Source organism: Sardina pilchardus, chromosome 3 (genome assembly GCF_963854185.1).
Source record: "Sardina pilchardus chromosome 3, fSarPil1.1, whole genome shotgun sequence".
In the NCBI taxonomy this organism is placed as follows: Eukaryota; Metazoa; Chordata; class Actinopteri; order Clupeiformes; family Clupeidae; genus Sardina; species Sardina pilchardus.
Window position 1 is genome coordinate 33,745,044 of NC_084996.1, and position 143,164 is coordinate 33,888,207.

The 143,164-nt window shown below is 44.2% G+C and overlaps 6 protein-coding genes across 11 annotated transcripts in view; 5 read left to right on the plus strand and 1 right to left on the minus strand.

Annotated features, from left to right (window-relative positions):
- Positions 1 to 52,156: 52,156 nt before the first annotated feature.
- tmem184a (transmembrane protein 184a) lies at positions 52,157 to 71,859 on the plus strand. Its single transcript, XM_062532963.1, has 9 exons — positions 52,157 to 52,620; positions 52,896 to 53,132; positions 57,937 to 58,102; positions 59,795 to 59,885; positions 60,407 to 60,482; positions 61,541 to 61,632; positions 62,192 to 62,361; positions 63,458 to 63,658; positions 70,175 to 71,859. Exons 2-9 carry the CDS (start codon positions 52,896 to 52,898, stop codon positions 70,405 to 70,407), a joined length of 1,266 nt encoding a protein of 421 aa, XP_062388947.1. The 5' UTR covers positions 52,157 to 52,620; the 3' UTR covers positions 70,408 to 71,859.
- A 265-nt stretch (positions 71,860 to 72,124) lies between these two features.
- mafk (v-maf avian musculoaponeurotic fibrosarcoma oncogene homolog K) lies at positions 72,125 to 86,864 on the minus strand. 2 transcript variants are annotated; one of them, XM_062532964.1, is made up of 3 exons: positions 86,726 to 86,864; positions 77,630 to 77,709; positions 72,125 to 77,261 (listed from the first exon to the last, which is right to left on the minus strand). In XM_062532964.1, exons 2-3 carry the CDS (start codon positions 77,672 to 77,674, stop codon positions 76,785 to 76,787), a joined length of 522 nt encoding a protein of 173 aa, XP_062388948.1. In that variant the 5' UTR covers positions 77,675 to 77,709; positions 86,726 to 86,864; the 3' UTR covers positions 72,125 to 76,784. The 2 variants fall into 2 exon arrangements, with proteins under 2 accessions (XP_062388948.1, XP_062388949.1); XM_062532965.1 differs by lacking the exon at positions 86,726 to 86,864 and adding an exon at positions 77,925 to 78,234.
- Positions 86,865 to 89,480: 2,616 nt separating this feature from the next.
- Positions 89,481 to 119,139, plus strand: ints1 (integrator complex subunit 1). Of its 5 annotated transcripts, none has more exons than XM_062532967.1 (48): positions 89,481 to 89,524; positions 90,095 to 90,177; positions 90,267 to 90,554; positions 90,743 to 90,939; positions 91,029 to 91,166; positions 91,398 to 91,557; positions 91,642 to 91,747; positions 92,179 to 92,365; positions 92,870 to 93,015; positions 94,353 to 94,494; positions 95,092 to 95,268; positions 95,641 to 95,749; positions 95,971 to 96,091; positions 96,431 to 96,508; positions 96,916 to 97,073; positions 97,742 to 97,862; positions 98,146 to 98,237; positions 98,340 to 98,400; positions 98,701 to 98,898; positions 99,600 to 99,729; positions 100,093 to 100,272; positions 100,550 to 100,699; positions 100,897 to 101,076; positions 102,611 to 102,715; positions 103,053 to 103,220; positions 103,458 to 103,569; positions 103,667 to 103,825; positions 104,166 to 104,312; positions 104,797 to 104,895; positions 105,164 to 105,288; positions 105,685 to 105,948; positions 106,279 to 106,438; positions 106,801 to 106,932; positions 107,741 to 107,897; positions 108,451 to 108,574; positions 108,973 to 109,103; positions 110,016 to 110,103; positions 110,453 to 110,700; positions 112,282 to 112,411; positions 112,772 to 112,905; positions 113,212 to 113,404; positions 114,173 to 114,300; positions 115,639 to 115,748; positions 116,022 to 116,135; positions 116,620 to 116,690; positions 116,814 to 116,905; positions 118,472 to 118,581; positions 118,693 to 119,139. In XM_062532967.1, the coding sequence occupies exons 2-48, from the start codon at positions 90,123 to 90,125 to the stop codon at positions 118,806 to 118,808; spliced, it is 6,591 nt and encodes a 2,196-aa protein (XP_062388951.1). In that variant the 5' UTR covers positions 89,481 to 89,524; positions 90,095 to 90,122; the 3' UTR covers positions 118,809 to 119,139. The 5 variants fall into 5 exon arrangements, with proteins under 5 accessions (XP_062388951.1, XP_062388950.1, XP_062388952.1 ...); XM_062532966.1 differs by having other exon boundaries at positions 89,507 to 89,631; XM_062532968.1 differs by having other exon boundaries at positions 89,507 to 89,631; positions 116,025 to 116,135.
- A 6,516-nt stretch (positions 119,140 to 125,655) lies between these two features.
- Positions 125,656 to 128,492, plus strand: si:dkey-43p13.5 (homeobox protein unc-4 homolog). The gene is made up of 3 exons (XM_062531249.1): positions 125,656 to 126,245; positions 127,147 to 127,304; positions 127,495 to 128,492. Exons 1-3 carry the CDS (start codon positions 126,011 to 126,013, stop codon positions 127,942 to 127,944), a joined length of 843 nt encoding a protein of 280 aa, XP_062387233.1. The 5' UTR covers positions 125,656 to 126,010; the 3' UTR covers positions 127,945 to 128,492.
- A 1,920-nt stretch (positions 128,493 to 130,412) lies between these two features.
- micall2a (mical-like 2a) overlaps positions 130,413 to 143,164 on the plus strand; it is a 15,251-nt gene continuing 2,499 nt past the window's right edge. The window contains exons 1-14 of the mRNA XM_062531008.1: positions 130,413 to 130,752; positions 131,302 to 131,350; positions 134,570 to 134,711; positions 135,485 to 135,666; positions 135,994 to 136,124; positions 136,230 to 137,009; positions 137,366 to 137,541; positions 138,125 to 138,206; positions 139,280 to 139,482; positions 140,079 to 140,216; positions 140,350 to 140,490; positions 140,656 to 140,862; positions 140,993 to 141,051; positions 141,253 to 141,376. Of these exons, the coding sequence (XP_062386992.1) occupies positions 130,610 to 130,752; positions 131,302 to 131,350; positions 134,570 to 134,711; positions 135,485 to 135,666; positions 135,994 to 136,124; positions 136,230 to 137,009; positions 137,366 to 137,541; positions 138,125 to 138,206; positions 139,280 to 139,482; positions 140,079 to 140,216; positions 140,350 to 140,490; positions 140,656 to 140,862; positions 140,993 to 141,051; positions 141,253 to 141,376 (2,557 nt within the window). The 5' untranslated portion in view covers positions 130,413 to 130,609. The remainder of the gene's footprint in view (positions 130,753 to 131,301; positions 131,351 to 134,569; positions 134,712 to 135,484; positions 135,667 to 135,993; positions 136,125 to 136,229; positions 137,010 to 137,365; positions 137,542 to 138,124; positions 138,207 to 139,279; positions 139,483 to 140,078; positions 140,217 to 140,349; positions 140,491 to 140,655; positions 140,863 to 140,992; positions 141,052 to 141,252; positions 141,377 to 143,164) is intronic.
- On the plus strand, positions 137,513 to 138,577 carry LOC134077393 (uncharacterized). Its single transcript, XM_062532971.1, has 3 exons — positions 137,513 to 137,760; positions 138,125 to 138,206; positions 138,355 to 138,577. The coding sequence occupies exons 1-3, from the start codon at positions 137,529 to 137,531 to the stop codon at positions 138,464 to 138,466; spliced, it is 426 nt and encodes a 141-aa protein (XP_062388955.1). The 5' UTR covers positions 137,513 to 137,528; the 3' UTR covers positions 138,467 to 138,577.

A 143,164-nucleotide genomic window follows, 5' to 3' on the forward strand; every position in this document is an offset into this window, starting at 1 on the left:
TGAATTGTCCTGACCTGTCAGTGTGGTATATGTCATTACATGTACTGCAGCGTGTCTATATTCTCCCTCAGAAGATAAAAAGGGAAACATTGCATTGGACAAGAAAAACAAAATCTCTGCCAGATGAAATGTTTTGCATTTACATTAATTTACAACCAAATGGATATATTTACATACATGTCATTACTTTTGGTCACGGGTAATTTGAGGAAAAGGGTTGAATGTTGAAAGCTAGGGGCGGGGGAATACTTAAAAGTGTTTGGGAAATCTTTGTCTGACTGCAAATTTGTGATAATGAGCTCTTACCATTCAGACAGCAATCAGACATCGTCTGATATGACTGATGTTGTGTAACATTACTTTTCTGTTTTCATCATTGGGAAGAATGAACCAAACACAACAACTGCAGCAAACATTTTTTATTATTTTTCTTGTTGACTGCAAGTTCTTAAAGAGCTAAAAGAGTCATTATGGGGGTCTTAACAGGCAAATACAAAGCACCAACATCCCACCACTCTCCTCCACATCAAAGGCGATTTGTAAAGCGGTTGTTACCCCAATGGGTCTCCTCCCCACACCACGCCACCCCAAAAGAGCTGTTAAGACCTCCATCAAGCAAATGGCCTGAATTTTTGACAGGAATTCATTGATGACGTGACACACAAATAATGTTGTTGAAGGCGGGAGCGGGGCGGAGAACCTGCTGTGAAGGAGAATTGTATATTTAGCTTAACATCTGCTCACCCTCGTACCCCGAGGGGCATCACGTGGCACTGTGGCAGCCGCCACTGCATTGGAAAGCCTCTCACCCAGTTCCACAGTTGACACTCGGCACATTCATCATTCATGGGATCTGTGGGAGTCGTGTTTTGCTTTGTAGCGATGTCAATAACAGAGCAAACACAGCGCTGCGCTCAGTGCACTTGTTCTGAACAAATAAGATAAACCACAATACACAAATGAAGAAAAGGCAAAAGATAACAAAGGTATAGTGGAGACACAGCACGGCTGTGATGGTCTGTGTTACAAATCAAATTTCGCCAGAATTTCCTGTCAATCTTATCCTATATGAAGTGGTTTGAGGGTGTGTGTGATTTTGGTGAAAGATTGTTGATATTTTAGCCAATCAAATTGCCAATCCAATCTCTTGCATGCTCTTGAATGTTGGTGTTGATTGGATAGAATAGTCTAAGGCTCAGCCCGAGTCACTTTTTTTCCCCGCTCACCGAGCCAAGACTGAGTGCACACACAGAATGGACAGTGCAAGGACCCTCAAGTGTGTTGAGTTTGACAAAAGGCGTATTGAATTACAATCGTGGACACTCATGTTTTCAACCATGTTTGAAATGCTATTGTAGCAGCAGGGTTTTGATTAGAGGAGATGAAAGCAGTTGAAAGGATGAAAGGATGCATGTCAATAAATAATTTAGCTATACATAAAACGCAAACATGAGATTTGTAAAAACAAACATGGTATTCACAGTGAATGAACAAGAAGCTAAAAGTAGAGTTCCGTAATGGTCCAGGTTGCCCTCATACTCTTGGCTGAGAAGACATGCATGACACTGATGGAGGAGATGATTACCTCTCCACTATCTCATAGCATGGGAGAGAGAGACATGTGGGAATGTGCTGCTCACGCTGTCCCTCAGGCCTGCAGTCCTGTCGCAGGGCACACTCATTTGCTTTCCTTCTGTAGCCCTAACTGCTAGGATTGCATTGGGGTTTTTTTGTTTTCTTAACATACAAAGGTATTCAACTGACATTGTCTTACATTTCTCTCATACTCACTTACTCCCTATATTCCTATTCCTTTTCCTATTTTTCCTATAAGAGGAAAAAAGAGAAGTCAACTCCAGATGAACCATCCATTAATCATCCAGATCAGCTGTTACCCTGGGTGTGCTGAATGATGATTCCCAGTTGGTCATAAATTGGAGCCGTGTGCGTGTGGCCAATCGTCCATTATTAGCATAGGTAATGCCCCCTGAACACTATACTACAGGGCAGATGCTGTGCCATGTGCACCTCCTCTGGCACATGCCCAAAGCATCTCAAATCTGTATGGATTCATTCAGAAGCCGAACACAGGCAATATCACCCAAGGCTATTTATTGTCTTACGGAATTGAGATCAAGGGACCTATAGTATTTCTTTTGGATAAACATTTGATCATTCATTTTTTCCTCAATAATTACAATTGTTGTGATATATTCATTTATATTCATTTCAAATTTCAAACTTAACTTGATAAGGGTGCTCTCGACAACCCCTAAAAGAGAAGTGAAAAGAAATAGGTAAACATTGGTCAAGCCCAAACATTTAACTAACACAATAAGAAAAGATTGTTCAGTAGGGATGATGAAAGGGGGCTCACAGGACACAGTGAACATGACAACATTCCCCAACAGCACGGTGGAGCCATGCAAATTTATTTTACGATTGCGAAGTTCATGTCAGAAACCACAATTGATGGTGAACTTTGATATGTATCACCTGTCCGTGACAATTCCATCAGATTTTATAGAGACAAAATTTGAATATAAATAAGGATTTAAATTCAGGTTCAATTCAGTACTACAACCTCAGATCTCACCTCCTGTCAGACATCTTGTATTCAGGGCAGTGTTGTTTTGTTTTTCTCTGTTTCTGACAGTGATATTTTATAGCTCAAAGCGGAACTTAATCATTTATATTCCAAAAGGGAGATGCAATCTATGGAATGTTATAAATTTGAGGATGACGGTTCACCAAGTGACTGTTAATAGTCTCTCAATGCCTCCAGGAGAGGACACTTCTTTCACTGTGCAGCCAATGCTTGTGTGCAGAGTTGTATTACTATTGCAGCCACAGTGCATGTTAATAATCTCTTGGCCACTCTTCCAGGCAAACTGAGAGTGTTATGGGTCTCTCAGATGGGGGAATAGGTACACTGGGATCCTACTCGAGACCCTTAACCTCTCGTGCTGATGTAGTTTCCATGCTTATCTACCTGCTCTGTGCAGTATGTGTGCTACTTGTCTGACCATCATTGAAGAGGCTTTATACTTCTCAGTTCGCCTTGGGCTTATATGTCTGAAACCAAATCATTGCTTCATCGCTACCTTACATACTGTATATAAAGTATTTATTGTTCTTCTAGGTCTTCTATTGCTCTATAGCTTAAATGTTATTCCACTCAAGTCACTTGAGCTAACACATTCCTTGGATATCCCCACTCATGGAATGCCTTTTGTTCAATCAGAAATGTAGGCTTACAAATTGTTCAACCAGACTTAAATGTTGTATAACTCAAAATAAACAGCAGACATAGGGTGTTTAAATATTTCACATAGTCTGCATTGGCAACATTGCATACGATTATGATACATGATAAAATACTTTTTCCTTGTCTTCAGTATTAATATTCCATCAATGAATACAACAAATCCCACAAAACAAAAGGACACACCCACTCAGCCACACCATTAATGCAGCTAGCAGGAGATCTGGCCATCTACTGTAGAGCTGACACAGGGCAGTGAGGAGGATTAGTGGAACAGGTTGACCTTGTGGAAAATGAGTTTTGGTGTGCTCGGCTGACTGTGAACCAGGAGAGAGACTTGCGGAGGGCTCCAGGTAGGCGGAGAGATGATTTGATAAGCTTCGGAGTTGGTGTAGCCACGGTTCACCCTGAGCAGACTTCATCCTCCCTAGGAGATTTACAGGGTTTCTCTCTCCATCTCTCTCTCTCTCTCTATCTTTCTTTCTCTCTTTCTCTCTGTTTCTCTCTCTCTCTCTCTCTGTTTTCGTTTTGGGGCTCCCCACTTGTTCAGACCCCTAACGGTAGTCTTGTTTCCACAATCACTCTGATTCATCGAGGAGCTACTCTGAAGGGTGGTTAATCCACTGCCCAACAGGATGATTCACTGACAAATATATTCAATAAACAATACCAAATACTCGCAGCATACATAGCCTGAGGTGTGTTTTTAAGCCTGTCTGTCCAATGACTTGTGCATTTATCTGCGGAGCTGTTGAAAGTGTCCGCTCACGACATATATCAGTAAAACTGTTGACAGTTAATTATGGCAGATGTGTATCTTTTTGGGCTCTGTGATGTTCTTTTCACTGAACTGCCCTTTTTGAAAGCAGCACCAGTGACAAAAAAAAGAGAAGAAAATCTGTTCCCTGCATGTATTCATGCTAATTGTTTGGGACAGACACCACCGGTGGCTAAGGGAAGATAATATCACGCTCTGATAATATGATTGTATCTGTGCTTTGCCCAGATTCTATTTGCACAGTAATTTGCCCCCAGGCTATGACACCAAATCACCTTTTGTGTGCTGTTTGAGAGATGCACTTCCACTCTGGCCTCCAACAAACATTAGCATTAGGACACAATGGCGCTGATTAGCATGTGCGCAGGGAGATGAGAGGCTGCCGGAGCTCCATTTCCATTCCAAACCCAGCCGTGGCCAGCATTTCAAAGCTCGTCTCCACCATCATTTACATTACTCATACCTCGGCTGAAGCTTTCTCTGCTTTTCCTTTTTCTTTTTTCCGTCGGTAACGTGTCGTTAGCCGACTCCTTGCTAACTGGAGAACCTTGGCAAATTGGTTTAGAGATGAGCCAGAGGAAAAGGGCTAAATGTATTTTCCAACTTTGATGTTGTACATCCATTAGGCTGTTTTTTGTCATTAACCTCGCCTCTCCCGTACATTCATATATTCTAAGTAACTACTTGAAAGTAAAGAGGAACAACCCAGAGTTCTCGTTGCCTTTATGAGAGCTTGTCTGGTAGAATGGAGGGGTGGCAAACTGCTGACTATCAGATTCTCCTCCAGCGATGTTTCTGCTTACCGATTCAGAGTGCATGGTGTAACTCATTGTCTGCAGCTGCTGCGGACCACCACTTTAATGTGTCTTTCAAATACCCTCTCTCTGTCTTTCACTTTCTCTCTCTCTCTCTCTCATTCGCTCACTCACTCGCTCCATCCTCCTCACTCTTTCTAATTCTCTCTCGAAGCACAGCCTACTTTTGTGCTTTCATTGCCGGAGGCAAGGGCCATTCTCCACAGAGACACAGAGAATCAAGACAACATTTTCTGTGAGGGAGAGGAAGCAAACAGGGAAGTCCAAGAGCATAAGACCAACATGTATGAAAACATGTATTACAAGTCATATTACAGAACTACGCATCATTTTATTTACATTTGAAATGTAGCTACCTATGAAAATCGTACTGTATGGGAACGTGAATGTATAGTAAGGTGTTTGACTTTTAAAAAAAAACAGCCCATTTGCCAGATAGAAATAGTTTAGATTTGGCACCCAATGTATTCTACATAGCCTTAGTTCCCATGTAATTAATAATTACAAGTAGAATGCAACGGTCAAGATGCACATGGCGGTAAGGCTAGCTTTGGGTTACTAGTTGGGGTTGCTTACATGGAACATTATATAGGATGCTTACATAAGAAGCATATTGTATGAGAACCCAGATACATTGCACCTATGTACCATTAATGAGGGTCCCAGGTTATGTATTCAAATAACATTAGCCTATAGTTTATGCTACTCCCGCTGTACTTTTCTCATGGAATGCAGTTGACTGCATATTTTAAATCATTGTGCGGGGCTGTAAAAATGTACTTAAAGATTACACAATCCTTCCATGGCGTTGCTAATGCATGCTTTTGGCCTGCTAGTGGCCCTCCATCACTCCCTCTGACTGCTGATCATGTAGATACTACACACGGTGTAGCTCAAGAGCCATTTTGGCCCTGGCTGTTTAATGCAGCTTTTTTTGCATAGCACCGACTATATTTAACATAGTGTGGTGAAGGCATAAATCTGCGTTAAGCATCATTTGCTCTGAGAGGAGGGTCTTTTCAGCGGCAAATGTGATGTACCTCCACAGAATGCCGTAAACCATGCCCCCCCCCCCCCACACACACACACCCCACCCCCAGCCCACAGAGTAATACTCTAATCAGCATAGCCTTTCATAGCCTGGCATAGCCACACTGGAGTTCTCATCACAAACTGAGGATGGTAGTATGCCATTTGGCTATGATTGATGGGGAGTGTTTCAACTTTGCCTAGCCATCCTGAATTTACTCAACATTTGAGGTTGTCAGATGCTTTAATCTGTTTTCTGTTTCTCTTTCAAAGTTATTGGGCTGTCAACATATAGCAGATGGGAAAGCAGAATGTAAACATCTCCATCGGCAGCGATTTCATTGTGAACAAAACCACCTCAAATGCGCTTAGGTGACATGGATACCTGCTTCACTGTTGCTCATCTGTCCATCATCTCATGAAGCTAATCCAAATATTTCATTGGCCTCCTTAAAAGAGCATATACACTGAAAACTGAATTTCCTGCCCTCAGATTTTTTGGGTGGGGTGAATTTGAGATGCCTTCCAGGCTTAGAGTTTATAACACTCTTGTGACAATCATTTTAGGAAGCAAAGTGCTTGGCTGTGTGTGTGTGTGTGTGTGTGTGTGTGCACGTGTGTGTGTTTGTGCTTATCGCTCCCAAGTCTGAGAGGAAGTGCTAACACTCTGGCTGTATTAAGCCTCACATATGTGCACAGCAGGTCCTGGGAGAGCAGTGCTGTGGCGTGGACTGGCCCACTGAGAGCAGCTCCTGAGCCCCCCGCCCCGCCGCTCCTCCACCCCCTCGTCTCAGGCCGACGCCTCTCATGTGTGAAGAATGCAGCGCACGGAGTCAGTGGACTGAGAAGCCTACAGGGCGCCCGACTGGAGTTGACACATTCAACGGCACATCTCTGTTTCTGCACCTCAGGAACGTGGAAACAGAGAATCGGTCCGTCATCATTATTTAAACGAGTGACACGCAAGTTTATTCTGGCGCACATTTTTTTTTGTGCGTGTAAGATAACTGTGTGAATGGGCATTCAAAAAATGATTTCCGTGTGTGTGTGAAGTGATTGGTGGGTGGAGGTAGATGAACGCAGAGCTTGCCAGAAAATACTCTCTAGGGAGGCAAGTGGTGTTTTTTCTTTCATGCAAATAGTAATTACTAAAGAATGTCTGTCTCAATGATGTGCTATTATGCTCTGGCATCAAAAACTTATCCTCTCAGATTGTTGATGTGAAGACAGCAGTCTGATTCAGTTATCTTGACCCGTGTATCTGGATGCCAACGGGAGATATATGGTCTGATCTGGAATCAGGGCTCTGACTTAGAAGAATCTTACATGAAGCAGGAATTGCACTCTGTGGATTCCATGACACAAAATGTATCCTGAAATTGGATTTGTTGTGCTAATATTTTCTTATCTTTCTTCCAGTCATTTTCTTGTATTACAGTCAACCCTTGTTGTGTCAGACTACCAGTCTCTAGGTATTCTTTTATATGATTGTCTCATGGAGAGCGCTGTGTGTAGGCTGTGAGAAAAGTTCTATTTATGCTACATTGTCATTTATTGTCCCCCTGTTATTGTACAGGGAAGGCACAGGGTCGTGGTTCATCTGGAACTGTCTCACTTCTCTCACACACACATTCTTCAAGTGCTGCACCTTGTGCTCCAAGTTCTCCTGGCTAAGTCAAGTTAGGACATGAAGACAAACAAACAAAGTGTTTATTGATTCAGCCATCCATGTAATTATTCTCTTGTTAGGTTTTATTGGCTTGTTTTGGGGGACTGTGGTCATCATTAGCTTGAGTGAGTTTGATAGTAAAAATTAAAAGGCCATTTGCTCCATTTCCAACTCTGGTGTTATTGCATCTAGCCTGGCATTTAGCTGTCTGTGAGGCATGCACAGACGTACAACTGAGAACATCTCTTGAAGAAAAAAACAACAACTGGAGGCATTGCCTAACAGCTTGACATAAAAGGCATATTATTGAGCCATAGTGGGCATTTTGGCATTTTCATAATGTTACTATAGAGGACATGAGACGGTCAATTCCAGTTCAGTTCTCCTAATCAGTTGAGGAGACAACATAGAATCCTTTCCAAAGGACTTCAATGCAACAGAGCTCACTGACCACTTAGTCACCTTGTCTTGCCTTTGCATGGTGAAAAAAAAAGAGGTTTCACCGCTCACACAATAAAGACTGCCCACTGTCGACTAGCATGTTGGCTCCATTCTGTTGCTGGCATAATGAGGGGTAATCAGGGAACAGACAAACAAAACGTAAACAAAACAGAACTCGCTCACCAAAGACAGTGCATTATAATTCTAATTATAAAGCGAGGGCTGTCAAAATAACGTGTTTATTTCGATACCTTATTACAGAGAGAATAACACAAAAAATTAATGCTGATTAATCACATTTTGTAGACCTTTGGCTAAGTGCAGTCTGGCTACGGTGTTGGGATACTGCACACGTCAACAGTGAGTGTAAACTTCAGTCATTTGCATTTACCATGCTAAAAACCATCTCATGAGAATCATGAAACATTACTTTCTCAGTAGATAGAGCTCTTTGGAGTTAGTTGTTACCTGTTGTTAGTCCTTCACCTCCACAACAAAAGCATTTTCCTTGTGTACAATGGAAACAAGCCATGAGATGTACGCTATTTACCAAGGCAAAGTAAAATATAAATATATTGTGATACTCTATGAATACTATCACGATACCTGAAACAAATTGCTTTAAAGTCTATAATGTTGGTTTGATTTTTCATTGATTCACTAATCTGCCAGATTTTGGATTGAAATATTTTAGAATATGTTCATGGCCAAGAATGGATGCAGAATGATTCATTTAGATGAATTAATCTCAAAGTATGTAATTCATTTGATTATTGTTTAATCTCTTGACAGCCTGTATAAAACATGTGTATGATTTGGGTCCGAGTGTCCACAGGGAGCCAGATTCAAATGTGACATGTAGTCATTCCCTGATCCCATTATGTCTCTCCCTCCCACTCACTACTGCCTCTCTTTACGGTCCTACTTGAATAAAGACAACAACCCCAACATATACTTAGCAGTATGCATGATAATAGGCTGCAAATGATTGGTTGGCATTGTCCTGGGTCTTGTGATTGTTGAAGAAAGCAAGGGGCTGAGGAGAAAAGAAAAGAGAAGCTGTATATTAGATCCGGTCATCTACTAACACTAAGTACCAGGATTGGATCTCCCTAAGGAAATATCTGATGATTGCACTGTGCTTCTAAGCAACAAGAAAGGCAAGCAGCCAATCAGAGCGAGCCTTTTCCCTATGGTTCCAACGCCAATTCAACATGATGAATTGGCCACAAACAAGCCGAGGTCTGTCAATGTTGGTGGTGCTGCACACACCGCGCCGATTGGAGCTGCAGACGCTCATCGACCAGCTGGACGTTATCAGACATCTGACCGCCAGCTAGGTCTACGCTTACCATAATTTATAGAAGAACATGTTCCAGATCCACGCACCCAAAGTAAGGCTTCACCTTCCGGTTCTATACTTCTATACGACTGCTGGGAGCGTTGTCCTATTGGTGTGGATGTACAAGCTCAAGGGCAAGGCTCAAGGTTTCATGACATACCAAAGACACTGCTGGCCTTTTAAAGATGTGTATAAATATGTACAAATACTCTTCAATACCTTATAAAAAGATGTCCTGCTTCCTTTAATGTGAAACGTTCTGCTGTGCTCAACCTCACCATTCCCAGTGAGGCCGTAAAGAAGGCTGTCCTGCACAAATTAACTGCCTGTTATACACTGACGAGATGTTTTTCATTATTTCTCTGTCACTCTGGTCACCAGTAAAGTCATGCTCTATGATTAACAATCACATGGCAGAGGTACAAAACTGACTCATCCTTTCACAATTTGAAGGCAACACATTACACCCAAAAGAAGGCCTAGTCCAGTAAAGAAAATGCATTCATTAATATGCAAATGGGTTTATTTTGCAGAGATGGAGGCGCTAGCAGATGACCATATATAGCACCTTCCACATTCAATGGCACCCCTGGTAAAGAGAAGTAAAAAAGAAGCGTATAAAATAATCTGTTGGTGTTTTATCTAACTTGCACGATGCAAACAATGTGGAGAAAATCCAACTTTTAAGGGAAGCAAATTTGTTTATATAAAAACACCCCTAGTTTTCATTATTTGCTACTGAAAGAGCTCTTAGTCTTCTCCTTCAGCAACGTGTACAGTTGAAGAATACAAATAATGGCATTTGAGAAGATTCATTTTTACAGGATCGTCTAGATTCCTTGATCCTCTCTTGTGCATTCTCCTCTCACGCACTCTCACAGTTGTCTATGAAGTTCAGATCAGGCAACTGAGATAACTGTGGCAGAAATTCAATTTTGTGTTCAGTAAAGCACTTTTGTGTTGATCTGGGCATTTTGGATGGTTTTGGATCATTGGACTGCAGGATGATCCAATCATGACCCACTTTTAGTATCTATTAGATTGATTTAAAATGGCCAGGTATCATGATACCATGAACAGTAATGAGCATTAAAAACAGACTCTTCACCATACTTGGCTGGTTCTTGTCAGTATAGTCATTCTTCTATGTACACCAAACCCACCCCTGCTGAAAAAAACAGCATGACCAGCTAAAGGTGGTTTGCTGGTTGACCAGCTTGTTAACCAGCTTGTTTGACCACCCTATGATGGTTGACCGGCTAGACCAGCAAAACTCTTGCAAAAACATACCTGCAGCTGGTTTACCCATCTTACGTTGGTAATTCAGCTGGTTTTGATTGCCGTACCATCTCAAGCAGGTCATTTTAGTTGGTGTTGCTGGTCTACATTGCTGGTTTGTACTGTCCATGCCAGCTTATGTTGGTCATTCTAGCAAACGCTTGACCATCTCTGTCAAGCTTGACAGGCTGGTCACCAGCATGACCATCTTAAACCAGCTGTATCCCAAACGACAGGCTGGTCACACCAGCACGACCAGCTTCCTCAGATGGTCACGCCAGCATGTCTAGCTGGTGGCCTAACCAGCTACACCAGCAAAGACCAGCAATAGCTGGAAGAAAACCAGCAAAGACCAGCTATAACCAGCTAAAACCAGCTACCAGCATAAGCTGGTTTCTTGCTGTTTTTTTTCAGCAGGTACCTCAAATGTGTGTTGTTAAAATGACCATCTGACCATAGCACATGATTCTAGGTAAAGTCCCAATAGCATTTAACTAGTTCACCCATTGGATTGCTTAAAGTGGGTACAAAGAATGGCAAGTTTGGCTTGGTAGCTGGCCATGGTCCAGGGATGGCAATAGCGGAGATCACATGTGAGTGATGTCCACTAACACCCCCTATGGTTGAAGGGTAATTTGGAGCTGAGAGCTAATCGTGAAATGGAGGAGCAGGGGAGGAGGTGGGAGGCTTTGCAACTCCAGCATGTTGTAAAGGCAGTAAGGAGGGTTTTATACCCTACGACTGGTAGTTGTGTGAGTGATGCCTGTCAATCAACCCTATGGGCTCCTCCTCAACTCTGCCCATTTACATTAGTAGTTAAGCGAAAAGGAAGGCTATTTTCCTGGACCTTACGGACCTTACTTCTCACTGTGTGTAGAAGGGAGATAGGTTTGGACTTTGTTACAGTTCCTGCACTGGAACTTCTTAATGACTGTTTTAACTGTAGCTATAGGCATTTTCAGGCAAGTAGGCCTACTGTTTTTCATACCCATTTCCTGATTTACTAAGCTCAATACACATTCCCCTTTTTGAATTGTGTATTCTCTTGTCTTTCCCATATTGAAGAATGACTTGGACATTTGACCCCCGTGTGACTTCTTTGCACCTTAATGGGACTGACTGACTGACTGACTGACTTTAATTTTTTTTTTTTATGTGATGAATTTACACCCTTGTAAAGTGACCTTGGAGGCGCTTTAAATGAAATGTATTATTGTTATTATTATTATTATTATTATTATTATTATTATTAATGAAATAGAAAGGCAGAGACTATTTGCACCCGGGTGTAAATAATGAACATTACTATTTACACCCGGGTGCAAATAATCAACATTACTATTTACACCCGGGTGTAAATAGTGTAATAATCAACATTACTATTTACACCCGGGTGTAAATAGTGTAATAATCAACATTACTATTTACACCCGGGTGTAAATAGTGTAATAATCAACAATACTATTTACACCCGATGTCTAACATCCATGTTCTCTGTCAATAGGCCTGTGTATTTACCAGCTCTACAGTAGGCTAGGCCTAATAGTTTTGAACAGTTTTTAGCTGTTTTGCCATGTCTGGGTTACTTGGAAGTGATTATACAAATATTAGGGTAATGAGTGGTCATGTGGTAGCTTCATCAAAGACAAGCTAGGCCTACTTTAAAGAGTTGTTTTCTGAGTTGTCTTCCAGGCAGCGCTGCCACTGTTGACTTAAAAACACTTAATCCTACTCCTAACCTTAACCCTAACCTTAACCTAACCTTAACCTAACCTTAACCCTAACCTTAACCTAACCTTAACCCTAACCTTAACCTTAACCCACGCCTAAGCGCCTTCCAGGCAGCGTTGGGGGCTCAAAGTCAAAACACAACCTTTCTAACAACTACTGAAGCCTACTTCTACTTAACTCTACTCATAACTGAAATAAAACCAGTAAATCTTTGACAGGTTCAAAAAGCACAAACTCTTATTTGCCGCGAGGTAACGTCATCTAAAAAAAAAGAAGTCATGGTGCGTACTTTGGCAGGCAAAAAAAAAAGTAATCTGAGGTACGAACCCAGCACCTCGAGCATGGTAAATCAGTCACTTTACCGCTGTACTGCGCCCCGTCGAAAAAGAAGGGAGAATACTAATTATTGACTCACTTGTTGGGGTTGCTAGGTAACGGTAAACAAAACAAAAAGATCGTGTTTCTTGATTGTGCTTGCAAACGGACGGCTTTACCCGTTCACTGAATAAAGTTTGTGGAAATTTAGCACCACTTTCCCATCTCAAATATAGTTTTAATAATCCTAACTTGTTAGATTTAGGTAGGCCATCTCCTGCCAAGATGGTCCCGCTATGTTGGATAGCACGCATTTCCGGTTTGGGTGCAAATAAGAAAATGCCTCCATTCCACTATTTACACCCGGGTGCAAATAATCACTCCGAAATAGAAATCATGGATTTCTGCCTGAAAGTTCATACGCACTCTGATTACGTTAAAGACATTTAATGTAAATCAAAAAACAGTTTCAGTTAAATTTTGCTTATGAGACTGGCTGAAAAAAGTCTCAGTTACATTTTGTTTGTAAGATCTTCTTGGAGTGCCAATAATATATATTTCTTTAACAAATTTGCTTCCATCAAGATTGGACTTAGACAATGTTGGACGCCAAGTAAAGTTAAAGAAAATGTCTTAAAAAGAGGTGTTAAAAAGATCTTTACTCATGTTTTTATTAGGAGTACTAAATCCATGTGAAGGGCTAGATCCCAATCACTGTATTATGCTTACATCTGTATCATGCTTCCAACCATTAATGAAGGACCTGGCATATCTATTTGGAATGGTCATCACCACTATAGTTATGCTCAACTACCTGTCCAAGTACTTTTTTGAGTGTCACTCTTACAAATATTAGGCAAGATGAAACAGAAGTATCTTCAAAGCAACTCTTGAAAGTATGACTCCATATTAAATTCTGATTACTAATTAGATGCAAACACGTCCTTAATTAGAGATTGCGGGTATACACACTTGATTTAATCAGTAGGTAATTAAATTAAAAGGCTATCCTATTTCTACAGCACTAACATTACCTTATCCTGAACTCCCATCCTGAGGAGAATGCCTTAACATACTGCTGATGACAAGAATATGCTGCTAATCTTCCCATATGAACTAATTTCTTTCATGCTTGCAGATGATTTCCATGCATAACAAAAAATGATTAAAAAAAGAGCGTAATAAAAGAAAATCCCTGTCAATCAGGCTTGATCTCTCTAAGAGCAAAAAGACAGGGTCCCCTCTCCCACAGAGTGTTAATAAGTGGGACTCAAGTGGCAGACCTCAGAACCGAGTAGTTATATGTGTGTGTGTGTGTGTGTGTGTGTGTGTGTGTGTGTGCGTGTCCATAATGACTTCATCAGTACTGCTCATCTGCATACAATCAAGCAGCGCAGTGAGCCATTACGAGGGTGAGAGGGAGGCGAGGAGGACAAGCAGTGACGCTGATGAAGAGTTCCTGAGATCTGTACAACCAGCCGAGAAATTAATCAGTCAATCACCTGCCTGGGAGCCTCCATAGCCGCACACTGTTGAGTTTGTCTTGAGCCCTCTCCTCCTCCTCCTTCTCTTCTATAGTGGCTCAGTGTTCAGTTTGTCTTGTGCCCTCTCCTCCTCCTCCTCCTTCTCCTCCATAGCGGCTCAGTGTTCAGTTTGTCTCGTGCCCTCTCCTCCTCCTCCTCCCTCTCCTCCTAATACCCCCCCACCGAAACTTTTACCATGGTTGCCATCTGAACATTACAGCTCCTTTATGCTCTGTCTGGAATAAAATGGGCTTGCTCTTTTGAAAGGGGAGTATGCGTCCATTTGAAAATATTTTCCTCTAAATATCTAACACAGCCTACTCATTATTTTAGTTAGGAGACAGATGGTGCTGGGCCAATTAGCCAGGGAATTTACATTATTAGTAATTGAATTTTGCTGCTGGCTTCTCCACAGACTGTGGCTGAACATAATATTTCATTTCCTTTTTTTCTGCGGCTCTAAGCCACTCGGCAAAAGATTCTTTCACAGCCACAACACAGTTCTTCATTCATGTCCTCACACTGGAGGAAGCGGTTTGTTTAGAGATGAAGGTCATCTCTTGAAAGGATTGTCATTCACAGCTTCAAGTTTCTCAAGGGGGAAAAGAAATCTTTAGGTGCTCTTGAGGATAACTTAAGTTATGGAGCGCACTGATGGAGTCATGTGCACAGAGGTATAGCACCTTCTGCTTTACATGAATGCTGCAAACAGTCTTTGTAGTAAAGAGAGAGGCTGTTTTTTTACCAGTGTGTTGGCAGCAGCTGGTCTTTGATACATCAGTAAAACAAAAATGTTTGAGTAGATCCTATATGCCGCGTCATATACACATTTTTATATCCTTTAAATATACTTGCTAGTAGGCAAAATAAATTCTTAATTATGCCATAACAGCTGTTTGACAAAGGGGACATTTTAGAGCAATGTATACATCTTCTACCAAAACACACAGTATATATTACATTTATCACACGGCCCAGTGAGTAGTTCCTTCACCTTGTGTACCTCCTCTCTGTGGCAGAGAGTATATGATACAGAGCCATGTTGAGCTGAGTTGTTGTGACACAATGCAAGACGACAGAAACCTGGAAGCATGCTCCTCCCTCCTCGCCAATTGCTTCCTCCAACACAGACATCACGTTTGCAGGAAGCTCCAAGTGATCAGTCCTGGGTCATTTGGGGCCCCTCCATACATTGGTAATAGGAGAATAACAAGAGTGGGTCCTCTGAATGAACAATAATGAATGAACAATGCAATTCTGGTATAATGACAGCCCTTGACGACTAACTTGAATATATTAACAATGATTAAGAGAGCTCCTAAAAAGGCTTCAATGGACCCGTTCACAAATCTGTTTATTTCATCTTGGCTGGTGAAAAAAAAACAACAAATCTGTTTCCCCATCTGCCTGGCATTTTTTAGAATGTCTGAGTCCCCAGATCATGAGGAAACATTGTTTTTCACAAGCAGTCTGCCCGTCAAGATGAAAGCCAATCCTCTGTCCATTAAAATGGAACAGCAGCATGCAGCACAGGCAATCGTGCTCAGTCAATATGCGACAGAGTGGCAGTAGCATCCAGAGTGCAGACCAAACCAAATCAGGCTTATTTCACCTCAGGTTGTATTCGTGTCAAAACGTCCACTGCTCTCAATCATTGTGCCAGTTTTTTCAGAACAACTAGTCTTATTTTTATTCCATGATGAATGCATACTTCATATTGTGGAGTGGTTGTTTTGACAAAGCACTATTAATTGTTCATAAATTACATATAAAAAACTTTCACAAGCATTGATCATGAAAATAGACTGGTCAAAGCTCATGGAAGTCAGCTTGCAGGTAATTACATGATAATCCATAGCCCAATGACGTGATTGTTGGCTGTCACAATGGCTAAATTAAGGTAAAGCCCTTCTGACCTTTCCACAAAAGGCCCTCATTACTGGTGCTTTAAAATTCACAGGCCACCTACTCTCTATTGAGAGGGTCAGTGAGGTTAGGGGGACTGTGAATAGAGAGGCATTTAGAATGATAATTTTATGAGGAAAACAGATTTTGTCCTTTAACTATATGACCATGATAAGCGAAGTTCACCTTTCGTGCAAGGTTAATTTGGCGATAAGCGCGTATTGTGTGTCGTTCCACGCTCCTCATTCCAAACACCCCTCATGATTGTTGCTATGTTTTGTATTTAACCGCAATCAGTAACATCATGAGGTCATCAATGGCATAGTTCCGTCTTTAATTCAACCATTTAAACTCCTGTAATGTGTCCATGTATTACACAATGAACTGGGCAAACCCTTTTTAACAAACACATGTCCGATAGGAAGAATGTTGGTAACACTTATAACATGTTATCTGTACAGTATCTCACTTATGTGCAGTAAAACTGTAATATTATGCAACTTGGTTTGTAACAAGGCCAGTCTTTTGGGATGCACCAGGCCCGCATACTGTACAGTATTTGTCATGCCACATCACATCCTCGGTGACGTTGGTGATGCAACAACAGAGATCTGTGCTGTGAGTTCCAGCAGGGAATATGTAAAGTAAGAGGACAACACGTTTGGGTTGAATATCCTGTGCTCATTTGCTCTCTGTCTGTCAAAACGCTCAGTGCTTCTGCGGCGTTTGCCTTCCCCCAGGACGGGTTAGCATCAGCAGTTCACGTGGCGCTGACAGCCATGTCGAGCCAACCCTGGTGCATGCCTAATCTCCACATATCCCGAGAGGGTTCAAACACGAAATTACAGGCATAGAGCAGTGCAACCTTTGAACCTAATTATATCAGTACCTCATTTTTCCCCCATGCACATGAAGTCCAAGGACTCTAACCTGAGGATTCAGCATTCACTGTCACTGTTCAGTCAGTCAGGGCCTTGCTCTTTACAACAAGACAGACGTAGTGTACAGATGCACATGTCAGTCTCTGGCAGTCTCTGAAGCAGCAAGAGACTGAAAAGGTTATTTGGTTTTAAAACTACCTGCCACTCACTTAAAAACAGTGTAAACAAATCAGACCAGACAATTCTCTCTCTTTAACTGGTCGTTCATGCCTCAAATCACATTGTAATGACTTTTACACCTTTAGGTTATCTGTATCATCTGGGAAAAGGAAGGAAGGCGATGGCTGATATTAAATATTATTATGCCCCATTTCAGCCTCCACCATCAAGCAAACACAATGACTTTTCATTCACCCTCAAACTCCCTCCAGTTTCCACGAAACTTTCCAGAAGAAAAGCACAGGGAAAACATCAGAGGGCCGGATTATTCCCACTGTGGCAGCAGTGTGGCAAAGAAGCCAGCTCGCTCTTCCTGCCATTTGGAGCTCATTCTTGACAGCATGTGTTGTGCTGGCAGTTGCCTTTCTTTTTCTCTGGGCCTGAAAGCAGAGCGGCACCCCTGAGGTTGATACCAATGAGTGAACAATCACCTCGGCTCGACCCTAATGGGAGAGGAATGCGCTGCTGCCAGATGTTGGATGGTTGCAGGCCAGCGGAGCACTAGTCACGACTGCCAGCCAAGTTGGAAGACTCGGCTTCATTTATTCGGTTGCTTATAATGGCAGGTTTATAAACTGATCTCTGATCAGATGCCGAGGAAACATCTAATTGTTTGGGCACCTAGAGAACTGAATTCATGAATTCATTTTGGTGTCACGGTCACTTTAAATTTGGCAGGTGCCAGATACCATGGAACCATCCTGGTAGAGTAGTGAAGAGCCGGGGTCTCTCTCTCTCTCTCTCATTCTCTCTCTCTCTCTCTCTCTCTCTCTCTCTCTCTCTCTCTCTCTCCATCTCTCTCTCTCTGTGCTGGTTGGCTGGAGGAGGAGGCTGTGGATGGGGCTGTGGCGTGCCAAGTGTGGTGGGAGCGGAGCATGACAGCGCTCTATCAAGGTCAAGCTGCATCTGCAGGTCCTGAGTTCTCCCGCTGCAGGGCTCCACAGAAGGGGAGTGGAGCTGGCCACGCTCCCAGAGTGATGCCAGGCGGACGGTGCCACTCTGACACCATTTTAGCCCCCAATCAGTCGGATCGGACTTTTTAACTTTTTAATTGGGTCGAATTCCTGTCAGATTTCACATGAAGTTCCGATCCAATAAGATTTCTGGCAGACATTTCAGTCAGACATTTTTTCGTCGGCTGTCTTAGTGTAGTTGAATGTAATAGTTTAAGCAATCACATCCAGTTGAAAAATGTAGTGTTACGCAATAGGCACAGTGTCTGCCTGGTTTAAGTGAGGAAAGTTTCTCCATAAAAAGAGGAGCTGTGTGTACCATCAGGGTTTTTTTTTCTTTCAAAAAAGCTTTTATGTGTTCTTGTGCAGACTGTGGAAAGACGAGGTGATTGCAAACATTTTCTTTTTTAGTGGGCAAAATGTTGTGATTACTATGACAGTGCTATGTGAGTTGAGCTACAAAAGAGCTGCGAGACAAAGTTCTGTTCTTTTTCTGTCACACACCATGCACATCACAGAGTGAACAGAAAAGGGAAAAAAACATGAAGTAAAAACAAACGGCAGTTTGATAGATATCCAGCAAGCCTCTAATTCACCATTCAGGGTATAGCCAGACACTCAGAACAGAGAACGCAATTCATCCTTTCTGTCCTCTCTCCATTCCTCTCCTCTCCATCTTCCCTCTGTTTCAGAGAGTCCAAACAACACTGAGCACAGGCAGACATGAAATATCAGAGAAAGAGAACGGGGCTGTGGGAGAGCTCAGAACAGGCTGTGTGTGCGTGTAAGCAGCAGGCTCTGACGTTTCCTCAGCACTTTGATTCTGCCTGGGACCTTCCACACAGTTAATTTAATTTAACCTGTGAGCATTAAATCCCCACTTTGAACCACATGCTGCTTTGAGATTAGAGGCTGCCTTTGGTATTTCAAGGGACTATCATAAAAAATGTTATGTACTTTGTGTCAGTGACTGATGGCTATGTTGCTTGGCAGTTAAGTGTAGAGCTAAGCTGGTTTAAAGAGCTGGTTTATCTCCAGTGTTTGACTGCAAATATAAGGGTTTTAAGAAAGGATTTGGTAAATTAAAGGACAATTTTAACAATTTGTGGTGATGAGGTGATGATAGCCACTTATAGACGCAAGGTCATTCTGGAGACTTGAGGCAAAGAGAATGCCACAACACTATTTGTTTCATTGTTTTGCTTTGTTTTGGCTTTGTTTTCCACAGTAATTGAAAAATCAAAGAATCCACCTGTGGCCCAATGAATGCTTCTTCACTGAGATATGATTTGAGCCATGCATTTCTGCCTCATGGCTACCGCTATTGTGTCAGTCAAAGAAATGTAGTGTTGAGAAGTCAATAATGTCAATAAACAAAGCCCATGGGATTGTTTCATTTCCAGCTCATACTTCTTGTCACTCCAAATGATAGAAGAGTCAGAGGGAAGCAAAAAGCAGTGAAGGGGGCGTTAGAGTGCCCTCGGTACATCTCCTCAAATTGCTTGTGCTGATGCATTTCTTGTATTCCCGCTGGATTGCTCTGGCATCAGTGCCACTTAAACAGAGACATATATGCAAAGTGCACAACTTAATGTGTTGTTTTAATACTTGATATGTTGTTTCTAGATTTATTCATTTATTTGTTTATTCTTTTTCTGTAATCCTTTGGAAATCAACTGTCCCCACCATCCTCTGGAAATCAACGGTTTATGTGCTGTACTGTCCCTCGATGCAAGTCCACCAAAGTCCATCATCTTACTTTTTGTGACCCTCTGCTGTGGGTGCAGTTCATAGAAATTTATGTCAAATTCATGTCAAGTCAAAATAATGTCAATCTTTTTTTTTCTCAGTACCCTATCCATACATAGACTGTAAACCCACCCCCATCTGCCAGCGAATGGATTTGGCCCTGCAGCTCAGGCTGGAAACCTGCACATCTGTCTCTCTTGCTTCCTGTCCACATTTGCTGGAACCAATCATGAACTAGCTTATCCACCAGGCACACCTGGATCGTTGGTCTGATTGGTTGACCATACAAATCATCATACAGAGTCATTTGAACTATGCCTATTGATTGTGTCTCTTGTGCAGTAGAAATACAGCACAGACTCCCCAGACTAATATTCGATCTTAAAAGATTGAGCTTACTCTGGTGATAGCCAGACTAATCCAGACAGGCACACCCTGCAAAAAAATATGTTTAATATTAAGATATCTTATCAAGACTAATTTGCTTGTTTTCTTGATAATATGTCTTAAATTCAATTAAACTCTTACTAAACGAAGTCAAATGATTTACGAGAAAGTGTTATGTAAGTGTCTTTATAAACAATATCAACTAGATTTGTCACTTGGTTAGACCCGCAGCACACATAGCGCTGAGTTGCACTGCTCCTGCTCCTGCTCTGTCTCCTGCTCCACATGCTCCTCCACTGCATTTGACTGCAGAATTGAGATCTACGCGGTGCCTATCCTCTGCTACTGAGTGTGCACCTGTGTCCAATAGAGGGTAGGGGGTGTGTAGGGGTAGAGGGTGTGCAGCCACCGTGTACTTAGGTGATTGCTGCCTGTCACCCTACACACTATTACATGATTTCTTGCTCTCAGATGCTCCCTGACAGCATCTGGAGCTGCAGAGGGAAAGATGTCTGTGCGTTGGTCCTTATCTAAAATAACACCATCTTTATCCTATATCTCTTTATGTCCTGATGGCTGTTGCTGTGGCTGTATCCAACCAGTAACAGTATCCATCAGGGGAGCACTGATGATTTGATAGGCTGTAATATAGGCATGAATGTGGTGGATGACCGTCATGAAACCTGTTGGAGCTGATGTGGTCTTGTAGATATGGCATTACACAATATGATTCGGAGTAGTAGATTTTACCGAAAGGTATCTTTTGATAACCTCATAACATGACGAACAGCACTTCTGCTATTGTCTGAGCAGCCGGTTACCACCCAAGCAACTTTCTAGTTTGGGTAGGAAACTACCCCTGTACCCCTCCCCCGCATCCCTCCTCCGAAATCAAAAGGGAAAAGAGCTGCCATGCTTCAGAGATTCAGAGAGAATTCAGAGATACTTTTGTACAGACTGCTGTCGGTGCATTCCGTCTATATCATATTGGTGTTATATTCATATTTTGTTGCAAGAATCGTGCATTTAGTCTGTTTATTATTGCGCTTCTCAGCTGTAGGGGGACACTAAGAGCAAATCTTGTTTAGTGTTGCTTTAATTTCATTTAAAGTCTGTGCAAATGACATAAAATGGCTTATGAAATGCCAGCAACATTTCTCCTGAATTAAGCAGTCTAGCTGTCTGTGGGAAAAAGCTCCTCCTCAGTCTCTTTGTCTTTGCCTTGAGACAGCGAAGATGTGCGCTCGACTGCAGCAGGGTGAAAAGGCCAGCATTTGGGTGAGAGGCATCCTGCATGATGTTTTTGGCTCTACCGTTCAGATACTAGTTATGTAAAAGTAGGTGTACAGTAGGTACAGTATAGGCTAACTCTCTTAAAGGCACACTATGCAGGTTTACAGTAGGTACTTTTGGCGACTGTAGAGCTCCCTCTGGAGTCACAATGTAATATGTTACTCCAAACTTCTCTCTACTCATTCCCCCCTGAACACAATGCAAATGCTTTTGTTGTCGAGGTAAAGGATTAACAACAGGCAAAAACAATTTCCAAAGAGCTACCGAGAAGGTATGTTTCATGATTCTCGCCAGATTTGGAGGGGCATCGCTCTTGGAAGTTGCAGGCTAGTTTTCTCGGTACAGACTCAGCTATGCTGTATAGCTACAGTGGGTACGGTACGAGTTGAAAATGCACCTTTTGCCGAGGCAATCCCGCAGAGATCCCGTAGGCTGTCAAGCCGACTTTTTTCGAGGCTACGGCAATGTACCCAAACAATCACCAGGTGGCAGAAAGTTTCAACTACTTAGAAATTATAGAAGTTATTTATAGGCTATTTATAGGCTATTTTAAAACGGCATGCGTTCTGTGATTAGGAACCTGACCCGACCGAAACGAGGGGAGTCATGGACACTTAAACCTGTCAAAAAAAACTAAGCCGTAATCCAACGATTATAGAAGAGATCTCACATTTACGTTTTTTTCTTCACTGGCGAGAAGAAGGCTTAACGTGGTTTAATGTATCTAAACAACGTTCAATGACCACCAAATTTCTCTCTCATATTGCTCATCATAATCACTTTAAACTATACATATATCGAACCCAGACTCAAATTATTATGGACGTATCTGTCATTAAGCGTTTCTGCCCCATTAAAGGAACTGTATGTAGGATTTTGGCCAAAACGAGTACTGCAATTACTTTCAAAATACTGTAGAGCGGTGAATCGCCTCCCCCCTCCCCTCTGAGTCACGGTTGCCAGCTAGCTGCAGCAGGAACGTAGGCTGCTAGCTTTCAATGGCAAGTGCTGTTTTCCTCAGCATAATGACAGAGAAACGAACTCACTCTGATAATGCATTGCTAACGTTAGTGTAACCTGCGTTGTGTGGAACCACCACGGTCCAGCCCTGCACACGCCCGGACTCGAACCCGCGAGACAGCAGCACCTCGGATCGGGAGGCGAGCGCGCTAACAATCCAGCTAAAAGCCCAGGCTACTAGCTTTCATGCCAGCAGCGCTCTTGAAGTGTCGGGGAGTGAGGTTCACTAACGTTCCACAGCATAGCTAACCAGCTAGCACCCGTTACACTCACCCCCTTAAACCTCACTCCCGATCCGGGTCACGGCACCAATGTAACCTGCGTTGTGTGGAACCACCGCGGTCCAGCCCTGCACACGCCCGGACTCGAACCCGCGAGACAGCAGCACCTCGGATCGGGAGGCGAGCGCGCTAACAATCCAGCTAAAAGCCCAGGCTACTAGCTTTCATGCCAGCAGCACTCTTGAAGTGTCGGGGAGTGAGGTTTACTAACGTTCCACAGCATAGCTAACCAGCTAGCACCCGTTACATTAGCAATGACTACTAGCTGCTTTTATTTCCCAAACAATTCCTTAGCCTACCTTTTCAATTCAATGACCCACCTCCTCCATATGGCCAACATAACATTACTTTGCACGAACTTGCATAATTTGTTCAACTGTCATGAATAGGCTATTTAAAATGTCCATTTACAGTAGCCTACAAGTAAGTTAGCCAAACTGATGAATCTTTACCTGTCCAGGAGCAAATTAACAACACTGACGTCTGTCTTCAAATTCTTCTCCGTTTTCAGCCGTCTCAATCTCCTAAATCCTTGTTTTATTTAGACGTATTTCGGATTCATAACAAGGTCTTTTTAGGTTCCATAACGGTAGACATTTTTTATCCAACACGTTTGTAGCTGCAGCTGTCTATGGTGGTATCTAGCATAGCTGGCAACCCGGATGGCGAAATACTACTGACTTCGTGATTCGTAGATAAGTGTAGGGCGGCGCATCAAACCAAAACACAACATAACAACATCAACATCAGTTGAGGGCTGCAACTTCACTTTTAAAGGGATATTCCGCCATTTTTGGAAATATGCTCATTTTTCACCTCCTCTCGAGCAAAACAATCGATATTTACCTTGTTCCCGTTCATCCAGCCATTCTGTGAGTCTGGCGATACAACTTTTAGCTTCAGCCTAGCATAGATCACTGAATCGGATTAGACCATTAGCTTCTCGCCTGCTAGCTTCATGTTTAAAAGTGACTAAGATTTTTGGTAATTTTCCCATTTAAAACGTGTCTCCTCTCAAGTTAGAAAGTGCAATAAGACCAACTGAAAATGAAACCTGGCGTTTTTCTAGGCTGATTTGACATGGAACTACACTCTCATCTGGCGTAATAATCAAGGCAACTTGCAAACGTACCATAGGCGCAGTGATATCATACGCAGCATCTGAAAATAGTCCCCATAGACAACAAGCAGTAGTAGTGCCAGTAGCTGCAAGTTGCCTCGATTATTACGCCAGATGAGAGTGTAGTTCCATGTCAAATCGAACTGCAATTACTTTCAAAATACTGTAGAGCGGTGTATCGCCTCCCCCTCCCATCTGAGTCGCGGTTGCCAGCTGTAGGATCCAGCAGGAACGTAGGCTGCTAGGTTTAAATGGCAAATGTTGTTTTCCTCAGCGTCTCAGCATAATGTCAGAGTAATGGACTGATAATGCATTGCTAACGTTAGCAATGACTAGCCGTTTTTATTTCCCAAACAATTTCTTAGCCTATCTTATCTAGGGTGACCAGACGTCCTCTTTTTCCCGGACATGTCCTCTTTTTGAAACCTAAAAATGTGTCCGGGCGGAATTTCAGAATCGTCCGGGATTTTGTTATTCTAGCCTAACGTGTTTTCACCGAATTTGCATTGCTCTTTCATTCACTTAGTAGGCTAATCACGCCCTCCCCCTACAGTTCGCTTTGCATTGAGTTGAAGTGTAGAGCCTGACCTTACCGCCATTGGTCGATATTCTCGGCCGAAACAATTTAATTGGTTATTCACCTCATCAGCGCACACTTCCTTGTTTACCGGCAACGCGCAAAACTATCCGGCATCTTCAGCTATGCCGAAACGCAAGTGCAAGTTCACTGACTAATTGAAACGTAATTTCCATGTTTTCGTCTCGGTCGAGATCAATACGAAGCTGAGTGCCTGACCTGCAAAGCAGGCAGTTTAGGAGGACTGAAAAGTATCAGCCATTGGACAACTTTTCAACTTTAAAAATGTCTCATTTTGTGCAATTAGGTTTTATTTTTTCTTATTTTTGTTTTACCATTGTTGTGAATAAACGTTACATTGTATAGCCTACAAATGTATAGTTTGTTTTTGCACATTTAAAACTTTAAACTACAGTGTTCAAAATAGCCTTTTGAGGCAGTGTTTTTCTGTTAGTGTTGGGCCGGCCAATAAAGCTTGTAACAATTCAAACTTATATTAAAGATATGAAATGCTACTAACAAAGAAAGAAATAATTCGGAAACCAGTTGTTTAGATTTAGACTGCTTATTTAGTGATAACGTTATGCGTTCACGTCATGTTCTTAGAATGAACCGAGTTCATTCTTACATACATACATTAATTCAACAACAAACCCCACAATATTAACTAAATGACCCCCACCCCAAACACCCCAGAAATTATTTAGCTCAGTCCAAGCACATATAAAGAGCAGCCGTAGTTTCGAATCCCCCCCAACCCAAAAGTCATAAAGCGCTACCGCTCCCGGTGCGCACAAAAGTCTCACGGCAAAGTCACTCCTTGAACAGAAAAGTATTCCAGTAATCCAATTGGCAAAAATCCACAAAAAAGAAACTGTAGGCCTACAGCACAGCAAAAAGAAAAACACCGCGGGCTCACCACACCGAAGGCCTGTACGTTCGTAGGTCCCGCTGCTTCTCACTTTCTCCCCAGACAGTGTATCCACTCCAGCGGGAGAATCGTCCTTAATCGCACGACAAACTTTACTTGCAGCGTCTCTCACGAACAGTGTGTCTTCTCTAGACATTCAAACTCAATTTACTCTCTACCTCTCCCGCTTCTCTTTGTTCTCTCAATCAAACTCAGGTGAATCAAAGACAGGTGTAGCTCACGTGACTAATCAGGTAGGCTACCTGGCGGAGGAAACAAAAAAGGCTATATTGCTGTTTTAAACAGACGTCTCCATGAGCAGGTTTATATGTTTCACATGCATTCAAAATAAGAAAATAAAGGCTTAACCCGACATTATTCAGGAAGGAAAGTAAATACAGTACATATTTCTCAATTATTATCCCACCTCATTCAATTAGGACACTTTTATATTTAAATCATATGTACAGGTTACAAGCTCATTATCATGTATCACCATGTATGTTGACACATGTATATGAATGCACGTGTTCATAGGTGCATAGCCTATGTGACCCAAATGTGCATATATATTTGCCGTGTATGTGCACATATATTGCCCCCCCCCCCCCCCCCCCCCCCCCCCCCCCGCTGAAGTGTCCTCTTTTTTGCAAACTCAAATCTGGTCACCCTATCTTATCAATTCAATGACCCACCTTCTCATGCACTAACATACGTTACTTTGCACGAACATGCATAACTCTGTTCGACTGTCATGAATAGGCTATTTGAAATATCCATTTACATTGTACATGTAAGTTAGCCAAACTGTATCTTTACCTGTCCAGGAGCAAATTAACAACACTGACGTTTGTCTTCAAATTCTTCTCGATCTCCTATCCAAATCCTTGTTTTATTTCGGACGTATTTCAGATTCATAACAAGGTCTTTTAGGTTTCATAACGTTAGACATTTTTTATCTGACACGTTTCGAGCTGCAGCTGTCTATGGTGGTAACTAGCAGAGCTGGCAACCCGGATGCCAAAACAGAGTTTGTGATTTAGATAAGTGTAGGGCGGCACGTCAAACCAAAACACAACATCACAACATCAACATCAGTTGAGGGCTTCACTTTTAAATGACAATATCTTGGCCGGACTACTGTTGTCAGTGATATTTATTTGAAATTAGTATGATTTTTTACTGTCTAGTGACATATCAGGGTCATTTTATGATTCATTGAAATGCATTTCCTACATACGGTTCCTTTAACATTACTATTAGGCCTACTGTAACTGTCCTTTGTTATTTAAAAAAAAAAAAAAAAAAACATTCTCGGGAACAAAATACTGTAGGCCAAGAAAAACAGTGGGTTAGTCATGGCAGACTGCTCATCTTTAATTTGACGGAGAGGAGAGAGAGGGAGGAAACCCATGCACTGTTTCAGTGTAAGGAGATAAACCAAAAGCCTAAAGCAGCCAGAGCCACATGCATCCTCATGTCAGTGGTTCACTGGCAAAGAGGTAATCTGTGTCTTACACCCGAGACCACTTTCTGTGATTTCATTTTGATGAGAAACCATCAAACATGCAAACAGTGTCTTTGACAACCAGGTCTTCCATTTTTGTTCAAGATCTGTCCTTATTTGTGCTACGTATCCGAGCAGGGACTTGAATGCATGAGAAATCATAATTAGAATTTCCAATTGGGGAAGTAAGATCTTAAGATACGCACTTCAAGGCACTTCAAGGCACTATCATCACCGTCATCATCATCAGAGCCTGGCAGCAGGACCACTGGTCACCTATGTGCCTGGTAGCAACCCACGCTTCACCACCCCCTCTCTCATTCTCTCTCTCTATCTCTCTATCTCTCTCATTCTCTCTCTCTCTCTCTCTCGCTGCATCTATTTGTTACCTGAAGGAGTTGGGAGATGAAAGCGAAGGGTGAGATGGGATAAACACAGAGAGTTGCATCACAGAGAGAGCGGAAGAGTGGGAACCGAGAGGTCTGCTTAGAGTCTTAAAAGTGGACATATTTAGCAGATGATCAGCTCTGGTTCTTAATGTCTTCCTAGTTATGGATGTTTTATTTGTTTGCTGTCTCCTAGTCTTCATGGATTTTAAATGAATAGTTGGGTACCATTAATTACCATATTTATGTAACAGCTATGAGGGGTATCAATTCATAGCATGTCAAATACAGGTATTAGATTCCAAAACAAAGGAATATTTGAGCAATAGGTACATCCACAGAAATCTGGTGAATCATTATATCATGTTATTTGCTCCAAAGAGCTGTACAGCACACAACTAACAAATTCTGCTCTCACAAGCAACTTAACTACTGACTAATGGGACAGATTCCTCCATGGGCCAGGAAATGAGATAAACAGCTTGTGGCATTACTGCTAGGTCATTGTACACTGTAGACTCTGCATCCACATCCACACCACAAGGTCACAGATTGACAGGCTTTAATATAGCCGCTCTCCACTGGACAAATAGGCTCCTTGTCGCCAAAAGACAGGCGGAATTAAACCTTCATTGTTTATTTAGAGAAGTGAACAGCTGCGTTCTATTTTATGTTAGGACCTTCCAGTATGTTTGTTATTCATGAGTTTTATCTCTTTGCCCATACACAAGCTGCTACTTGTAATGGGGTTTCTGAATCCTTGTTGTCAATGTTTACTCAGTGGTAATTAATAGAAATCGCTGTTTGATTCCATAATTAACATGTTCTCATACATGGGCTTATTAGAGATAATGCTAAACATACAAAGCAAATAGTGTTGCATTCCAGCGAAAATAATTGCATGGAGCTTCTTTAATTCAGTTTTATGTTGAGTTGCAAAATTGCTGAGCTTACAAAACAACACAGTAAACATTAATTCCCAGAGGGGCAAAAAAGAACTGAGAAAAGGGAAAAAAATGCTATTTGAAAGAACAATTAGGCCTATATAAAATAGACATGTTCAGTTTATTGTGTTTTGACATTATTTTCAACATTTTTTATACCAAGCAAGTGCCATCGCCTACAACATTTGCATATGGAAGCTTTTGACAGTATAGTACACAGTTAGAGACTATCTTTATTCAGTTGAGAACACTATTAGGAATACTGAATTCCAAAATGAAAAGGCCTGGCTTCTCATGCTGTAAGGTGTCTCGTGCTCTCTTGACTGCTGTCATGGCTCCTATGATATGAAGATGCACCCACCTTATGTGTGGCATATGCAGGTTAGCATAGAAGGGTCTTGTCAGAGGGGCAGCTATTGTACAGCGAAAAGGCTGGCGATAGCTGCTGAGATATGTGCGAACACCACTCCAGAAAAGATCCCCTCTTTTCTTCAAGGAGCTCTTTCATGTTTTTGTAAGTAGCAATTCGGTTAAGCATGCCCCCCGTCTAAGAAGGAGTGAATTGTGGTGGCCATTCCTCCAGGCTGAGCCGAAGAGCTGCACTTTAGTGACACACACACACACATGTTATCCTGATCATTTTGTCCAAGTGTCCCTCTCCAGGAGCGAAGTGCATCACCAGGGAGAAACAGCCCAGTCTCCACCAGTGACTTCAAAGGCAGCAGAGGAATCTCAATCCACAGCAGATGTATTCGACGGGAAAGCAGACTGAATTTGCATACATGCTGCGTTTATAGCAGGTGCGTGGGCGAAAATAATAATCTGGGAGATGGAGGAGGGGTGGGAGGGCTTCTATTAAAGGAAGTTCTAACTGTGCTGCTCCTTTTCAATGTGATTTTTTCAACTTTACCACAAATCTGAAAGAAAACTTTATCCAGGCATTAGACTTCCATTCAATACAAAACAGATATTCAGTACTTACCCACAGCTATTTGTATTTATGCTACAAGAGGGCACGTGTATAGGATAGCATCATAGTCTAATGAAGCAGCTCTCGTGTGCTATGCCTGTGACTGGCATTCTCCTATGCAGATGGCTGAACAAAAGAGGAGAGATACCCCATCATTACCTATCTCCGACATTAATGTATTCAGTCCTCCATCTCCCTCAATGAGGCTTTCGTCTTGTTTTTTTTTTCTCTCAAAACACGCAACCACCTATGAGAGCGGTGGATGGTAGTGTTCTATAATAGACCATTGGCCATAATACATGTTGAAGCCAGTGTTTACAAAGATAGGTGGGATGACATTAGGCAAGGCTCTGGTGAATCGATTGGGACCGCAGGTTGAAATTGTTGCTGAAAATGCTGTTAGGCTCCATTGATTACTGTGTAATCAGAGATCAGTGTGCTAGCTGGTAACAAGGGGTCATGAGAAGAATTAAAAGCAAAAACAAAAAGCAAATTTCCTTAGAAGGCCAATTGAGGAGGGAATTAACGTGAATGAATCTTTTAGGACAGATGAAATTGTTTGCCATTGTTCACCTATGCAGACTCCTATTTTCAGATGAAGTGCCATCCTAACCCGTGTCTTAATAACATGCTCTCCTGCTTTTTCACTGGAGAGCGGCTGTGTTGACAACTTAATGCGCTTCCAATACGCCTTTTAAATTGTTCCCCTGGATTACAGCCCAAGAAACCCACTGAAACCCATTAATGCACCAACTAGATTAAAACTGGGGCCTAACCCTTTGACATCGCTAAAGGTTATGCAATAGCTAATCATTTTGAGTGCTGGGGAGTTTATACAGACTGCCTCACTTCTTGAAATAGCAGAGGTTCATGATCCAGCAGGGAAAAGGGCCTGTTCTAATAGCACATGCTTCCATGATGGGCCAGTGCTCTGTGGCACACTTGAGCTTGGGTGGCCATCCACAGCTTTCCTCATCTACGTACTTCCTCTCTGTGTGCAACAATGGAGCATCACTCTTTGTTGAATGAAATGGAGCTGCAGTGATTTAATGAAGCCGTACCAGTGCCTCCTATGGACGTAGAAAATAAAAGTGGTTCCATTAAGATGCAATCACTTTATCAAGAGGTGCAATGTTGCATACATTTTTAAAAGTACAGAATGCAGTTCAAATGGCATAATATGCTCTATAGGCTGTGTGCTGTAAAAACATTAAAGGTCTACACTATGTACATAGCATTGCAACATTTAGACTGGTGTAAATTGATGTTCTTTCAGAAGGCTTGAAGGATCACTTAAGAGCTTATTGGGAAGCTCTCACACTCTGTCACACAAACTTTGTTACATTTCACTTGTAAGGTTCTACCTCATTGTGTGTGTGGCTGAATTTGTAACTGTTATTAAAAACTGAAACAGAGCATCAATCAAGAGTGAGCGCAGGGGCAGATACCTCCGTAATGAAAGAATGAGATGCACTACAGCAGCTCCTCACTGTGCACAGGGAAAGCCCCTTCAACCTCACAGCACAGAACAATCGTCATGGTGTCAAGAACAAATATTCTGTTTTAATCATGCCTACAGAATGACACACTCTGTAAAGATATTGTGAAAGCAGAATATAAAAAGACAGGTTTAGTTTCCACCTTGTCTGTATGATAACTAGTGTTCTAAATGACTGCCCCAGATTTTGAAATGATTTCCTGTGTCAGTTGATCCCTCAGTTTTATGGACTCCAAAAATGTTAATGGGATTTCAATATGTAAATTTCCTTTTAAAAATTAATAGAATAAAACAACAGGAGCCTTATATAGCACAACCAAATCATGAACGATTTGATCAATATTTCAGAGGCATGAAAATCACTGGATGATGAATTGCATGGTTGATGCTATTGCCAGATCTTCTTTTGAAAAGCCGATGACAGCCTTACATTATCTACATGGTGATGGCGAAAGCAGTGTTGATGTTTTAAAGGCCCTTTTCAAATGCAGTCCACTCAAACATAATTAGGATTCAGAAGTGATTGACAGGATCCCCACGACCCAAGTGTTAGTGGGTGTTAGAGAGTGTTAGTTTGTGGAGGTCGAATCTAATGAAAGAACATGCATGAAAGAGATGGACCGAAGCTGCATATTGCAGCGTTCAAACTGGTGATGCATTTTTTGAGGAAGAGGCGCATTAACCTTTGAGTAAAGGCTTCATGAGTGGAATATTAACACTGTGCTTTTGCCTAATGGAGATGGTTTGTGACAGTCCTGGCAGAATCCATTACGTAGCCGTAACAGCCTGACAGTAAAGCCATTTTGTAGGCGAAACCTTAAATATCCTAGTAATTAATTTTTGTTTTCTGTGACGCTGTATACATTTCAGAAATGGGGGAATAAACTGACTCATCTATTCCATGCACCCATTTCAATTAGATTTCAGATAGTTTTCCACAAAAGGCGTCTTCCCGAAGATACCAAGCAGCACCACTGTAAGTTTAATCATGTTTTAACCTTTCGGATCGAACCATCGGAGGGGGAGAAAAGGCTGAATGAGTTCCATTGCAGTGAGCGGATCTGCTTTGGTTCACCGATCCCCAGCTTCTCTCCTTGATCTTAACTGACAAGTCTCTTCTTGCCAACACATTAGTCTCTAGAGACTTGTGCTGGAGAACTGATCCATTAGGGACACTTTTATTAGATGGTGAAATATCAGAAGGTGGAGATGTGATGCCTGCTAAACACAGTATATATGACTGGAGCTCACCACTGTCTCTGCCACACCTTTCCCTGCAGAAATGAGTGAGTTGATCCAATGGAACAATTAAAAGCAGTGGCTAGACTGATCCTATCATTATCAGCTAAGAAGTGCCACTGAACTTTCCCGAGACTACCTGTGCGTTAAATAGTCTGACAGAGATCATTTGAAATAGATGGTGCCTGTTTTACCTTTGTCTCAGTATACATTAGGCAAGGGGAATTTGCAACGTTTTCATTTTAGCTTAATTTGAAGTCATTATCAAACTGTTCCACTGAGTGGATATCATGTGTGAGTGTTCCCTTCTTTAGAGTCTGTCAGAATGCATTATTGGCCATCAATGTCTGATGTAAGACATACGCTGCAAATATACTTCTAGATTATTATATGAACAGGGTTAATAGGTGCAACCAAGACTGCGACAGCAACCAAATGCTGGTGACAAAATGTGGATTTCACATACCTAATGTCACTCAGCCAAATATCATTACAAATGTGGATTTCACATAATATCACTATACTAGTAGCCAAATATCATTACAATCCAATACTGTTAAGATCACTTTTTTGTCCAAGTCCAGATTCTATATGCAAATGGGATGCTGAGACCATTCACGTATATCGAAGATCACTAATGGAAAATGCTAGTGCCAGTAGACATATTTCCTGCTACTAGCTGAGGTACCTATGCATTATTTAATTCACTGGTTTAAAGACTGAGCACTTAAACCCCAAAAGCAATTATAGCCTCTTCCGCAGTCTGGACTTTGCCAGTCCTCTCCATCATTCTCATCAACATTTAAAACTTGATTGCAACAGCTGACAGTGTGCCTGTGCCAGGGACAGATTGAGCCTATGCTCAATATGAGGCCAACCCATACTAACAGTATACACTATAATAGTAGGCTATACACTAGCACAGATTTTGTCTGGTTTATTATCCTTTGTAACATTTTTAATTAGCTTAAGATATAAGACATCGACATAACCGCCAAGTGTCTCCTCAGAGGCAAATGTCAGTAAATGAGAGTGTGGAGGCAACTCAAAGTTATCTGTCTGCCGACAGCAGACATTTAGAGCCTTCCCACTTCAAAGATGTCTTTCTGAGCCGGCACCACCCACAGTCTAAACCTTAAACCTTCCACATAGTCTCTCAAGGCCCAAAGTCTTTGCTATGGTTTTATGTCGCTTTCGTTCTAGATACTTCCTGGATGATACACAGAAACTATTATTGGCTGTCTCCCCAACAAACCTCGTTAAAGTTCTATCTCCAAGATCTGACAGCATTTTATGAGTAATGTCTCTGTTGTATGGATGTTAAGCAGTTGTTCTTCGAGAAACTGAAACTCTAAAAGCACATTTATAATGTATTGACATACTTATAGCAGACGACTGTGTTTACACAAAAGTTAGGGAGAGAGTATGTAGATCAAGCCCTAAGGAGATGGAAAACTGTCATGGAATATTGTATATTCATCTTTAACACAAACAAGTCAACCACACCAAAATAGGGCCAAGCTCTTAAACTTTAAATCACATTCATGATTTAATCATTGGCTATCTATTAAAGATATCAATTATTATAAGCTTATCCTCATTTTTCTGGAAATAAGTTAAGTAAGTTCTAACCAGGCTAACTTACAGTAAAAGCAGTAGACTTAGTTAGGACAAATAATGAAATATAATGCAGAAATGTTAAATAAAATACTGTTATTTCACTGGCATCGCTTTGATCGCACTTAATGGTGCGTAAAACAATCCTGAGTGGAGAAGTCGTTGCATTTTCCAAACAGAAACAGCAAACACAGTGGATGCTGCAGCTGCAGAAATCACTTGAAATCTGATGGTTATGACAAATGGCTTTGAAGCGAGCTTGCTCATTACTGTTGTGATGAACGGCACATGAAGAGATCTGCAAGTCTGCACTTTGCCATCATATATCATAACGCCAGCCAAACAGCCTGGGAAAGCTGACATTTGTATGATCAGAGATGGAAGCTTCAATGAGAGACTGGCTGGTATGATCGTCAGCACTATGTCCACACAGTCTGCTGGAAGCTGATCAATGTGGCCATACTGTAAAATGAGAAGCTGGCTGGTAACGTTTGCTTGAGAGGTTACATAACCTACAAACAAATAAATAAACAAATATTATGACAATTTCATCAAAATAGGTGTCAAAATAGAACACCTCTCAGGAACTTACAACAATTGTGGACTCCTACCTCCTCTTATCATTTTTCTTTTGTATCCCACCCTGGTTGGCTACATGGGAGTTTTTTTGAATGAAAACAAGTGTGGCAGAGGAATTGTCCATGAACATTTCATGGACAAGAAGCATTAACTGTTGCCTAGCAACACACATGTGGACCGAATGGTGAGAGCCCCAGATATGCCGAGCTCAGTCAAATCCAGCGCTCCTCCGGCTCCTGCTGGGAATGTGCACCTTCCGACTCCTCCAGAGGGATAAATCAGAGTCAAGGTCTTGGCATCTGATGGCTCTACAGAACATGAGAGCTAGGCCTGTGGGACATGACCCATCCACTTCCATCAAACCTCTGATTGATTGCTCAATGATTAATGTGAATCTTCAGTATCCAAGACGAAGCAGTTGTGTTTGTTCATTAAGGTGCTGACTGATGGGAGGTCATGTATATTGTTTTCTTTTGTGTAAGAATATCCAGGAAGATTGTATGACTGCTCTCATCCTCTCGTTGAACTCTTCACACATCAAGCAGAACAGTGAGATTTGAACAACATGGCAACAGTAAACAAACAGACAAAAGCTAGTGTTGCTGCTTCCTTAATGCTGTTAGGATCCATAAATGTGTCAGGACTCACACATCACCAGGAAAGGGAACATGGCTAACACTTTATTTTAGCCAGCACATAGCCATTAATACATGACTGGTATTAGTGCTCGGCCTGTGTTATCATTACACATTTATAGGTCTTTCTTCATCAATTTCTTATTTTAGATCAATAGGTGAATTATTATTGATGAATCCAGAATAAGCAACTAGTTCACCTTAATCTAAGGATATTGATATGTATGGATCAAAATAGAAAATGTTCAGTCTTCTAATACATTGTCTTAATATGTCATTATTCTATCACTAAATCACATTTTCAGGCAGTGAATTCAATGCTCATTAAAGATTTACCAAGGATAAATAAGATTTTTCACATGGTTAAGAATAGGAAATGACACAATAAATGTACAGTGATGCTTAATACAGGCTTTAAGCACTAATACATACACACATTATGTATTAATGGATGAAATGTGTTCACTAAAATACAGTGTAGTTCCAGTGCTAGTGCTCAGTGCCTGCGTCATGTGAGTAGATTTGGTCTCTTGCTGTGTTTATCAGCCGAGGCAAAACAGACATGACAGCCAATGGGGACTGGACAACACCAGCAGTATGAGGGCTTTCACAACGGATTCACATGACCATGATGATGGAACATTCCAGAGAGGACGCATTCTTTTTAGATTTAGATTCATGTGGTTTAGAGATTTTCAAGGCACTTACAATGTCTTGCTATACTTCTGACCACACCAACAAAACATCTGTCAGATGTACAGAAAAGTAGGCTACCACTTCATTCATGTCATCCCATTGTACAGCTAAACATAAAACAAACCAAAAAAAATCAAGATTCATACTGTATATAGGCTATAAGGTTTATCAGAGGTGCTACATGTAATCATTTTAAAGACTTTGCCAATGCCAAAATTTAAGAAGAGATGTGTCAAAATTACACATTGTGTATGAGCTCAGGGACAACAAAATGTTGTGTTAATTTCGTGTAGCAACAAAAACAACAACAATGACAAAAACAAGCAAACAAACAAACAAAAAGGTACATACTGTTGTAGATAAATATTTTGTTTGTTGTTTTGAACTGAACTCTGTTTTTCACCAAGCCAGCCACACAATTGCTGTGTTGAAACTACAAAATGTGTCGTCCCTGAGCACACACAGAAAATGTGTCAAAATGACACATCTCTTAGAGTGTATGCATTCGTATACTTTTGAATTGAATGCCTTTATTGTCATTGTACTTTGCAATACAACGAGATTAGAGCGCTACTCCACTGGGTGCACACATACAATAAATAATCATTATAAGACATAAAAACACACAAACACATATAAAACACAATAAAAGAGTAAACAGAGCAATAATAATACTATTAAACCATATGTGATGCGTGATGAAAATCATAACTTATAGACCCAAATTGTTCTCAGATCAGCAATCCGTCTCCAACATCTATATTACACAAAACTGCCAAAAAGTCATCCAAAACTTCACTGTTTATTTCAGCTGTTTCCCAATGTACAGAGTTTGATGCACTCGCCAGAGGCCACTTTAGCCGGCAGTATGAGGGAGGGCCCATAAATAGAGATAATGAAACCGCGACAGCAGCTTTGAAATCAAAATAAATAAAAGAGGATAAAGATCATAAAATTAATTCATCATAACGTGTCTATGCTGAGGATGCTGACAAGTTCATGTTCAGAAGTTTGAAAGTGTTGTTTTTGGTCATGTTCATATCCTAATGAGTGGACTGTTGCACTGTCTTTTTTCATTACGTTTTGCTGTCTTTCAGTGATATGGGCCATGTCTTTCAGAGGCACAGGTTAAACTGGAGCACACACACACACACACACACACACACACACACATACAAGAACTGAGAGGCAGATAAGACCAGGTGAAGTCAAACCCAATGTTCCTGTTCAATGGGCACATTAAACAAGCAGATTTACCCTCCATCAGGTCCCCGGACTCACTTGAAGAAAAACAGCACAGATCTGAGAGCGGGCAGCTTAACAGAGATGCTTTTTCAAAACACGCGCACACATACACATACACACACACACACACACACACACACACACACACACACACACACACACTGAGTGATCTTACATACCACAGAGGACTGCTGTTAAGATCCCAGCAGTCCCCCAATCCCATGTCCATTCACGGCAAACAGACACTCTCTCTCTCTCTCTCTCTCTCTCTCTCTCTCACACACACACACACACACACACACACACACATACACACACACATCCTGATGTCCTGATGCCTTTGTGACTGATGACAGTCTCTGCACGCCCATTCCAAATTGCTGCAGCCACGTTGTTAATTTACTGTGGTGCCATGCAGGGAATTAAAAATCGAGCTTCGGGAGGGAAGCTTGATTTGCTGAGTAACACAAATTCACAGCATCCCCAGTGGAGGAGATTGTGCTCATTCAAGGCGTTCATGTATGGAAATGCTGCACTGCTATATCTGGGATATGGGATTTCAGTGCAGTCAACTGTAAATAATTTACCTTTAGATAAAGACAGGCCAAGCAAATCCAGAACGCTGTAAGACAGACTTGGGAATGTGTTTCTTTTTCTTTTTAATACAGTCTGACAGTGGATTAGTGTCATGAAAAGAGATTCAATATGTTCATGTCATTAAATAGGCAAATCAATGTTTTAGGATGAGAGTTTCTGTGTGCAGATTTGTTTCTTGGGCTGGGTGTTTTTTTACAGGTATTACCATAGATTTCTCAGGAGAGCCAGTAAATGAAAATGAAAAATTAACTGTGGAATTAGCAGGTTCATCAAAGGCTTGCAATCTAGTCTCTGAAATTAATTGATGCCATGTTCTTAAAGATCACACAGGGCTGTGCAATGTCAGTCACAACATTTATTGTTATGTCAGTGTTTTGGCACACACACACACACACACACACACACACACACACACACACACACACAGTTAGCTGACATGCGGGGTAAGGTTTAGGTGCAGTGAGAGTTGAGTGTGTGTCATTGTCAGTGGGTGATACTGTATGTCTGTGGGTGTGGTGTGAACCACTAACCTTGACTACGTGTAAGGAGAGAGCTATTCATCTTTGAAATTAGATTCTGTGTGAAAGCATACATTTTCCATTTTTGCCACAATATCACATTCCATGTAGCCTGCAGTTATATGCCATTTTAGCTTACATTTACAAACTATTCTATTTTAAGCAAAGATATGTCTCTGGATGTAACGTTGATCCAAGGAGAGATGTTTGAAGTTTTCAATGGTCATAACTGTCAGCTGAACCACTTAGCCACAGCAAAACAACACAGCCAGTGAAAACCTCGTTTGCATGTGTGTGAAGGATTTAGTCCCCTCAGCCTATTCAGGTTAATGAACTCTGCGGAGACACTTGGTGTGAATATTTAGTCCGGAGCACTGCCTCCTCGCCGCGCCGACGTGTCCGGATGGCGGGGCAGCGGATGACGGATAACGTGACAGCGAGGCTATTTACCCCAGCTCTCCATCTCCCTCAGCACGCCCTCTCCCCCCGATGGGCCGTAATGTATGTGTGTGTCCCTCACTGACGTAAATAACGCCCGGCCAGGATGTAGGACCTGTCACCCCACCTGTGCTCCATCCGCACCTAATGTCACCCAATCATCCGACACAGAGTGGGGGATTGATGCCCGAATTCAGCCCGCTCCGCCCTCCAAAACACCACCCCCCCAAACACACACACACACACACTAACACACACCCACACAGGGAAAATATGGAGCCTATTATTTTCCCCTCAAACAAGCAGATATTCCCCTTTGCATTCACTATTTATTCATCAAGTGATGATGGATGGCATTATTCCAGATGGGCTGGTGTTGCATTACAATGTGAGATCACTGTTGGCTACTGTGATGGAAAGCAATAGCTATGCAGCACAGGGAGATGGAACAGGCAGAAACACATCCAGCGTTCCCGGAGAGGCTTATTTATTGATTTTGTCCAGGCTGATGGACCACATCTCATTCTGATGCTTTCCTTTTTTTGGTATTTTTTTTTTTCAGCCAACGTGATTGGTAAGTAAGATTGTCTAATTTGTTGCCATAAATCTGCTGCCAAATTCCCCAGAAGAAAAAAAAGATTTCAGACTTCAACACTTCACATTTGAAGCTTGACAACTCAATGTGTGTGTCATCAGGGTTGTGAGATGATCAAGTATTATTTTGTCGTGTGTCTCAACTCCTTTTTTGTGATCTGATCATGTTCCAGTTGTCTAACCCGGCCCTCTTTGTCTCATAATATCTGAGAAACATTCTTTTCCTCTTCCTTTGTAGAAGGGGGGGAGACACAACTTGGGAGATTCTCTTTCCTAATAGCTAATTTCTGGAGCCCATCCTGCAGTCTGCCCCTCTGCTTCTTATCTTCTAAGAATAGCAGGCCAGGGAGATGTGGAGCTGCAGCTGTTCCTCCAGAATCTCATTTACCTGCTGTCGCGTCCCTGCTTTGAGACCACATCGGTAATTAATAGGTTTTTTTCCCCTCCCTTCCCTCTTCCTCTCGTTTCAGAGCCATCTTCTGAAGAAACACCTTCGGCCATTTATCCAGTGGGCGCCGGGACAGCCAGCAGACAGACGAGCGTTGTTCTCCTGAGACAGACACTCCTGCAGTTTGGAGGGACTGTTGAGAAATCAAGAGGAGAGCAGTAGGGTGGCAAAGTAAGGGCCAGGCTTTGTAGGGGCTGGAGAATACAGAAGCAGCAGCGATACACAAACACAGGAAGGGGAATGCCAGTGTTGTTTTATTCATTGATTGCTCTTGCGTTGTGTTGAGTCCTGTGATCGCACACTCCACCATCAAAGTCTCCAACACACAGGCCCTCCATCAAAGTCTCCAGCACACAAGCGCTCTCCCCTAATGGCATCTTGATGAAATGCATTCCTCCCAGAGCACGAGCACATGCACAGCCAGCTCCTCGCCATAGTGGCACAAAAATGCAGATGCCTTAATGCCAATATTCTCTCTAAAGAAGATTGAATGTGTATGTGTTTTGCATGGCTACATACTTATGTCCTACCTGAAATCTCTCTCTCTCTCTCCCTCTCTCTCTCTCCCTCTCTCCCCCTCTGTTCTCTCTGTTCTCTGTGTGTGTGTGGGTGCATGCTGCTGGCCCTCTGCAGTGGTCCACGGTGCTATGAGGACTCTGCTCTAATTGCAGGGAGAAAACGCAAGTGAATAAAACAGATTATGCAGCACACACATACACACACACGCTCTCGGTCTCTCTCTTTCTACATTTGGATTCCCCACTTCCCCTGGCCTCTCTGGGGCTCTGCAAATGTCTCAGTGTGTTCAATTAAAAACCAAAAGTCATTAAAAATGTAACCACCTCGAGACTACTGAGCTGCAAGAGATGTCGGAATTGTCCCGAGTCTTCTCGCATGCTCCCAGGGATGCAGACGAAGGTTTTAATTGTCTTCTTGTGAAATTTACATTGAGGGTGTGCCATTGAAAATTATAATTCATCCACAAATAATGTAACCTCTTTCTGGCAATTAGTATGGAAGGCTTCACTTCCATTTTTCAAGAATTAATTTACCTAAATCATGCATACCATTCAAATACGGGAACAATGACTGTATTGTGTCACGTCAGCTGATAAAATATGAATGTATACTTGTTACATCTTTGCAAATATTTTCATCACTATGTTCGGCTGAATCATGTTTCATCCACTGCTGACTACTCATAGATTACTCTAAAGAAAAATTCTCCTTAGGCTATTCCTCAGCCTGTTAGACTGGATATTGGCCCAATCCCAATGTCAGCCCTAAAGACTAAGAACTAAAGACTCACAGACTTAATTGATCTCAGGTGCTAAGTGAGTGAGTGTGTGAGGCCACATAGGCTCAGATAGGTATTTGGGATTGGGACAGCACTTCACGAGATCACATGTACCTTGGCGATGTTTACTAACAAAGACGTTGCTAACATTTGCACCATGCACGTGTGTCGTGCGTGCTGTTGTTTACCTTCATTTCCGGATTTTTCTATGATCTCCACGGTAAACGTCACAACACTTTGAACTGTGGGTAATTCCCTTAGGTTAAGTCTGCACCGATGCAGACTCACGGAAAGGGTTCGGTAAGTCTGTAGCCTACTCAAACCCTCCCGCCCGTTGTAATTCGACATTGGGACAGCCCTAAACCCTTACGAATTTCGCGAGAACGCGCACCAAAGTCCGTGAGTTCGTGAGTCCGGACATTGGGATTGGGCCAATGTCTGCCTCCAGGCAACAATATCGCAGTTGTTGTTGCAGTGCACATTGTTAGTTATGGTCAGCCAATCCACAAGCCAATGAGCAACTCAATACATATTGTAAGACAACCAGTTTACTGCTCCAACAGAGCAGAGAGCCCATTTTATGTGTGAATAATTTAAATACCTGTAGTTTATTCCTCTTGAATAGTCATAGGCCCCTATGATTAATTAAAGAGTTATCAATGAATGTTTAATTTAAATTCATCAGAGACCAGAGTGAGCATTATGCTGAGGAAACCTCCAGCTCCATTTGGCACCTCCATTTGACCAGAAGAGAGATCCTCCTTCCTAGCCTCCTCGGAGTATAATGAGTAGTCTACTGCCACTGAAGTCAGAGCATATACTAAAAACAAACGGTGGCACACAGTAGGTCAGAAGTCTTAATGCAATAGAGCTCATACTCTCCTCTGGTGGCCCACCAGCAGAGCACTGTGTCCTTTTGTCTTGTTTTCACACACTTGGGATAATGCTCTTCAAAAGCTACAGAACCACAGTGGTGTTGTAGACTACACCTTCAGCTCCATCTTGTTCTGAGGTAAATAATACTGATGTCAGACGGCTAAACTCTCTGGGAGATAAAAGTTTAATTAACTCATCAAGCAGATTTGGTGTTTTGAACCTGTCATACTTACACTGAAAAATGACTGGCTGGCTGTGATGGCATCTCATCTTACTGTAATTGTGTTTTGGAATGATTAATCCATGAACAACAAAAAAAACGTAAAGACAAGATGGCAAATCAACCAAGACAATCCTGTCAACAGTTATATGGCAGGGACAAGGCAAAAGGGATAAAATATACTTTCATACCATTGTGAATGAATCTGTGTGGAATGCCAAAGTCGAGATGCATGTCAACTTTGTCACACACCATAGCCCCCCGAGGCTGTCAGACATTGTGATTGATTAAAACAAATCCTTGCATTCCTGTTGCTATACTGCCGTGGGTCTGAAAATATACAGTAATTTGCAAAATGGTTCCAATGAGAAGGAATTTTCCATTTTCCATTTTAAAGGAAAAAAGAGAGAGAGAGAATAGCACAGCATGTTGAGACTATTAGCCACTATATTTTCCCAACAGCTGGTGGTCACAATGTCACAATGAAATGGATTTGATAAAGACTCTGTCAGTTTACACACTCCATTCACCAAATCCCTGGAAATCTCATGTTCTCCCCTCGGCTCAGGGCAGTTCCAGGCCAGGGCAGCTTCCAAATGCTGCATATGCACTTTCCCTGGGCTGCTGAGGGCACTTAGATAAATAAATATATATATGAAAATAACAATTCTGGCAGCGCTCATGTGGTCAGCATGCCTAGCCCACAGCAGGAACCTGAGAGTGAGGTGCTGGCTCCATGGAGGGAGATGGATTTGTGCAAGGTCAGCCCTGTCGTCCAGCTCAGGGAACAAACAAGCGGCCATGCCTGGCTCTCTCCGGAGCTCTCTCACTGGCCCTCATCTCTGGCTCACTACACTGGCTTCATCAAGAGCTCCACGGTGGGCCCCTCAGCCTCGACTGCAACCACCTCCAGAGACGGGAGCCGATCCTCATCTCAGCTGGCTGGGCTACTGGCAATTGCTCATCATGAGCTAATCATAGAGCTTTTACTGAAAATCAGAGAAACCAAGAGCTAAGCAGGAACATAATAATCATAATAATTATCATAGGCACTAAATAGGATCAGCAGTACACCTTTGATCATAAATGATGTGATATTTCAGAGTTCGGTCTTCTTGAATTCTACAGATAATGTACATCAAATGAAGCAGTGAATAACAGAAACACCAATATTAGTATTTATGTTATGCAGCGGACAGTGAATATAGAGGACAAGATGTGCTTTTTCTGAGTTTCACATAGAAGGGACATGACATACATGACTGAAAACACTGATTCTCATTAAGACTATGTGTGCTTTAGTGGGTGGTTTCTGAGAAAAGACCATTAAAGCAACTATATTCATTAAAAAGAGAACATGGGTTCATGTACCATCTGCACATCTGAACCAACATGCGAAGTTATTATAATGACACTGGTTATATTTTCAGTAGTATTATCATATCTCATGTTGCTTAATTGTCACTCTCGCTATGTACATGATATAGATTGTTTAGTTACATGTGCATACATCAAAATAAGCTTTATTTAAAATAACACAATAATTACTCTTTGCCACAAAGAACTGGATAACCCATTCATTGTTACACAATACCTGCATTCTGGCTGTGCAAACTGTCAGACTCCATAGGCCTACTCAGCTTTTCCGTAGAGCATTAAAAAGCATCATTGTTTTGAGGTACAAGAACGTCATTGTGATACTTTAAAAGATCAGAACAGACTTTACAGTTCAACTGAGTGAAGAATGAGTAGCAGTAGTGCAAATGAATCCCCAATGAGCTAAGGAGACTCTCTCCAAAAGCCAATGTGATTGGCTCACAATTTGAACGCATGACATCTGGCTTGCGGTGAGTTCCTTGATGTAGTTGTTAGGGAGATACCATGGAAATGAGCAGCAATGTCAGAGATCATGGCAAGTTTATGGTGTCAAGGCTTTTAACAGGGTTTAAAGGGGGGTATTGTGACTCACAGTACGCTATCTGCAATGCAGCACAGCACTCTAGTGGTCACAGGGGGAATGAAATTGCGTGTTGTGCGTGTGTGTGTGTGTGTGTGTGTGTGTGTGTATGTGTGTGTGTATCTGTGTGTGTGTGTGTGTGTGTATCTGTGTGTGCGTGTGTGTGTGTGTGTGTGTGTGTGTGCATGTGTTTATTCTAAGACATGATCGTGCAGGTCCATTATTTCATGACTGAATGACACCACACACCAGATGTTACCAAAGCAATCTTCATTAGTTGAATTGTTTGGAGCATAGAACATGAACTGTTCTGAAGAATTGCAAATCTGCGCTTCCAGAGTTTGGGGGAAAAGAGATTTGAAGGGGGGAAAGTTATTTTCAAGTTGCGTAAAAGAGGAAAAATGCTAATTCAAATGCTATCAAAGACATCTAATGGGACATTTCACATCAAGTAAACGTCAAGTGTGGAAATGCACATTGCTGAATCCATAATGGTGACAGTTTAACAGAGAGGAGGAAGTGACACTCTTCCTGGAAACTGAAATAATTACCTGCAACATCCCTAACATGCCTCTTTCATCATCAGGCTGTGCCTGCCTAAGAGTGACTGAGCTATAGAGAGAGAGATAGAGAGAGAGAGAGACAGACAGACAGACAAAGAGAGAGAGAGAGAGAGAGAGAGAGAGAGAGAGAGAGAGAGACAGACAGAGAGAGCGAGTCAGACAGACAGAAAGAGATAGAGAGAGAGAGAGATAGAGAGAGAGAGAGAGAGAGATGAGAGTTATGACTGTAGGCTGGGGCAGTGTGTCATATCAATGAATCTCTATGTAATCTGTGAGGCAAGTGACCCAGAGAGACTCCTATTAACCTCAACTGAGCTCATTCTTCCAGCACTAGAAAGGCATGCCCTGAACCTTCTCACACACCCTTTGATTGTGACATGACCATAGTGACAGGAGGAGAATACCATGGCAAGAACAAGCTGGCTGGCATGAGAAGTTACACGGCCCTGCCAAGCACCAGCCAAGCACCAGCGTCTGGAATGCCGCTAGATGGCTGTCACATTGCAAATGGGTCTGACACACGGACAAAACTGTTGTTTATAGATGTACATTCTTTATTTTCCCTTAATTGGCTTCACTCAAATGACCTTTCAAACAAGAATACTTACTATTGTAATAAAGACGACATTTACAAAGTTAATTATACCCGTTTTAGTCATATCTACTTAACTGAATGGATTTACCATGTCTATCACATATAATCCCCTCATTAGAAACAAGCTGTAAAATGAATGGCTATGGCTTCCTGCAAACGGAAGTTGGAACAAAGGATTGCAGGTATGTGCAGAAATGAACAACAGAGGGGATGAAATACTTTTAATTAAATTCTGCCATGCAATCATGCTCATCTCCTCATAAAAGCGGGACCATTCTACAAGCATTGTTACAGGGGGGAATAAAAGCGATATTAAAGTCATCATAGGCACAGCGGATGTGGGCTAATCATGAACACGTGGTGTGCTGGTTAGCTGTATTACTGCCTGCTATGTGTCGACTTCTATCTCCTCATCTTGTGTGAACACGAATCACATTAATGTTATGAGTGGAACTTTTTCATGTCTGTGTTTTGAGGGATGAATCACCTCACAGCACATTAACTGTTATTAGTTTCATTATAATGTCAACAGTCGATGGAGAGTTTATTAAATTGTGCCTTTGACCAGCAAAAAACAATGAACATTTGGGAACTCATTTAGTCTGAACGAGCCACACAGGATGTAATGAAAATGTCCCTACCACTGAAAAACCCCATGGTGATGTTACGCCTCATGTGTCATTGTCAGTGATAATGCAATATGCTCAGCAATACAAGACACCACTGTGTCATTTTTAAAGAATCAGCCTGGGCAAGCTTTATAAATCACTATATTCCATATATTTGCCCCTGCAAGACCAATAATACATTTACTTTAATTAATATGACTAGTGCTTAAGAGAGTAGATATATGGAAGGTGGCTAGTCAATTACAAAAGTGTGTTGATGCACTAAGTAGCCTCTCCAGTGCCAGTTATAGATCCGATCCTCCCTGGAGTTTTGCTGACAAAATGGCTGCCCTTATCTCTCTGACACATTTGGCCCAGATCATCAGTGATGGGCATTTGGCCTTTGAAAATAAGATGGCCACCCCAGAGCAGCAGTTAGTAACTCTGGAGGATAAACTTCCAGGCTAGTGTGAGAGAGTGTTGGGGGCCCTCTGTGGCTCTGCCGTCCTTCGCTGTATCACAGGGGATAAACTCCAAATCAATCACACACAACCAGGCATGGATCTCACCCCGCTGCGATTGATAGGTTGCTGCAGCTGCATAAAAACATGTCATAACATAACAACTGCATGCACGGGGCAGACTGATTGGCTTTCAGGCAACTGTCCCAATGAAAAAAAGGGTGGAATGTGCTTGTTACAAATGAAAATGACCTACATAACCCCTTGTGGACCTTTTAAAGAAATTGCATGGCAGCGTGTGACAAACAGCAGAGGGCCAGAGGGGAATAACCGTAAATGGGCTGTAATCAAATGACCACAGATGGAGACGCCAACCCAGAGGAACACCTTCACTGTGACATGGAGGAGGAGGAGGAGGGCCAGGGTTTTGAATTAATGTCGCACCACAGAACAAGCCGATAAAGCCGCGAGGGCTGCATGCAGAATATGCCTGTATTAAAGGCAACGCTGGGGAGAGGATTACAGCCATACTTATTTCAACCCAGTGCCACCGCCAACATGGAAAGAGACAAAAGGGGGTTTATACCAGCGTTTAGCCAAGGCATCATTATGGTAGAACACGAAACAACTAACATAGCTTAATGGCAAATATGACATAGTGGGCATCACATGCAGACACACTCAAATGAATAGTAACATGATCAAAGAAGCACATCTGGTTTGTTTTGATATTTTCTTCAGATTAAAGATATCAGTTATTAGTTGTGCTTCAGTTCAGCCACATTTCAGCAGATGTGTTGGTAAACGATATCAAATCTGACACATTAGGTGGCTGAACAGCCTTGCAGAACCACAGTAAGAGGATTCCATTCACCTGTCACTCCATATGGGCCTCACTTATGACAGCTGTGTCCGTATCGGAGAGAGAGAGGAAAGGAAAGAGAGTGTGTGTGTTGGGGGGGGGGGGTTGAGAGAGCAGATAGAGAGGTCCTGACCATGGGGGGAATGAAAGGGGAGTCATGGGTGGCTGATGGAAGTGCAGACATGGCAACATCTTTCAGGTGGAGGCGAGGCTCTGCACACCCTGGAAATAAGACAGCCAAGGCAGCAGCCGACTAGAGCACAAAGGGAGGCCTCGGTGAACATGACACACCAAGTCAAATCCACTGGGCTCAGCAAAAACCAGGACACATCCATTAGGGGATCTCCTTGCTGAGAGAGTACAAAACATGACGTGTGGGATTTATACATAAAACATGTATATAATGCAGGGGGTATATGGACACATTTATCTATCTGGTTATATACTGTAGGCCTCCATCCACATATATTAAGATGTGATCACTGATTAGTGTTACTTTAATTTTAGTACCGAGTTCTTTCAGCAGATGTGTGTCTGACTTCCGAAACATCTCTGAAAAGAGTAGTCTGGTAGTCAGGATAATTTAAACATGATTGGTACAGCAGCCTCCTGAAAAATAGTGGGGTTCATTGAAGCATTTTGGCATTTCAAGGTGTTTCCATTTCGACTGAAATTAAGTACAAGCCAGAAGACATGAATAAGACCATTTTAATTAAAAGTAAGACATTTGGCTGGTAGTTAAAGGTGAGGTAAACTAATCAATGAGATCATTTGTGGTGACATGTGGTAACACTTCAAGATGTTAAATGTTCAAAATTATCGAGTGAAATGCATAAAGTTAAGCATACGGTCCCAATTACTGCATGAATTCTTCAAGTGTCTGTTGCTGAAAGGCACTACTGTGCTGAAAGCACTTTTCATCTCCTCTAAGATGCCTCAATTAAAGCCTTATTAAATTTTAAAGAGTTTTTATGGCTACCCCACAGCCATCGAAAGGTCAGCGTTGTCATGGTGAGATTAAAAGTTCACTAACATGGCTGTTAATGGTCTATCCAAATGTGCACACCACACCGCTTTAGCACCTGTTCTTCTACAAACTCACCGTAAAGTGAAAATGATGTGCTTGCGCTGAAAATTTAATACAAATTGATAACTGCAGGTTAGGTCTTTCCAAAGGTTTAGCCACAAAATCCTGCAGGGCGCAGTGAAGAAACATTTATTTTCCTAGACACGGATGTGTATCACTTACACAGTTGTCACAATTGTATCAATAGTGTATTACTTAAAGCTGTACAGTGGGTTCAGTAAGTATTTGCACCCATGCTTAAGTTGACTAAAAAGAAGAATATAAAATCATCTTTTGAGAATTGATTGTAATGCCTTAAAGAGAAACTATGCAGGATTGGCGATTTCATCTTAAGTCATCTTAAGCTTCCCTGACAGCTTTAGCATGTATATTTATACATAGGCTATATAGGCTATATATAAATATATAAATTGCAAGCGTGGTTCTTCTTGTTCTTTATGCGTCTCAGCCTTCCAGATGTAAACAGGGAACGATCGTCTCCTGAACAAACTGCAAGGTTGCAATCAGGGGGTCAGGATTTGACTGATTAGCTTCGCCGATTAGCAAACCACGTCCTCGTCGCCATTTTCCAGAAATACATCATGTCCGGTGCCGTTTTACCTGCGTTTTACTCATGCTGATTGGTGGCTGTTCCACTCTCAGCTCATGCACGAGCTTAGTGTGGGCACGAGCTCTCCTTCTGTACCTTACGTCAATCGGTAACCTGGCACTTAATTGGCTAAGTAAAACGGCACCGGAAACAAGCCCCTTGAAACGCCATGTTGAAGCCTGAAAAAATCGTTCAATTTTGGCACATTTCACTAGCCTAGCATTCCCATTGAAATGAATGGGGGCGGGACTTGTTCACTTTCTCCAGTTCTTATAATACCTCCATAGTTGCAATAGTGGATAGGGACACTGGGGGCGGGAGGAAATATTACTGTTTTCGATAAAAACTGGTCAGTCAAGCAAAACAACAATTTCTAAGTGATTTTATGACTATGAAAAAGTTGCATAGGGTCTCTTTAATAAAAAAAAAAAAATAGTAAAAATCAAACCGCTAAGGACACTAATTTTCTTTGTGATTGAAGAATGTATCGTAAATAGATAAAAGTTCTTCCTTAAATACAGGGGGGGCAAAAGTATTTGACCCATGTTAAAATTCCAATGGAGCAGGAGGATTTTTTTATATGTTTTTATTTCTAAAGGCCAGCTATTTCATGGATCCAGGATATTATGCACCCTGATAAAGTTCCCTTGGCCTTTGGAATTAAAATAGGCCCACATCATCACATACCCTTCACCATAGCTAGAGATTGGCATGCTGCTTTTTCCAGTTAGCCTATTAGCCTGTTTGATTTGCATTGAGCTCAATGAGCATCAAACAGGCTAATAGGCTAACTGGAAAAAGCACCATGCCAATCTCTAGCTATGGTGAAGGGTATGTGATGATGTGGGGCTATTTAATAGCAAAAACCCGGAAATGGAAGGAGTCATCCCTAAATTCCCCAGCCCCATGTTCCCATGAAGACTCTAACTAACCCAAACTAACCCAAGACAGACAGACAGACAGACAGACAGACAGACAGACAGACAGACAGACAGACAGACAGACAGACAGACAGACAGACAGACAGACAGACACACACACACACACACACACACACACACACACACACACACACACATTTCAACATTACAATGCCACATCCACTGTCATGCCTTCTTGGCTAATTTCAGCTGTCTAGTTAAGTCACGCATGACGTGTCACACTCACAGTCAAGTCAAAACGGAAATGCTTAGCTTAATGCTCCCAAATATGTGTGTGTGTGGGGGGGGTACATTCAGTCTCCAGGCAACCGAAAAGAGATTTCTCTGATTGAATGACTCCCCAGTGGCCGCAGCAGGGGTGGACTGAATGGATTACAGTGACCCAGCCTGAACGTAATAACAACTGGATATGGCCACAATGATTAGCCTCAGTATGCAACCTGAACATTGCAAAAATAAGATAACATTTAAGTGGCTTGGGGTAGGCTACAGATAATTTGTTTCATCTGTTTTGAAGCTGATTTTTAATATGTTGGGCCCAAACCAAATGCATGTCCTTGGCCCTAGCTATTTTTAGAGTGTACCAGTTTTGCATTTCCTTGCAACACTTTTGCAACCCTTTCAAGGAAACGTCAAGTATTGCAAGGGACTGTAAAAGAAGTTTAGAAAAAATGCCTGTGCAATCCTTCGGGGGCTCCATACTAAATTCCTACAGGGTAACAACAGTATTTTGGGGAAATGCAAAAGCATTACTGGCATGGATACAGCCCAACCCAGCCCCATCCCCGGAGTCTTGCCTTGCCTTGCCCGGACCCCCAACACCCCACACCCCAAAAGATAAAATAACATACAGCTGGCCATGAGCCATTTTAAAGACTGCAAAGAGTGCATGGGGGTAGTTGCGGTGCAACTGGCTGCAGCATCCATACCACAGAGTCCCGTGGCATGAGCACCTGCCACCTGGACAAGCTCCTGACCTGTGGTCATTTTCCTTCCAAAGAAACACCCCAACTGCTGATTTGAATAAGGCTGTCTCTAGTTTTCACCTGAAAACTATGCTTACTTACGTTGTTAATATTTTATGATATGTTTCCCCCTTTTCCACTAACAATTCCTGCTACTGCACAATCCAGAGGGTGCAAAATGAGCCTACAGTATAGCGCAATAAATGATCTCGGTTGGTCACATCGGCTAGGCGCGGCCAAGTGCATATGGAAAATGAACTCATTTGTTTCTCAATAATAGGCCGTTTGGTGCAGCTGTTGCAGATGTGAAAAGAATTCTACAGATGCGTCAGTAAGGTAAGGATCTGAAAATAGGCTGTGTGTCTCTTTAATTTACTGCGCATGTGCGAGAAAAGGGAAGTTTTCTCTGTTGAATGAAACCTTGCTTACAACATTACACATGTGAATTATTTTGAAAAGCCTTCACAGTCTAAACGGTAAGTCCCTTGTGTGTAGCTTAATCACTTGATATTGCTCTTGTTTAGAAAGACATTATTCCGCATATCCTGAAAATTAGCTATATAGCCTACCATTCATTCTGTTTCAACCGGCTAAACTAGCTTAGCTTCCCCCTAAGCACATAGGCTACTATGCACCGGTTTATGCGCCAAATATTGTATTATGTTAGACACTTGACGCAATATTATGTTGATGAACAGTTTCATGGATTGCATTGCCATTATGTCGTCCTTTTTCAGTCACTGTTTGCTCCTGCCATGCATTAATAGTAGCCTATGAATGAATGTCTGAAAAAATGTTACCCTGACTTTGCAGAATCAGAAGTCCCCGATACATCCTGACTTTCCTGCAGAATCATGAATCCCCAACCGCTGATCAAATCAAAACAGGCAGAGAAAAGCATCAACGGTGTGTCAACCCAGGTTGTTTGCACCGAATTCAGCAATTATATCTTCGTTGTGCTGACACAGTATGGGAAGATTGGGACATTGATATCAATAACTCCAGACTCCAAAACTGGTGACATAAGCACACCTATGTACACATCAAAGGTTCTGCTGGGAAAAGATGAGGTAGGCTGGTATTTTTGTGTAGCCCTTAACTGCCTAGTTGTGGTCACCGAGTTGGCCTTTTGGTGGTAGCCTATAACTCATGCGTTGAATGATTAACCAAATAGTGAGTTATTGTTTTAGAAAGCCTATGCTTTTAATTAACCCATATGCCCCCTTCCCTCCCTCCCTTGTTCCAACAGGCTTTGACCCACGTCTGTGCGAAGCACCTTGCCACCTTTATCTCGCAAGAGTCAGGCAGTCGGCCAGTGCTTCTCGGGTTGGCTCTAAAAGACAGCTCCATTGAGTCAATAAACACCATGAAAGAACTGATCAAAAGCTGCCAAGTTTGGTGACTTGAATGGACGTTGCTTACACTATGTTTGTCTTATGTTGAAGATGAATTCAGTGTAATTTTACCAGCAAAATTCACTCTGCTGGAATCTGGCCTGGCTTGCATTGATCATTTTCCATGAAAAACAACTCTTCCCAGCGCCTGATTGGACTGAATTATATTTGTGTGTACTTTGACATATTCAATTAAAGATGTATTTCATTATATCACTTTGTTGGTCCATGCTTTAGCCCTAGCCAAGCTTACCTTGATGTTGGCAGGTGTGGCTCGTGTCCGTGACGTCACACGATGAAGGCTAAGTACAAGTCACATGATCTGGGCGTCAGTCATCTGTTATGTGCACCTGCCCGATGTTTAGCCTAGATGGTGTCAACAAAGTTTAAGATATGAATCTTGCAAAGGACTATAACAAGAATTGACATAAAGAAAAATTGATGAAGTTTAGGCCTAGTCTTTTGGTAGTAGATTATAGTGGAACTTCAGCGGAGTTCCATTGGACTTCGACCTCCATTGAACAACCTACCTGACAGGCACAACGAGGAAGTGTTGACAGTCGCATCAGTTGAACGGGAAGCCATTTCACCTATAGCAATTGGCAACCTCACTTGTTTCCTAAGCTTACGGCTAGCCTTCGTGTGTGGCTTTCTTGTGTGAATCCTACTCACTGAAATATTTTAGGTTAGCTTATTTGCTTCTTTCCTCACTTTTACCTAGTCGGGGATAATCACTTTTTTTAAAAGCCTACTTCAACGTTGGGAACTTTCTTTCAAACTGGACAATAATTCGAAAAACGGAAGTCTGTAAAGGTAGGTTTTGCGAATGACCGCACCGTTCTAAGAATTGGTATCGGTAACAAAGTTACAATGTTTAGGTGCGCGTTCATGTAGCCTAACATACAGTAGACAAACTAGGCTACCGAACTCGTCCAGATGAACCTGTCAAGGAAATTAACAGCCAATTCATTGGGTAGTTTACTCAATAAATTACGATAGTAGTTAAGCTTTGTGTGTTGCCTTCTCTGTCAATGCTTAAATGGTCTGAGGGCCAGTTTATTGTCTAATACACAATTTCCTGTTTCCAGATGAACATGTCTACTGAGGGCAACGTGACTACTCTACTGGATATAGTAAACAACACAGAGGCACTGTCACATTTGTCATCAATAGTGGCAAACCTGACAGATAAGCCTGACATGGCATCAACCAGATCCGAGAATGATACTATCCCGAAAGATAATGACATCTTCTTGAACACCACCATTGCTCAAGCACTCTCTGGGATTTTTGTGTGGTCAGCTCTGCTTATCACTTGTCATCAGGTAGGCCTAAGTGATGTCTCAGGTATCTATGGAATAATCACCCACTCCTTTTCACCGTACCACCTTTTATGGTTCATGTCTGCCTAACATTCTTTCCTTTAGGCCTTCATAATCCATCCATTATCTCTCTTTGATAACCTCTAGCTATAACATTCTTATCTTTCATTTTCCTTGGCAACAATCCAAAGATTCTCACGTGTATCAGAAGACAGTTACAAGGATACAAGGATGTTTATTTGTCACATGCATTTGATTACTAATGTAAAGAATATAGTGAAATTATCAGTTCCTTCACTTATTGTGCAAAAAAGGGGGGGGGTGGTTAAGAGTAAGAGCTGCAGGGGGTGAATGATGTGTGTGTGTGTGTGTGTGTGTGTGTGTGTGTGTGTGTGTGTGTGTGGCGGGGGGGGGGGGGGGGGGTATTTTAAACCTGTACGTAGGCCTAAAATGGCCTACCTCTCTATAGACCAGAGGAATGAGGCACCTCTGAAACAAATCAGTGTTGTTTGGGTGGAGCCCATTCAGTCTACTCACTCGCAGCTCAGGCAAATAAAGGCACATTACATGGGTGGAGATAATCAGAGCTGAGTGTGTGTGGGTTTCACTGCCTTAGGGACCATAGCCCATAGCCCTCTTTCTTGGCTCAAAGGCACTCTTTGGAATATTGGTGGAAAATTATTACACAGTACTATACGAGCATGTTTCTGATTGAACAACATCAGGCACAGGGCAGAGTCCTAGTAGTCGTCCTGACCCTCCTGGAAGATTAAAATGTGACTGTAAAAACATAGTTGATCACAGATTGTATATTTGAACAGTAGGAGTGTGGTGCAGGTCATCACCGTTCCCCCTCGATGTTATATGCCCATTACTGATGAGAACATGACTGACCGACCTTGTCTTGCTGAAGTCTGTAAAGTTTAATGGTGTGATATTATTGCAGCTGATAAGAGCAGGATGTAAACAAAGCTGTTTTGCATTGATTTGAAAAACAGGGAGGGATTTTTTAAAGCTAATCTCACAAAGGACTTCTAACATTTTTGTCTTGGACAAGGAACAGCCTGTTCTCAGCCAATGTATTAGCACCTTTGATAAATTACTTTTTTAAAAATCATTCTATTTTGTGCTCTATGTCAGGTATTGCAGTTATCAGTGCTTACTGTACCATATGGTCTCTCCACGGAATGCATTTGTGTGTTTGCACTATGACTTACTCAAACCTTAGCTATCAGCCCAACTGGAGCCTGTCTTGTTTTATGGTTTTATATGCTGTTGAGGCTCTGCCCTTAAACAAAGCGCAGCTGGGAGTTGTTTACCTTGACTCCCCTATGCAGCCACAGTATGAAATTGAATTTGAGTCAAAGGTAGCAGATGAAAGTGTATTTAATAGAATTTTTTGGAGTTGACAGGTGGCTCCCTCCTGTGAGGCAGTCTTACTTGTTCAGCCTCTGCGGATGAGCCACACGGTGTGTGCTTTATTTTTTTGAGCAGTATGTGTTTCAACAATTTATGCTGTCCTTTTTTTTTGGTGGCCTTTCATTTTCTAGACTGGAAATGTTTTCATTTTGCTTCTCCTGACCTTTCTTTTTCATTGTAAGCAAACACACTCTCAATCTCTGTCTCACTCTCACTCTCACTCACTCATACACACACACACACACACACACACACACACACACACACACACACACACACACACACACACACACACACACACAATATACACACACACACACACAATGTGTGCGTGAGAGAGATCCGCATAAACACAACCTACACACACAAACACATACATGAGGTTTAGTATCTGTTCAATTTGAATTCATGTGTTGTGTCAATATTGTGGTTCCATGATTTGCCTTGATGCTCAGTTCCAGAGTTTGTTGAACTACTTGTGTGGTAAAGTGGGTGCTGCGAACACCTGTGTCTGAGTTTCCGTTTGTGTTACAATTCAAAGACATCCATAGAAATCCACTGGCAGTACTTCATAATGCACAAGGAAAATTAGGGCCTTGCTGTTAAATAGAATATCATTTGGAGTTATGAGCATAGAAATCAGACAGGTGAAAGAACAGTTACAGTATGTTGTAGCCTAAATGTTCTTGTCTTTGCCCAAGTTCATCTTCCAGTAGTAATGCCTCTGGAGTGCATGGGGAATTATGCACCAGTGTTAGCGCAAACTGGTCAAATCTGCATTATTGATGCAGTTTTCTTGTAGAGCGTGTAACCCTTGAGGGACACTGAGCTGAGGGCATCCATGCAGCGCACCACCATGGGTTATGTAAGCCAGAGTTGCCAGGGTTACGTCAGCGGTGGTGAAGGGGTGTCCAGAGGAAAGATTTTTCACCACTGATTTCCCTCGCTCTGTGCTGCCCGCAGAGCACCTGGAGGACACTTTTTGATTGCCTGCGAAGACTGCCGCTCCTCGCCTAGAATATTGAAGAGAAAATTGGGAAAAGGGCGAGAGGGGTTGGGGGGACTGGGTGGAGGCAAAAGAAGGTGCCAAACAGAATTGGCCCACTTTTAGTGACGTTTGAGGACAAGACCGTTCCTTATCTGTATCCTCTCTCTCTCTCTCTTTCTCTCTTTTTTTCTCTCTCTCTCTATCTACCTTGCCATCTCTCCCCCTTATTGTAATTATTACTCTGGAGTTAGACAAAGGCCTGTCCCTCGCCCCTCAATCTAGCGAGAGAATGGTCCATCTGACTGCGCTCTGTGTGGTGCATGGTAAACAGGCTCCCTGCTCCACAGAAGCAGCAGTGGGGTCGCGTAAGGCAGGCGTATGGAAATGGGGCTCAGATAAAGCCACACCGGGGGGAAGGGCTGTGAGAGCGTGCTTAGTATTCTACCTGCCAGCTCCTTCAAGTAGCCTCCACAAAAAAAGAAATGGCCCTTGTTTGTGTGAGCCTCTCCGTATATGCATGATCGAGATGATGGTGGTGGTGCAGGCTGTGTGCATTTTTGTAACAGGAAGTGTGTGGTTTTGTTTGGGAGGAAACTGAAACCAAAGCGGCTGCTCACTCATGAAGCAAGAGGGGTCTCATGGGTCCGCCCAACTCCATTGGCCCCTGTCCCACGCTGTCACTTTTGTGTTTATTTGTGGTCATGTTGCACAGAAGCACGGCCTGGTCTAGTCCGAGGCCACCTTGCCATCGATGCATCACGCTGCCTCTCTGTTTGCCTTGTGGAGGGAGGCTTGACGAAACACTGCCGCTATCTCCCCTCTCAGCCTCGCTGGCTCTCCACGGGAGCTCTTCGCCAAAGCCGCCGGACCGTTTCATTTTGCCCAGCTGTCCGGCAGCGGAATGTCAGCAGGCCCGGCCAGAACCTGAGCTGGGAGCCCAACCAGCTGAAATTAGCTTCCGTCAGACTTGGCGGGGAGGCTGCTTCAGCTTCAGCTAGCCTCGCTGCTTTGAGTCGGCCCTTAAAGCTATTATCTGTGGTCTGCCTCCCCCTCTCTTTCTTTCTGTCTTTCTTTTCTCTTTCGTTTTCTTCTCTCTCTTTCTGTCTTTCTTTTTCGATTTCTTTCTTTTTCTCTCCCCCCACTCTCTCTCTGGTCAGCATCTGCCTGGAGGAGTGCAATTTTTTAACCAGCGTAATTCAGGCGAAATGGAGGACATCAGTCTGGAGCCAGTCACACACTCCAGCTCCTCACAGCAGCACATAGATCACACCTCCACCCTCACCCACAAACGGCCCTAATGGCCCTTTAATCACATTGCACTGGAGTTAGTTGGTCTGGGAGGAGCAGGGATACCAGGAGAGGCCATATCCTGACCTATTTTTATCCATCAGGAAATCAAATAGTACCCTAAATAATGTCACCGCAGAAATGGGACTGTCTGGCCAATGATTTTATTATACAAGAGATGGATGTCATGATGGACTTTCATAATCTTATTCTGTCATGTGTGTCTGTTAGTATGTTCTAAACTTGCTGACTCTGAAGGCAACTTCGTGGTCTGCATGTCTTTTCTATTAGATTGACTCTCTTTTGAACCCTGAGAAATGCTTGGCAGTGGCAATTAAATTCAAGTAGTTTGGGATAATAGTTTTTTTTTATATATTGAATCAGTCATGGCTAAATATACCATCCATTGTGTCAGCTTGTTGATGTGATTAGTGGAAACACTTGTTCTTGTGTAGGGCCTCCTCTGGTATGACCCATCTGAGTGTGTGCACGAGGCGCAGGAGCAGCTGACAGCTGTCTCTTCCCAACTGTCCCAGGAGGGGACACAAAAGGCACAGCAGATTACTGTGCGCATGAAACAAGCCTCCTTTTGGTTCCTTACACCCGTCATACAGTAGCCCAATAGAAACCTGATTAACTCAGATTTTGCAGTCGGGTTTGTCTTGCATTTCCATAGTCACCTTCTTCTGTCGGCTCCATCTGGTCACCTCTTGACCCCTTGTCGGCAGTTTTCTCTCCATTATACAATTTAATAATAATTCATCTGCTTCACCTTTCTTACCACAGCCTGAGCTGATCCCCCTGTTTGAGCCCAAACCTTGCCTTGGGAAAATTCCAGAAGACTGTTATATTCATAGCCCTGTTTCAGTCAATCCCCTTTGGATGCATTGCCTTTAAACTGCTCAGACACAACTTAATAATTTATCACGGGCGGTTTATAGGGTAAATCGGGGACGCTCACATGCTCACTCTCTCACTCTTTTGCTCTCTCTTTCTCTCTCAAGGCCTTTTTTCATTTTTCAAAAAAAAAGCTTTTAATGATCTCTGTTTCATCTCTGCCACAGCTGATCTATTTTTTCTGCCCTCTCTGCCTGTTTTTTTTTGCTCTCCCAGATCTACTCCCACCTGAGATCGTACACCACGCCTAATGAGCAGCGCTACATCATCCGCATTCTCTTCATCGTGCCCATCTACGCCTTCGACTCTTGGCTCAGCCTCCTCTTCATCAGCAACGACCAGTACTACGTCTACTTCGACTCCATCCGAGACTGTTATGAAGGTAAAGGCGTTCAGCCACCCAAGGCATCGCTGCCCATCTTGGTCCAGCTCTCAGAAGCATCATTAAATCATCAAAATATCCCACAGCCAGAGTACAGTTCTAGCATGTACAGTATTTAAGTAGGCTCAGTGCTCTATGTGCTGGTGTTGCACCACACTTTACCAGTTAAGGCACTGGAGTGACCACATGATTGTGTATACACCATACAGCTGTCTAGACCACAATAGCAAAGGGCGGAGAAGGGAGGAACTCAAATGTGGGTTGGAGGGGCATCAGTGTTCCTTTGTTCAACAGCTCAAAAACAAGAGGGCCATGCAGACAGTGGAACTGACCCAACCTGTTTGTCCCCTCCCGTCTTCTCGGTGCTTTCTCAACGGAAGAGAGCAGGGGGAGAAAGGAAACTCCGATATGTGTGATTTTCTTACCTCCAGGTGTGATACCTGATGCTCTTACGTCATATGCATACTTGTTGAGCTACAGTTTCATGATCTATGTTTGAACAACTTTGAGATGTTTTACTGTGTTATGTGGTGATCCTTACCCCCGATCAGTCAACACAGTTAATTGAATCCTATGCATATTTCCCCTGTTGTTTGTTAGTTTGTTCGACTGCATTTCACATGATGACGTCAGGCTCTTAGTTACAGTATGGGGAGGGACACTGAGCGGATGGGATTTTTGTCATTACTGAGGTGCATTACCATAGAGATGAATACCAATGAAGCTACTAGTCACACTTAAGAAGAAGCTTGAACTGGCAGGAAGTGGCCTGTGTGCCAGAGTTCCACATACAGTTCCTGTAATATGTCATATTATCAGTTAGAAATAAGGAAATGGTGAAGGATACCGAGGTTGTGAAGGATTTTAATTCAAGGCAGTGTTCTAAAGTATCCATGAATTTGAAGCTCTTTATATATATATTGGCCATCTACAAATTTAGATTTTAAGGCCATTGGTGTTAGACATACTGTAGTCATTCATTGGCATTGGGAAATGGTTCATGTAGTTTAGTGGCCATGTACTTTCAACATGTGCCATTTAAAAGAGTTGTTGTAAACAAAGGGAGGACTTTTTTCATCTTTAGTACAGTTTTTCCCCTTCTCACTAAATTATTAATGTTGTCTAAATTGCTTCTTTGAATTGCTTCCCTACCACCGTTATTGCCCTGTCACAGACCGGGATAAGGGGAGAGGAACAGGCACAGAGCTGAATCACAAACTAAACAGATTAAGAGGGATTTGTTAAAGTGGAGAGAGCTGGAAGTTTTTTTTAAAAAAAAAGAAGAAAAAAAGAAAAAAGAAAACCTCTGAGGAAAATGCACTCCTGTGATTTACTGGTTTACTGGTAGGTGAATCTCAGGAGCAGTGATGGTGCAAAACTCCTATCTGGAGAGCGAAAAGCAGACCCGTTGATGAAATGAGTCTTTATCAGTGAAGCCGTGCGTGGATTCTCCTCGAGCTTCATTTAAGCCCTCCCAAAAATAGCTCGGAGGGACTTAGGGTGGATAACCCCAGGGTGCAAAGCGTAATGAACCCTGATTGGCATTACTGCAGGAGGGCTCTGGCTGTCTGAGGCACCTGGAGTGTTTACTGTTCACTGCAGCCCTGATGTGTTTCCTGCCAGTGTTGAAGAGCACATTATGTGTGACGTGACTCCTCTTCCTTTAGCCTGTTTTTCTCCTTCCCCTCACAGCGTTTGTCATTTACAACTTCCTGAGCCTGTCCTTTGAGTACCTGGGGGGAGAGAGCGCCATCATGGCCGAGATTCGAGGGAAGCCCATTCAGTGAGTATCAGCCTATTCCCCATTCCCCTTCATGGCTAAGAAGTCAGCTAGCGTAATATGTTCCCCAAGGCCTTGACTTGTCATCTCTTACTGCTACAGCTGCACAAGGAAATGCCCCACCCATGTCATAAGATATTTTTATCACAGCATGTGAGAACGCCACTCTGCTTCAGACAGTTTGTTTGATCAGAAGTGGGAGTGTCTTCTGACCGTATGTGGTCACATTCAACCTTTAGGTATCAGCTCTGTCACTGTAGACTGATGTTAATCTAACTGCCTTATGCAAAATAGGCTTTATAGAGTATGTAGCCAAGCAAGGTATTTATGACAAGGAAGCAATAATCACTCCTCTTGCCTGGATGTTATTGGCATGACTAGCAAATGCCAAATGAGTAGAAATATTTGTATGATGCTTTGGATGTGTTATGTTTAAAAAATAAACTTCTTGATTTTGAGCTCCTGTTATATATATGTCTATTATATATATATATCTAACATTGTGTATTATCTTGTACTTGTAGGTCTAGCTGCTTATACGGCACTTGCTGTTTGGTGGGAACGAGTTATTCCATTGGGTTTCTGCGGTTCTGCAAACAGGTAGGCTCCTGGAGCATATCCCAATGTGGCTTCACTGCATATTCCCCTGGTCCTTTAGAAGAGCAGCCTGACTTCTCTCTTTTCTCTTGCTTTAATGAAATACCCTGAGACGGTGAATGAAAGTTCAAAGAAAGTTTCTTTTTCTTCTTATTGTTGTTCCTTCCACTCTCATTTTGACTGTTTGAAGGAAAACTGAATTGTGTTGTTTTGACAGACTGACGGGTTTAGAAATTGTCTGCCCACATTTTTTGTCAAAGATTCACTCTTTCTATACAGGGCCTTTTATTAATTCAGTAATAAAACATGGGAGATTGAAAGGAATACAGACCAGGTGAAAAAGGCAGTTACTTGTAAACACTATGAAATAATCAGAGCTGTCAGACAGGTTGTGTCTACCCTCTGTCTGGGGAGACCTCACCGAGCCAGTCTAACACCGATGGAAATTGGATTGGAGGGCAATACGCACTCCAAAACCTTGTGCAGACTGTGAAATGAACATTTATTGAAATGGAATCCCATAAACATTTGGCTTTCTGTGGACGAGATGCCTATGTGCAGTGTTTTCAGCCCTGCACCAGAGCGTCTTTTCTCCTAGTGTGCTGAAATGGACCGAAACGGTTTTGATTACATGCTGATACTCTCTGCAGACACAAGACTCTAGACAAGAACAGGGTTACGGTTCACCATTACATCACATTTCCATTGTTGAACCATTCTTTGAGAGATATAGTTATCACAGCTGAGGTGCTCATCTGTGTCTCGGTAATAGCTTAACCCAGTACGATGTCATTTACTCCTTCAGTTGTGTTATGGTAGCCTCCACGTGAAGGGGCCAATTTGTGTGAAATGCCTGTCCGCGTGCCTGCCTGCCTGCCTCACTGTGTATGGGGCTATAGAGAGAGAGAGAGAGAGAGAGAGAGAGAGAGAGAGAGAGAGGTATGGTTGCAGGCAGCTCAAACAGTCATCATTATTCTCCTCACTGACTCTCACACCCCCCCCCCCCTCCTCCTCCCACACCTTCCCTTTCCTCCCTCTCTCTTCTCACTGTTGTCATTCAGGCTACCCTTCAGTTCTGTGTGGTGAAACCAATCATGGCCGTCATCACCATCCTCTTGCAGGCCTTCGGCAAGTACCACGACGGAGACTTTAAGTGAGCAAAGCCCATTTTCATATTCACTCCTCTCCACTCCACTCCACTCCATTTCAGTGCACCACCACCATCCACCTCTGTTTTCCTTCGCCCATGCTGCGCTCCCTCTTTAGGGTTAGACTGCAAATTTGTATTCATGTCTCCATTAGAGGCGGGCGCTGTGGCGACGTAAAGGTCGCGCCCGGGCTATTTTAGGAGTGCTGAGTGCACCCCAGGAGGGCTCCCGTTCTGTGGGCGCGCTGATGAGGCTAGCGTGTGCGTAGAGCGCTCCTCCACTCCTTTCAGGAGGCCTGACAAATGACAGGGACGCTGTAGAGCCATCGACGGGCTGCTTACGCCTGCCCTGTCCCCCGTCCCCCTGGACTTTGAAGGTGGATGCTGGTAAAGGTCGACGTGAATGTTTTATGCCATTTCCTCTCTGTCTCACTCTCTTTCTCTCTCTCTCTCTCTCTCTCTCTCTCTCTCTCTCTCTCTCTCTCATCCCCTTCTATCTATCTATCTAACTATCTATCTATCTCTCTGTGTCCTTCCCTCTCTCTTTCTGTGTCTCTCTGTGCAGTGTGACAGGTGGCTACCTCTACATCACCATCATCTACAACTTCTCGGTCAGCCTGGCGTTGTACGCACTCTTCCTCTTCTTCTTCGCCACCAGTGACCTGCTGCGGCCCTACGAGCCCGTGCTCAAGTTCCTCACCATCAAATCGGTCATCTTCCTCTCCTTCTGGCAAGGTTTGTGCTGGACTACCGCCTCACTGTCTGCTCCTCTGAAGGATACTGCCCACTCACATTGATATTCACACTCAGTCATTTGGTCATGGTCCTTATCTAAAGTAGGCACATACTGTAGCATTCAACATGCAGTGGTGGTGCTCATATTTTTACAGTCCAGCTCAATTTTCTAGCAGAACAGTGAAGGAGACTGACTAGGGTCTCCTAGAGTCTAGGACTGACAAATACAGTATATCTGTTTTAATGAATCCTGGTTGGTAGTGCTAACTCAAAATATTATTTGAACAGTTTAGTTAAAGGATTTTGGATGATCGATCAAAAAGTTAACTAGCATTCTTTTGCTGGACAAATGTTTAAACTTTAAATGAGTTTAACTTTTATTGTTTAACTATGATAATCAAACATTTAATATTTAAAAAACAGAACTGTGTATGTGTGAATATCTCCTAATTGTCAGTAAATGAACCTATTAACTTCACATTATTGCATTTTCATGGTTATTATAGAGTGAAAATAGTCCAACAGAATAGCAATTCATTTTTGAAAAAATCTCTGTTTATAATATGATGAGGCTAGAAGTAAAACATGTAGGAATGAGCGTTTACTCACCTTGAAGGAAAAATAATCGATAATTTTTATTTGGCCAACAGTACAAAAATTTCAGACATGCAGACACCCTAAACCTTATCAGGCAAGGTACAAGGTTTGTGTTTGTAGGTCTGTTAATATTCGACAGTTTGCATTTAACTGCATCCTGGTGGGAATGTATCGATTTCTTCAGATAGCTTTGATGTCCGTTGTTATCTTTTCATTTCTCGGGTAATGCAGATGGTTTTTCAGAGGCAGCTTATTTGACTTTATGTGAAGATACTAGCAAGTCATCTTAAATGCAGCGCATAAAGTGAACCTTAAGTGATATGATGACACAGTTCATTAGAGGCCAGTAAAGGAAGTCTCCGTATTCAACAACACAGCACGGCTATCTGCCTTTGTATTGTAAACACAGTAGCATCATGTACTTGTCAGTGACCCCAAACGAAGCCAGTTTACAGCAGAGATGGTAACTTCAGTGCTGTGTTGTGCCCCCACCCCACAGGCATGGTTCTGGCTATTTTGGAGCGCTGTGGCGTCATCCCAAATGTGCAGGTGATCGACGGCCACGAGGTGGGAGCGGGCACCGTGGCGGCCGGCTGGCAGAACTTCATCATCTGCATAGAGATGTTCTTCGCCGCCATCGCCCTCCGCTACGCCTTCACCGACAGTGTCTACCAGCAGAAGAAGGAAACCGATGCCATACGTATGTTCTGCTTTAACACCTACCTCAGCTGAAAGCATTTAGCACTGACATCAAAGGGGAGGGAATATGGAAAACAGCAAAGATCAAACTGTGAAAGTATCAGATAATATAATGTATGAGAATTGCACATGTTTAGTACCTCAGAGCATGGTTCTCAGTGTTCACAACAGGTTCCTAATGGCAGAGAGAGGGTAGGCTCTGCTAAATCTTTTGTGTGTGAAAATACACACTGCTCTGTTGCCCATACATTTTGCATAATGCTTAACTATTTAACTACTAACTTTTGCATTATGCAAAAGCTTTCAAACAAAAAAAGACTCTTTGAATTTAAATATTAAGCTTCCAGCATTTGTTGTCTTTTTTTAATATGGGTCACACATGTAGTGTTCATGTAGTGAGACATCTCGCATGGTGAGGGCGTGAATGGGAAAGGTGAGAAGGGAGCCATTTTGAAAGGAACAGGAGCTGTGTGCGGTTAGCGTAGCCCTAGCCAATAGACTCAATAGGAGGAGGGAGGCAGGAAGCTCCCCAGGGCCTCTCCCACACTCCAGCGTGTGGATTTCTCTCTCTCTCACACACACACACACAACAGACACTCTTCAGCATGCTAGGCCAGCTGGGAAGCCATGAGAGTGATATGGCCTTGTGTTTACTGAGTAACTTAGAGTGAGGTCTGTGGTCTCACCTCAGATACTGTGTCTGTGAAGATCTCCGTTTTTCCTTGTCTTTGTCTGTGTTTTTTTTAAGCCTGTATATCCGCAGGGATAGGGCATGCACAGAAAAAAAACAGAGGGGTTGCCTTTTTTTTCCTTTCTCAGAACAAAGTGTTTTCATCTTCCATTTCAATTGACTGAACGCTGCTGTCCTCGTTTTTTCCCCCCTCTCCTTTCTCTTGCGGATCAAAGGTTCTCCTGACAAAATGAATCAGTAATATTCCACGCTTGGCACTTTTCAGGCCTGTGCACAGAAAATTTAGATTTGATTTGTGACCAGTTTTCAGTGCTAATATCAGGGTGGCCACTGAATGTTAAACACTGCATTAGATATCTATTATGATTCCTGGAAGGCAGCAGACACAACTCTGAAACACTTGAAGTGAAGTGTGCCATCTTTGTGAGCTCTCTGCCTTTTTGAATGTTAATTGGCAGTCACAGTAGGACACTCTCTTTCATAGCCTCCTCTGTTCAAATATTAGAAAGAGTCACGCTTCAAGCGGGTCTGGGTGCAGGGATGGGCAGAAATACATCAGTTTTTTTTTTTTTTTTTTTTTTAAACATCAGCTTTTTTATCTCAAATATTTAGCTTATTAAATCTCTTAAAGCATTCTTCGCTGTGGAGTGTTTGTCAAAAAGGTGGACAAATGCCCACAGAGGAAGACACTCTTTGACAGAAGGCTTATAATTCAGAAGAATGATCACCTTAGACAAACAATGGCATTAGCTAATGTCATTGTGGCTGTCATTGTCAGTAGCTATTATTACTTTACTATTGGATGTTATGTTGGAAAGGCAATACTTGAAATTTAGATGAAGGACCAGTATTTGCCTTTTATTGCCAATTAGCTTCCATGCATAATTTTGTGCTTTTATGATGTCATTACATAGATGTCTCACAGAGTATTTTGCCGTATTTTCATATTCTATAATCTAAAAAGAGTAATTTCTTTAACTGAATAAAATACAATGACGAAATAGTTTTTTTTGTATTTGAAATCCATGCATCGTAAATACTGTCCGTCCCTGGCTGTGTGCAATATAAAAATCAGTGCCACAGGATGTTACTGTAGAAAGCTCCATTTCTGACTGTAGAATGGACTGTGAAAGTCAGCAGGGCCCTGGTCTCACATTGAGGTTAGAGACTGGAAAGTCTGGCACACACAGGTGGCAGTAAAAGCGCTAAGCACACTCCACTATCGACATCTTATTACTTTATATTTTTATTACCCCTCACACCAACGCAGAACTCTTTCGTCATCACCCATGTCTATTACGATTCAGTTCTGTCTTTGTTGACGCCGTTAAGAAAAAGTCCATTGTTTACCAAAGATTGTCTTGAGGTTCTGTGCGCCGGTGGTGTGCAAGGGCAAACAATGGAGTGCATCAGCGTGGCTGATCTGTGGCAGGCTGAGGAGAGCCGCTGGCCCTGTGCCCCTCTCCTGGCTGCGAGGGTCATTATGGCATGTCGATGGGCTGCTCTGTGACCCTGGAGGGCTGCCAGCACCTCCGCGTGGGCCTTTGTAGGAGCGCTTCAGGGTGGCAAGTGTAGGAGCTCAGAAGAGCGCAGCAGATCAGAGTGTGCTCTGAAGCTCGGCCTTCCGCTTCCCCTGACCCTACCTGACTCACCAGGATGGCCCAGTCTGCCCTGCCACTGACCCAGAAACTGGCTGCGAGTGCACCGTGTGTGTGTGTGTGTGTGTGTGTTTGTATGTGTGTGCGCGCGCTGACGTGTAGGCTGTTGTATTTGTGTGTGCACTGTACTTTTGCACGTGTGTGTGTGTGTGTTTGTGTGTGTGTGTGTGTGTGTGTGTGTGTGTGCCTGGCTTTACACGGGGCTAAGCCTCCGGGCCCTGGGGACATGGTAAACAGCTGTGTGTGTTTTGAGCCCCTCCGGGGGAAAGCACGGCGCTGGAGGTGTCTCCGCTGCTCCCTCTCTCCCCACTCCCACTCATCAGCAAGGGAAATGGACAACACTGCTGAGAGAGACGAGCTCATCAGCCTGCCTAATGCACACCCCTGCTGATGGGCTGATGAGCTTTTTTATGAGACAGAGCAGGAAGAAGAGATAAACAATCAGAAGGAAAGTACAGCCAAGAGAGAGTGAGAGAAAGAGAGGGAGAGAGAGAGAGGGGTAGCGGGAGAGGGAGAGGGAGAGGAGCGTCAATGGATAACTTCCCTCTTGTTGCTGAGCATGAATGTTCCTGCCGGTAATAAACAAACCAAGTGGACGAATCTGTTCAGTGTGCACATCAGAGAGCAGGAGTGTGCGTGTGTGTGTGTGTGTGTGTGTGTGTGTGATTGTGTGTGTGTGTGTGTGTGTGTGTGGATGGGGGACTGCTGATGTTGTTTGTGTGAGCATGGAGCTGGGTCATGTAGCAGATTCGCCTCTGGGCGAAGCGTGTGCACGGAGGTGAGCAGAATGAAAAGGTTAGTGTGAGGTCGACGCTCCAGTCCTCTCCTCTCGGCTACGCTCTGCTCTCAAACGGACGTGCCGTGGTCACAGAGGGAGTACTCTGTAGCATCTCCAGAAATATCAGGCCAATGAGTAGAGCCGGCGTTTTTTTACTCAGGTCATCATCCTTCCCATCCCAAAGTAACACTGCTTAAAATGGGGGAATATGATGTTGTTGTTGTTGTTGTTATTTTTGTATATTTGCTTTGGTAAAATGTGTTGTGGTGCTTTTCTTATATATATATATATATACTGTATATATATATGGGGATATTTTCATGTCTTCTGACAGAAGACAAAGTAGATAAGTGTTGAGAGATGATGTAATAAGACCTTTTCTTATTAAACTGACAGATTAGATTTGATGAAATATTACTCCTGTCCAAGCTGTCTATTCTCAGGACTTGAGAGATAACTTAACACGATCAGAATTGATTAGGACTGCATACAAAATGGGAAACGCTTGTCATTCTCTCTGCAGCGGCATCTGTATTCTTTTTCTTTTTTCTGGAAGTTCAGTACTCTTAAGGTTCCTGCATAAAATGATGTGTTGGTCTTGTCCCAAATTGCTAATTGAATATGCTCTGGGGACCTTTCAGGCTAGCGGCTTCAAATAACCTAGACGTTTGATGGGTCATCTATTCTGTTGCCTTCTTCTATTCCATTCTATTCTATTCATTAAGATTGGCAGGGTTTTGCCAAGATTACCAGATTTTTTCCCAATTGGTTCGTTCCGAACAGAAACGTTTTAATGTTTCCGGTTTTCGGTTCAACCCTAAAATTGACGTTCCTGAACCGGTTAGAACAAAAAAAAAGTTCCTGAACCGGTTAGTAACGTTCTATGTCAGCTGCGGGGCATACAAATAAGTAAGCTGATCATTAGGATTGTTAGTCTACATAATTTCCATAATTAAAAAAAGCGCTATAGGCTACATTATGTAAGCGGCATAATTGTAATTCTGACATGCCTACATTTTTCAATATTATTCATGAAAGACAAGAAAAATGTCTGCCATGTTGTTTATTGGCAAATAACTGAACACATATCCATTATGCTTCTTAGCTCAATTGATGCAAGTGACAAACAGGGCAGGCTACAGTACATACATGAGCTGTCATTGAGAACTTGCATTGACCAAATGTGATCAGGGCCCAATCAGTACATTTGTTTCTCATGTCATCAAACGCGTCACTGTAGTTCTTGCATCCATCCAAAAGCCTGTGCAACTCACATTTCTAAATCTGTTCAAATAACTGAAATATGGTGGGCTACATAGCTGCCATTGTGAACACCAATTGGCCAAATCTGGTCAGGGCCCAATCAGTGCATTTTTGTTTCTCCTATGTCGTAGCCATAATGATCTGCACATAACTGCCATTGTGAATATTGAATGTTTTAACAAATGTCCAAAACCGTGTCAGGACACAAAGGGAAATGGAAAAAGATTCTGCCTGTGCAGCTGGCGGCAAGCTTCTCTACACTGATACCAACACTGATGCCACATCTCAGCAGAGAAAATCATCTCGTTTATCTCACATAATGGATATGAAAATAGATACATGCAATGGTTATCAACAAGGTGGTCAGGACTCCCAAGGGAGCCTCAGAGAGCTGCAGGGGGGACCTTAAGATGATGGTGCATTATTACAAATAATACGCCTAATTTTTCAATTCATCCATTGAAACACATACAATTAGCCTGGCATAGCCATAATTTGAGTCTGGTAACACGCCATTTGGATTTGATTATGGAGGGTGTTCAACCGATACATGGGGAAATGCCTCTGCACGTAATTGGATAGACTTAGCCAATCAGAGCAATGAATTATGGGAATCCTGTAGGGATTCCTTGATGGGAACCTTGATGAATACTTTAATCACTGTTTTTTGTTTGTCTATAGGGTGACCCAAACACATCTTGACCGCACATATACAGTAGACTTCTCTATTGAGCGACTCCAGACTGATTCCTGAACTCAAATTTAGTTGGTGGGGTAAATTTCAGGCTGCTTTCAGGATAGCATTCATGAGGAGAGCTTTTTGAATACAGGAAAAATGAGCTAAAGCATATCACGAACTATGACCAAGTTCATATTACGAACCATGGTCTTTAGGCTATCTGTGGAAGCAAGGAAATAGGGTAATGATAAGGGTGGATTCTGCATGTGATGGGCTACTTAAAGCAACACTAAAGCACTTCTCCTCTGTTGCATCTTGCATGCACTCTATTTGTTTATCCAGAAAATAACAATGTCCTCAGACAGTCACAAGGTCACATGTTGCATGATTTTCTGAAAGTATGATGTATTGCGACATCAAACCAAGTCAAATTTGTAGATGTCTCATTCCATTGAACTACAGATCTGCTACCCAATCTGGTAAACGTATCTGGTACATAGTGTGGTTATAGCCGATAGAGGGCCACAGAGTTAGTAACTTAGATATGAGTCGACCCACTGAAATGATTTTGGAAACATCATTTTAAGTTACAAAAAAACTCTTTAGTGTGGCTTTAAAGGAGATGATGTATGGGGCAGCTCTTTGAACAATGTTGCTGGGCAACCACAGAATAGGTCCCATATATTCTAATGAGATGATCATGCTCATTTGCCTACTGATGATTAAAGTAGTTCAGAAAAAAATGCTCAGAATCAACGTGGGAACATGTCAGAACAACACAGGAAACATTTCCAAGCAACATGGTTGAAAGATGACACAGAAAGACGTGCAAGTGAACTAAATAAATAGCCATATTGGTGGGAAAGTTTCGGTTCACAGATGTCAGAAAAATAAGGCAGACCAAGCAACACCAATGAAGAAGTGAACTTGAACATGAAAACTGACAGTTATATTTGGATGAGTTAACCAACAAGTGGGTTAAACACTATGTGTTGCAAGTCACTTTGGTTGAAAGTGCCCGCTAAATTAATAAATGTGCATGTAAGTGAAAAGGAAAAAAAGTAATTGTGTATCTTAGTGACAGATGTGAAAAGTGGGTAAGAAACATAAATGAAATGGCATTTTTGCTCTATGGGTGCAAAGTAAACCTTCTGAATAATTGAATTCTGATGGCAATCGATTGGTACACATGTTTGTTAATAGAGAGTTGGAAAGCTTCTAGGGGAATTGATTCAGCTTGAGGATGTTGAGGCTGTTGCATTAATCTATGTTTATGATAGTATTACAGATTCTTTCCATGTAAAATAACTGTTTCACATGAACTAAAATCTCATTATTCCCACATTGCGTGTCATGCATATTAACGTTCCACCCCAATCATTTGTGTATGAATTGTGCCCATTCTTCTCGCCGGCGTGTCTTTATCAGTGCCCCTGTCTTTGTTTTAGATAACATCGCCCCCATGCACAGCATCTCCAGTGGGCTGAAGGAGACCATCAACCCTGGGGACATGGTCCAGGACGCCATCCACAACTTCTCCCCCGCGTACCAGCAGTACACCCAGCAGTCCACGCAGGAGGTGGTGCAGCCCAGTCAGAACGGCAAGCCCGGGGTGGGCACCGCCAAGAGTGGCAAGAAGGCCGACAAAATCATGCTGATCGCCTCCGATGATGAGTTCTAATGAGCCGCTCACCTGTAGGGAAGCGTCCTGGGCTTCCTCTGCATCAACATCCACCAGCTGAGACGAGCAGAGGGACTTTTCCCCTCAGACTCTTTTTATTATTTAATGAACCCAACCCCCACCGCCCTATGTTATTCTTACTTTTAATTGACTGTACACACGGAGTGACTGACACTGTTCCCATTCGTGGTTTGATTGAGATTCTACAGATATTTGCACAAGCATGAGACACTCTGGAGTTTTCCTTTTCATCTGCTTGACAGGTGCACTTGTAACCTTGACGTGGATACAGGCTGATGGCGGCGGGCAGACAGAGCGGATTTGAGTGGCATGGAACGAGACAACGCCTGCCACACTTTTTTTAGCACTGTCCCTCCGCCTCTCCCGTCCGTCCGTCTGTCCGTTCCTCGGTCCGATCTCTCCACCTCTCTGCCACCTTGGCACTGACGGAGCGCCCGGCCGATGGAGTGTGCACTAGACTGCCTGATGGCCCTTCTGTTTGTGTGCACGCTGGCTGATAAATGCGTGCTATCAGGAGCAAAGAGATGCTAAAAGGCAGTGGCGGCGGCGGTGGTGATGATGGGGCCCGTTGGCTGGAACTGGCACCGTCGAGCGACTGGCTCCTTGAGTCTGGATGGTCCTTTTCAGAAGTGGCCGCTCACCAGCCCACTACTACTGGCTCCCCCCGCTGATCTCTCAGACACACGCTGGCTTCGGAAGGAGCCTCTTCATGATGTTGACTGGGGCCCTTTTGAAAGCCCTTTGTGCTGTTATGTGTGGCTCAAACAGGCAGAGATAAGCACTGGATCTGGAAGACTGGTTGGGGGGCTGTCTCTGCCACTCTCATTAAATATCCCAGCATGACTTAATGTGTATTCAAATTCAGCAGACTCGTGTGTGTTTTTAAAGGAATATGTATGTACAATACGTGTCATCGTGGATATTTGGATGGTTTCGGATGTGTTGCAGGAACCATTGTTGTGTATGCCTGACATCTCAGCCGGCTGTTGAATAAATAATTTAAGATGCAAAATTAATTTTCTTTTATGCTTTTGTTTGTGTTGCACAAGTATAGCATAATTAAGCAACAACACTTTATATGTTTGGAAATACAGGGCATGTTGTTTTATTCTGATTTAGTAGCTTGTGTAATGTTATTTGTAGTTTAATGTAAGCCATATTTATCATTATTAATTCAATACCAAAGTGTTTCTGGCCTAGATAGTGCTGGCCGACCATCCTGTAAAAAGAGGTTATTTGAATGTGTTAATGTAGTTGGAGAATTGTATTAAGTCGGGGAGAAGAATTTCATCCAGTGGGATCACAAGGAGGTATCTGAGCAACAATGTCTGGTCGATTTCTGTTTGTTTTCTGTACATAAAACGTGCCAATATTTCTGCCTTATAAACAAGGTTAAATGTCATGGAAATATGGAATAAACTAATGATCTGAGTTACCATCGTCATTCATTCAGATCAGCTCACCTCCTTTAATATCAACTAGACTTACTCGAATAACACTTATCTCTGTTTTAAGTACCTAAAGTTAATGCAGGGTTTTTTACAAACATAAAGGGTGCACTTAATAAATAAATTGAGCAAATCAATTGGCAATGGCGCGTGTGTGTGTGTGTGTGTGTGTGTGTGTATGTGTGTGTGTGTGTCTGCTTTAAAATAAGTGTATATAAGCAATTAACAATGCACATGCCAGGTTTAAATGAGAAAGAGGAAAAAAGCTTTATTTAAAAGTACAAAACAGACACAGCAGACTATTTACAGGAATAATTTACCTCCTTTCTATTCAGCCAGAATGGAGAAGAGATCGATTTCATTTGTACATGAGGGTAGTTCATCGACAAACTATGTAAATAAATGGATGTAAATAAAATAATTTAGAGGTTGAAAGTAAAACAAAAATAAATCAGCAAAAATAAATATCAAAAGTTCAAATAAAATACATACAGATTAATGAAGTAAATCACAAGAAGGTGTGTTGACCAAAGGTTTGCTGCCTCTTGAGTTGTCTGTATTTACAGTTATTTAAAATAAATCTGATCAAAAACAATTATACCTTCTGATGGCTATCTAAAACTACACAAATTATTGTGGTTGTCCATTAAAAATAAGGTTTTTAGAGCCCAACCAGAATGTCCCATTTATACAGTACTAGAACGATCACAAACTCAATGCTTATAGGCACTACTATTAATTACAAAACATCCTCCACATTGCAGTTCAATTGTAGTCTGTAATGTATACAAAGTAATAATTTGGAGCAGCATACTTTATATGTCATGGAGCTTCTCTATGATTTTATAGGCAAATGTATTTAGACACGGGTTAAAAATTCCTATGTGCGTTCATGGTACATAGCTTTAAAGACTGACAGAGCACATATATAATATATACTTTCAACAGATATAATATTCTCACATGTAAAATATAGAATAATTTAACCTATTCAGCCAAGATGGCCACATACAGCATACATTGAAGATAAAGACCAAAAAGTACCCCCATCATTTAGATAGCATCTTTTACTATCAACTGTGTCAGAAAGTAGGCATGAGAAGAGACAAAACATTTTCAACGCAGTGAATTGAACACAATCAGTCTACACATTTTGTCCAGTGGAGCTGTACACATTACAATGCTCCTCTGCAAAAAAATGAAATGAAAAATAAAAAATTCTGCATTCACAGCTGTTGCCCCATCTCGTGATTCATATTGTTAAGAAGCCATTTTCTGTGCTTCGGTCACTGGCTTAAGGCGAGGACAGGAGACCGGGGAAACATCCTGTTAGGTGAAAGCACTATAGGTATTGGATCTGAGCTGAACATGGACATAATGAAACATAATATGGTGTGTATTCTGTCATTTGTCTGTTTTGGAAAGCGTGTTCACATTGTACAACATATCAAGGGGTGCACATGGAAGAGACATATATGGCTTTGGTGGGTGCTGAAGTAAGGAGAAAAATAAAATAAGATAAAAGACTAAAAATACAGTGGGTTTGCTTGACCATACTGACATCAAACCACTTGTTCACAGCATATTTTAACACAACCAGCAGGTGTCAGTAAAGTTTCAGACCGTTTTGTATTGGAATATTTGTAGCTTTAAAGTCCTGTGTGACTGATCACTGGTGGTGTGATCATCTAAGAGCATGTGATCATACTGATTCATGGCGTTCCCTGTTCACAGGAAACACATGATTCATCACCTGTTGGTGATCACAGAAAGAATGAGTCAAATTCACAGGCAAGGTCATGATGATTTGGCGTGCGTTTCTGACTGGATCACATGTTGATCCCCGTTTCATAACTTGGGAAAACACAATCAATGTGTGAACAAGGAATCATGACACCAGTTGAAGGTCAGACTCAGCAAACAGAGAGTTTGAAATGTCAGCTACCAGTTAATGCAACCTCATCAATGCAATACAACAATCACTGATCTGGTGGTGCTCACTAAAAGCTTTGTGTGCTATGAGAATTGGAGTGAAGAGTAACAAATAAGAATTCTCTTCTTCGCTTCTCAAATAATGCTTCTATCACGACAAAGCTTTGAGGAGTGCCCGTCTTGATAAATACTGAAAGCATAACAGCTCACATAGAGAAACCATTCACAACTAGATAAGCATCTACTCCAGAAGCCATGTGCCTCTATTCACTGTAAACACTGAAAGTTTGATTAGCGTGCACAAAGGGGAACTTCTGTACGGCCATCATGTTCATATGTAATGGCTAAAATGCAGTTAAACACTCTGCAGATAGACTTGCTGTGTTCCACTGGGGACAGAAGTAAACTGCGGAGATAAGCCGGCTGAATTATGATGGAGACGATTACAAGGACACACCATTCCCCAAAGTATTTGATGCCCTAGAAATATATAAATATATACATATACATATACATACAATATATATATATACTATAATAATATATAATATATTGTATATATATTTACAAAATACATAGAAATTAAAAACAATAATATAAAGGAGGCAACCGACATGGAAACTAAACAAAAAAATAACAACAACAAACAAAACTAAATTACATTTGGGAATACAGAGCACATACAAAACAAAGACACAAACAAAACAAACATCCCATGGGAATATAAAATGAGTATGGTAAGAGCATGGCGGTGAGTCCATCTGTCATGGACAGACAACAGAGGACCACTCAGCAGCAAGGTTCCCTCTGGTGCTCTCTACAGCAAAGAGAAAAAAATAAACGTCTTGCCAGAGGGAACCGGAACAGTCATGGCCACTTGGGTAAGAGAGAAGCCCAACAACAACTTCGGATGGAAAGAGATAACGTTTGCACAATGCACAATGACTTTGCAGTTGGACTAAGAAAGTAGAAATAGAAGCACACGCAGGTCAAATGAAATGGAATGAAATGAGTAGATGATATTAAGGCCAATTGTGAGGATTTTTTGCAGTTAAAAGGCCAAGAAAGCCCCTTCTCTAGACAGACATTAAATCTTAGAACAGAATTAGACTTGACTTTGAAAGACACAGCCATTCAGTTATCCAAGACTGGGCTGAATTCCTGTCTAGCAAAACTCCTGGCCTCTTCGTTTACAGAGTGTGACTGACCTACATTTGGATTTGATATCGCAATTTTTGCTTTGAAGTTAAACTGGGTCAACAACCTTGAAGCCAAGGTCGACCGCCTGGAAGCCAATCTCATCAACAACCAAAAAAATATATAGAAAAACGAATCTGTGCATTTGATTTCCATGTCAGGATTGTCCTTACCCAAGAGTCTGTGTCATAGATATCAAAAGAATTGCTTTAAATACACACAAGGTATTGTAGGAGGGTATCCAACACCGGCAGCAGCACTGGGTGATGACCTAGCAGTAGGAATGCTTTCTGATTGGACGGAATTCTCTGTGTGAAGTGGAAACAGTTGCAGCTGGGAGCATCTATTTTGCGCCTCGCTGTGTTTTAACAACGAAGTTAAGAATATTGAGGCAATAATTTCAAATCTGTAATATACAGCTCATGATTTAAAATTGCATTGCTTTATCAAGACTGCTCCCCTCATCGCTTTATCCAATATGGATTACCTACCATGACATATGGCATTGATCGAGAGTTTGGAGAGAATACATGGACATATAAAAAGGAAGTGCTTATCTTTTTAAGATAATTAGTCTATATAAAAAATGTGCCTGGCAATCGTCTCCACTGACTAAACTTGAAATTAGGGAGAAAGTCGTAAAAAAGTTGTATGCTGTTTCTAACGTATGCTCAGACAGATGCTATTCTTTCCTGCATTGCAAGTGAAGTGCTTCCATACTTTTGGTACTGCAATAAAACAGTAGTGATAAGTGCCATTCAAACATCTGTAGTAGGTGCTTGGTGTTTGAAGTCTGAAAGGGTACTGTTAGGATTGTATGATAAAACAATTACATGAAGAGTCTTACTCTTGTACAAAAATTACATATAGAGTCTTACTCTGAATGAATTGTGCTTCTTTCATGACATAATCTGTCCTTGGTCTTTTGAATCGTATTTACTGGCCTTGCATTGTGTCCATCTTAAACAAATAGCGGCTTTGAGAGAGCAAATGGTTGATGAAGACTTCACAAATGACTTAAAGTACTTTCACAAGATACTTGAATCCTGAAGACAAAAAAGACTGTCTTAGGAAGTCTACGGAAAACATTTATCTGTGTTTCAAAACACAGGGTCATTCAATCAGGCTCTCAGTCTGAGACTCAAAATGGTTGAAACTATAATACAGAATATATTATATGAAACAATTATTAATACATATATATATATATATATATATGTATATATTCTCTCTGATGAACATGCAAATAAAAGCAAACAGGTATCAGAGCGGTCATATACTGTAGCAGTGCTGCCATGGTAGGTCATATGGGTCTCAAGTACTCACTCACACTTGGACAAGTGCTCAACTCTGCTAAGTCTCAGTTTGGGGAAAGGGTCGCCGATTAGGGACTAGAGTGTCCTGCCGGTGCTGGGAACCTGAAGGGGCTGGGGATTCATAGCACAGTGCACAGATAATGTAAAATGAGAGAGAGAGACAGAGAGAGAGAGAGAGAGAGAGAGAGAGAGAGAGAGAGAGAGAGAGAGAGAGAGAGGGAGAGAGAGGGAGAGAGACACACAGAGAAGTGTATGCAGCCTTAAGGTAAATCACACAGAGGCATGGCCACAGTACCTCCCGCCCACCCTGCAGTCCTGTTACTGAGCGACCTCCTCAGCACGGGTGGGGGGTCAGGCCCGAGCCACAGTCCGGTCATTTTGGGTTCAGAACTGGTAGTCAGGCGACCAGATGAAGAACGCGTGCTACGTCCTCCACCTGTGCCACCCCACCCCTGTCCGGCCACTAGGACGGCGCAGAGAAGGGAGTGGCGGGCGGCGGGCTGCCGTGGTTGTTGGTCGACTTGATGATGGTGATGACGCTGGTGGCGGCGGCGCCCATTCCTCCTCCGGGCATCTTGCCGCCCCCGCCGGCGGCGGTCACCCCGGCGCGGGTGACGGTGCGGGCGAAGCACTGGAGCGCCTCGTACTTGGCGCGCAGCGCGTCCAGCTCCAGCCGCATGCTGGCGTTCTCGCGCGCCAGCTTGTCCACCTCCTGCTGCAGGTCCTGCTTCTGGCGCTCCAGCTCCTCCTTCTGCGTCACGCGCTTGATGCGGCAGCTGGCGGCGTAGCCGCGGTTCTTGAGCGTGCGCCGCCGCTGCTTCAGCCGCACCACGTCGTCCTTGGTCAGCCCGCGCAGGTGCTGGTTGAGCTCCCGCACGGACATGGCCACCAGCTCGTCGTCGCTAAGCACCGGCGCATTCTCACCCGCCTCCTTCTTTACCTGAGAGTGGATGGACAGGAGGGCAAGGAGGAAAGAAAGAGAGAGTGAGCAAGAGAGAGAGAGAGAGAGACGAAGGGGATAACAACCAGAATAAGGAAACAGACAAAAATGCATTTTGTGCAGTATCCCTCTTATTTAAGAGTATTACTTTTATTAATAGTACCGGTACTTCATAATGAGTAGTAGGGGCCTACTTACTGCCAGTTTATTGAATATGAACATTAACAACATGATGCAATATCAAAATAAAGTTACCAAAAGAGATTATTGGATGTCTGGGACAGCATTCCAGTGAAAAAGAGATGAACATAGTGGTTACAAAAGAACAGGCGTCATTGCACGGCAGAATTGCGTGAACACCGACTTACCTTTAAAGCTTTGCTGGCTTTAAAATTAGTCGTCATGCCCTGCATAAACACAACTGGCCACAGTCCTCCAAAAATACTGACTGAAAGAGGAAGAAAGAAAGAGAAGCATGTCAGGTCAAATCTTTAAAAAAGACAGCTTAGCAACAGTATCACCCTGCTTAAAAGTGAAAACATTATCGAACACATGTCTCAGCATGCAAATTTCATATCCAATGGCCTTCAGTGCACTTGACAGCTACGTCTGAAGCTGACTTCACCAAGAACAAGCCATAAATCCTGCAACACTTCTACATACCAGCAGAGGTCAGTCAAAGCTTACAAAATGCCAGCTAGACAAGGACTGCCCTTGTTTACTTGCTGAGGGAGCGCTCTCACAAAGTAGTTCACTAGACCGTTGTGAGAAAGCAATAATAGAAACGGGTCAGCCTCGCCACGGGGCTTTGTCTGATCTCTCTGCTTAGCTATTCAGATCCGCCGGCTATTTTTTGCCCTGACGTTTTTTTTTTCGGAGGCCAATCTGTATACAGCGGGAAGACGGCGGTCGCGAGACCATTGCCTCGGCCAAAAAGAGAGAGCCTCTCGCTGTGCATCTGTGAAAAGGCACGCTGTCCCCAGGCACCATTTCAGGAGTCGCTTGACAGCGTCAGCGAGCACCCCCGTGAACTCTGCACAAGGCTGCTGCCATGGCGACGCTCCGCAAATGGGTGTGGGAGTGGGAGTCACATGGCTGGGGCCCGAATGGTAAACAAGCTTCATTCATAATCCCCAGGCTTGCCACACACATGGTGTGGAAACTACACAAGTGGCATGATCTGAGGAGCACTGTGTGTGTGTGTGTGTGTGTGTGTGTGTGTGTGTGTGTGTGTGTGTGTGTGTGTGTGTGTGTGTGTGTGTGTGTGTGTGTGTGTGTGTTTAGAGAGGAGGGGGAGAAACAGAGAGAGGGAGAGAACAGCAGTGAGCAGATAAGAGTATGGTCACATGAAAGAGAAATGCCAGTCGACCAAGTGGGCTTGGAAATATTCATGAAGGCCTCGTTGACCTTAAATAGATGTGATGTTGTATCCAGCTCTGTGCTCAACCCACACATGTGATTCTAAAGAACTAGTAAGCTGTGGGTGAACAAGAAACTTCAGCTACCACTCACTGACACTGTTTATTTAAGTGGGTGTTTTCTGTTTAAACAAAGTTACCTGAACAACCCCAGCAGTAAACCACGCAAGTTAGCTGAACAGCCCTTAGACGTTATCTTATAAGATGGGCCTAAACCCAAACTGTAGGCTAATACAGTACTTTTATGTCTTGTGACAGATATGTGGAAAATTCCAGAAGGTCAAGTCTCACAGACGAATAGTTTCCCTTACACAGTCACTGTTGTATTTTAGCATTTAGACAATGCACTCTATCAGGTTTAGAACTGAGGCTGACGGGCTGGATCCTATTACACTGGGCTTTCCTGGCTCGCTCCATGCCCTTATTTAACTCTCCAGGTTATATTTAGCTCAGTGTGCTGACACAAAATTCTGCCAACGACACAATTTAAGTGGAAATGCGATAAGTGATACCTCATTAGGAAGCAAAACACTACAGCCTCAACCATAAGCCACACTTTCTCCGACCGGCACACCGGGATTGTTTCGTAGTTAAGTCTGTACTACGCAATACAGGTCTCTGTTCTCTCTGTTCTATTTATGTACAATGACTCCACAGGATTAAAATAGATTGCGGTACAACCAGAGTAAGAACAAGGAAACTACACAGAGGAAGGGGGGAAAAAAACTATAATCAGCCTTTACTTCAGACGTCTTAACAAAATTCTGTTCAGCAGCAGAAGTATTAGTGACGTGGTCCAAACAATTCATTCGGGGCATGCTGCCTACCCGGACCCTTGACCTGAGTGCACTCAGTGTGAGAAGTTTGCAGTCACTCTTGTGGTTTGACTTTTACTAACCGCACCGGAGGTGCAGCAAGGCTTTGCAACGGTTTTGTCATGACTGGACTGATGACTATGGGGTGAGGATCCTCAAAAGGCAAAACCCACAAGACGCTCAAATACCAAATGCCAAACACACATTCATGTTGGATGACTCACACTATATTAACCTACACTGGTTCTCCTTCCTCAAAGTGGGATTCATTTAGACTCTTTACATCAGCGGAGCTGAACAAGGGAAAACCCATAGAGAACTGTAAACGTGACATTTTAACCCCTGACAAAGCCGACATATTTAAAACAACAGTTCAAGTGCATTCAGCAGGTGGATGGAATATTATCATGTAACATGTTCCACTACGTGATTTCAGGAACGTGTTCAGGGACCTTTTTTAAGTCCCAAAAGTATGTTCCGAGCCCAAACATGGGAAAGGGTTTGGTCCCTTGGGGGAGCGCGCTGCATCTTGGTGACGCACGACGCAGGGCCAGCGCGTACGGAAGGGAAAGCGACATTCCTCGAGAGCGACTTGGCTGGGACTGCAGCATTTCAGAGAGGCTGTGTCGGAGGGGGGAGACCCAGGCCGCCCTTCCAGGGAGGGCCTCGGAATCGGGAGGAAAAAGCCCCCCACACCCCCCTCCTCCTCCTCATGCGCACTCGGGGGGCCTCCGGTCTCTCAGCTTGGCTGGACCTCCACCTCTTCCACCAACAGCACCACGTATTTCCTTCAAAATTCCTTTCCCATGTGCTCTCTTTTTCCACCACATCAGCATAGGCTACTACTGATGTGAACCCTGTAGGGAATTTGTAGGAGCTACCCCACCCGCAAAAGTAAGAGAGGAAGGGCATTAATACACCACAGTCAAGGACTCCTGTTCATTATCTACCCACCCCCCTTACCCACACCCTGACTGCCAACCAGAACAACAACCACCATTGCTTGGAGGCGTGTAGCACTCAGCCCATCAGCGCGGCCTTTGGCTGCACTTCTCCCACTGCTCCTCTTATGCTGCATGCTGTCTCAGGGCATTTGACTTCCTTCAGTGGAGGGGACCAGACAAAAACAGAGGAATAAAGAAACATGTCAGTGAGTCCACCTCACTTGAAGGCATATGGAGAGGTATGCCGAGTGTGGATAACAGGACCGCATTCCTCAATGCCACACACACACACACATACACTGAGAAAAGAGAAAGGGGCCCCACTTTCCATTTGGAGACCTGCATACATAATTCCTACAACATAATGTCCTCAGTGTTGGCACCGGGGGTTGGGGGGGAAGCAGTAAACCCATTGCCATGACTCCTGTGCTCTCTGTGCCTGGAATTCACAGCCGCTGTTTGTCCAAACACAGCAAATATGAGTGGAAATCAAAGCAAGCATTAATATGAAAGACATGTCATAAAATGAAGCCCAGACACTATAAAACTTATGTGAACATTGACACATCTGATCAAGTATGTTTCTGCTTTGACCCGCCACATTTTCCCACAGTGGGGGGGGGGGGGGGGGGAGAAAAAGAGGAAGAGGAGAAAGAGAAAGAAGAAGAGGCGACGAACCAAACGAACAAACCATAAAGTCTGTCATGGGGACGTTAGTCATGATGCTGGAGCCCACAAGTGTGAAAGACAGACACGACAGAGGCCAGACTACTGTAATCATCGGAGCAGCAACGCCACACTGCCTGATGCTTACCAGTACTTTCCACACACGCCTGCTCATCATGTCACGTCTGGGCTCTTTTTATAATGGCCATATGACACTGCAGCACTTTAAAGAACTATCCAGCATCGCTTGGCTTAATTATTACCAAGAACAAAGATAGGCCGAACAGAAATCAAAATGACGTATTGCAGGGCTATTCTCAATCTGACTAACACCTCTGACAACAAGGGATCCGCCTTCCAAAATATCACGAGCACGGTGGCTGATAGTGACACGGCCTGTTGCTTAATTGTAAAAGGGCTTGGCAAGGCACTTGAAGTGGATGACTTAAGTTAATGGTCTTATGCAAAGACGCTCACTCTGGGACTTCCTGTAAACAATTCTGATTACTATCGTTACTACTTGGATCCATGGGAAACCATCTACAGTACATGAGCAAGAGGCTTCTTTTTCAATTGCATTTAGAAACTTCACTAATAAAACAGCTTGCTTTGTGTGTGCCACTCATTTGACCGTACTGAAATCTTCTGAGACTTCCCTCAGACTATGGTATTGATGGCATGCTAGCAGCATATTTCAGCTCCAATTTTGCTGTCTGAGAAAGACAGCCCCTGAGGTACCGCCCCAACGATGGAATTTGAGGCCAAAGATGCTGAGTGAAATATGATTCCAACTTGTTTTCTCATTCGGGCAGCTGCTCAAATTCACAAAAGAAGAGAGAGAGGTCGAGAAGGAGGGGTGGGGGGTTAACAGAGAAAATCCTGTGTTTCCTTCATGAGAAGGTACTAGCGTACTGAAGCAAGACCTTCAGTTAAAGTAAACAAATACTTCAAAGGGCCGTATGCTTATGTTTCCGTGATAAATGAAGTGTTGGCTTGTCCCAGCTGTTTGTTTTCCTCTATTTCTTTCTTTTTTCTGCCTCTCTCTCTTTCCCTCTCGGCCTCAGTCTGTCTGTTTTGATGTGCAGGTTCAGCAGAGTGCAGACTCGTTGCTCCACTTCACACCCAGCTGTTACAATCCTGTCTCACAGACATGAACTCCAACTTGAAATTCTCTGCTTCATCCCCGCCGCCCCTCCACAACTTGTTAGAGAGAGAGAGGGGGAAAGGGAGAGACCGAGAGAGAAAGAGAGAGAGAGGCATCTCCACCCGTTCCACAGCGCAGCACATTTGGTGGGATATTATGTAAAGGAAATGAAGAGCATAGCTGAGCCGTGAGTCATGGTGTTTACGGGTAAGGAGGACAAGCGGCAGGGAATCACACCCTCCCGTACTGACGTTTCCTGGAAAATCCCACTGTTTCGCGGGGCGGAAGGAAAAGTACGGCAAACCTTGGGAATGGCTGGCGTGACCACCGGAACATTTTTTTTTTTTTTCGAATACATTTTTTTCCTTCTTAATGGAGGCGGAGATGTAGATAGCTTCGCAAAGCTACTTTCCAACTAGGGACGTAGGGATTCAAAGGAATGTAAAGTATGCAGAAAACAAAGACAAACCCATCCAGAGTGTACAATAGGGAATCTATCCCCCACTGGTTAATGAACCAGGGGTCTTAACTAGGACACAAATAAGTGTTTGAAATGTACAAAGATAAAATCCAAACCCAGTTAAAACAACTACAGTACCACACAGTAAGTACAATCAAATATAATGAACCAAGCTTACTATATTAAACTCAAGTGATCTTGAGTTCAATATCCAACTAATGCCTTGGGTGCAAAGTGACACCAAATAAACTCATAAACGTATCAAATGGACCAGCGGTGTTAAAAAGTGGTAGCTGTGTCTTTATTTCTTCACCCCGATTGATGTGGTGATGTCAGAGTGTGGGCACTGGTCTACACACTTCTCTTGGTCTGGGCTGACAAGTAAAAACTGGCATGGACAGCTGTTGTTGTACCCAGTGCATGTCTAAGCACAAAAATCACCCAAACAGACTCTTTCCCCGTTCCAGACAGCTCGTCCACACCCCTGGCCACAGTGTGGCGAGGTCATCGTTCTCAAATCCAGGAATTGGTCAAGTGCAGCAGGAAAGGGCTGGGCACTTCTCATAGTGTGGTGTGGATGCCCATGGGGCGCTCACATAAAGTGAGGTTCACTAATGCTGACCACAGTAGCTCTACAGTCTCCATAATCCATTTAGGAATATTACAGTGCTGTACAGAGGAGTTTTCTGTCCACAAGCTTGTTTTCTAATTCAAGACCTATATAACTCAATCATAGACCTCACCTCACCCCCAATTATTAGCCTTCAACACAGCTTTATCACAACTTAGGTCCTGGTATTCTAATGCAATATTGAGAATGTATGTTCAAGTTCATATTTTTTCTTTGTGATGTGTGGTGGCTGATTAAAACGTTAAGAGAAAATCAAATTCAATATCAACCGTTGAGTCTTTTTGTGGGCATCAACTGGAATGGAATTTTCCCTTGAGTTTCACTTTGAGTCATGAACTTGCCAGCCACCCCCAAATCGTTCACTTTCAAAACGCACTCTCGAAAACCACAAGCAGCACTATGAGTGCAACTGCATCACTCTCCCAAATATGCAGATCTAACCTCAATCTTTACAACGTTACCATCTTCTAGGTATCGTGTTCTTGTGGTTACAGCCCTCACTCTCATTCTTGGTGCAGCACAGCAACGCCGCAAGCTCAAGAGCAACTTGCTCTGTCTCAGAGAAGCCGAGTCTGTTTGCAGGCGAGAGTCCAACAACTCCAAACTGTTGTGGCCTTGGGTAAGGCTAGACTGATGAATCCACCCCCGGCAGCCCCCAGCAGTCTGTGTCCCACGTGTGAGTCTCATGACAAAGCAGTGTAGGCGCTCCACTGCCCCCCCCCCCTCCCCATGTTTCTAATTGGAGCTATGGAGCGAGTGCACAAGACGCAAGGTGTAGGAGGTCACCACCACCGGCACAGAGACCTCATACACGGTCGTGAGTCAGCCTCGCTGTTGCGCGCTTCAGATGCAGTTTCACAAGCCCATGTACAGTAAGCTCACTTGCAAAGAGGAAAAAAATAAGTGGTTTAAAGGCCTCCTCCAGGATTTTCCACAAAAATCAAGCAGAAGGCAAAGGTCAAGTACATACAAAAAGACCTCATCTGACCTACAGACTAGAGCAGTCAGCACTTAAACAGGAAAATCACTTGCAGCGTAGAGAGAGAGAGAGAGAGAGAGAGAAGCCAGGGACGAATGTCAGCCCCAGCAACAGGCTTTTTCCAGGTTTGCCATCTCGGATTCACTGCCATGCCAGCACAGCAAGCGGCTAAGGTTTCACGGGTCTTAAGCTCGTGGAGGGAGACAGATTTCCTAATATGCCTTGTGCAGACTTTGAGAAGGATACTCTACATGGTTGCCGACCAGTCGAGTCCATCCTCTGGCCATTTGGTTCAAAAGCATTATCTCAATGTCATAATGGTGTCTAATTATGGGTCCACGGGGTCCCTGGAGGTACATTATCAGGAAAGGTTTCCCCTCATTTGCACCCATACAAGGCAAAATGTCATTTCCATTAACTATGCTATTCATGCACAAAAGGGAGTGAATGTGCAGTAATTTTGCCCCAACCTGATTTTGAATGGCTACTATGACTATGAATTACAAGAATATGTATGTGACTTCACATTTCAATCATAGTTCAATTACAACAACAGTATCAAACCCTGAAACACAAAAGCTATTTTTCATATTTGTTTTTAAGTGCTAGACTGTCAACACACGCAGCAACCTGTGTATGAAAGGTGCTTTACAAATAAATCTTAAATAAATCTCTAAACCTTATTATTATTATTATTATTATTAACATGGGCGATCACAATCATGGGTGAACACAATTCCTTCCAATGCAGTAGGCCTAACTGACATCTCCCATGGTTGGTGAAGACAATTGGTAATAATGGCACAATGTGTGAATGCCTCTTTGGACCATGGCAGCAAGAGTTCAATATCCAACAGTTTTTCCATCATGAACGGTGAATGTTTAAACAATCTATTCCACATAGTTGTTGAAAGTACATCAGTTTGCATGAGTAATGATAGTCCTCTCTCCAATGCTATGGTGTTAAATTAAGATCACCTAATCAAAATGTTCTGCAAAGATCCAGATAAAGCCAAAGGCTCCAAAAACATTCTTGCAACTGTACATGAGCCCATTGACAGGCCTTTTATCATCCACAGTGGAAATGAATCACATTACCCAGTTATGACTCACCTTTCCTATGAGGGCGTAGCACAGCAATAGGACAAATACAACTTAGCCAGACCAAACTGGACATTACCATGTGTCTGAATAATGACCACATATTGCTTGACTTTGACTGTGAAATAATTGATTTAATACCACACAGGCTGCACCGCTGCAGACATAGCCTTCCATACGTTTCACTCCATCACTCAACAACGGGCAACAGCGGGATGGGGAAGGTTGGGTTATTTTGCAAGAAGGTTCATTGGTGAACTTAAGAAACATAGTTCATCATTCAATATGAGGAAGAAGAAGTGGGTTTGTCTAGGCTACCCTTCACGTGGCTACGCCGTAGGCTTTCTAATACCAAATCGACCAAAATGTTCATACAATCTCGCACTTCATTGCTTGCTATCTGCCCCTCTTACAGACGCAGTAGCCTAAGTATTTTGTCATTCCCAGTGCAAAAATTTCGACATTCCGCGCCTTTTCAGGATGTTTGGGCAGACTGGGTGGTTAACATAACGTCACTTCACTAATGTTAGCAAAACTATCTTGAGACGCACGACGTACCACAATGCCCTTACTGTAGAAAAGGTATTGTGAGTAAACATATTTTCTTTTTTTGCTGAGCAGTCAATCTGCGTTTTCTTCTTGGTGGTCTACTCACACATCGTGCCCTTTGTCCCAGTATTCTAAAATGCAGACCACGTGTTGTTTCCTTATGTCGTAATATTTAAGACTGGTAGGCAGTAGGCTATATGGCGGAGTAAACAGCGAAGTTGGCCAAGTAGCCTAGAATAAAATGTAAAATGGTATTTTTCAAAAAATGGTAATTTCAGTCATTCGCTATCTGACAGTTCCTCTCATGCTTCTAATTAAACGCGAGAGTGGGCTAGACTTGTCTAGCCTAATTATAAACCCAAAACGCACATTTTAAGTCTAGTTAAAGCCAACCGCCTTGTAGACAACTTATTTCATCTTCTGTCATAAGCCTATATATTTTTCAACGATAACATTTTGCAGATACGCTTGTTTGTGTCCTCAGCCAGCCAGTGCTCAACACGTGTCCAGTTTCCTCTTATTCGTAGCCTTATTTATTAAAACACATTTGCCGTTCAACAATTTTACTAGTTTGTCTGACTTTTCAAGACACTGTTCGAAGGTCTTAGGCTAATTGAGAAAATATATGGAGGGCTTAGTTAACGTAGCCTACGCTATCTATTCCACCATCTACATGCGTAGATCCGTCATCATATGAGAACATCAGCAATTTCGATAGGAATTTCAAAACATCTCCGAAAATGCTCGTACACCTTACCTTGTGAACGCGGAATTTCTGTCGGGAATGCGCAAATGTTCAGAAGTATCCTATAGTAACAGGTTGGTGTGTCTTGTGGCAGTCGGGGAAAGTGTGCCTCAATCGAACCGAAATGTATCCCAGTACTAAATTAACTACAAAACAACAACAATGTATCAACATTCCACTCTCTGCTTCCGCAAGCACTCACGTCACCAATTCCTCGTGACCGCCCCCTCCATTCATGAAAATAACTTTCTGCTGACGTCAGCCAGGCGGGAAACTAGAGGAGGCCAGAAATAGACGCAACTGAATACTTTTGAAGAGTTAGCTAAATTAATCTGTCGTTTGAGAAATGTACTATGTGATCTGCGTTCATTTCAACAAGTGTCCGTGTCGTTAGCCGGCAAAGTGATAAGGGTTTTGGTACAAGGACCCTTGATAGGCAAGCTAGTTTGTTGAATAAACTGTATTAGTAGGCTACACTAGCCTACAATTAAATTAATAAAAATCGAAACAGAGTATGAACAGGTTTGTTAAGGTCATAAGCTCTGTTTGTTAAAATATGCTGCATCACACAAATAGGCTACATAGATTTCAAAAGTGCGCCCTCTGTCTGTTGGAATTTTACAGGCTCCTTTCTCCAATAGGGACTACAGTATATTTTCTAAAATTCATGACCTCAGACTGCTCTGATTGGTTTGGCTGTGAAAAGTGAAAAGTTTATTTATCCTTCAAAATAAAGTAACAACTCCTACTATTTCCTCCCAGCGGAACTGACTAACATGAGTTGTATTTACTCTAATGGACATATATCCAGGTGGACTTTCTTCCAATGGAAACCAATGTTATGACTCACCACAGGAATATCTCAGGGGCCATACAGATCTAATTGTTGTAAGCTGTGACCACTCATGTGCACCACACTGACAGTTGAAAGCGAGTGTGTTTTTACAAGCTGATGAGTAATGATTCAAGGTTGTGTTTCTGTGATTTGTGGTAAAAATGAAACTTGGAATATAGCATACTCCATGAGGTCTATTGTAAAAAAAGAGACTAGAGATGCTATCACTAACACTTTGGGAATTTAAATTGCCGCAGTTAATCAAATCTGTACTCAGGCAGAATTGTTTTAGTTTACAAATAGGCCTATAGAACCACAGTTTATCACAACTTGTATCGTCTTTTTATTATTATTTTATTTTCAAGCTGAATCTTCTTCATACCCCGTTGCTACTAGTGGCATGGTGGATGAATGTTTCAGTCAGAGGAAAAAGAGGCTTTATTTATTATCAGACAAAGAGGGATAATTTACTCTAACAACACTGAGTGTCTTTGTATGGTTTTTGGTATTAATTCAAGTCTGATTATCTAACTACACTTCATGTAAAGAGGAAGACATCCTTAAACCCTGAAGATTCATAAATGGGCTGTGTTTTACAGTACAGTAAATAAGTAGAAAGGAGTTATCCATTTTTATTTACAATATAACCCGGCTACTCTTGAAAAATACAGTAACAACAGGAACTGGACAATGATATTGAACCTCAAGGACAACATAACATCAGGGCCCTGCTTAATTTTCCCTGATTCAAGAACAACCTGAAATAAATCTCCTTTTCTGTCCCTGCTGTATCCCTCAGCTATGAGAGAAAAAGGTGTGACACAATTGTTATTATCGTCATTACGAAGTCACAGCTCCCTATATGTGGTTTTGTGGGGAAAAGCTAATGGCAAAATGTGTTTGCAGCTTCATAGACTTTGCTTGTGAGACAGGATTTATATTTGGAGCATTGACTAAGCATTCCATGACCTCACCAAAATATGTTTAATATGAAAAACAGTTTATATAACAAGTTGGCAGGTTGTCATGGCATGCGTACAGATGGTGAAGTAGTAATTTCTGTATACCCATGTGCATCCAAATATTGGCAGATCACGAGTCTTGGGCTGTGATGCAATATTCCTGAAAACCCCTTTAAATCATTTTATTATCCCTGCTGAAAGCTGTAAAGACATGTAGTTCTGTAAGATCAGTATGGTATAATATGCAAATATAATGAATAATGATTAATGTTATTGAACCTCTGAGATCTTTTGAAATGACTTCATAGAAGAAATAAAAATCAATGTGCTGCTGTCAATTCACAGTGAGGCACTTCTCATGGCATAGCAACTGTAACTAGGGCCACATTACTCTTGCTCTGGGGTTTGGATTCAAGCACATGTTGTTTTCAGGGTGAGTCCTACAGTGTGTGCTTTGTGGTGTTCTTCTCTGGGTAAGAGTTCTGTTTTCTTTTGTCTGGCAGGAGCAGTAATGTCTGTTTCCATGTCTGACATCATTTTGTAATGTGAGGATTCTTGGAATTGGTCTGTACTTTCGAACGAAACAGTGCCACCCAGAGTCTTGCATTCAGTCAGCCAGAGGCATGGTATCTGATTCTGAACATGCTGAAAAAGCATTCTAACTGTCTGAAAACATAGCTGTAAAAACGAAAATGTGTTTAAGCAAACATAAAAACAAACAAAAGAGGATGAAGACAAATCTCAGCAATGGACTACTAAAAGTAATGTAGAATATGTGATATTTCCAGCCATCCATATGGATATATCACACTTTTAAAGAACAAACCAATGTTCAAGTACAAACTTGGTTTGTTAGAACATTGTAAATGCAGAGAGAAGCAAAAGAACTGTACTGTGCTGTGAAATCAAATAACTCTCCTGAATGTAGTCAATCAAGGGGCGGGACTTCCTCTCTGAATAGCCGACATAATTTCCGGTCTGGAGAAAAAACATGGAAGCACAGTGAGAAACAATGTAATCTTGCATTTTGTTTGATACATTTACACAATTCACGCAGCGAACTTTGTATCTGTATTTCTTACACGGGCATTTAACAAGAAAATATATGAAGGTCGAAACCAGTTAAGTTTTTTCGCCGGGGTGAAATGCCCCTCATATGTTTTGAGTGAACGTTAGCGTTGTCTTTAGCTAGCTATCCTAGCCAATTTAAGCTACTTGAGTTGAATGAAAGTCGTCACAGTCAACTGTCCTCACAGATAATAGCAAATAAGCTACACTATATCTTTGGTTAGATGCCGTGTATGTTTTACATCACTCGTTATTTGGGAAAATAACATTGACGATAGCTCGACTGGCTCTTACAGTTGAAGTTGGCTAGGATACCTTTCAGGCTAGCTGGCAGCTCAGTGGAAGTAGGCTCTCAAGTAGTAGCCTACTGAAGAGTAGCTCATTTAAGCCCTAGACAGTTAGTTACCAATGTATAGTAAAGCAGTAATGACTTTATTTCAGTTAATAAAGTCATCGTCTGAGTCTGAATATGCGTTTTGTTGTCTGTATTGTAACTGTCTGCCATCTATATCACAGACAAACCAGTGAATGCTGAAGTGTCACAATGAATCGTCCCAAACCTACTGCACTCCGGCGCCCTAGCGCCGCAAAACCTTCAGGTAGGCCTATGTCAGTGACATGTGACAGTGTGTAAAGCATTTACTTTTAGTGTGCTAAGTACTGATTTCCAGATGCTTGACTCTTGTAGGTCATCCTCCTCCTGGGGACTTCATTGCCCTCGGTTCAAAAAGTCAAGGCACTGAGCCCAAAGCACCTGCCCTGCTGAAGCCAACAGCAGCAGGCTTGCCGTCTGACCGCAAGAGAGAAACCTCCTCTGCTATTCCATCCTCCTCTGGTCTGTCCAGCTTGGCTAAGCGCCCAAAGCTCTCCTCTACACCACCCATAAGTGCACTTGGACGCCTGGCTGATGTTGCAGCAGTTGACAAGAGAGCTATTTCACCATCAATCAAGGAGCCATCTGTTGTGCCCATTGAAGGTAAATCAGTATGAACCCACTGTCATTGCTTTTGAAGACTCTTACTTTGAAAATCAATATGTTCAAATGTGTTTGCACTGTAACCACAGTCAAGGCATGCTGAACAGCTTTGGAAGAGTCACTGACTTGAGTATTGCATAGACGTGTTGTGGAGATGTTGGTGATTCTGATGTCTTTTGATTCTCCAGTCCCACCTGCTGTGCTGCTGGATGAGATTGAGGCTGCTGAGGCCGAGGGAAATGATGACCGCATCGAGGGCGTGCTCTGTGGTGCCGTCAAGCAGCTCAAGCTGAACCGGGCCAAACCGGACATCACACTCTATCTCAGTCTCATGTTCCTGGCCAAAATCAAGCCAAATGTCTTTGCCACTGAGGGTGTGATTGAGGTGAGCATTTATTGTTTTATCTTGTCTTGTGCAGTGTTTCTGACTCTTTTGAACAGGGAGTTGAAGGGTTTTGTATTTGTGATGGACAGGCGTTGTGCAGCCTTCTGAGAAGAGATGCCTCCATCAATTTCAAAGCCAAAGGGAACAGCTTGGTGTCCGTGCTGGCCTGCAACCTCCTGATGGCAGCTTACGAAGAGGATGAAAACTGGCCAGAGATCTTTGTCAAAGTGAGAAACTCTTTCATTTGCTGCAGAGAGATAGTCTCAGGTGTCTTCTACACATAATCCTTTCAATCAAAGGATCATTTTGTCTATCTGTCTGTCTGGATTTTTTCTTTAGTTTTTGAGAGATGATCAAAAGTGGTTAACAATAAATGTCCTAAATTAAGCTTATTGAAGCTTATCAGTGGGTTATGCAATAGGACATGCGCACAAATGCTTTTGGTTGTGTTTGGGCAGGTGTACATTGAAGATTCATTGGGAGAGCGTATATGGGTGGACAGTTCCCATTGCAAGACGTTTGTGGACAACATCCAGACGGCCTTCAGCACCAAGATGCCCCCCAAGAGCATGCTGCTACAGGCAGACACAGGCCGTTCGGGAGGTGACCTCAGCGCAGGTATGATTTACAGGTCACACAGAGGTCATGTTTAACACAGGTGCTGCGCGGAGACTGAACGTCTTGATCGATGCTGTTTTTCAGGGAATAGCCCGCACCCCTCCACCCCAGACGAAGATGACAGCCAGGCGGAGCTACTGATCGCCGAGGACAAACTCAGCCCAGAGGACGACGAACAGGTGATGCCCAGGTACGTCACCATATTCTAGTCTTGTGTTCAGGATGCAGCAGTTTTCTCTACTGGTTTAAGGGACATTGCCTATTTTGTGTATCTTGTGTTGAGATCCTAAAAGCATAGCCATGCCCAAGGTTAGGCGCAGATGTGTATCACATTAACTGGTGCAGGCTGTTGTGTCGCTGTCATGTGTGATGACAATGCCATGTGTGACTGTAATGTGTCGTATGTTCTGTGTTAAGTGAGGTTCAGACCAAAGATTCGCGACGAGATGAGCTGCGATGTCCTAATACCTTGCAACTGCGACTAGACATGTTGAATGCTTTGAGACGGCTTGCAACGACGTGCAACAGTTAATTCACACCGCTGCAACTCCTGCAACGGTTTTGTCTCGTCACGGATCTTTGTTGTGAATTAGGCTTTACTCAGTTACTGTTCTGTTGCAGGTATGAAGAGTTGGCTGAGAGCGTGGAGGAGTATGTGCTGGACGTACTGCGAGACCAGCTGAACCGCCGGCAGCCGATGGACAACGTGTCCAGGAACCTGCTGAGGCTGCTGACCGCCACCTGCGGATACAAGGAGGTTCGTCTGATGGCTATCCAGAGGCTGGAGATGTGGCTACAGAACCCTAAGGTGAGTGAGGGGTGTCGACGAAAGCTCGTTGCAGATGCAAAGGTTCTATTTAGAATTCTTTATCTGCTGCAGTTATAGCCTTCAGTTCCAAATGGGAATAATTTGAGTGCAATTAAAAATGTACTTAAAAAACAGCTAAACAGCTACCGTAATTTCCAGACTATTAGACTATTAGACTTTGGCCTACATTGATTTTGCGAAAATTTCTTCAGCCATGAGGTTAGTACACTAGGACAGTTAATATGGTATCAATATGGTTTTGGTTCTTTTAACTTGCATATAACGCTGTCCTGCGGCTTATACACAATGCGGCTTATATGCAGGAAATTACTGTAAATGTTATTTTTTAATCTAACAGAATAATATGTTGTTTAAGCTGCATTAATTATGACTCTGGTCTGGTGGCCCCACCCTCTGTCCATCCGTCTGTGGGTGTCCACTCCGGGCGAGGCTCTATGGTTGTATATTGTGTTGTTGACTAGACATTCCTCTTAATTCTTTCAGTTGACGCGTCCAGCTCAGGACCTGCTCATGTCTCTGTGCATGAACTGCAAGACACACGGCGCTGACGACATGGAGGTGGTCTCCAACCTCATCAAGATCCGCCTCAAGCCCAAAGTGCTCCTCAACCACTACATGCTATGTGTCAGGTCAGGATGGATACTCTCACAGGGTCACATTCCCCAGAAATAGCTTTGTGTTTATAAATCCTATTGGCATACAATAGTGACAAATGAGCAGTTTAAAATAGTCATATAGCCTACATTAAAAACAGTATTAGACCAAATCACTTTGACAAAATATTAACAATAGGGCATTGTCATAATAATAATAATAGCCATACAACTCAACAGTCCAGAATGTATCTACCATTAGAAACACCTACAGCAGGGGTCGGCAATTAAGTTTGGCCTCGGGCCAGATATTTTCCAACCCATTACATAGCGGGCCACAAGTTCACAACCAAAACCATGGCTAATTTAATTAATTAATATCGGAGGAGGTAAAAATGATAGGCACTCTTGAAATGTCAGAGCAGAGACATTCCAGCAGGCTGATGTAGGTTAAATTTGTTGACTGGTCATTGGGGGCGCTATTATATGCCTGTGTGTTTAAAAAAAAAACACCAGAAAAACATTTCCACGCGTTGTTAGCTGTCAAAAGATGCCACTATCAAAAAATCTGAAGAGAAAAGTTAACAGAGAAAACAGGATCTTAAATGATGAATGGACAGAGAACTATGCCTTCATCATCCCTAATTGTATTAATGCAAAGCCCACATGCCTGATCTGTAACAACTAACGAGGGTAGGCTACCGTGTCTCTGCATGCAAAGAGTACAAGACGGCACCACGAAACTAATCATGCTAATATAAAGATTGCGTTCCTAAATAAAATGCACGCTATGTTTGAAACTCGTGTTTTACTTTTCACAGTTCTTTGTGCGTAAATTGCCTGTTTGATGTCAGGCCTGTTTAAAAGAAGTCGTGTTTTAATTATCACCATAAGCCTATGTCCGTTGTTTGAATGACAACATGTGTTTTAGGGACTAGCTTGGAATTTGCGAACCAGCGCTGTCCACTGACTTCATTAAATGAAATTTTGTTTTCGCATGTTGCGCGTTCACCCTGCACCTCGCTGCGTGCTTCTTCACTCGTATTCAGATTAAACAAATAGCTAAGCATTTAGATTGATTGAAATTCTTCTGTTCTGGAAAGTTACGTTTCAAAATAAAGAGCATGTTTGAGACTGGCAGTCCGATTTTTAAAAAGTGTTCTTTTTTTTTTCATTCTCTGGTTCAAAAGATCTCACAGGCCAGATGTTTTAGCTTGCGGGCCGCATCTGGCCCGCGGGCCGCCTATTGCCGACCCCTGACCTACAGCAAGCATCTTTTTGCCAGCTATCCTTTTGAACTCATTGACTCCAGACTAGTTAATGCCCAGTTAGTTTTTCACTGGGTCTTAGTGTAATCATGTTTGTCTTCACAGGGAGCTCCTGAACGCCCACAGGGATAATTTGGGGACCATGGTAAAGCTGGTAATCTTCAACGAGCTGTCCAATGCCCGTAACCCCAACAACATGCAGGTGCTCCACACCGTGCTGCAGCACAGCCCAGAGCAGGCGCCAAAGGTGAGGATCTCCTCTGGGGAACTAGGGCACAGGGAGGGCTTAATTCCCCCGCAGGGCCAGACAGGTGGAGGTGCTGAGCGTGTGCGGTCATGGCATTTGCACCTTGCCAGGGTTTGGCGGGGATTCCTCGGTAGTGGTTAGGTAACTGGGCTCAGCGTAGCCGGACTGTTTGGGTGGGAAGGCTTAATGAGATAGCTGACGTGGTCTGTCTGCTCAGTGCCTGGTTGTCTCTTCCAGTGTCTTAATCTCTTTTTTTTCCATTTCACCTTGTTGGCTCAGCGGGTCAAGTAAACATGGTTGTAAGCAGAAAACAGTCCTGAAAGCCCACACTATACAGTTTGACATGGCATAGTAATAGTATAGTTGAGATAGCTGCTCTTCTTGAAATGTGGAAACGGTGCTGATGTTACAGGAATTAGCCTAAAAGAGTTTTCACTATCGTACCTGCATATGTTTCGATTTTGTTTGATGGACGCATGTCTATCATCAGGAAATCAGCTTTTCTTTTTAACCTGACTGTCAAGGTTAGATGACTCAGTGGCATTCTCACCCTGTTGTGTGTTTGTCCGTATGCTCTCTCCTCCGCCGTGGGGCTAGTTTCTGGCCATGGTGTTCCAGGACCTGCTGACCAACAAGGACGACTACCTGCGCGCCTCGCGGGCTCTGCTGCGGGAGATCATCAAGCAGACCAAGCACGAGATCAACTTCCAGTCCTTCTGCCTGGGCCTCATGCAGGAGAGGAAGGAGCCCACCTACGTGGACATGGAGTTTAAAGTGAGCTTCGAGCCTCCTAGAGTTTCTCACCTTCTCATCTTTTGTATAGATAGATAGAGTCTTTATTGTACTATGAGGATATTCTTTTTCACACATGTCATTTACATGTATTGTAAACATGGTTGTAAGCAGAAAACAGTCCTGAAAGCCCACACTTTACAGTTTGACATGGCATAGTATATGTTTTTCTCACAGTTAAGGTATACTGTGGGTATGTGTAAATGTGCTTTGTGCACTGTGTTTGATATGTTACCATTTGATAGTTCACTTCAGTTTGAAATGCAATTATCTAATGTTAATTTGCTGAAGGCTGTGGGTTTTTGTCTTTTCGTAACCATCTGTATATATTTTTTCTTTGCCTTCCCTCCTCAGGAGCGTTTTGTCATTCAGGTGACCGATCTGCTGACCGTCTCCATGATGCTGGGCATCACGGCACAGGTCAAAGAGGCTGGGATCGCCTGGGACAAAGGAGAGAAGAAGAGTATGTCGGCCTCTTCCTCTGATCACCTCTCACCTACATCCTACCTGTTGACCATAGTGTTGGTTTCATGTGTGTGTGACCACAGAAATGTGTTTTTGGAGCGTTTGAATGCATCAGCTGTGTCCACATGAAAGAGGCTCTGTATAGGATGTCATGTGCGTAGGCTTTTTGAGGGCCAGTGAAATAAGGGCTCTTGTGTTTCCTCTTGGTGTTTGGTGCAGATCTGGAAGCGCTGAGGTCTTTCCAGAACCAGATCGCAGCCATCCAGAGAGACGCCGTGTGGTGGATCCACTCAGTCATTCCCACCATCAGCAAACTGGGAGCCAAAGACTACGTCCACTGGTATGGATATCACATGCTTTTACAGTTCCGTTAAAATATCTGTTGAAAAAGTCAACTGACGGTATATAACGCGTCTTCAGTCGTGTGCATTATAAAATTGTCAAAGAGAAGTTAGTGCCTGGAAAAAACTGCTAGTGGAATGCATTTGTGGCAGATTGTCAATTGTGGGATTTCTCCTGGGATTTGAATTGGTTGTTTGTTATTTTGTCTCTATTTCTGTCTCTGTCTCATTTTCTCTCTTTCACAATTACCCCCTCCACCCACCATTCTTCCCTTATTCTTCCCCCTCTCTTTCTCTCTCTCTCTCTCTCTCTCTCTCTGTCTCTCTCTCCCATTCAGCCTTCACAAAGTCCTTTTCACAGAGCAGCCTGAGACGTATTACAAGTGGGACAATTGGCCTCCTGAGAGCGATAGAAAGTAAGCTTTGTCTCAACACACTCTCAAATGTACACACAGGCTATATAGACAACACAAGCCATTAGTATCTCTCTATCAAATTCAAATTCAAAGGTGCTTTTTTAGCATGACTGTTTGGTACAATGTTGCCAAAGCTATTACAAATAACACAGTAGTATCACAAAGGACAGACAGCAGAGATACAGCATTCAATGACATGAATGATAAATGACGTGTGAAAAAGAATATCCTTATCGGACAATAAAGACTCTGTCTATCTATTCAATGTATGAACATGTGAGCTCAAAATAAACAGTAGTAGAAATGATAGTAGGTGTAGATAGATAGGTAGGGGTGAGTGTGTATATGTGTGTGTGTGAGTGTGAGAGGAGTGATGTTGGCTAATGTGTGTTGTGGCGCGTGGGCAGCTTCTTCCTGCGCCTGTGCTCTGAGGTGCCCCTGCTGGAGGACACCCTGATGCGCATCCTGGTGATCGGGCTGTCCCGTGACATGCCCCTGGGCCCGGCCGACGCCATGGAGCTGGCCGACCACCTGGTGAAGCGCGCCGCCGGCGTGCAGTCAGACGGTGAGGACCCCCGTCACGTCCCGCTCCCGCTCTAGCCCCTCATCATCTCACACTGTTAGCCTGAGCCGCTTATGAGCTGCTAGAGAGAGGAGTGTTGCTCACACTCAATTGCTCACAGCGCTCCCCGCGGGACCAGCGACAGACGGCACGGCACGGTGGTGCTGGGAGGAGGGTGGGGAGGGTGGGGGCTGCAACATCTGTGCCGTCTGCTGGGGAACCTGTGGGGGATTCCGCCTGAGCTGTGAATGGGAGTACACACACCATCCTCTTTTATCAATAAAACCTGTGAACGCAAAGGTCTGTGTGCTGGCCAACACCGTAACAAGCTATGAGCACAGACGTGTCTGACATTTTGGCCTTTTTTTGAAAACGTATTTATAACCTTTGCATTTCCTGGAATGAGCTTAGACAAATCTGATGAAAACAAGTGAAATGTGTTCCATATTGTATAGCATGTACTGTAGGCCTTTTTATTTGATGCTGCCCACCTGGGGGACACAAAGCACGTTATTGAGTGTGGATGTTCAGCCTCCTCTTATGAGCAGTGTAAATCTCACTGGGACAGTCAGTGCGACTTCTGCAGCTGTACAACATCACTCACTCTGGCCCCACGTGCCAGGGTTTCCTGAGTCAGCACCCTGTCCTCACTCTCTGTTTGGATGTCTCAGTCTCTCCCTCTCTCTCTGTGGTAGATCTGGATGTGTTGAAGGTGGAGAGGATCCAGCTGATCGATGCCGTGCTGAACTTGTGTACTTATCACCACCCGGAGAACATTACGCTGCCCACTGGGTACGGCCACTGCCACGCTTTTCTGCTGAGTCACTCTTCTGCCCCACGGTCCTCAGTCATCTGCTTATGCTGACGCAGTCTGCGGAGCAGCCCTAAACACTGTCCCAGTTGTTTGACGGTTATGGAAATTATAGAGGATGTATAAATATTTTAAAAGGCATCCTTCAGCGCGAGCTTTTTCACAGTGAAAACACAGCTGGTAACTCAACCCTGATAGTGGTAATGTTGATGTTTCGGTCGTGAATGCATTGTGAAACCTTGTGACTCATGTTTTCGTTCACAGCTATCAGGCCCCAAATCTGGCCATTTCAACCCTTTACTGGAAGGCCTGGCTGCTGTTGCTGGTGGTGGCGGCGTTTAATCCCCAGAAGATAGGTGAGTGTTTGGCTGACTCAGCGCACCGTCATCTCCGCTCTCTTCCCCTCACCCTGCTGTCCTGTTAGCCTGTTGTCACAGTGACCTCTTCTGTTGTCCCAGGGCTGGCCGCCTGGGATGGATATCCCACCCTCAAGATGCTCATGGAGATGGTGATGACCAAGTATGTCAAAACAAAAACATCATGTCATGTTGTCATAACAACTATCTAGTGTAGGTGAATACCTTAGAGGTGACTTGTGTTGGTAGTTGACCTGTGTCAAACATGTTTGGATGTCTGACCTATGAGGCATCTCATTCAAAACTATTGTGTAATTTCCAAACATGAGATTCCCACCTCCAGAATGGCTGTAACATTTCATAAAGTATACTTTATTGAAGCACTCGTAGACACTTGAAAATGGTTTCCTGCGGTCTCCATACGTTTGTATTGCTCATCCGTCCCAACTGTGTGTGGCCTCAGTAACTACTCCTACCCGCCGTGCACGGTGGCCGACGAAGAGACCAAGACGGAGATGATCAACCGGGAGCTGCAGATGTCCCAGCGGGAGAAGCAGGAGATCCTGGCCTTCGAGAGTCACCTGGCCGCCGCCTCCACCAAGCAGGCCATCACCGAGACCAACAGCCTGCTGCTCTCCCAGCTCACCAGCCTCGACCCACAGTCAGTGCTTATGGAGTGTGTCCTGTGTCCTGTGTCCTGTGTCCTGTGTCCTGTGTCCTGTGTCCTGTGTCTGTGTCCTGTGTCTGTGTCTGTGTCTGTGTCTGTGTCTGTGTCTGTGTCTGTGTCTGTGTCTGTGTCTGTGTCTGTGTCTGTGTCTGTGTCTGTGTCTGTGTCTGTGTCTGTGTCTGTGTCTGTGTCTGTGTCTGTGTCTGTGTCTGTGTCTGTGCCTGTGTCTGTGCCTGTGCCTGTGTCTGTGTCTGTGTCTGTGTGCGTGCGCTAGAGAGAGACAGAAGTTGTTTATAGAAGCTGTTCTGTGTGTGGAGCACTGTGGTGGAACAGATTTATGTATTTGTCCATGGCTCTGCCTCGGAGAAGCACTCCAGGCGTCTGCTGCCGCCTCCCTCCTACTGTAAGAGGGTGTCTGTGTTTGTCCAAGTGCTGTAATTACAGCAGAGCTCTGGGGACGGCCATTCATCTAACTAAGCACATTAGTAGAGTATGCTCATTAAGGGTGGGGCTGTGTGAGTCACAGGCCCTGAACATGTCCGCCCCTTGTAGTCTGCACAGAGTTTGCGCCAACGTATTAATGTGGAAAGTAGTGCTACACACTCGCCCATTGTAGAGGTTTGGCCTGAGTAGGGGCTTCTAGTCCCAGCTCGGCGGGTCAGGTGTCTCACCCCCACCTGTGTGTGCCTCTCCAGGGGTCCCCCTCGCCGGCCCCCACCCCCCATCCTGGAGCAGGTGAAGACCCTGAACCAGTCGCTGCGCCTGGGACACCTGCTCTGCCGCAGCCGCAACCCCGACTTCCTGCTCAACATCATCCAGAGACAGGTGAGCCTCGGCCCCTCGTGTGTGTGTGTGTGTGTGTGTGTGTGTGTGTGTGTGTGTGTGTGTGTGTGTGTGCAGTTGTGTCCTGAGTCACCCTCATCTCTTTGGGTGTGTGTGAGATCATTTCAATGGTGGTGATGTAGCACCTTTATGCATTTAACCTTTATGTGTGCATGCAGGTTCAATTAGTGCTTCTCTTTCTCCAGAGAGGCCAAGAAATAAAATGAAATGGAATGGAATGGAATGAAATTGCTCAGTTCAGCTAATCCTTGAAAGACATTATTATTATTATTATTATTATTTCACTCCTCCTGTCCAGGGAGATCTGAAGGTCACTTTGTCCTCTGCCCGCTCCTGTCTCTCCAGGCGTCCTCCCAGTCCATGCCCTGGCTAGCAGACCTGGTCCAGTCCAGCGAGGGGTCCTTGGATGTGTTGCCCGTGCAGTGCCTGTGTGAATTTCTGCTCCACGATGCAGCTGACGACGCGACTCCCATGGATGATGACGACGAGGTCGAGAGCAAAGAGCAGAGGACCAAGAGGAGACAGGTGAGTCTATCCGCGGTGTTCACACAAGTGGGCAATAAACCCTGTTTTTATGATGCTGGATACATTGGGCTTATATCCTAAAAACGTTAGTACAGGATGAGTCCTAATCCTCATGTACTCTTTTATCACTTTATATTCCACTTCCACCACATTCTTACATCAGCTCTGAGCTGACCTGTTTGAATGGACTTCATTTAGATAGTGAAGATGAACCAATGCTATTGTTATTGTTCTCTCTCTCCCTCTCTCTATCCCCCTCTCCCTCCCTCCTCCACAGAGGCAGCAGAAGCAGCGTCAGCTCCTCTTGCGTCTGCAGGACCTGCTGCTGGGGCCCAAAGCTGACGAGCAGACCACCTGTGAGGTGCTGGACTACTTCCTGCGCCGCCTCAGCTCCCCGCAGGTGGCCTCCAGGGTCCTGGCCATGAAGGTGGGTCCGCAGGGGTCAGCAGGGAAGCACAGCAGGCTCTTCCGCTCTGTGTGTTAAAGTAGTGCACAGTTGGAATGCAGTGAAAACACTCAAGGATCTTGAGATAAATGTACTGATAAGAGGTGCTGTGTTTGTGTGGGGTCCAGGGTTTGTCTCTGGTGCTGACATGAGAGGTGGTGTGTTTGTGTGGTGTCCAGGGTTTGTCTCTGGTGCTGACCGAGGGTGAGCTGAAGGACGGTGAGGAGCGTGACCAGCCCATGGAGGAGGACTCGGCCGACGCAGAGCTGCTGCCCTCCTACCAGTGGCTGCTGCAGGACCTGCCCAAGCTCCCGCTCTTCAACAGCGTCAGGACCATGACGGCCAGCGCCCTGCAGCAGGTGGGGGGAACAGACATCCACAGACATCCACAGACATCCGATTCCACAGACATCCACAGACATCCACAGGATCCTAAAGACACTGGCAGACCTGAACAGTCACTCGCGGATGTCTGCCTGTAGTCTTTATTGTTGGAGACATGCACGTGTTAAAGGGACACTTCACCGATTAGCATTAATTCAATTAAATTAAATTCAATTAAATTCAATTCAATTTTATTTATAGAGCTCCAAAACATTACACATGTCTCATGGCGCTTTACAGAGTGTTAAACCTTCAAAGAGAGCCCATGAGCAACAGGGACAAGGAAAAACTCCCTAGAATTGGAGATACATATAGGAAGAAACCTCAGACAGATCCACGACTCAAGGGCCCAACCCATCTGCCTAGGGTCAGTTACAGTAGAGTAAAGTCATTTGTAGTATCAGTCTAGTATAGGGAATAATAGTCCATCAGTAATCCATTAGTAATTTTGGAGGGTAATGGGTCGCTGGGATGCGTGGGCCGGGGATCCTGGCAGGGAACCACAGCAGGTAATGGTAGGGCAGTCATAGGGATGATGATGGCAATGGCACTCAGGGGGATGGGATGACTGGTAATGGTTCACCTCGCAGGTGAGGTATAGGGGAAAGGGAAGAGAAATAAAGTGTGTTAGTATTACTATAAGTCATGATGGCTGGTATTAATAAGTATATCAATGGGGATATAAATTATTATACTATAGAGGGAAAAGGCAGAGGGGGAGAGGGAGTTGAATGACAGGACAGAGAGAGAGGGAGGAGGGAGAGTTGAGAGAGACAGAGGGAGAGGGGAGAGAGTTGTACGGCATGACACATGAGAAGTCCATGACAGTGCTATGCTATTAAGCCTTGTATCTTTAGAAAAACAGTCATATTTTTGAATGGTCGTGCATCATTTCCTCAGTTTGCCTTGAGATGGGAGAAATACGGATTTCAATGTTGGACTTCCTGCTTTCAATGATGTAAAAATCATCATTTTACATCATTGAAAGCAGGAAGTCCTATTCATGGGTTTCATTGAAATCCGTATTTCTCCCATCTCAAGGCAAACTGAGGGAATGATGCACGACCATTCAAAAACATGACTGGTTTTCTAAAGATACAAAGCTTAATGCTAATCGGTGAAGTGTCCCTTTAAGCCCACTTCTAGACTAAATGCCTTTTTCAGTGGGTGTTCCGAGATCTATCTTGAAGTTCTTGTTTAGTCTAATACAAGGCTTAGTCCATTATCGATCTATTGGATTATCCCTCACAAAGTCAGACAAACACAGATACTCGCATGCTTAACCTTTTCAAATGCACTTACTCATGGGAGCTCTGGCTAGCTGCATTGGCAGATTAACAGATGTTTACATGTCCTTACCAACAGCAGATATTCTTACTGTAGATCCCCCTGGCTAATCTGGTTGTAAGAACGCCTACAACCGTTGCCACTGGTTGATTTCATTTTCAACAGACTGAAATGAGTATGATGTGCTGCTGTTCCAGTAATCCATTGTGTGTCCTGTTCCAGGCCATTCACATGGAGACGGATCCTCAGACCATCAGTGCCTACCTCATCTACCTGTCCCAGCATGCACCAGTGGAGGAGCAGAGCCTGCACAATGACCTGGCTCTGGTGAGTACAGGACCAGCCATGGGATTGGCTGTTTGGGTTTCAACTCATGTCTATCGCATTGACACTCTTTCTTCCTCTGACTCTCATTTCTTTATCTGTCTTTTTGTCCATTCTCTCTCTCTCTCTCTCTCTCTCTCTCTCTCACCCTCTATATCAGTTCAAATGAGCTATATTGCATGACTCTGCCAAAGCAAACATACTTTTAACACAATAATGCAATCATTCAACATCAGTTTAACACAAAACATGGAAAATAGATAACAGTTCTGATGAACTAATGACCCTGTCTCTCTGGCTCTCTCTCTCTCTCTCTCTTCTCCCTCCCTTCCTTCCTCAGGATGTGGCCAGGCTGATAGTGGAGCGCTCCACCATCATGAACTGCCTCTTCTCCAAGCACTCGTGCAGGCCGGAGTCAGACGCCGTGCTCTCGGCACTCACCTCCATCTTCTCCGCCTACACGCGCCGCATGAGGAAGACCAAGGAGGGAGAGGACCTCTACAGCTGGGTGAGCCGCGCTAGCGCCTCGTCTTGGAGTAGTGCCGCAGTGTATGGCCTGTCTTGAGCTAATGCTCTTATGAGCTTGAGGCCATCTTTTAAATTGCTATCTACTGAGAACAGCAAATAAACCGTCCATTGAAGACATGTTTTATTTGTTAAAAAAAGACAATACTTGGCTTGAGTGTGTAAATGACAAAGTCTTTTTTGCTTCTCCCTTTTATTTTGTTCCTTATCGCCGTCCTAGTCGGAATCTCAGGATCAAGTGTTCCTGCGCTGGACGACTGGGGAGACGGCCACCATGCATATTCTGGTGGTGCATGCCATGGTCATCCTGCTGACCCTGGGACCACCCAAAGGTGCACAGGAGCTTCCACTCTGAAATCTGTATCAAACGTTTAATTATGGTTGTGGCTATCTAGGACACACAGACCTGACCGTTTTGTTTGTCCGTAGGGGAGAGCGATTTCTACAACCTGCTTGACATTTGGTTTCCTGATAAGAAGCCCCTCCCCACCGCTTTCCTGGTGGACACTTCAGAGGAAGCCCTCCTATTGCCGGATTGGTTAAAGCTGAGGATGATCCGCTCCGAGGTCTCCCGATTGGTTGATGCAGGTATGAATCTGAGCAGGAAATAGACAGATCTCACATATGTTTTATAAACTTTGAAATGACACATACCATGGTGGAGACGTAGCACAGTGCTAGCAGAAGTGCTCCATATGACACCACATACTGTAGCATCTCTTGGCCATGTGCACCCAGCCCCGTTTCCCAAACCCACTCTCCATCTCTCTCCTCCTCTCATGTCCTATCACATAAAGGCTAAAAGGCCAAAACATACAAGTTCAAAGGTTGCACTCAGCACATCAGAAAGGGTCTCCTTTAGATGTAGTTACATGTATGTGTGTGGTGTGTGCGCTGTGTAACGTGGCCTGTTGCGCTATGTGCTCAGCTCTGCAGGATCTGGAGCCCCAGCAGCTGCTGCTGTTTGTCCAGTCCTTTGGCATCCCCGTGTCCAGCATGAGCAAGCTGCTGCAGTACTTGGACCAGACGGTGTCCCACGACCCCCAGGCTCTAGAGCAGAACATCATGGACAAGAGTGAGAACTTGGAGAACGCCTCCTCTGACTAGTGCTCTGTGTTCTGTCTCCACAACTGGCTCTCTGATGCATCAGAATGTGAAATATGATGAAATACTTAGAAAAGAGGGAAAAAAAACATGTTGTTGGCCTTCATGATGCATATGGGTGTCTGCCAGTTGAAAAGAGAGGTCTTGTTAATGTGTTTGGGATCTTCATGTGCATACCAGTGTAAAGGGCGTCTTTTGAAGTGGTGTTCCAGGGTCTGTGAGTAGGACGGAGGCTTAGCAGCTCTCTGCTCGTGGACTTTGCTGTTCTGATGTCTGTGTGTCCTGCTGTGCCCCTCCAGCTGGGCAAGAGCCGCAGTGGGCTGCCCTGTGGTCTTCTTGCATGTCAATGACCACTCTGATTTCCTCTCCTCTGTTTCCCCTTCTCTTCTCTTCTCTTTTCTTCTCTCTCTCTCTCTCTCTCTGTGTCTGTGTCTCTGTCTGTGTGATGCGCTCAGACTACATGGCCCATCTGGTGGAGGTGCAGCATGAGCGTGGGGCCACTGGGGGGCACACTTTCCACTCCCTGCTCAGCGCCTCACTGCCACCCCGCACTGGTAAGAGCCCCTGGACAGCTAGCACATCTGAATTAGCATACCACACAAAGATAGGTTTTATTTGTCAATCATTGGACACAACAAGCTATTTACTTAGCTGACATAGGGCAACAAACAAAGCAATATGTTTTAACTCCCCTATAAAGAGGGGAGGTTACAAGTTATGCCACTTCAGTATTCCATTGTTTAAGGTGAAGTGGTTTGTTATGGTATATGATCTCCACACGTCTCCTTTTAAACATGGGTGTGTCTTTCCTTCCATCCGCAGATGCTGCAGAGGTGAGCAAGGCTAAGGTTACCGTGGAGACGCCCCATGGGTCAGTGAAGATGAGAACAACCACTCAGCTGCCAGTCATCGGGCCAGAGGATGACCTCACTGCCATTCTGCTGCAGGTACCCTACATCATCACCATCGTCATCATCATCATCACCAGCATCATCTTCAGCATCACACAGACAGCTTATGTTTTAGAGTTTAGTCTATAGTACACTAACGCCCAACAGACCTTAAGCTGAAAGCATGGTGTCATTGATTATTAGATCGCAGTACATCTAAAGTAAATAATGACGATGTACTATGATTATTTGTATTATTATTACTACTATTGTTCCAGTCTCCATGTTGGAACTCTATTATGTGTGTTTCATTTGGATGCATTAGATCAGCAGTTTCTCTGCACAGCTGCATTCATATGGAGCTCAGTGTCCAGTGGCTCTACTAAATGTAGGTGTCTGATGGCCATGTGCTGGTCCTCTAAAGCTGTCCCCTGTGTGCTGTCCACTCCGCAGCTCTTCCCTCTGAAGGTGGACCCTCGCTGGCCCCAGCCGCCCCCGCGCCCTCTGTCCCTGGCGCTGCAGCAGGTCCTGGCCCAGGAGCTGGTGCGTGCCAGGAAGGGTCGCGCCCCGTCGCAGGGTGGCACTGGCACGGCCGTGCGTCTGCTCCAGGCCCTGGCAGCGCTGCTCAACTCGGCCCACGCCGGCGCACTGGTCATGGCCATGCAGCGCAGCCACAACCTCTCCTGCCCGCTGCTGCGCCAGCTGCACCTCTACCAGGTACAGGCACCTCTCGCGCCAGTCACGTGTGTGCCCACCTCCTTCAACCAGCACACCACATCAGTGTTCTTTGAATCTACACTCACCTCTCTCCTCATCTCTCTCCATCTCTTGTCTATCTCTCTCACTCTCCATCTCTCTTCTCATCTCTCTCCCTCTCTCCCCCCTTCTCCATCTCTCTCGGTCTCTTTCTATCTCTCTCCCTCTCTCTCCATCTCTCTCACCCTCTCACCTCTCTCTCAATCTCTCTCTCCCTCTCTTCCTCTTATCCCTCTTGCGCATGCTCATTATAATGCTCTTGTGTTTCTCTCTCTCTCTCTCTTTCTCTAGCGGTTGGTGTCTCAGGACGTGGCCTTCTCCTCTCTCTTCTTCAGTGCGGTGATGCAGATGCTCCGCTGGTTGGATAACCCCGCTGTGGAGGCGGGACCTCTGCAGACGCTCCTGAAGTCATTGGCTGCTCAGTACTCCCATAAGCACCACATCGCAGACGGTAAGATCTCCACAGCCAGACTAGGCCCAGTTTTCAAAAGACAAAAATGAGCAAAGTCTTTAAGAGGGTTTTTGACATTTTTTGAGACCATAGATGAACATCTACTTAGTAAAGTTCTGTTAATAACAATAGCCTAAGAGAGTGGTGGGTGCTGCTTTTACATGAGGACATTCAATTCAATTCAATAAAGCTTTATTGACATGAAGGTTTCAGAAGCACTATTGCCAAAGACATTCTCTGACAATGATAGAGTTTGACCTAATTGTCCCATTGGGGATTTCTAGCACTGTCGTTGGTACCATGGTGTTGTAGTGTGTGTGGTGTGTTGATGTTTGCTCTTTGCTGTGTGTGGTGTGGTGCAGTGCGTGCAGGTTTCCTGCACCTGGCGGAGGTGCTGTCCCTGCGGCGGGACCCGGAGGTGGCCATCAAGGGCCTCCTGGCCAGCCTGCGGGCGGGGGAGAGGTGCAACGCTGAGCCCGAGCTCATAGGGAAAGGTAGGCGTCTGGCCAAGGGGCTCCTCTTGTGTGTGTCGTCCATCTCTGCTGCCCTGTTGGTCAGTCTCTCCCTCCGTCTGTCTCTCTTTGGCATCCTTCCTTCTCCCTTTCCCCTTCTTTGCTCTTGACCACTCCTTGCTCCTGTCTCTGGTGAAGGTGAAACCTTCCTCTCCTCCTCCTCCTGCTCCTCTTCCTCCTGCTGCTCCTCCTCCTCACACACCCACTGTGAGAGCGCTGAGGGATTGAGCAGGAGTGCGCAGACACTCTAAGCTCCCCCAGTGGGAGTCCAGCCTCCCTGCTGTTTTACGGGACCTCTCCAGACCGCTCTCTTCTCAGTCACCATGGCTCTCTCCACCCAGTGTTTATCTCTCTCTTCCTGCCACTCTCTCACTTCCTCTTTCCCTCTCTCTCTATCTCTCCCTCTCTCTCTCTCTCTCCCTCTCCCTAAGAGCCAAGCCAGACAAACAGCTCACTTGCCGTGCAGAGTGTTTTTTTCACAACACACCAGGCACCTTTAGCCTGGTTGGGTCTGGTACAAGAGCTGGGAGCTCAGCGCAGCGGCTGATGAGAGATGCTCCCCCACACTGGAGCTGCTGCGGTTCCCCGGGACGCTTATACCCAGAATGCAATTATGGCGGCACACATTTTTCCGCTGCGGGATTGGCTCCACTCTGCCTCTGGCTGAGGATGTTTTGCTGTTTTTCCTTGTGTCGGAGTTCTGACTAACGGGTGTTTCACAAGAGTGGTGTAGCTCATGTGACATTGTTTATGTGTGTGTGCGTGCGTGTGTGTGTGTGTGTGTGTTTAGTGTTGAAGGGCCTGGTGGAGATCAGGTCTCCGTACTTGGAGGAGCTGCTGTCCCGACTCATGGCCGTCGGAATGGCAGGCCCCGTCGCCATGGTGATCTCGCTGCTACTCCAGGAGATGGACGAACAGGGGGTCAAGATGGAGACGGACGCCAAAATGTAAGCAGGCCCCTCTGAGATCAGGCTCGGCCCAGACGCTGGCCGTCAGCGCCTCTTGGTGAAGAGCAGAGCCTAAATAAAGCTCCATTTTCTGCTGGCTCAGCGTTAATAGGATTGTTTTGTGCGTAATGTCTGCTTTTACAGCACAAGGGCTTGGGCCGCACTTTAACGAGGCCGTTTTGCCACCATATGGCACGGAGTTCAAATATAGTCTCTGCTCTTGGAGACCCGCTTCATCAGAGTATGCACTCAATTACAGTTCGCCTCAGTTTATAGTGCTGTGCTCCATTTAAAAAGCCTAACCTGATGTGCTCATGTTATCAAAGCAGGCACAAACCGGACTAGATTTGCTTTTAGTGCAGATCTTGAAGCAGGGTAAAGACCAATATAGACTAAATGTAGCAATGTGTGGGTGGACGGGAAAAAAACATTGACTTTATTTTAACTTGGGGACATTTTTCCCGAAATGCCTTTGGAATGTGGATATTTTCTGTGCATGGTATGTGTTTGTCCTCTGGTGGTGCGTATGTAACACGCTGTTCCTCCCACACAGTCCAGAAGTGAGCAGAGCTGGGGCCAGTGCGGGCCTGCTGGTGGACTGGCTGGAGAGGCTGGACCCAGAGGTCATCTCTACGTGTCCAGAGCTTCAGCAGAAGCTCCTGTTTGCTTTAAATAAGGTCATTATGCCAGGCGTACTGTGTGCATGCGTGTGTGCGTGCGGGCATTTGTCTGTAATGATATCCGTATTTTCAAGTTTACTTTGGGGAAAATATCCTAAACGTGTGGTAGTGTAGTGGTAAAGGGACTGGGCTACCATGCAGTAGCCTGAAAGTAATGAGTTTGATTCCTGGCTTCCACTGCTGTGCTCCTGAGCAAGGCACTTAACCCCAAGTTGCTCTGGGGACAATGTAGTCCCTTGGAATATAACTGACCTGCAAATAACTTTGGACAATGGCGTCTGCTAAATGAATAGCTGTAAATGTTTTGTGTTTGGGGGTGTGTGTTTTTAGTGCAGTACACATGTAGTATAATTCATAACACTGGCCATGTACCTGCCTCTATCTCCCCTCCCCAGACTAAAGGCTCTCAGGTGAGTCTGGCCCCCTCCTACAGGCCCTACCTGCTGGCACTGCTCACCCACCAGTCCAACTGGAGCACCTTGCACAGGTGTATCAGTGCCCTACTCAACAAGCACAGAGACCAGAGGTGAGGCCCACACACACACACACACACACACACACACACACACACACACACACTCAAAGCCAGCTCAGCCACCTCATGTTACACTCACATCTACCACCTCAGTCATCTAGTTACTGAAGTGGTTTATCAAGCAGTGTGTACATGCTGTCACTCCTTGTATGTGTGTGTGTGTGTGAGAGAGACACTGTGTGAGTTGAGCCAGTGACCTGACCTTGTGCATTGCTAATGTGAACAGCTTGACTGGGTTACCCTTGAGCACTCTCTTGAGCTCAGTTTGCACTACAAGGTCTGAAAAAGCCGATGCAGAAAATTCAACACCATGAGATTACGTAAGTGGTAATGTAGATTTTCTCATCACAACACAGAACCTGACTGGGCTCTGACAGTAAGGAAGTGTTGAGGTGATTTGAAGGCAGTATTACTGATGACTGTAGAGCTGCTGTATACGTACGTTGAGCGACTTTAATGCAGATTGGACATAGGCATGCGTGTGTATTGAGGGCCTTTAGTGAGAGGAGAGCATGAAGGCGTAGCGGCCCTCCACACTGGGCAGCCTGCGAGTGACGCGAGTGCTGCTGGCAGCCTCAAGAGCTCAGATGTGGCGGTGGCGCTGATCCAATCCGTGGCAATGTGATTGTGCTCTAAGCCTGTCAGCGACACTCCCAAGCCCCAGCTAGAGCAAATGTCCATGGAGGCTCTCCAGACCACAGTCACTGCCATGCAAATTATGGGATGGCAACACCAGACTGTCATGTGCTGTCAGCTAAGCTGCCTCTGCCTGTCTGACTCTGCACTGGGGCAGCAGTACCCACAGGGGGGTTGTGGGTCAGGTTCAGTCTCAGGTGTGCACATGTGAATGGGCTGAGCTCTTGTGTTGTGTTCTGATCCGAGTCTGTACTGCTTCTCTCCTAGGCTGGACCCCAGCCCTGCTCTGGACTTCCTGTGGGCCTGCGGTCAGATCCCTCGCATCTGGCAGGGCAGGGACCAGAAGACGCCACAGGTACGACCGCACCATGCTCTGGGTTGTGTTGGTCACAAAGGCTTCAGTTTTCACACACAGTTTCAATTGAAATGCAGATTGATCCACTCTCATTAACTTATAAAATGGCTTGAGGTAAATTGAGGAGTTGATTAGTTTCTTCTTTGCACTATGACTCCCTGGTATTGTAAAAGCCCGAAAACAGAGAACTTGTGCGAGCAATGTCCACTCTCTTGGAGGTGTCAGGCGTCTTAGGGTGATTTAATTAAGAGTGAATTAAACACTTAACCCACTCACTCTCTCTCCCTCCCTCTCTCTCCCTCTCCCCCTCTCCCTCCCTCTGTGGTCATGGTGTCTCTTGTGTTCTCAGAAGCGCACAGAGAAGTTTGTCCTGCGTCTGAAGCCCGAGGAGCTCATCAGCCTGGTGGACCTGATCCTGTCCGAGTCCGAGCTGGACAGCCGCGACGCGTCCAGCGCCAAGACGGCCCTGGACCAGGCCTCCTGCACCCTCATCCAATCACGGCTGCCGCTCCTCCACAGCTGTTGCCACGGCGACATAGACAGCGTGAAGAAAGTGTCCGAGTACCTGATCAACTGTGCCAGGAAGTGGGGGGACAGGTGTGTGTGTGTGTGTGTGTAGGTCTGGCTTGTCATGAAAAATCTGGCACCTTGTGAACATGTTTATTCATTAATTTCACGGCCACATTGAATGGTCAAGGCCCTCCCCGTCCAGTCCACTGGGCACTTGTGAGAGTTCAGCTCCGTAGCTGCACAGAAACGTGTACTTAACAGGCCGCAGCTGCAAGTTCCAGCCCGCACATGTAACCTCCGCCCCGCGCTTGTGCGCTGTGCTCCCGTGGCGTCTCAAAGTTGCTGATGAAGGCTGTTGATAGACACCAGATTTCTCCTCCTGCTGTTGGGCCGCACCTCTCCCGCCCAGCCCAAAGGTCCAGTGCAGGGGGCAGCGGTAATTAGGTGTGCTGGTGTGAAAGTGGAAAAAAGGGCCAGAAGTGGTCTTGGCTGTGATCGCCGTGCAGCGCTCAGTGGAGGATAATGAAGTCCAGAGGATTAGGACATGCTCAAGCCACACACTCTCTCTTTCTCTCGCTCTCTCTCTACCTTTCTCTCTCTCTAGCTCTCTCTGTCTCTGTCTCTCTGTACTAGTGTTGTGGATTGCCGTTTTCTAGCTTAGCTTAGCTGTCAGAGATCAGGGTTGCAACACTTTGTGCCGGCAAAACCCCCCTCCTCTTTCATGAATATGCCTTTGGTTATTATAGCACTTTAATGAGGAGGCTTTGGCCAAGGTCAGGCAAAATTACCCGCAGAATTACACTAACCTAAGGCCAGCTAAGCTGCCTCGCGCCTTTTTTTACTCGCACAAGTAAGACAAACTACACTCGGATAAGATGGTGGCACAAAGTATGTTTTTTGGCCGTCTTTTAAACATGACATAAACGTTGTGTGTGTGTGCGGAGGCGTTTCTCTCTGCTGCGCGTTCCTGAGCGTCTGGCGCTGGATTAGCCTTAGCAGAACACAATTAGCCCCTCAAAGCCGGGCACTGGAGGCAGGCCGCGCTCAGCTCCGACTCTTAGCCGGCCGAGAGTGTCGCCTCTGTGGGTTTACGTCCCGGTTGTAAACGACACAAAGGCTTTTGTCTGAGGGGGAGAGTTTTAGCCATGTTTGTTTATATATGCACCAGCCCCCCTCTGTCTCATGTCTGTGTTTGTGTTGTGTCTGCTCTGGGAACGTATTGTTGAAGTGCCATTTGCCCTGCTTGAAGACTTCCCCCTGTCATCACAGGACTTATGTTGTGCTCAGTCTAGGTCATTTGGTTGTCTTTTGTCTCATCTTGTGTTTCCTCTCGTGATTAGACAGTGACTAACAAAGTTTGTCTCTCATAGATCTCTCTGTGTAAAGTAAAGACAGGACACACTTTTTTTCAGCTTATAAAAGAGTGTTTTCATAAAAATGCACGTGCTTCTCTGCTTGGAGTGGAACTTTTTTTCATTTCGAGGCGCTCAGGGGGCCTCCACAAAAACACGAGTCACTCTGGGTGCATACGATAACATCAACAACGTCACTTCATTGCAAAAGCTGCATTCACTTGTCTGATGGTTCCCTAAGCCTTCTTTGTCCCTTGTTCTCTCCTGTCCGGTGTGTGAGGGTGCGCTAGCTTATTGCTCTGCCTCTGTGTTGCAGCGTGATGAGCAAGCGCTGCCAGAACCTGCTGCTGCAGATCTACCTGTACTTCCCCGAGGTCATCCAGCGCGTGACGCTGCCCGAGGCCGCGCTGAGCAGCCAGGGGGCAGCAGATGGCAGCACCTGCAAGGTAGGAACCCACACGCACGCAGCGCAGCTCCGCTCAGCTCAGCTCAACACAACACAACAGCAGCTGCTGGCTTCTCTACGGGTGAAAGTACAGATGCTACTCTGAGATTTTGAAACAATGTTTGCAGATGCTCTCATAGTTTTGCATCAGATGACTGATGTAATATTTCATGTACAAAAGACAGAGCCAAGGCTGTCCACTAGGCCTGATAATTTAATTAAATGGAGCTCCTGCTTGATGACTTGTGCTGATTAACACACCAGACGTTTCCTCACGTCTGAGCCAGCTCCAGCTCCAGCTCCAGCTCCAGCTCCAGGCCCAGATGAGCGGTCATGTACTGAACTGTGTTTTCTCTCCTAGCTGGATGTGCTGGTGCATCGTCTGATTTCTCTGCTGGGGGACACCGGGGACTCCAAGTCTGCCGAGAGTCGGGCCTCAGATGCCAACCTGGCCTGCCGGCGGCTGGCAGTGTCACACCCAGTGCTGCTGCTCAGGTGAGCGCAGGGTTTCACCTGGGTCTAGTTAAACTGCTGCACACCTGTGTAAAGGAGCTGGGTTCTTCTGTTGTTGTGTTTTTTCTTTGTGTTTAACTCTCATATTACTTCATAGTTAGTTACATAAAAGTATAGTAAAGGATACATTTATTTATACAAATGTTTGTCATGCATTAGAGACATTCATTCAAATAGTCTCTACATAAAATGCATGATTTTACATCCAGGGCAAAATCTGTGAAATAATGTGAATGTGCTGTGTCCAGCCATGGAGCGGTGAGTGACTGTTTGTGTGTTCCCACTCAGACACCTGCCCATGATCGCCGCGCTGATGCAGGGCCGCGCTCACCTCAACCTGCGGGAGCTGCGGCAGCAGAACCACCTGACCTTCTTCAACGACTCGCTGGCCATCCTGGAGCTGCTGCAGCCGCTGGTCTTCCACAGCCACCACCAGGGGGCACTGCAGGACTGCCTGCTCTCCATCATCAAGGTCCTACAGGTAGAGCAGCCAGAGGCCAGCCACACACAACACACTCATGACCACCATGATGATGATGATGATGATGATGATGATGATGACTGTTATTGTAGTGGTAATAAGGTGTGGGATGATGGTGATTTAATGGATGGACCCAAAGTCGTTTTTGCAAGGGAGAGAGATTGGAATCGGACTATGGGAATGCCGTATAACAACACGGGTATAAAACGGAAGATATGATGCGTCCCACATTTAGCAAATTGTTTGAGTCTTGAGGGGCTTGGACGGTCTTGTTTTTTTTTTTTTTTCAACGACTTTTCTTATTAAGGTTGGGTTTTAAAATACCCTGAGACATCAGTCATTATGATTGAATGTGTACAAATACATGAAATTGTATCTGACATAGTAAAAAGCACAATTGGAAGCTTATTAAAAAGTCACAATTATGTATTGCATATCAATAAAGTTCAAATATGTCATTTACATTAAAAAGAACTCCTAAAGAACACTCTAGCTCAAACAAGATGACAATCCCCTTCAATCTTAATCATATCACAAAGACATGAAGACAGAATGTTGATTTAATTGTTGTCACAGATTGTCAGTTTGTCAGTGTTACATAATATTTATTAAAGACGAAGGCCGAAAATAAGTTGAATGGCCTCTTATGCTGGAACTAGACAGCTCGATTTGCAGTTTGTCGAATTAAGGACAACTGGAGTTGACATCTTTCATTGTTCAAGATCTCTTCAAAACAAACTATATTTCTGCATTTGTCTCACTTTGTAGAACTTCAGGAGGACATCCCGCGCACCCACAGCCTTCATCAGCAAGTTTGTTCACTTCATACAGAAATACATTACCCATGATGCTGCAGCCGCCGTGACTTATCTGCAGAAGCATTCCCGTATTCTACAGTAAGCATATTCACTAATTATTTATTCTGAATAGTAGGTACCCCCTACAATTTTTTCAAAAGGTTGTTGATATTGTGCTATCGGATTAGCCTTCCCTTGGGTGCTCCTGAGGCAGTGTATTAAATAGCAGTAAATGGCTCTGCTCAGACACTGCCCTGTTTACAGCACAACTGGCTTGAACACTAAGGTTTTTTTAGAGACACAAACAACAACATGTAAGGAGTGAACTGCTGAATACAGTTAGACAAAGAATAGACAAATGGTATATAGCACTTAAATCACAGACCGAACCTTTACGAATATGTATATATTGTTAAAGGAAACCAGCAACAAGGAGTAGGAAACACATGGGAGACTAAGATTGAAACCCATGGTGTACTTCAGTGCCTCCTCCTTAACTCTTCCTGTTTACTCTGTTATTCAAGATTCAAGATTCAATACTTTTATTTGTCATTGAACAGTTGCCTGTACAACAAAATGCTTTGCCAGCAAGGTCACAAAGGTGCAAAGAAGTCAAAGACTAAAAGTGTAAAAAAGACTTTATCAAGTCATAAATAGGGCATCATAGTATATGATCATTATTATGTGAATGCTGAAGGCATCTAAATATATTTATCCTCTGCATTTCCCTCTTCCTTTTTTTCCATAGTAGATCATGTTAAACATGAGGGACGGTGTCTGTTCATCTTTGCTCTCTGTCTGTCTCCTGGCGACACAAGCTCAGTGTGAAGTTTAGTCCTCTTTTAAATTGTACGGCTCTAAGTAGAAGGAATACAAAAAGATGTGGATTTGAGAGAGAGAGAAAGAATTCACCAAGTCTTGGTGTGCATTATGTTTTGTGCTGTTGATGGAGGGCTAAATATTTTCACCTTGTCCAAACTATTGTGTGGAGTTATTTGTTGACGTGTTAGTGGTTTTGTTCGTGCTTGTTCTGCTCTAAATGTGACCCATGGTGCCTTAACTATGTCCTGTACTCCAACATATTTATTGTGTGACTGTGTCATGAGATTTAAAACAGGTTTCCATCTCTGTGTCCTGGACAGCGACTTGTGCTGACAATATATTTATGAGTGGTGTCCTGTTTCTCCCTCTCTCTCCCTCCCTCTTTCTCCCTCTCTTTCTCCCTCTTCCTTTTTTGGTCCACATTCTCTTATTCACATACTCCATCACATATTGCTCTCTTTCCATAAATTCCTTTGTTCCTTTCAATTCCTATCTTTCTATTCTCTCTCCCTCCCTCCCTCTCTCTCTCCCTTTCTCCCTCCCTCTCTCTCTCTCTCTCTCTCTCTCTCTCTCTCTCTCTCTCTCTCCTATTCTCTTTCATGCCCCGTCCTGTAGGGGTCTTTCATCAGAGAACCCGGAGCTGGCCCAGCTCAAGAGTCTGCTGGCGGGTCTGACGCTGCCTGTGAGGAGTGGCTCCTCTGAGAGTCCAGCAGAGGACAGAGACGGTACACACACCTACTACCCACACACACCACAGAGAACACACACCACCACAGAGTAGCACATTGCAAACACATTGCCTAACAGCGCACATCATACACTACAGAACCCAGCGCTGCTTAATGGGTCTGTTTGCCTGCATTTAACTAGTTGTGGGTGAGGTTCCCACTTTAAGAACTGTGTTTACAGTGAAGCTGAAATCCCCATTGGCTCTGTGGCCACTAATGTAAGAGCATGATGGTCCAGACTGACATGTTCTCCCCACTCCCTCCCTCCAGCAGAGGACTCCACAGGGTCCCTCCCTCTGGTCAGCATCTCCGCCTCCACGCCGCTGACCGCCTCGGACATGACCAAGTACCTGAAGAGGATGTCCAGAGGAGAGGCCGTGGAAGGTAGGGCTCACTGGCTCCAGATCAGTTCTCCACTCAGTCTGCCATGTCCTTCCTCTCAGGCTCTGTCTAGAGCTGGGTTTCCATTCAACTTTTGAATGCACATTTTGTCTGGAAACATGTCAAATTTGAATTGAGTGAAAATTCTATTTGTAAGATGTATGGAATTTGTGAGTAAGACTGATGGAAAGTTTATTCACATAAATTCACATTGATTGCAATTCAGCTGTGTTCCTGTATGAATTGCCCTGACATTTTGATCCCATAGCTGATCACAACGCCTCCCTTGAGTAAGAGAATGTCCATGTATAATCGGCATAGCACAGCAGATGGGAAGGCACGCAGATGCACATTTGCTTTAGCCAAATTTCCAGGAATGCACGACCGAGCTGAATTGAAACCCTGCTATTGTTGGTCTCTATCTCTTTCCCTCGATCTGTCTTAACCATAATCCCTCCTCATGTGTGATGCCAACCCTGATCTGCAGATGTACTAGAGGTTCTGACAGAAGTGGAGGAGAAATCAAAGAGGAGCCCAGAAATAATCCAGCACTTCACCGTAAGAATCTCCTTCCTTTCATGTCATCTGCACTGACAGCTTCATAGGCAAACGGGAAAGTGTTTTGGAATGTGCCGAGGTGTTTGTTTTTTAACTGGTACAGTTTTCATTCTCTGTTTCTAGAATGATCTCCAGAGACTGATGAGCTCTCCTGAGGAGCTGTGTCGGAACATGGCCTTCAGCTTGGCCCTGCGCTGCGTCCAGAACACGCCCAGGTAGAGTAGTCCGCAGCGCCACAGATGTCCTCTTTTTCCCTCAAGTGTTTTCTTCGCTGCTCAAGCACCCAGTTAAGTTTAGTCGAAAAACCATTTGCCAGAGTATTCAATGGAGTGTTCCTCCAGAACTCCTCAGTTTGGGGATCAGCTGGAGCTACAAGAATCTGTATTGGACACTAGACTATATTAGATGTGTTGTAATGGAATAGAATCTGTACTAGACGCTAGACTATATTAGATGTGTTTTAATGGAATATAATCTGCACTAGACGCTACGCTAGACTATATTAGATGTGTTGTAATGGAATATAATCTGCACAAGACGCTACGCTAGACTATATTAGATGTGTTTTAATGGAATAGAATCTGTACTAGACGCTAGACTATATTAGATGTGTTTTAATGGAATAGAATCTGTACTAGACGCTAGACTATATTAGATGTGTTGTAATGGAATAGAATCTGCACTAGACGCTAGACTATATTAGATGTGTTGTAATGGAATAGAATCTGCACTAGACGCTAGACTATATTAGATGTATTTTAATGGAACAGAATCGTATATGCTAGACTATATTAGATGTGTTGTAATGGAATAGAATCTGCACTAGACGCTAGACTATATTAGATGTATTTTAATGGAACAGAATCGTATATGCCAGACTATATTAAATGTGTTTTTACTGGAATAGAATCTTTACTAGACGCTAGACTATATTAGATGTGTTGTAATGGAATAGAATCTGTACTATACGCTCGACTATAGATGTGTTGTAATGGAATAGAATCTGTACTAGACGCTAGACTATATTAGATGTGTTGTAATGGAATAGAATCTGTACTAGACGCTAGACTATATTAGATGTATTTTAATGGAACAGAATCGTATATGCTAGACTATATTAGATGTGTTGTAATGGAATAGAATCTGCACTAGACGCTAGACTATATTAGATGTATTTTAATGGAACAGAATCGTATATGCCAGACTATATTAAATGTGTTTTTACTGGAATAGAATCTTTACTAGACGCTAGACTATATTAGATGTGTTGTAATGGAATAGAATCTGTACTAGACGCTAGACTATAGATGTGTTGTAATGGAATAGAATCTGTACTAGACGCTAAACTATATTAGATGTATTTTAATGGAACAGAATCGTATATGCTAGACTATATTAAATGGGTTTTTACTGGAATAGAATCTGTACTAGACACTAGACTATATTAGATCTGTTGTAATGGAATAGAATCTGTGCTCGACGCTAGACTATATTAGATGTGTTTTAATGGAATAGAATCTGTATTAGGCGCTAGACTATATTAGATGTGTTTTTACTGGAATAGAATCTGTATTAGACGCTAGACTATTATTAAATGTGTGTAATGGAATAGCCAGGTAATACTAAATGTCTCAATTCTACTACTCTTTTGAATTCCCTTGGATTCTTGTCACATAAGTGAACCCAGTTAAGTCTTTCAGTAGACTGTATCATTCAGCAATGTCTTGACTGTGTAGTCTGTGCATAACTCACAGGTGTCTCTCTCTCTCTCTCTATTCCAGTCTGGCTGCTGAGTTCCTCCCCACCTTCATGTACTGCATGGGGAGTGGAAACATTGATGTGGTGCAGACGGCCATCAGGAATTTACCAGAATACGTCCTCCTCTGTCAAGGTACTGTAGGGCTCTTCCACTCATGCACCAACGCAGATGGTTCAACTTTTGCTGTTTATAGTCCATCAACTATTATTCTGTTGTAATGTTCTATGTCATCTGTTCTTACAGAGCATGCTGATATACTGCTTCACAAAGCCTTTCTGGTGGGGATCTATGGACAGATAGATACCAGCTCCATCATCTCTGAGTCAATGAAGGTGCTCCATATGGAGGCTACCACGTAAAGGCCTACAATGAGGCCAAGAGGCCTAGCAGCTGTGTCATGATTTTTTTTATTCTATCAGAAATTCTCATTTCTGATAGAACATCCACCTCCTGCATTACTGCAAACTATTTTTATGTTGTTCTTTCTCAGTCTTTTCTGAGGATTTGGTAAGTTTTGATAGAATATTGTTATCATTGCACAAGATCTAATTGGACAAGGAGAATGACTTCTGTGACTTTTATTTTGTACTCGTTCATGTCTTGCATGACAGTATTCCTGTTCAATATTCATGAATTAATGATTGTTATAGAAAAGAAACAAAAATAATAAATTGCAAAGTTGTCAATGTTTTCTTGTTTGAATACCTCATCCTTGGAACATATCCATGTAGTTGGGAAAGCACTGTTATGAATCCCAGTGTCTATTCAGAGTGGCATAATCCAGGTAGTTAAAACTACTGTTAATATGAAACATTGTTTTCCTTTTTAATAGACCTGTTAGTCCAGACCCAGGGCTGCTGGCATTGGGTCAGTGGCTTGGCTCGCTCCACTCCAGTCCACAGCTTCCATAGAACTCTGGAGGCTGCTGTCGCCATCTCTGGCTCTCTTTGTTTCCCCTGCTTTCCTTTCTGACTAATTTAAGCCATGCTGTGAATGCTGTGATGGAAGCCAATTTGCCATGAAAGTGAGTTGTTTTCGCCTGGCGGTGTCACTGACTTCATCCAACTGCCTCTTCACAGAGTCAAAAGAAAAAGCACAAAGCGTGGAGATGCCATGCAGGTTAGGGCCTCCCTCCCGATCCCTTCCCCAACTCCGGGGAAATTAACCCTGTCTGTAATTGTTGGATCACATACACCGACACCCCAAGCTTGAAGGCTGGATGCAGGTAGCGTTGCGGTTCCCAAAGTGAGAATCCACCTCGCAGGTATCAGGTTACGGCGGGGTCCTGGTGCAGGGGACCCCTGTGTGAGATGGGGGATGAGTGTGTTGTTGTGGGCAGGCATGCCCGCACTGGTGGGGGAGGGTGCCGCTGTCTAATCCACTGTTTTCTCTGACAGCAACTCAGTCGTCAGTCGCACATTCATTTCGATGAAAGGAGCTTCCTGATAGCGGGATGCAGATATCATCCCTGCAGACATCTTGTCCATTTGAACATGTCAGACACGATAAGAAGAGGCTGATGGTAGGAGTCACAAATGATCGCAATTCATCCCGTTTTAAAACAATTTCATTAAACTTCATTTTCGGTCTTTTATCTTGTTTGCTACATTTGCAACATTAGTTGCTTTTGGGGGGTTTTCATCAGTCTATCACTCGCCTGCCTTCATCAGTTGGCTTATTGTTTTGAGAATTCAATTTCACAAATGCGTTCAAAAATGAGTTGTTTAGTCGCACATCCCCACTCTGAAACTGATCTTGTTTTCCATTGTTTTCCAATCATAAAAAGTTTGCACAGATTTGCTCTCTATGCTTAAGCAAACCCCCTTGTGTGACCGACTAAACCTCACCCAGCGTTTTCTAATTCCCTTCATTGTGTTTTTTTTACCCCCTTTTGTTCAGACTCTAAAGAGCTTCTGGTGGCAATTAGCGTGACGAGCTAATTGCTGTGCAGATGTTGTAATTACTCTCATCGTCTTCTATCTTTTTTTTTCTTTTTTTTCTAACTGGATGAAACGCTTGATCAGTGCTAATTGTGCTTGAAAGGTGTCATGTAACACAGGGTACTTTAGAGAAGGGGGGGGGGGGGGTAGTTTCATCGGCCTGCTCCAAATACCTTCAGCTCCCTTGGTTCTTGGTTGGACGCCAGGAGTCCATTGGCTAAGTGTCATTGGGGCAGAACAGGGATGAGTGACGACTGTAGGATGGGGTGGGGGGTGGGATGTGGATTGAGAGGGTGCTTAGGTGTTACTGAGGGACTCTGAAGGGCCACTGACAAGATTGTAACCGCTGAGTTTTTCATCTTGTTTTAACGCTCTGTTTGTCCCGAAAGGCCTCTGTAGTTCTGCCATGTGAGTGTCAGAGTGGAACATCTCAGATCTTGACTGGACAGGACAGTCCTACTTTGCCTAGTTGAAGACAATAGGACACCACATTGCTCTTGCTATTAAGGTTCAACATGGGCTTCAGACTGTTTAGTCAGTCCTGTCCCCTTATCTTCATAATGCGGGTGTGGAGAAGTGCTGACGTCACCAATTGACAGTCGCTCGTCTCAGGTTCGATTCCCGCCATTACCACTCCGTGTCGCTTTGGATAAATGTGTCAAAGTGCCAAATATCAGTTACCTTTAACTTTATGTACCTTGCAGTTGGTGACCTCATTGGTGCGTCTTGATGCAGACGGGTGTCCAGAAGTGCTTGAGAGGGTAGAGGGGCTGAGGAGAGCTCCCCTCCCGTGTCTCGCTCCCCTTCAGGAGGGGCGGAGATGTGCTGCTACCTGCCCAGCGCACACCTGTTGCCTCTGTCTTCCCCTCGACAGCAGCCTTCTCCTTAGATCATCTCCTCTGCCTCCACGCTTGAGTTGCGCTTGGCTGGCGTGGAAGAAAAAATGCGGAGCGCTTTTCGCCTCCTTTCTCCCCTAGCGCTTTGAAGTGTAAAGTGTGATTGCTTTTGGATCGCGTCCGCTCTTCTTGAAGGTTTTGACATGAAAAGCAGCCCGGGCTCTCAGGTTTAGCCCATTGCCAGTGATCCAGGACTAAACCAATCATGCTGCTGACTAGGAGATACAATTACCAGAGTGAGTGGGGGGAAACCAAGCCAGAAGGATAAGGGCGGGATCCACCCCAAATACAAGACAACACAACACAACACATCATACCTATACCACCAGTGGCCCCTATCCCTAGTAAAGACACAAGTATCGGACGCTGAGATTTAGACTACTTTTTGTATGTCTTTGTTTTTAGTGTGGATGTCTGTGCTCTAAATCATGGGGAAGTCTGTGGGTACTGGGAACACTGGTGTTCAGAGCTCATGAGAATTGCTTAAGTTAATTACGAGGAGCGAGAGGGTTAACAGTGTGCCGGCTGTAGGGGTTCCCATCCCATCTTTGTTGTATACAAAACATGGACGCTACTACTACCGTTTTTGAGTTGAACCTTGATCTCGTGAGAGTGAAGTCTTCCTTTGGAGGACAAAAGTAGAGCTGCGTGGATGACTTTCCCATGACTCTTTGGCAGGATAATCATCCATCTTATCTTCAGCGTAAATGCTTTATCAGCTGAAGGGTCGCTCTAATGGACGAGTATTAATGACGTTTAGCGTTGTTCGCGCTCTCTGTCATTCCAGGGGCTCTGTGCTGACACATCCGAGAATAAATCCGATAGTTTTGCAGAAAGCCCCCCCCATCCCCACCCTCCATCCCCAGCCCCATCCTTGGTTTCAAATGAGAACACGATTCAATATAAAGAGGCTCTATACCCTTCGCAGTTGAAGTTCACAGTGTTCCATGTCCACTTGTCGGTGGTTAATTTGTTTCCTTTCACACGTCTTCCGGATGGAAGTTTGAAGCGTGACCTTGTTTTGTAACAGAGGACAGCCAGTTAGACAGGTTGGCCCCCTGTCTTGCTCCTGAGGAGGATTAGGCCTATCTCCACCCCCCCCCCCCCTCTCATCTCCTTTCTTCTCCTCCTCCTCTTCTTTTCCTTCTTCTCTCTAAAGCGTCTGCTTCACTGCTTAAGTCGGTGCAGAACACTAAAGTGATAATGCATCATAAATCAGCCTGCAGCAAAAAGCAATTAGCTCGACTAAATTATGATCCAGCTGAAGAAATGGATCAATCAAGAGAATTCAAGCTAAACTAAAGAGCAGCCACCAAGCTCATTTGAGTTGGTTAATGGTGCCGTGAATGAAGCAGCACAACAAATGGAGACGGATGTGTTCATTGTTTACTGATGTTACCCCGTAGGTTTTGTTGTATTTTTTTGCACCATGCTTAGCTTTCTCTTTCATATGATCCCTTTTTTCTACTCTACAATTGAGATTAGGGTCCCATTGAAAATGTATACAGATCTCTTTGCTCTCTGGATATGTCTGTATTCCTTTTTATATTTCAAGAGAATGACAGCAGTTGAAACAAGCCTATTTAGATTTGGGCGCCACAGTAGAAGGGAGGTGAAATCTTGGTGGGTGTTTAATCCTAAGAGAATGTTCTGCTTGTCTGGCGTATCTGTAAGTCCACCGATGATACTCTGGCTGTTAGCTAAGCCCTGCATGGCTTTTTTGGAGGACTCACTGGCACTGAAAGTACCTGACAGATCAATAGGGGGACCGCATGTGAGCCACCGCCATTGTCGCTCCCAAAGCCGTTCAATTATCCACTCATTTGTAAATGGGGTTCCTATTCTGGTGGATGAACTGGGTTGCTGATTAACTGGATAAGTGGGCTTTGGAGGGGTAAAGCACTGGCAGACCAGGCACAGCGGGGAGCGGGGCTCTGCTACCTCATATCCCGCAAAATCCCTGTGTCTACCCCAAGGGCCAGGGACAAACGGAGATGGCGGTTTAGTCGCCACCACACACACAGTGTTTGTTTAGCTTGTCTTCTCTCCCAGTCAACAAACTCCTCTAATCTTCTCCACTCTTCTCTTAACACAAAGTAAAGCCCAGTGATGTCGCTGTTGGGAAAGAGTGAAGGTTTTTCAGCAGAAAATGTTTTTGCAGAAAAGGACACAGTCCAAATGCGTCTCCTGTGAGGTCTTGGGTAGAGGCTCTCCCTCTCTGCTCTACCTGTGCTTTATGTGTTGTTAGTGTCATGGTGTCCGTGTCTCCTCTGGCTCATCACCCAACTGGGCCGCAGATCAAGGAGATCAAGGAAATGGTGTTAATGACGGTCAAGTATTGAAAACAAGTACGGAAGGCTGCCCTTCTGAGTGCTGTGGGCTTGGCTGTTGGCCCTCTGCGGCTCCTTGTGTGTGGTTGTGTTGTGGTGTTTGGGCAGGTGTGGAGGGTGGCTGGTGTTGCCTCACCTCCACTCCGCCGGCTCTGGGGCCGCTCCGCGCTGCGCTGGCCAGCTGTTGTGAGCTGATCAAAGCCGGCAGGACGTGCCGAGGCGCCCCATCCCTGGCGGTTAGCGGTGACACCGGTGACAGGATGGGCGCTCTCGGTCGGCGCTGTCTGTTCTGATCACCCGCCGGGGCGTGTTGTTAAGGGCTGATGTGCACCGCAGGATTAATTGAGACACCTGTGTTTCTCTCTCATGCCCTACTCATCGGGACTCAATCAACACCAGCACCACAGCTGCCCCGAGACTGTGGGACTGGAAGACACCGAGTGTGTGTGTGTGTGTGTGTGTGTGTGTGTGTGTGTCCGTGTCCTGTGCTGTCTGTCAATATGAGTCACGTCCTACTCATCATAACATTCCATGGGCATGCAGAACATTTTTGCAGAAACCTGCCTTCAAATCTGGACCTAGGGTAAAAAGTTCATGATCTCCTCATTGCAGTTGCAGGGCTTATGATTCTGAATATTACTTTTCTCTGAAAAAGTCCCTGCTAAACGGCTTAAATGGAGACGGGAGAGGAGTGTCCTAATGGAATTAAACACATTCCATTTACCTGCTTGACGCTGAACAAAAGGGCCTGACATTCTTCATGTAGCAGAGCAGTCTGTGGGCTGTGAAAGTGATCTGTTTTCAAAGGCTGAAGATCCCTGACCCACAGCCCATTTTGGAGCGCTCTGTCCCAAGCCCGCTGCTTAACAATGGCGTTTGTTTGGACAGGTGATCTCATCTCCCCCCACTCCTGCTACACTGGCTCCCATAAGACAGTGAGGCGGAGCGAAATTAAGTGTGGGAAAATCCATTTTACTTTCCGTCATCCAGTTACAATATTCCCCATTCCAGATGTTTAGCTTTTCACCTTGAACTTCTGTATTTGAACAAACGAACGGCGGCGGCATTGATGAGTCACAAACACACCGTATGGTGAGCCCATCAACATGGCTCTCATTGTAATGAATCACTGAGGCTCAGAAATGTCACGGAAGCATTTTAACTGAGCAAATGAGCCTGTAAATTAATGTCAATTGTGTAGGCCAATTAGTCAGATGTGTTTACCATGTAAACAGAGTTTGTTTATCCCCCTCCACTCAACCATCCCCACCACCCAGCTCTACTGATTTCAGTGAGAGCCTTGCACATAATCAGAGCTGCCCATTTCTGTGCTGTTCTTGGTCATATGTAAATAGAAAATAATGTTTTTCTCCTTTCCATGTTTATGTTTGTCATTTAGCAGATGCTTAAGTCTTTCAAATGCTTGCAACGAGGATTACCCAAATTCTGTGTTATTCCTGATCTGGTTTTGTGCATATAGTTTATATCATCAAGATATCAGGGAATGTTCTATGCCTCTTCTGCTCATTTTCCTTCATTTAATTTCCTGCGGTGTCTTCAGTAGCTGTCATCCATGAGCACAGGCATGACGGAAACCACAGCGAGGCCCTGGCAGCTGAGTGATGGCTGAGCATCTCCACTCCGCTGTCTACGTGTCTCTCATAACGTGAGCATCTCGGCTACCGTGTTATTTTTTCACCTCTGTGTCTGATCCATCACATTGATTGGATCGCAAAAAAAGGTGTCTGGACTTGTCTCTGTGCTGTGCCATATACAGACAGACATGCTTTTAGCATGCAGAGGTCAGCGCCATATAAGGTGTTGGGTGGAGGTGAGCAGAATTACTGTTTTAACAGACTGATGAGAAGTAATGATGATCAATCATGTGGTGAACACGGCCCTTCTGATAGGACGGTTCTTTTCATGAGGGGTGGGGTCAGTAGTCGCAGATGAGTCATGTGATTGAAGAGGGAGGCGGCTCTCAGGTGGGAATAAGAACCACACCTGAGGACAGGTGAGAATGTTTCCTTGGCAAAGAGACTTGCTTTTATTCAAAACACCACTTCAACTCACTTCTCTCTGTTGGACATGTAATTGCTGTTGCGTTGCTCAGTTCAAATTGAACAGATTCATTTGTTGCTTTGACTGAGTGGTTGCATCTCAAGAAGAGCCAGAGGTTGAAGAGCCAGATCCAGAGGTTGTCCCTTGACACTGAGCAGGAGGAAGGACTATACTGCTGCACACAGAACTTCAATCTCTTATCAGATGAACCTGAGAATAACCAAGGCAACCTCCACCATTTAGAGTAGTGTATTAGTGTAGTCTTTATACTTTGATTTTTTTTATTTTTTTTTATTTTGCCATCTCTGAGGAGCCAAGCCCATCACAGAGAGACATGTTTGGGCCAGGACAGCTGATGACGGCTCTCAGCCCTCCGCTCCTGCACTCGTCTGCTGCAGCCCACCTCTTCCCTGCCTTCCCTGGCCGCCTGGGCTCCCCTCCCATCCTGCTGCCAGGGCCCTTCTTCAGCTACGAGCTCCTGCGCAGCTACCTGCAGCCTGAGCCCTGTAAGCAGGCTTTGCTGCTGGCCTCTCAGGCTGCGGGGCTGAGCCACCTGGCTGAGACCGTGGGTGAGTACCTCTGGCAACATGACTTGGCTATCCTTTTTGCTAATGACCAATGATGAGAGTAGGAGTACTGTTTGCAATTGGTGGATCACTGACTGTAATTTGTCCTAGATATATCATATTGGTATTGAGGCGTATTTTGCATGAGATGATGCAGTTTTACAGTTAATGTTCATGACAGGGGGGTGTGTGTGTGGGGGGGGGGGCATAGTTTCAGGTTATGGTTTCTGCATTGCGTAGATCTCCAAGTAGGTAGCAATGATATGGATTAATTCCCCTCGGATAAGTTTTGCTGTACATGTACTAACTTTTGTAATTGTAATTTATTTATTTGAACAAGCACAGTGCACAAAAAAAACATTATTAGATGTCTTGTGCCAGCTTGTAGCAAATGGCTAGTTTCCACCTGTGGTCCCTGGTCAGGTAGATAGAGCAATAAAATACAGACAAAATATTTACAGTATACAGTACAGATTCACAAAGTTATACAAATCTTTACAGACAGTAGTGTCCCCCTATCCCACCCCATCCAAAGCTACCCCTTCCCACCTGCACATACTAGGCCTATACATGCACATAACTGCAGTTACACCGATATCGGCTTAATGTCATGTAAAATGTGTCAGTCATGCAGGCAACATGTTAAGTAATAGAGTAATAATACGGAATAGTTTTTATGGCGAAATAGCTCTGATAATTGTTCACCACTCTCGTTGAACATCTTTTAATGGGAGTGTAATGTTTACAAAGGATTGGCTAGCAGGTCGTAACTAACAATCAATTATCCCCAGCCCCTTGCTAAAGAGGGCTTAATGAACACTGCAGTAATTATCCAATCTAGAGCCATTAGCCCGCCGTTGGCCGTTGGCGATGGTCTAATTGGTGGCTGTGATCCGGTTTCCAGATGAACAACGGCCAGTGAAGCAGCGGCGGGCGCGCGCCAACTACAGCAGCTGGCAACTGGAGGAGCTGGAGAAGGCCTTCGAGAGCACTCACTACCCGGACGTCTTCATGAGGGAGGCCCTGGCGCTGCGGCTGGATCTGATCGAGGCCAGGGTGCAGGTGTGTAGTGAAGCCTCTACTAAAGCAGTCCGTACCACACCACCTCAAACCCTGAGTTGGAGACGGCCACTCACGCACTACAGTCTAAACATGTCACATGATGTTGACCTGATGATGCCTAGCTACACTCTTCTTCATGATGCGCAGTTAACTGCATTTTTGAAACAGTCATGTCTGGTGTCGTCTCCAGGTGTGGTTTCAGAACCGCAGGGCGAAGATGAGGCGGCAGATGAAACTGCAGGGACACACGGGGGACCCGTGCAGCAGGAGGGACAGCGACGCCGACAGACAAAAGACGGACAGATCCAGCCTGAGCCGGAGCCCTTCAGAGGGCCCAAACGCAAACCACTGGGAGAGGAAACCAGAGAGGGGTGGAGGAGGAGGGAACTGCTCTTGGCCCAAACCTCCCCAGGTAGCCATTTTGGCTCCGGCCCCCGCTGCTGGGATCCAGGGGTCCGATAGTCAGGAGCGGGGCGAGCAGGGGGGGCCCAGCCCAGATGAATTCCGCTCGTGCAGCATCGCCAAGCTGAGGGCCAAGGCCAGGGATTACGAGGCGGAGATCCACAGCACGGTAGCCAAAGCTGGGTGGCAGAGACAGCTACAGACCCAAGCGGCGGCTGCAGATGTGGGGAGTGACTGAGGGGGAGTGACTGAGGCAGTGCCACATTCTATGGGCCACATAGGTACACATTTTGGTCTTCAGCTATAAGACAACAACACAGACTGTTGTTAGAGCCATGCAGTTTCCTTTTTTATTTATTTGTTGCTGCAGAAAAGATTTGGACCAGTGAGGCTGTGCTTTTTCTTTTTGGTGTGCAAATAACTTCGTAGATATTATCAAACAAATTTCATTAACTTTCTCATTTGTGCATTAAGCCAGACTATTATTTTCTGTTCCTTTGTAAATTTGGTTGATGAAACTGAATATGAAATTGGGTCTATTTATTATGTCATACCCATTAATTAGTTTTGCTTATCACGTACTGCTTACTTTAAACAGATCCAACGCCAGAAAGTTGAATTTGGCTGGAACGGTCGGCTACATCTCCATTACTTTGCTTTACATTTTTATTTATCTTTCCCTTTCATTTTTGAACTCCCCAGACCTCCACTCCCAGAGACACAAACAAATTCACTCATTCAGTTTTTTTTTCTTTTTACTTTCATATGAAATGTCATATTCTTAAATACTGCTCTGTTGATTGTCTGTAAATAGATAATTAAAAATACAATTCCATTTTTTCAAAATGCTCCTATCTTACAACTTCATTCAGAGCCTTCAGAATCCTCCGCTTCACTTGTTATTAAATGCCATATATTTGTCCAGTGTTGCATTTGCATACAGTGCACCGAGATATCTTTGTGTAACAGGAATCCATCAGAAATCGTGCTCTTCTGTGAGCCATGGTGTCAGGTCAGTGTTGTTGCTGGGAGAGGAAATGCTCCGATGAGTTTTCAGTGATCTCATCGATGGCTGATCTTGCTCTGGCTATCCTGTTACCTCTGCAGCCAACAGAGGCAGGATGCCTGCAAGCTGCCACAAGCCCCTGCAGAGGAAACAATGGACGTGGCTGAAAAATGACTGGCCTCCCTGACAGAGCAACTCGTCAGAAGATTACATTTGCAAACATACTTAGACTCTTTTTGTCTCCGCCAGCTTTGAAGATGGTCCAGTGTGAAGTGATTTTGTGTTGATGTATATCTTATATCATTTCCCTCTTACATTTCTCTTTTTGTTTTGTAAGTGCTATTGAAAATGGTGAGACATCTGAAAAATAATTGTATTACACTCAATTGCTTATCTGCGATGCAATGATTGCTACTTAGCTTGGAAGGAAGTGGTGGAAATATTTGTCCAGAGGTGTCACCAGCAAGATTTTTTTTTTTCAGTGATGAACAAATTGTCCCTTGCCACACTTTTCTTCTCAAATACATCTCAGGGTTTTTAATAACAGTATTTCCTCTAGGACCTCCAGTGTCTCTTCATATTTGTCCTAGCAAGCGTCTGTCAGTGAGAGTGTATATTTAGTGTATTTTTTGGGGTCTATGAATATTGAATTGATTTTTCCCAGACTCTGGTTAAAATACTGTATGAAACCATGGTAGGCTACATAGACATAGTGCAGAAGAACTATGGGAGGCTAAGCCTGTGCTTAGTGAGAGAGTGCCCTCCTCTGGCAATGAGTTCACTGTATCTGGTGGTTTGTCCTATACTTTCTTAATGCTCTAATGCACACAGTTGTTTCACTCTGTGAATTAAGTGTGTGGAAGTGAGTGTGAAGGGAGTAGAAGTGAAATTAGAAGAGATGCTCATGTACAGTGCTGCAGTGGACAACACAAAATAATGAACAATGTGAAGTAGCCTAGGCTACACTCAATCCTCACCTGTGCCACATCAGCAATGCTGGATAATATTTCACATTGTGATTGCACCAGAAAATAACTTCTTGTGACTTCAAACATTAAATAGATTATATCATCTTTCAATCATAATTGAAGCTCTTCTAAAACCAAGTAGGCTATATGTAACTGTTTTGGTCATTCATAAGTTGGCCTGACCATGTGACCAATTAGCGATAGGCTAGATTTTAAAGTCAATGTCCATTTTACCTCATACTTCTGGCTTTGTGGCTTGGCTGAAAGTCGTTAGCATTGTGATGTCTCCAATGAGCTGGCTATTTGCCAAAATGAATCAACGGACACAACAGAGGCGTTCATTGTTAATTTTAAACACATTAACCTACTTCTGTCTGTGCAGCAAACCTAGCCTATGCAAATCTCAGAGAAGGAGCTTGTTAGCGGCCATTGTCAACATAATTAAATTGCTCATTAAAGGCCCACGCGCCTTTTCAACCACAATAAACATCTAATCTAAAATGTTCTCCGGCAATAAAACTAGCTCCACGTAGCACTTAAGTAATAACTGAGTCAGTGTTGAAGTTGTTTTGTTTGGTTGCATTTAACAAGTCCATCAATAGTATCAAAATAAGGGACGCAACTTAATCACCTAATGACACAAATCTTAAATGAAGATCCCTCCCATTTGTGTCGCGTCGATTGATTTCACAGGTAGCCCAGTCTTGGGCTTTTAGTTAGATAGGGTAATTGTGTTTCTCTGTGGGCTACTGTTAATGAGACACGGTCGTGGTTTTTAGCAGACTTCCCGGACTTCCCGCACAAGTTTGTCTGGCAGCTCAAACTAGGGCACAACAGTTCCCTCAGATACGCTGCATCCTTTGTTTGGGGTCCCTCCTCAACTTCGCAAACTTGTTCGCTCGTGGCTCCCACGACACCCTGGAGGGAGGATGGCTGCCATCAAGGCTCTGCAACAGTGGTGCAAGAACCAGTGTGATGGCTACACAAATGTGGCAGTCACGAACATGACAACGTCTTTCAGAGATGGATTAGCTTTCTGTGCGTTGATCCATAAATACAGACCGGATCTCATGTAAGAACTTTTTTTATGCTCGTTTGTTATTGTGAAACCAGATGGTATATGATCACGGCGTGTCCATTAGTGACGGGGAAGGGTTGTTTGTAGAATTACTGTTAGTAGCCTAATAGCCTAATGTTACTTGACAGTCCTCGACTTTTGTCGTTATTTCACTTTTTGGAGACAGCTAGGATGTTCACTAACATCCCAACTGAACCGGGCTACTCCACGCTGCGTCTAATTTCTACAGTGCCTTGCGCTCTCTCTTCGCTTAACTGATTAAAAGCGAAACATTCTCTTATTGTAGCCTAACTTATTTTGAAGGTAGTCGAGAGACTGACAGTGGACCTCTAGCGTAGGCTACTATGAATCTGTAATTGATGACACTGACAAGTTGATATGTCGTAAGAAACTGTTTTCAGATTGTGGTAGGCTATCTCCAGAACATCTCCAAAACATTGTAGGCTAGGCTAAATATGTTATTTGTCATGTTGCCTACAGCTTTGGAGGTAAGCTGTTTTTCCTAACGTTAGGGAAGTGACTTGTAAATGTGTTCTTTTCCAGAAACTATGAGTCCCTCAGAAAAGAGAATATTTATGAGAACAACAAACTGGTAAGATTTGCTGAACTTTGTGTTACAAAGTCACCTTTCCTCACTCATTCATATCCCCATACTTTAAATGAATTATAAATTATTATAGATGATTGCATAGTATGCATACTAATTGCATGCAGTTAATTATGTTCTCCCCTTTACTGTACGTCTTTATCATAAATCTCTATGTGGCAGAGACTTCAGTAGCAAGTCACACACTGCTGCATTGTCCAAAGGACATGGTCTTTCTCCACATTGTTTGAAATGTGCCCAGTTGGTGAAATGCATTTGGCCCTAAGTCAATTCCAAGTTGTTTTCATGTTTCCTCTTTTGAAATGTCTATCTAAAGAGAAAATATAGGCCAGTGGAAATGTTAAAACACACTGACGGCTGACACTGATAGCTCCATCGTGTGCCGCATGTGATGCATATCAGGGTGTTCTAAAATAAGTTTGTTGTTCCTCTTTTGCAAAACACTGTTTGAAGCCACAGGGAGGCCACATGGCCATTTTATCAAAGATGACATTTTGTTGACTGATTTAATTCTGTCTTTCTTCTCGTAGGGCTAATAATTTAATTTGGGAAGGGCTCCATTTATTCTGTAACATGCAAGGAAAACTTATAATCAATGTATTCATCTCAATTCAATTAATTTTCAGCCATTGTTTTTGAAGTTCATGCCTTTGTTCCATTCGCGCCTTTCAGCAGTAATGAAGAACTACATCTCCGTGAACTCATTTGTGTGTGATGTGCTCTTGTGCTGTTGTAGTGCCTAATGAGATACCTGTAGAGGTGAATTTGTGGAGTGAAGACTTTGAAGTTGGTTGATTGTTGTTACTCTGGAGACTGCATTATTTGAAAATGAGATAATGTCGAATTTAAGACTTTCATATATGTGTGTGTGTGTGTGTGTGTGTTTGTGTTTGTATGATTTTTTGTTGTTTAAGCAACATTTCAACAGGCAGAAGCAAAGTTTATACACTGTAGGTCACTGTTTGTCCCAGTGGCCTATTTTTCTTTGTATCTCGCCTTGCTTCCTCTCCTGCAAGGAAGTGTGTAAGGTCTCTTTGTGACTGAATACCTCAGCCAGCCCAGCCGGGACGTTTCCATTATTTAAGACTTTCTTTATTCACTCGGCTTCCTTGGACAGTCGGGCTAAAAGACCTCACACTGAGTCTTACACTTTACTTTGATATCTGTGTTCAAAATGCTGCTTAGTCTAACACTGCAGCCTCATGTCTGTTGGCAAGGCGACCCACCAGGAGTCCCTTCAGGGTATTCATTATGAATGAGGCTTACTGTCATATGAGGGCGACACATGATCCGTGCCATCTAGATTCACTTACAGGTGCACTACATTACCTGGGCAAAGATCTGTGCCTGGTGGTGGTATCTACTGCACCTCTGCCTCTCAGCCCTTGTGTGGTGTTTTTTGCTGCTGATCAACTGCATTCATGATCAGCTACAGTCGCCTAGCTGGATGCTACACTTTAGTGGTGTTTTATAGATGTATTTATTTTGCTGACACTTTTATCCAAGTGCAGTGTGTTGTGTTGTTGTCAGCCTCTTTGCCTGTGTCAGTTTGAATGTCTCGACACTTGGGTTTCTCCCCATTGCTCGAAGTGCTTTGTTTCCTGTTTATTTTCATATTTGATGAAGTTCAAGGCCAGTCCCCTCACTGGCTTCAGTGCAGGCCTCCCTTCCTCCCCCTGTCCCTCTCCATCCCTCCCCACTGTTGCTAGTGGAGATACCAATACCTCGGAGATGGCCGCAGCTCTTTCCTGTCCTCTCGTTCGCAGCTGCTGCGACACAGGAGTTGCCTTTCCTGTGTGAGGCCGAGCAGTAAAATTTAATGAGCCTGTCCACGCTGGGTCTGAAACAATGCTCGGCACACTCCTCCTCCACGCCGCTCCGCCATCCTCCTCTTCTCCCAGGCCTGCGAGTGCACAGGAAGTGTGCTATTCATTATTCACTCCCTGCCCCAGACCTCTCTCTGCGTGGGGGGCAGAGAGATTGCTTCACTGTGGACTTTTTCTTGTCTATTTTGGGAAACGGTTTTCTTTTTTTTTTTTTGGTCTGTCCTGTGTTTACAGTTAATTGGGAAACCATAGGTTTACAGCACCATTGAGTGTTGCCAAAGCGGCACTGTGCCACTTGTAAAACAATCAAATGTATCCCCACTGCAGCGGAATATTTAAAGCTGTGTTTAAATTAAAGGTCAAGAGCGTTTCCACGCTCCCTGGTGCTCAGATAGAGGCTGTCATGGGCTTGGTATATTCTGGGTGCAGTTTTGTGGCCGAGCAGATGTCAGTGTACAGAGTGTATGTAGTCTGCCTGGTAGGCCTTTGGGAATGTGGATAAATATTTCAAACTGACTTTTATGATTTAGAGATCACAGTGGAGCTAGCAGCAGCATACTTCATAAGTTCTTCCCAGTACATTCTGCTGTTCAAATGTAGTGTACTTTGCATGAACAGCACGTAATATGTATTCTGTAAGTATACTGTTAATTTGTTTTTTAATCAAAAACTAGTCTAAGTTTAAGTCTTGTTGGCACATCTGGTCTAGCTGGTCCAAAGTTTCTTAGAACCTGTCATATTACTGTGAACGCACTTGTGTTCTTTCTGTGCACAGGGGCAGTGTGTACCTTGGGTGATGTGAAAGCTGTAATCTACAAAAACAGCTAATCATGCTATCGTTAATCAGATATGTGAAAGTGCAGCCTACCTCTGCACCCCTCCCTCCACTCCCTCTCCTCGGCCTCCTCCAGGCCAGGCCAGGCCACTGAAGCATGTCCCCTAGTTTGATTGACATCAAGGAGGCCCGGCTCCCATCTATGGAACTTTCTTATCTTCTAAATGGTTAAAAGCTGTAGCTCACTGATAAACCTCTGAAAGGAAATGTACTGTATGTATAACGCTGCCTTTGCCGTTAAGCAACCATGACTCCTAGCATGGCCCCAGAGAATACACTGCATCCACACTTCAAATCCCTTAGAAGAACATTTGTAACAGAAACACTGCAGCAGCCATTTAGAGATGGGGAAACCCTGACTTCATAAACTAAGTCCTACCATGTGTTGGGTCTACCTGAGAGTTGTGCTCATGAGAATCAACCGCTTTAGTGAACGCTTGGAGTGTTTTTTCCCCCTTCTGTAGCCATGGTTTCCCACCTCTGCCCACATGCTGTATGAGCGAACGCTTCCTGACCCTGAGCATCGTTGTCTTTGATTTGCAGGCCTTTCATGTGGCAGAGGAGCACTTGGGGATTCCCGCCCTGCTGGACGCAGAGGATATGGTGGCCCTGAGCATCCCTGACCGACTCAGCATTCTCACTTACGTCTCCCAGTACTACAACTACTTCAATGGCCGCTCTCCAAGTACGGTGCTGTTATGTCACACTTTCACAGATACTTTTCATCATCTTTATCTATATCCTCGTATAATTGTTCATTCAGATTTGTACAAGATCTGGTGTTTTGCTACCCTGTATGTGTCACATGGCATTGTAAAAGAGTAGAAGTTGTCCAACACTAGTGTTAACAGTGCTCTCTCTTGGCTAGAGTGGCTTACAATCCCAGATCTATTTATGGAGTGCATTGTGTTTCCCTTGAATACTGGTGTGGTATATATCCAAGCAAATAAAAGCACATTTTGGGAATGAGTGAGTACCGGTATAGACAGATGCAGGGGCTGATATCTGCTAAAATGGTCTTTTAAAATAGCATATGATCATGGTTTCGATGGGACAAAGTTGTATACCTTCTATGTGAACATTAGAGAACAAGGTAAAAGACTCCGTTCATCCATTCCATGTCACCTTTAAGCCTCATTAATGCTCAAAGTTTAAGAAGCTGATACGGATACGGACGGAGCCTCTGGCCGTTCTCTGTCTTGATTTTGTCCGTTCTTACGAAGCTTACGAATACAGATGAAATGGATCAACGTATGAAACAAATGTATTCAGTTTCAAATGAAAAGAGAGCATAAACTAGGCTTTAGTCTAACCACCACCCAGCCTGGCAGTTGCTATATCTTAAGCTAAGTGAGATTTTGATAGACGCAGAGCATACCACAGATCACTTGATCCATTGGATTTTCTGTCATTCTGTTCAGTTTCTGTCATTTCTCTGTTCCTCTGCTGCATCTCCAGTTGGAGGGGTGGGTGGTGTTAAGAGACCTGCTGAAGACTCCAAGGAGGAGCCGTCCGAGAAGAAGAACCTTCCGGTTGTTTCCAAAGTCTTCGGCCCCAAAAGAGCCATTGAGAACTGTCCTCCGACCCCACTCATCCAGAAACCGTCACCGCAGCTTAAACCTGAACCAGCTGCCCAACAGGTATAGCTCAAGACATCACAGAGCTATTCACAAGCCATTACATATGAGCGCCATTCATTTAGCCAAGTGAGATAGTACACAAGGAATTTGGTTTTATATAATTTTATTTTATATATACACACACACAATGGTAGGATCCTTGAGCATCCAGGCTGCATGTATTATCCATAGTGCTTGTTTTGTGGTTCATGCGTTGCATGCTATATTGATATTTTATGGTAAACAGGGAGGGAGATTAGACAGAATTTTTACATTGCTCATCTTTCTAAAGGTCGTCTGTATAAAATGCTTAATCCACTTTTATCCACTCTTGTCTGGCTCTCACAGAAGGCTGTTTTAGTGGAGAGCTCTAATAAAACTGGCACCCTGAATAGCAAATGTGCTGTTTGCAAGACCCATGTGCATTTGGTGCAGCGCCACCTAGTGGATGGGAAATTGTACCACAGGAGCTGTTTCAAGTAAGATATCTGTCCATTGATATAATATAGAGTTTGACCTTCATTTGTTTAGTACAGAGTGTGTGTTGTTTTTCTGCAGTCCTAACTTGTGAATCTGTCCTATAGGTGCAGTGAATGCTCGAACCCTCTCCTGCCAGGGGCGTATAAGACGGGAGCTGAACCAGGGACGTTTATCTGCAATGCACACCAGAAAGGCTACAAGTCGTCACTCCCCAGGGCTGCACAAAAGAGCACAAGTGGCCCTGTAAAGCCCCCCACTACTCCTGCTGCTCCTGCTGCTCCTGCTACTCCTGCAGTGCAGGTACAGGTGCCAAAGAAGGATGACAAGACCCAGCCTGCAGTCCCAAAGACCAGCTCCATGCTAGCTGCCCCTGTGAAAGTCACTCTCAGGCCCGTGGAGCCCAGTCCAGCGCCGCAGCCATGGACCCCCTCAGCACAGAGGACCCAGGCGGCCAGACGGCAGTTCTTCCAGTCCTCCACCCAGGCTCCATCCTCAGCCCCAGCCCCGACGCTTTCCTCCACCCAGGCTCCATCCTCAGCCCCATCCAAAGCCCCAGCCCCAACTCCATCCTCAGTCCTATTCAAAGCCCCAGCCCCAGCTGTGACACTTTCCTCCACCCAGACTCCATCCTCAGCCCCACCCAAAGCCTCAGCCCCATCCTCAGTTTCAGCCCCGACGCTTTCCTCCGCTCATGCTCTAAGAGAATCCGTTGCCCATCGGCCGGCGCCAGGGCCAACAGAAGCTGGCACCACCCCGTCCAGGGCAGCGTCCAAGCCAGAGGAGAAGGAGCGGGCGCGGGCCCTGATCAGCAGGAAACTGGCCGAGGGCAACTGCAACAATAACAACATCGCGTATCAGTTTGGCTCCAGGACTGAGCAGAATTGGTGAGCTTTTTCATCGTTTGTTCCCTAAATTATTGCCTCGTTAATTTGAATCAATTACATAAAAATAAAGGTTTTAATGATGACATTGCTATCTTCCCCACGTCACTGCAAATTTAATCATTTAATATCCTAATGTCTTGTGTACTAGGGTAATATATTCACTTCTGTGGGTTTTTATGCTGTTAGTTATTTATTTTATCAATTAAAAGGGCCGCCAGATTTCCTCATTAGCATATTTGATTACACAGCAGACAATTAGCATAAATCACCCAATGTGGCTCCGACTGCCACGGCGTGCGTTGGCGAGCTAATTGTGTAAATTGTTAAGCTAATAGAATAAGCATGCGTCTCCGCAGGTCTGGGAAGGGGCTGCGCTCTGCCGGGGCGCCCAGCTGGAGGCTGGAGAAACGCAGCCAAGGCACGGCGGGGGGTGGGGCGGCCCCTGCACACCCCTCCAGCACCACCAGCACCAGCACCAGCACCATCCCCATCCCCACCCTCACCCCCATCCCCACCCCCATGCCTGCCATCAGCACCAGCTCCAGCTCCTCCTCCACCACCACCACCACCTCCAGCAGCAGCAAGGAATCCCTCTGGCTGGCTGCCATCAGGGAACGAGAGCGAGCGAGTGCGAGAGCTCCCCCCAGCCCTGTCGCCGTGGCCACCACCACCACCTCCTCCTCCTCCTCCTCCTCCTCTTCCTTCTGCTCCTTCTCCTCCTCGTCTCCTGCGCTCGCCTGCGGTGCCAAAGGTTGGCTTTTTCAGCAGATGACCTTTGCTGTAGATTGCAGTTCATTGAATGTTGCATGGAAAGGTCAATGATGAAGTATCGCGGTAAACATTTCTTAAACCTGAAATTGAAATGGCGCCCTGGGAGGCTGAAAAGGCAGAAAAGAAAAGCATGTTGTGGCTGTCCTCAAGTAGCTCCTTTCCCGTCTCTCTCTCCTTCTCTCCCGGATTCTGGAGAGATCTTAAAAGGAGCAGCTGACTGCTGTGTATTTCTGGTCCATGTTTTTGTGTTTTGGTTTTGTCGCTCTAACAAGGTGATTACTGCTTGCTATGTAGAGCTCTGGCTATATTTAATCTCTCATGTCTGTCTGCATTCCTCTCTGCAGCCCAACACATAGCTGCTTCAGACGTGTCTGCCGCTGACTGGCGATCAAAGCTCCAGCCCTCCTCCAATGGCCCAAGCCTGAAGTAAGTTTGATCTGCTGCCACCGTTTATCCCTAATGCGTGCTAATCCACTGGGGGAGAAGTAGGGGAGAGTCACCCGGGTGAGAGCTGCCATGATACTGAGCGTGAGCCTTAGCGCTGATGGGTGGGTCGGGTATTTTCTCCCTCCAGCCGCCGTCTGAAGCGTCCGGCCCGGCCCGTGGCCTTAGTCTTTGACTGGCTCCGCGTGCAGCCAGGAGCCCTGTCCCCGCTCCTCTTGAGCCCCAACGAGTGCTGTGCCTAAGGCCGGGCCCTAGGGCCACACCGCTCTACCCCCGTTCCCCCAATACACAACAGACACACACACACTGTCAACAACCACCTCCTGATGTGCCCTCATCTGGTCCTCCTCTTCCAAACCTGAACTGAAGGTAAATATCTCCCCATGTCACAGTGTAGTGCTGCTCTGGTGCTGGTGTGGGTGGTGGGTAATGAATGGTAAATCTCCTCTATCCTTTTTCATGTCTTGGCATCGTGTACTCCGTTCTATGAAGAAGATCAAATGGGGTGAGGGGAACATCATATCACTGACTGCAGACTGAATGATGACAAAGGGAACAAAGGCAGCAATTCAGACAGTCATAGTAGTATGCCACCAATGGCCTGGAGTCGTGACTGCAGCTAGTGCTCACAGTTCTGTGGTTAGGGGGTGCATGCCAGCACCAGCACTGCTCAGTGTTTTTAGTCATCTCCTCACAATGAACATGGCTGAGAGTTGGAACATTTTCCGATCTGAGACTGTGAGCTGATTGGAGACCCTACGGAAGTGGTGAATAATGAGCTACTCCTTCAGGTTTGACCCCATGGCCCTGGAGCATGCTCATGAATGAAGTGGTCCTTATCAAGGACAGACCCACTCAACACCAACCGCATCACATTCAAGCATCAACTGATCCTGCAATTCATTCGGTTGCTTCAGAGAACATCCCAATTGCTGTTTTATTTCCTTTAACCCATTTGTTAACCTCTACCCAACTGAATAAAGGACCCATGCTTGTGATGCAGAGAGAACCTCATTCATCTACTGTACTCCTCTGTAATGCCTCTCCTCTTCCAGATCTCCTGGACCTGCTAAAGGGTGTCCACCCAACCCTGTGGAGAACAAGCCTACTATGACCTACAAGGCCAGTCTGTGCATCACCGTTACCTCGACCTCTTCTGATAAGCCTCAGCCCTTAACCAGCCCTCCCTCATCAGGGTCCAGCAGTTCCAGACCCCCCTCTGTCCAGCAGCCCCGCAGGAAAAGCTCAGGGGGTCATGGTAAAGATTTGATCTGTTGGAGTCATCTGTATAGCTCTGCTTTGTTTCCTACCTCTTTAGAGTCTAGTGCCTCACACTCACATAAGTCACTGATTAGGCCGATGGACCTCTGCACAGATATTTGTTCTGAACGGGCCTGGGTGCTCCAAAGGGTTGGGACATTGAGCGGCCGTGTCTTAGTACATGTCCATTAGCATGAGGTCTGAAGTTATTCTTCGAGTTGGGAAGAAATACGCGCTATTCATTACGTGTGTGTGTGTGTGTGTGTGTGTGTGTGTGTGTGTGTGTGTGTGTGTGTGTGTGTGTGTGTGTCTGTGTGTGTGTGTGTGTGTGTGTGTGTGTGTGTGTGTGTGTGTGTGTGTGTGTGTGTGTGTGTGTGTGTGTCTGTGTCTGTGTCTGTGTCTGTGTCTGTGTCTGTGTCTGTGTCTGTGTCTGTGTCTGTGTCTGTGTCTGTGTCTGTGTCTGTGTCTGTGTCTGTGTCTGTGTCTGTGTGTGTGTGTGTGTGTGTGTGTGTGTGTGTGTGTCTGTGTGTCTGTGTGTCTGTGTGTCTGTGTGTCTGTGTGTCTGTGTGTCTGTGTGTCTGTGTGTGTGTGTGTGTGATGGTGTAAAAGCTTTAGCAGAGTCCGCATCCTCCACCCAGACTGTTGTGGTCTCCAGAAGCTCCTCGGCCAGCAATCCCTCCCGTGTCAAAGCTTCATCTCCAAAGCAGCGGCGGCGTGGGTCTGCAGGCTTCGGTAAAGTTTTACAGTTAATGAGTGTTAAGCAGACCTTCTACGTGGTTGATTTTAATGTTTTATTTATTTTTTTCCAATTACACCATTGTTTCAGTGGATGAAATCCTCTTTGATGTTATTCTCAAATCCACAGGCTCACAAAATGAAAGCTACCATGCTCAAAGCCCATCGACTGGTTTGTCCGGTTGGACAACACCCGTGTCCAGCAGTGTCCAACTCCAACCCTATAGAGCCCCCTCACCCAAACAGCCGTTTCGGGGCTCAGCTGGAGCTGGTAAGTAATTTCTTTATCTATTTTCACTATGGACATAAATGAACAAAGTGCAAAGAAGGCACAGCATTGATCATATAAGCTGTCTTCTTTTCTCCATTTTTGCCTCCATCCTTGTGATGTCCCTGTAAATGTAGTTCATTTGTTTGACATTTATGTTTCAAAAAGCAGGATCTAGGAATGGCTATTCTACATCCACTGGACCTACACCTCGTTGGGTGACCCCTGTTACTCTCCACGTTTCTCCAAGTGAAGCCACTGGACTTACACCCCATTGGGTGACCCCAGTTACTGTCCGCCTCTCTCCAAGTGAATCCACCAACCACAAGACTCCATCAGCATATCACACACCTCATATAGTTCCTGTTGAACAGGGTAAGCCTCATGCCGCACCATCAATCTACTCTCCACTCATTTCATTCATGGGCTTTTCTTGTGATTAATATTCTAGACGTCCATAATCTAAAGGACATGAATGGGCATGTTGGCCTTTTTCCTCTCCTAGGTTCTACAAATGGACATCACTCAGAGGAAATGGCTTTTGTCGCTACAGTGAGGTCACCAGTAAGTCATCTGTTATCACAGAAAGGGAATTCCATCACTTCATTCATTATTAATCGAATTGAGGCAATGTAGACAATATCAATAAATGCCCGTGTAAATATGATGGATAGACTTCATCACAGCCATTTAGGGATTCCCAGACAATTATTGCACAGGTTAAGACGGCATATTTTTTTGTAACATTTCTCTTTCACATTGTAGGCCAAAACGCATCACATTCCGATGGATGAGATTGTGAAGGAGCTTGGGGAGATCGAGGAGAACCTGAACGAGCTGGAGAGGGAGGGGGTGGACCTGGAGAAGAGGCTCAGGAGCTGTGAGGAAGGTAATGGCCTTAAGGGTGCTGCAATTGTCCTCCATACTGTAGAGCAGTTATGGCACTTAATGAATTGGTGAACACTCTGAGCAGTGGCACGTGTGCTCTTTTTAAGCTTCAACTTGGTTTGGTCCATTTTAGCTTCCAGAGGAATCCCCCCGTGTGATGTCGTCCTAGACGTGGGCTTAAAATAGACTTTCAGGTGTATGTGTTCTTAATATAACTGCCGAATTGTGGATGGTCTAATTGGGCTGGTACTAATCTTCTCAGGCAAAGAGCTAGCAGGCATAAGGACACATTTTGCATTCAGGCTGTTCTTGCCCAAATAAACTGCCAGGGCTTTCTTCTCTCCCCCATTTGATTTGATACCTTTTTTTTTTTTTGGTAATGTACCACAGCAGACACTAAAAAGAAGTCGGCCCCTTCCCTTCTCTGTGTGTGTGTGTGTGTGTGTGTGTGTGTGTGTGTGTGTGTGTGTGTGCCTGCCTGCCTGCCTGCCTGTGTGCAGTTCAGGGAGCTGTGCTCTCATTCCAACCCTGTTAGCCGAGCCGGTCCGCCGGGGAGATGGAATCCCAGCGCCGCCTGAAGGGGAGGGATGTGACCAATAAAGGGGACTCATTTCCAGCCGTCAGGGCCAAATGAGGCGAGGAACACGGACCGCACTGAGGGAACCTCCCCCCACTCCACAGGGACCCCCGCACACGATGGAGTGGGGAGAGAATGGAGGAGAGGGAGAGGGAGAGGGAGAGAGAGAGGGAGAGAGAGAGGGAGAGAGAGAGGGAGAGAGAGAGGGAGAGAGAGAGGGAGAGAGAGAGGGAGAGAGAGAGGGAGAGCGAGAGAGAGGGAGAGAGAGAGGGAGAGAGATGGAGAGAGAGATGGAGAGAGAGATGGAGAGAGGGACATAGAGGGGAGACAGAGAGGGAGAGCGCAGAAGAATTGAGAGAACGGAGTGAAAAGGGGCTATGAGGGGACATGGGGGAAGAGAGAGAGTGAGGGAGAGTGAGATAAAGGGAGAAGAGTGGGGGTAGGAATGGCGTACGGCAGATATGGGGAAGACCTGACAGGGGAGGGTTGTGGTGGAGAGGGAGGTTACCTGATTGGCTGTTTTCAAGGTCACCATGGTCCCAGCACAGTAATATCTCTGGGCGCTCTGTTCAACTCACCTGTCGCAGCCATTGCAGCAAGTGAGATTTAAAAAGGCCCACCTGCATCTCAACGCCCTGCCCTGTGTGTGTGTGTGTGTGTGTGTGTGTGTGTGTGTGTGTGTGTGTGTGTGTGCGCGTGTGTATGTGAGTGTGTGTGTGTATGTGTGAAGCATCATGTATCCAACTCTAACCCTGAGGCAATATTCAGTGGTACCACTTATGCACTGGACAGCATGAATGCTTTTGCGAGAAATGGCCCTCAAAAAAAAATGTGAAGAATTTCTCAAGGGGGCATGGAGTGTGTAAGATTACAGAAATGTCACTTGTCTCCATAGACTAGTTATCTGACATGTTTTTAGGTTCCATTTCTATGTTAAAGGCCCTAGTGCAAAGTCAGTCAATAACAGCTGGTTCATTCAGAAAGAAAAGAAAATGGCTAGTACTCTATAGAGTTGCAAATTGTATACTGTGTGTGTGCAAACAGTATAATTTTTCAGCAAAGTAATCTGTGTACTGTCTCTTTAGTGAAGTGGAGCTGCTGTCACACACCTTATGTCTCTGTGTATATTTAGTTTAGCTCTGTTTTCCTTTGTCTGTTTGTTTGGTGCACATGGTGTTTTCCTTGTTTTCTTGCTGACTCCGTTGCCGTGCC

Bases quoted from the DNA above. Each gene is read 5' to 3' on its own strand.
- LOC134077393 (XM_062532971.1), top strand. From the start codon at position 137,529: ATGCCTGCCATCAGCACCAGCTCCAGCTCCTCCTCCACCACCACCACC. The intron at 137,761-138,124 runs GTTGGCTTTTTC...TCCTCTCTGCAG, and splicing joins GCTCGCCTGCGGTGCCAAAG to CCCAACACATAGCTGCTTCA. The intron at 138,207-138,354 runs GTAAGTTTGATC...TTCTCCCTCCAG, and splicing joins TCCAATGGCCCAAGCCTGAA to CCGCCGTCTGAAGCGTCCGG.
- si:dkey-43p13.5 (XM_062531249.1), top strand. From the start codon at position 126,011: ATGTTTGGGCCAGGACAGCTGATGACGGCTCTCAGCCCTCCGCTCCTG. The intron at 126,246-127,146 runs GTGAGTACCTCT...TCCGGTTTCCAG, and splicing joins CCACCTGGCTGAGACCGTGG to ATGAACAACGGCCAGTGAAG. The intron at 127,305-127,494 runs GTGTGTAGTGAA...TGTCGTCTCCAG, and splicing joins TGATCGAGGCCAGGGTGCAG to GTGTGGTTTCAGAACCGCAG.
- tmem184a (XM_062532963.1), top strand. From the start codon at position 52,896: ATGAACATGTCTACTGAGGGCAACGTGACTACTCTACTGGATATAGTA. The intron at 53,133-57,936 runs GTAGGCCTAAGT...TTGCTCTCCCAG, and splicing joins TGCTTATCACTTGTCATCAG to ATCTACTCCCACCTGAGATC. The intron at 58,103-59,794 runs GTAAAGGCGTTC...TTCCCCTCACAG, and splicing joins CATCCGAGACTGTTATGAAG to CGTTTGTCATTTACAACTTC.
- ints1 (XM_062532967.1), top strand. From the start codon at position 90,123: ATGAATCGTCCCAAACCTACTGCACTCCGGCGCCCTAGCGCCGCAAAA. The intron at 91,558-91,641 runs GTATGATTTACA...GCTGTTTTTCAG, and splicing joins GGGAGGTGACCTCAGCGCAG to GGAATAGCCCGCACCCCTCC. The intron at 98,401-98,700 runs GTATGTCAAAAC...GTGTGGCCTCAG, and splicing joins ATGGAGATGGTGATGACCAA to TAACTACTCCTACCCGCCGT.
- mafk (XM_062532964.1), bottom strand. From the start codon at position 77,674: ATGCAGGGCATGACGACTAATTTTAAAGCCAGCAAAGCTTTAAAG. The intron at 77,262-77,629 runs GTAAGTCGGTGT...ATCCACTCTCAG, and splicing joins AAGCCAGCAAAGCTTTAAAG to GTAAAGAAGGAGGCGGGTGA.